A 114,113-nucleotide genomic window follows, 5' to 3' on the forward strand; every position below is an offset into this window, starting at 1 on the left:
GAGGACCTCAGACCCAGCCCCGAGCATCTCCGGCACGCGGAGGAGAACCTGCCTCCGCAGATGGAGGCCAAGGGGCAGAGGGAGAGGATCAGCAGGACAGCGGGGCCCCTGAAGCCAGAAGAGGGAGTTTCAGCAGAGTCGCCCAGGTGTCCCTGACCAGCCCAGACGACCTAGGCCAGTGGCGCCACCTCCTTTTCCCCATTAGGGTGCTCCCTCTCCCTGGCCAGAAAGGGTGAAGACTCCTCATGGGCAGAGGAAAAGGCAAGGTGCTGCGCGGGGTTGGGGGCGGCAGTGGGCAGGAACAGAGGTGACTTCCGCACAGCCCACAGCGGCCCTCCAATCCCAGCTCCACAGCCAGGGGTGAGCGTGATCACTGCCAGCCCCTCCCCCCCATTGCCTCATCCTGGGCTTCTCAGCCAACAAGACTCCAGGAGCTGGAGCTGCTGGCCTGGGAAGAGGGTCTCCCAGAGTTTGGGGAGCGGGGGCTGATGCCCCCTCACTCACACAGGATTCCTTGAATTCTCTGCTGGGCTCACAGGCCGAACCTAAGAAGAGGTGTGGGGAGGAGGGGGAGTGGGTCAGGGGGGTCAGAGCCAAGTGCCAGGGCGAATTCAGCCGAGGCCACCCCGGGCAGCTTCGGAGAGCCGTGCGATTGCCTGTGACACTTGTGTGGGCTCCTGGGCCTGCAGACACTCACGCACTCAAGGAGCCAGGCGCCTGGTTTGCCCAGACTGGAAGCAGCCCAAACACAACGGCACACCGCGAAGCCAGTGAAAAAACGAGGGGGAGCCTGGTAGGAACCGGTGTAGGTCTTCAAGATGTGTTTTTTTTGTTTTGTTTTCTTTTTGCGGTACGCGGGCCTCTCACTGTTGTGGCCTCTCCCGTTGCAGAGTACAGGCTCCGGACGCGCAGGCTCAGCGGCCATGGCTCACGGGCCCAGCCGCTCCGCGGCATGTGGGATCTTCCCGGCCCGGGGCACGAACCCGTGTCCCCTGCATCGGCAGGCAGACTCCCAACCACTGCGCCACCAGGGAAGCCCTTCAAGATGTGCTTTTAAGTGAAAGAAGGTAACCATGATGAACACTGAGCATAGTATCTACCATTTGTATAAAAAAGGAGAGAAAAGAAATTTATAGATACACATCTTTGCTTTTCTGTGTTTGTCTATGGATGGAGACCCAGGAAACTGGTGACACTGGCTCCCTCCGGGGAAGGGAAGCAGGTGCCTGGGGGAGGGGTGGGAGGAAGAATTCTCACTGTATTCCCGTTTGTGTCTTTTTAATTTTAGAACCATATGAATGTATTACCTACCAAAAAAAAAAAAAAGACACATAGAAAGTTTTAAAACTAGTGTGTACCTATGTGTATTTTCTGAGAAAGGTCATAGCATTCATAAGATCCTCAAAACGGACTGTGATCCCAGAAAGCCTGAGAACAAACACTTCACTTTGGTACTGAGTGGCCATGGAAAAATGTCTTAACCTCTCTGAATTGCATCCATAAAAAGGGGAGGAACAACACCCACTTCATAGGCATGTTGCCAAGACGAACAGTGACAGTGGAGGGTAAGGGGTTATAAGCAAAATGCAAAAGCCCTTTGTGAAGGGGGTGACTTACCGCCACCTCCAGTCCTCTCCGCTGCCCTCCAGGGCTCCTCTGAGCCCACGGTCCTCCCAGCAGTTCTGATGGAGGCTGCTGGCTCACCCTTGCCTCCCTCGTCAAGTCCTCCAGGCCTGAGGGCCCCTCTGCGGGTTGCCCCTCTCCCAGCCTCTCTATTCAGAACCCATGCAGTGTCCAGGCTCAGCCTTGACTAAAAATACCACCCGGCCCCAATCGCCCTCCAGAGACAAGCAGATTTGGCACCTGCCCCAGTGTCTGCTGGGCGTCTAAGAGGCATCACAAACCCAGCATAGCCAAGATGGAAGGATCGCCCCTCCCCTGCCTTCCCCATCTCTGTCTGTGACCTCCTGGGGGCGCTGCTCAGGCATCACACCTGGGCATCATCCTTCAACCCTCCCCGAACCCAAGAGTCATCATAATGGTATGATAACTAACATTCAGTGTTTACTCTGGGCCAAGCCCTGGCCACTCCTTTGACCCTCATGACACCCTGGAGGTGGGCACTGTTATTTTCGTCCCCACCGGGAGTTCAGGAGCTTCCCCAAGCAGGTGAACCGCAGGAATGGGACCTGGACGCGGGCCCCACGCCCAGTCCATCCAGCCTGCAGCGCCCTCCCTGCCGCAAGCCACGCCACTGCCGACAACTGCACGGTGTCCTCCCTGAGCCTCCCTGCCTCCACTCCCCATGCAGTCCGTCTCCACACAGGCTGAGGACCCACGTCACTCCTCAGCGTGGAGCTCTCGGCTTCCCACGGTGCTGTCCTGCCCTCCAGTCTCCCCTCTCCACTCCCACCCCGACCCCCGACCCCCGACCACTCGGGCCTTTCTTCTTGCCCCTCCTGGATGAAATCCTCCAAGACTCCACTGCTCACACCTTCCTACCATTCAGGTCTTGACTCAAAGGCTGCCTTCTCCAAGAGGCCCCCCCAGGTATTCTCCGTCTGCGTCCTGGTCTTCCTCACAGCATTTATCCAATCCAAACTAATTTCACCCACAATCTCCGCAAGTGCCGGGACCTCAACTCTCTGCTTCACCCCTGAACCCCAGTGCCTGGCACAAGGCAGACACTTAATAAACATCCGACGACTGTCAAAGAGACGAGGTAATTTCAGCCTGTCATAATTCCCGTGAAGGACCTAAGCAAGGGTGATGTGACAGAACGTGACCAGGGAGGAGCTATTTTTGTCACCAGAGTTAGGGAGAACCTCTCAGTGGAGGTGGCTTCTGAGTGGAGACCAGAAGGCGATCTTCTGTGGTGCTGGAGCGGGGCAGGACGTCCAGGGCCTCGGGCCTCGGCCTCACACTCCTACAGAGCACTGGCTTCTCGGCAGGTGTCCCCAGGTGTCCTCCCCGCGGGGCGCCCAGGGTCCTAGGCCCAGAAAAGCAGCTCCAAGGACAGGAGGAGGCAGTGCCGGGGCGGGGTCAGCAGGAGAGGGCGCAGCAGACAGGCCTCGGAAGGGCCGGACCGCGGCAGGAACACTCCTGCTCGTCGGCAGCTGTGAGGACTGGTGCTATCAGAACGCCTACTACGCGCAGGGAAAGAGCTACGTGCTCATCCGTCACCTCTGACCATCTGCCAGCCGGCTCCTGAGGCCAGAGACTCGCAGACTCCATTCACTCATTCATTCATTCATCACCCTAAAAACACGCTGAGCTGGACGGGCAGCTGCCCTCCTGCCTAGTGTGTGTCCAACACAGCCCAGTGTCGTCCCTCGGAGGGCACTCCATAAGTCACTGTGGAATGAGTGAACACTTCCTGAGCATCTGCTGTGTGCTGGGAGAAGAGAAATGAGTGAGACACCACCCTGCTTTGCTGAGCTCCGCAGGTAAGTATGTGAGGAGGGCGGAAAGGATCCTCACGGCCAGAGGGCTTGGAGAAGAGGTGGCCAGAAAGACACGAGGCAAACAGACCCAAAGACAAAGCAGGGCTGGGGGGTGGGCCAGAGAGCGGGACCTAGGCCCCAGGGTGGGGTGGTTGACCAGGAGGCTCGGGGGCGTGGAGCTAAGTGGGCTGCTGGGCAAAGGAAGGAAGGTCTGAGGACAGAAGAGCAGTATCCTGCAATTCTCAGCACTTATGTTCTTAGGAACCAAGCACCCTGGAGAAAAGGAATCTGGACACTCAAGCCTTCTCAGTGTTGCCTCCAGGATGTCTATACAGGGCAGTAAATTTCAGACTTTCTGACCAAGACGCAGAGTAAAAACATATTGTAGGACTTCCCTGGTGGTGCAATGGTTGAGAATCCGCCCACCAGTGCAGGGGACACGGGTTTGAGCCCTGGTCCGGGAAGATCCCACATGCCGCGGAGCAACTAAACCCGTGAGCCACAACTACTGAGCCTGTGCTCTAGAGCCCGCATGCCACAATTACTGAGCCCGCAAGCCACAACTACTGAAGCCCACGCACCTAGAGCCCACGCTCCGCAACAAGAGAAGCCACCGCAATGAGAAGCCAGCGCACTGCAACGAAGAGTAACCCCCGCTCACTGCAACCAGGGAAAGCCCGCGCACATCAATGAAGACCCAACGCAGCCACGAATAAATAAATAAATAAATAAATCTATATATTAAAAAAAACATATTTTACATTGCTACTCATCATACAATACAGTCCATATATTTTAAGAGATGAAACAAGAGCATCACTAAATAATACCCTCATTACATACAAGTGCTTGAAATTTTCTTCTTTTTTTTTTTTATAAATTTATTTATTTTATTTATATTTGGCTGTGTTGGGTCTTTGTTGCTGTGTGCAGGCTTTCTCTACTTGTGGCTCGTGGGCTCTAGAGCACAGGCTCAGCAGTTGTGGCGCACGGGCTCAGCTGCTCTGCGGCATGTGGGATCCTCCCGGACCAGGGCTCGAACCTGTGCCCCCTGCATTGGCAGGCGGATTCTTAACCACTGTGCCACCACGGAAGCCCGAAATTTTCTTTTTTATTTCATAAAAAAAAAAAAAAAAAAGCGTAAGTAGTGGACTCAACTAACTCAATTTCACAACCACTGATGGGTCCGGACCTGCATGCAGTTTGAAAAGCACTGACCTTCGGGGTGCTTAGGAGCTGTGAATGGGTTGAGATGGGATCTAGGGCTTATCTTGAAGCTGCAACTGACCATTCTTGGATCATGGGCTTTGGGGGCACACAACTGAGGGGAGAGTTATTGGAAGTCAAGGGGAATTATGTGGAAGAGTCTGTTAGACCCTTAGGGTCACAGGACCTCTGCACTGTGGTCCAAACAACAGGGACTCTGGGTTCTGGGTCCAATCCCTTTCCTGGCCCTGTATTAGAACCCGCTGCTATCCCCCTAACAGATGCCATTCAGCAGTTGCTTGCCCACCTCCCAGGACAGGGAGCTCACCCCCTCCTCAGGCAGCTCCCTAGAGTGTGGGGAGTGAGGCTCTGCCGTGCTATTCATGCAGCTGGTGACTGTAAGTCCTTCCCATGGCTGCCTTGTCTGTTCTCTCTGACCCCTGGCCTGTCATCTCAGGGACCCGGGCCAGCTCCAGCACGAGGCCATGGCCTGCTCTCTGCCCCACTTGGTTCCCTCTCCTCCCTGTGGCCCGGCTCCTGCCCCATGGCTAGGGGGTGGCCCTGGAGCCCAGCCAGAGAGAGGCTCTTTCCAAGGTCAGGTGGCCTCAGGATCTGCAGCTGCACAGCCTGGCGCTGGTGCTCAGCCAGGCCTGCCCCCACCCAAGCAGGTCTGGAGGGCTCAGCACAGAGGTCAGGTGCTGACACGCAACACAGCCAGAGGAGCTGTGTCTGAAGGTGACGACCGGGGACCTGGAAGTCTGCCAAGAGTGGCCACTGAGGGGTCAGGACACAAAGAAGCTCATGTCTACAACAGGCCATGTTATACTGCCAGGCTCAAGAGATCTTCCCAGCAACCCGCAGATGCGGAGGCACAAGCCCACCCTGTGGGTCAGGGGATGGAGGCTCAGAGAGGTGCAAAGGCTGCCTAAGGTCACACAGCCAACTCAGGGGTGGAGTTGGACTTGAACCCAGACTTTCTGTTTCTCATCCACAGGCCTCAGCGGGGACTACGAGGCCAGAAGAAAGAAGCCTTGGGGGAACAGGCTAGATTCCTCAGACCCCAGAGTGCAGAGCCAGGGCCAAAGTGGGGGGCAGGTCTCAATTAGCAGAACCCTCTAGACACAAGCGGGCTGCCCCGGGAGATGGTGAGCTCCCCCTCAAAAGGGTGTGAGGGGCTCTGATGCCCATGTGTCAGAGTGACTGCAGCCTCGTCTGCCCCCGGCTCACGTCACCCACAGCCAGGGCCCCTCTAGCTCTGTGCCTGCCACCTCCCCTGTATGGCCTCATGGAGTTCTCCCATTGCTGACCCCTATTCCATCTGTCCCCAGGCTGAGTGGCACCTTAACTCTTCGGAGGGGCGGGGGGCGGTGGCGGGCTAGACTTCTCAGGCCTACAATGGGAGAGGGGAGGCTCCTTCAGGGAGTTTGGGGTCGGGGTCGGAGAGGAGCTGCAGGGTGGTGGTGGGGTGTCCCAGGGGCCAGTAAAGGTTGGTGCGGATTCTGCCACCAAGGCGAGGTTGGGCAAACTCCCCTCCCCAGGCCTCAATCTCCCCATCAGTAAAATGGGATCAGCCCCTCACTGTGAATGTACCCCCTCCTCCCCGGCCTAGCTGAGGTCCCCTCCCATCCTCGCTGCCCAGGTGGAGCTGGGATGGGCTCCGAGAACAGGTGGGGCAGCAAAAGGAAGAAGCCAGACACTTCCCCCCACCATCACCACAGGTAGCCCCTGTTTCACAGAGGAGCAAAGCGAGGTTCCCAGGGGGATGGGGACCTGGTTAATGTCACTCGGGATAAGTGAGTGATCCAATCCCAGGCCTGTCTTCCTCGCTCAGCTGCACCCACTGTGACAAGGGACTGCTGCCCTTGCCCCTCTCTCCAACCTAGGGGTTTCCCCAGGAGATGAGCTCATCCCCTGCATAGATACAAGGAGTGTCTGAGGGAGACAGAGGTGTCGGCAGCCCTGGAAGAGGGGAGGCAAAGGAATCAGAAGGAGCCCCGAGCTCTGGTCCAGCCCCAGCTCTGTCACCATCACTGTGTGACCTTGGGCAAATCACTGTGGTCTCTGGGCTCCATTGCTCCATCTCCCAGCAGAGTGCTAGAGAAAAAGCAGACACAGGAGCAGACCAGCACTGCAGGGTAAAGGTGGGGAGAGTGGCCTCCTTCATCCGAGACCAGAGGCTGTTTCTGCGCAGCTGTACCCACGCCCCACCGCATCTCCCCCCTGCCCTTCTGAAGCCCCCCCCCCCCAAGGCCCACCCAAGCAGGTCTAGACCCAGGCTGCCGGCTGATAGGTCACCATGGCAACGCCAACTCCCTACACAGCACCAGCTGGGGTCTGGACCACCAAGGACCACCTTCCTTGGTGGCCCCTCTCCTTGACCTGTCAATGCTCCTCATGGGCACCTCCCCCTGCTTACAGGCCAGATGTTCCGGCATCTGGCAGTAGGGCTGGTCAACGACTGACCAGGTAGCCACAGGCAGGACTGGGGGAACTGGCGCAGGGTGAGGAAGGGGAGCCCCAGGCTGGACGGGATGTGGAGGGTCGCAGAATGGCTAGAACTGGGACTGGGTGCATTCCCAGCGGGACAAACAACATGTGGCTCTTTCTACCCGTTGGACCTGGGGCAAACTCTTGCTTCTCATTGAGCCTCAGTTTTCTCACCTGAAAAGTGGGAGTGACGGCCTTCAGAGGGTGGCGGGGAGGTTTAAGTGAGGTCATGAATATAAAGTCCAGCGTAAAGCCTGGTACATTGGACCTTGTCCCCTTCCTGCAGCTGGACCTCTAGGAAAACCTTTGTCACCCCAGCGGCCAAGCAATAGCACCATCTATCCGAGCAGTTCGCGTGTATGAGATGTGAGTGAGCGGATGTGAGTGTGTGCAAGTGTGTGAGAGAAAGCGTGTGTGATAGTGGGCCAGAGAGTGTGCGAGCTGGAGGGGGTGTGTGTATTGGGAGGAGGTGAGGCAGGGGGGTGCATGCGCCGGGGGCCACGGGGGCCGCACCCCAGCATTCCTCCCACCCATTTGCCTGGCCTGTGTGTCCTGAAAAGGAACAGGGGTCTTAGAACCAGGTGAAACCCATCAGTTCAAATTGAGTCCAGTCACTTTCCATTTGTGTCCAGCTGGTCCCTCCCCCTCGCTGAACCTCAGTTTCCCCTTCTGTGAACAGAGGGACCCACCAATGCCCCAAGTCAGGTTCAACACAGGGACCAGATGACGGGCCGCAGGGGCAGAACTGGCCCCGGCCTTTGGGAATGGGGGGCTGAGACCCGGAGCAAGCTGGAGCGCGAGCTCCCCTGTCCCCCGGCTGCACCCCACCCACCACCCCGTCAGGCCCGTGTGCGCGCCTGCAGGAGCGCGCGTGTGTGACTCAAGGTCTATTCATAGCTGAGCTCCACCAGCTGCAGCGTCACAAGCAGAGGGGCCTCAGCCCATATTATTATTTCAATTACCATCTGAATTAAAAGTTTGAGCAGCGATCAGCCCACGTAGCGAGGAGAAGAGGGAGCAGGAGAAAAATAAAGATGAAAAGGAGAAGAAGGGCTGTGCTCGGAGATCCCCCCGCACCCCAAGGAGGACTGAGTCGCTGAGGAGGCTTAAAGGTTATGCCAACCCCCAGGATTCCTGCCCGCCCTTCTCCCAGGGCCCAGGGTCCTCACGGGAATGGGAGGAGCGCTTTGAGAGACAGCCCAACGGCAGCCACTTTGTAGAAATAGATCATTTAGTCCAGATTCTTGACCACGCGGATGGGCGTACTAAGCTCAGAGAGGGTGAGGAACTGACCTAAGGTCACACAGGGAGCCACACCCAAGGCTGCTGGCTCCAAGACCCTCTCTTGCCAGACAGGTCCCATCTACGGTTTCTCCTGACCTCACAGGCTGTATGACACTGACATCTGTGGATGGCCCTGGGGCAGGACCAGGGAGGACAGAGGTGGACCTGCTATCCCTGCTGGTTTCTCTTCCTGCTTCCTCCTCCCTGTTCCCAAGGCTGGCTCCCTTACCCACGGCCCTAGCCTAGAGCCAGCACTCTCAGCCCTCTGCCAAAGCAGCCAGCAGTCTGCACTCCCAGTCCCAGACCTCACTCCACCATCAGCCCAAAGGCCCCTCCTTGCCCACTGGCGCAGGGGACAGAGCCCTGGCTCATATCTAACTCTCCAGTCAGCTTTGGGCAGGCCATTCTTTGTCTCTGAGCCTCAGTCTTCCCCTTTGTAAAATGAGTTCTCCCCTTGGGCGCATGTCTATCTCTATGTCTTCAGAACAGAGCCCCCATGGGATCTCTGAGGGGGTGTCATGCTCTGGGGCGACGCACCACCTCCTGCCAAGCCCCATCCCAGGGGAGGGACGACGTTTTCCACTCTTTCCTCAAGGAAGTCCCAGGGACAGCCCCGGAGAATCAGACTCAGGCCCGGACTCAGACCCAGGTTCCTCCACTTCCCTGCTGTGCGACCTTGGACAAATCACAGAGACTCTCTGAGCCGTGGCTCCCCCATCTATAACACGGGGACCTCAGTTCGACATTGTGGGGTTGCTGGGAGGGTTAAATGAGAAGGAATTTACAAAAGCTCCGAGCCCAACGCCTGGCACAACGACGTGAGCTTCCTTACTAGGAAGCCGGTAAGTGATAGGCGCTGCTTCCCGGCTCCTCCTGGGGGTATCGAAGACTCTCGCGATTTTGAAGGTGGGGATGCTATTCAGCCTCCCCCATAAAGCAGGAGTCACCAGGGCAGATCGCTCAGTCGGCTCTGCTTGAATAGCTCCGGGAATAAGGAGCTCACTACTTCACAAAACAGCCACAGATGCACCTCCAGCTCTGGGAACCTTCTGGAAGGGGCCATAATCTTCCATCTGAACCCCAAATCCAGCCTGTCCCTGACTGGGACTGCCTGAAACTGGCTTGAAAATGAGCCTGAAAGAGAGCTCTTCAAATAGACCAAGTGAGGGATGGGAATAATGGCCAGGGACGGTGAGGATGGGGCAGCCAGGGAGCAGGAAGGGAACAGGGAGGGGGCCAAAGTGAGAACTGGGTCCTCAAAACTCCCGGGTCCTGTCCGGGCTGGCCACAGTCTTCCACAGGAGGTGTGTGTATCTGCCTGTCTCTCTGTCTACTTCCAGGCAGGGCTGGGAGCCAGGAGCCCTGGGTTCAGGCCCCAGCTCTTCTTCTTCCACCCCCAAACCATCAGCGTGACCTTGGCGGGGCAGGGGTGGGGGGTCCACTTCCCTCCCTGGGCTTAGGTTTCCACTTTCGTAAAATAAGGGCATCAGACCAGTGATTTAAGTGCCAAGCCTTCTGTCTGAACTGAAACGCTCTCCTGCCAATGGCTGTGTCAGCCTGCCCCCCACCTCCAGCCCAGCGTGCCGGGAGCTGTGGGGCCCCCTCAGTGTCCGGTTTCATGCCAGAGACCTTGTCTCTTCCCCCATTCCCCTCTTTCATGTCTAGTACCTCTTTCACATCTAGGGCTTTTGAGGGTTCTATCACCCCATTTTACAGGTGAGGAGATGGAGGCATAAGGAGGTAAAGTCACTTGCTCAAGGTCACAGAGAGCCACTCAAAATGCAGGCCTCCTCCTCTGTGCCCAGGACAGCGGCGGGACTCAAGGGCATCTTTTTTCAGGAGAGTCATCAAGATCTTGAATGGCCAACAGTTCTCGATACAGATGTAGACTCTGCACGGGGTGAGGGTGAGGGGGCTGCCCAAGGTCACACAGCAGAGCAATGACAGATCGGGGTCCTGAACCCAGGCTCCCTGCCTCCCAGGCCCCGCCTAGCCCGGGGGACAGCAACACGGCCTGCCCTGCCCTGCCCTGGGATCTCCGAGATTAGAGCCCTTGTTCTGCCTCGAGGCCCTGCCTGGCTGCTCCCGGAAGCCCCCAACACCTGGGACTGAGGGGGAAGAGTGAGCAGGAAGACAGGAAAGAAAGTTGAGGGTTGGCCGCTTGCCCCCCAGCCCTCTGTCCCTCCCTCTCCTTCTCTCCTCGTGCAAGGGGAGCGGTGGTGATGTAATGCACTCGGCTTTGGTCCCGATGCCAATCTCAGAAGAGAGACGACAGATTGCGTGAGCCAAATTTGGCATCCTAGGGGGAGAGGCATGAAAAGTGGAGATGTGGAGGAGAGGAGCGAGGAGCCTGGGGAGGCGCAGGAGAAGGCCCCCTGCCCAGCAGACCCCGGAATGCCTCCCTCCTTCGATGCCGGCCCCCACTTCCTCCCCAGCCCACCTGGCCTCGGGGCCTCCCCTCCTCACTCTGCGAGGCCGGCCTGGCTGCTGCTGGGACCCTCCAGGCCTGGTGCTGCCAGTCCTGCCCCCCCCGACACACCGCTCCAGCTCCATTTCCCACCGCCGCTAGTCTCCTGGTTACCATGTTGCTGGTTGTCATGTCGCTTACATGTCCTCGTGACTCAGTGGTCCCCGCAGAGGGGCCCCCTCCTCCTCACACCCCCCTCAGCACACGCCCCCGCCTCCCCCAGATCCACATTAAGAACCAGCCCGCCCTGTGAGCCTACACTGTTCCTCCTCCCCTTCCCTCCTAGATCCTAAGCTAAGAAATTTTTTCACGGCATCTCCTAAAGCTACTTTATTCTCTGCTCCGCAAATGTCTGTTAAGAACCTACTGTGCTCCAGGCTTGTGTCAGCTGCTTCCAGAGACCTCACGTGGTCTGTAAATCACCTGGCAACCCAATGAAGTCAGTACCAGCATCCCCACTCTCCAGCTGAAGAAACTGAGGCTCAGAGAGGTCAGGCCAGCTGCCCAAGGTCACCCAGCAGAAATTCAAGGCCAGCTTTGTCTGCTCCCAGTCACCCCAACACTTTTTATGGCAGAGGAGCTTCTCTTTCAGGGGTAACCCAAAGGTTCCTGAGGAATAGCTCCCGAGCCCCAGCTCCCCCCTCTAATTCTGGGTACTCCCCTTCTTGGTCAGCCTTATTTCAGGCCATATTCCCCTCTCCCCATTAGCTGTTCATCTTTCCAAAGGTAAGATGAGTCCTTACTCCCATGTGTTCAGCGCTTCCCCAGCCTGAACAGCCCTCGGCTCATCTGAGCGCAGGCGCCCCCTCCTCCCCTTGGAGGTCAGTGGGACAGGGAAGAGTGTCCTCATTCCACAGATATGGAAGTTGAGGGTCAGGGAGGAGAGTGACTTGTCCACCATGCTGGTTCCTCAGCTAGCTGAGCTGATTTCTAGAAGCCTAAATGGAGGATATACAAGGCCCACTGCCCAGCGTGGAAAACCCCAGAGAGAGCCCATCCTCCCAGTGGAGAACAGAGTAGAATATTCTAGGTTCAGCCCTCCAGACTCCCATTCGGCTGTGGGTCAGCTCAACGGCCAACAGCCTTTGCTCCTGCCATGTTGCACCTCAGCCCGTATCCTACCACCATCTTCGACGTTTTGTTCCCCTCATCCCAGGCCGAGCCAGGACCACCGTTTGGCTCTCAGGCCCCCCAAATCCTGCCAACAGCTCCAAAAAGCCCCAAAGCCCTGGAGGTCACAAGACTGGATGTGGGGGAGAAGCAGAACAGACATTTTACACACACACCACACACACACACACACACACACACACACACACACACACACACACACACACACACACACACGTCTGGCTCCTCTCTGGGCCTTGCATGCGTGGCTCTTAGGCCTCCCTCCCGCAGCTCCCCGTTCCCTCAACCTGCTTCTTGACATCCTACCTCTCTTGAGGCCCTCACCTGCCAACTCAGCCAGGCCACCCTCCACCTGTCTCTCCCCCTCCCTCACCCTCTCCCCATCCCAGAGCCTAGGCTCTGGGGGCAAAAGTGTCATGTAGATGCTGGTCGGGGGACACTGCGCACCGGCACGGTTGCAGGGAAGTTTCCCTACTCCAGGGCTCGTTCAGACCTCTCTTTCCCTGGGGTTCTCCGTCTGGGAAGGGAAAAGCAGTCTTGCCTCTCTGCACAGCCTGTCTCCACCACTGTGAAATGTGAACTGCCTTCTTCTCTGGATACCTGTCCACCAACCCTAGGGTACTGGGGTCCAAAGTAGGTGCTCAAAACATGAGAAGTGGGATTTTGTTGTCAGGGCCATTTGCAAACAGGCCGCAGTTGGGGAGGTGGAAAGGAGACACAAGTCACCTGCCTTGAAACTCCTCCAACCCAGTGTGACAGCTGGGGGTGGGTAGAGGCAGGGAAAGGTCATGGCCGGGGCAGAAGGTCAAGGCCCCTTTCACTCACCTCTACCCCCCTTCCTGGCAGAAACCCAGATCTCAACGCTCCCGACGACGACGACGACGGACAGAGGACAGAGCTCACCAGGTCCCGGGGAGTCGCCTGACCGCGCTGAACGCACACCTGGCCGCGGGAATCCGGGTCAGGGATAAGGTGCTGAGCGGGCGGGGACCGAGCCGCCAGGCCCTGGGACACACAGACACGCACGCGGCCGGACAGACGACGGACAGCGCCAGCGGCGAGCGCGGGCCCGGCTTACCGCGGGGCGCAGGGTCCGACGAGTCTCCGGGAGGCGGCGAACGGGCGCTACATCCCAGGCGCAGTCGGGCGGGCGGCGTCCCGGGCGGGGAGAAGGGTGTCCCGGCGCCCACTCCCCGCGAACTCGGTGGGCCGGCCCCGCCTCCCCTCCCCGGCTGCCTGTGGGTCTGTCCGTCGGTCCCCGGGTCTCGCGGTCTCCGGGCCGTCCCGCGCCGCTCCCCGCGGGCCGCCCAACTTTCAGCGCTGCCCCGCGCCGCGCCCTCGGCGCCGCCTCGGCTTCAGCATCGTCGGGCCCCGGGCCGGGGCTCAGAGCGCGAGGGTCCGGGGACCCATGGCGCTGGCGCCCCCCGCCCCCGCCGCAGGCTCCTTCCCTCCGCCGCCCCCACTGTTCTCTCGCTGTCACTCCGCGCTGTCCCCCGCCCTGCGCTCCGCTCCCTGCCCCGCTGCGCTCGCCTCTGGCCCCGAGACCCCCGCGGCCGGCCAGCCCCGGCTCTGCCGCCACCTCCCCCGCCGCGCCCTCGGCTCGCTGTTTCTCCCGGTCTCTCCTGCCCCAGTCGGTCTCTCGGTCTCTCCCTGCGGGTCCCTGTCTTCGTCTCCGTCGCCTTCCCAGTCTGTCCCCTGCCTTCCTCTCCCCCTGCCCTGTCTCTCCCCTGCGCGTCTCTGTCTCGCTCCGGTCCCTGCCTCTGTCTCTCTCCCTCCCTCCCACTCTCGGTGCGGCCCCCGCGGTCTCGGACCCAGGCCCCCGCCTCTGCCGCGTCCCCGGCTTGCCCGGGAGCCCGAGCTCCCGCCGCCCGCGGCGCGCCGAGAACTCCCAACTCGCGGCACGCCGCCCGGCTTTGCGAGACTTTCGCCCCTCCTCACACGTGACCCGCGCCCCACTGCGGAGGCCGCGCGCCCCCACCCCCAGCCCCGGAGCCCCGGGCGGCCCGCCGGGCCCGGCCCTGCCCCTTCTCCTCAGCCTAGCCAGGCATGACACCCCCTCCCACCCGCCGGCCGCGCGGGCTGAGCACGGGCTGGGGGCCGCGTGCTCCGCTCCTGCCCGAGATCCTGCCCGGGTTTTCCTCCTCCCCCCAGGAGCACTCCTCCCAGAACCCATTCCGAGGGTGCGCTCCCGGGTTTTCTCGCCCCCCAGGGGCAGGTGGAGAGGGTTCCTCCGTGCTGGGAAGGGAGTGGGTGGGAGAGGGTCGCTACCGGCTTCGGTAGCGCCGGGCCACTCCCCTCTATGGTCCCCTTTCTCTCCTGAAGAACGGGCAGTTAAGGACCCTGCACACCCCGCTCCGGGAGACGGAGGTGTGGCCCTGCTGGAATGACCCTCACAATCGGCTAGGTAGCACCGCCCCGTTTTACAGACTGGGAGACTGAGTACCAGAGAGGGTCACAGGCTTGCCCAAGGTCACCCAGAGGTGGCAGAGGCGGGTCAAACCCCAGTCTCTCTCTGCGTCCCCATTACCCCAAAGTGTCTTTATAAGGGAGGATCGCGCCCTTTTCCTTCTCGCCCTGAGTGCGCTCAGGTCTGGGCCCACACTCTGGACTGCAGGGAAAGGACCCCGTGCCTCAGCCCCTGGTGAGCCAGCCATTTCCGTGGCCATCCTGGCACCTCACTCCAACCCTCCGAGGACGCAGGAGGTTGGAGGATGCAGGGTAGGAGGATGAGAGAATGCCTGCAGTTAGACATCCAGAAGGACTTACCTGGGAGCCTGGCCATCTCTGACTGGCCCTAGTTAAGAGAGGGAGACTGAGGCATCCCAAAGCTGGATTGAGAATTTATTGAATATAAAACCTCCTGCTCTGCCTTCAAGCTGATCCTCTGAAGTTGCATCAGGCACAGGAACCACAGCACAGGAACCACCATGACGGTGTCCAGTCCCCGCAGAGCCCCCTCACCTGAAAGGATCCAGGCCCAACCCCTCAGCGTGAGGTACAGTCAGGCCCCACCTTATCCCACACCCCATGTACCCACACATACATCCTGATTCCTATAGATTCCAGAACACACCAGATGCTTCCACACCTCTGCCTTTGCACATGCTGTTCTTCCTGCCTGAAATGCCCTTCCTCCTTCTCTGCTCTGAGAATTCCTGCTGTTCCCCAGTCCAGCCTCCACGCCACCTCCCCTAGGAAGCCCTCCTGCTGCCCTCACCTACTCATTCACTCATCCAGCACCGGGCACAAGTTTGGTTCTTGTTAAGTAGGCTTGGGAGTCAGGCCAACCTGGGCTTAACAGCACATGGAGCTTCATGACCTTGAGCAAATTTTCTATTTAACCTGTCTATAAAATGAGGACCCTCACTGTCCCTCACCTCACAGGTGCAGATCAAGTGAGGTGGATGCACAAGAAATGCGCAGCTCATAGTCGGTGCTCAATAAATGTGACCATCCCTTCTCGGTCCTCCTTCAACGCTGTGCAGAGCCGCACAGCACGTATCCCATTCCATGCCCCGCTTCCTCATTACCCTGCTGTGTCCTCACAGGGCAGCAACCAGGACTGATGTTCCATGGAATGAGTCTCTGGTGTGTGAATGGGTGGGGGAACTCAAGCAATCTGAACGCTGCGTCAGTGGCCATGTGTGCTTGGTACCTATCATACCTTTCCATGAATTGAAAGTGGGAGGATGCAGGTGAGGCAAATGGCCTGTGGTCTCTTCACCTGGCCAGAGGCCTGGCCTGGTGGCTGCCCTGGGAGTGTGGCGTACAGGGGAAGGAGGAGGGGCAGCAAGAAGGGGGAGATGGAGACAAGGGTGTCTTTAGACCTAGAGCATCTTTTCCCATGGGATCAAACCCAATGTTAGGTCCCTGGGCACCAGTTTAAGGAAAGAATTGGGGCTCAGGAGCAGTGAGTTCAGGGAAAGAGGAGGAGGAGGCCTGGTGGCTGTGATGACACAGGGGTTGAGAGGAAGCAGCTGGTGATGGTCCCCTTGCTAGGCCTGGGGCTGCAGACTGTAGCCCCCATTGCTCATCTCCTGTAAGGAGAGTCCTGTGGAGGCTGAGGGTGGACTGGAAGGAAGTGGGGAGAGGCAGAAAGGACAGCTCCAGGCAGGGAGAGCTTCATGGACCCCAGAAAAAAGAGTCTCTTCTCTACCATCCACCCCTGTGTGACTCTGGGCAGCTCATCTGTCCTCTTTGGGCCTCAGTTTCCTCATATGTAAAGTGGGGAGGACAGTATCCACTTTAAGGGGATGTTCTGAGGATGATTTTTTTTTAATTTATTTATTTTTGGCTGTGTTGGGTCTTCGTTGCTGTGCGCAGGCTTTCTCTAGTTGCGGCGAGCGGGGGCTACTCATCGTTGCAGTGCGCTGGCTTCTCATTGCGGTGGCTTCTCTTGTTGAGGAGCACGGGCTCTAGAGCACAGGCTCAGCTGTTGTGGCACATGGGCTCAGTAGTTGTGGCTCGTGGGCTCTAGAGCGCAGGCTCAGTAGTTGTGGCGCACAGGCTTAGTTGCTCCGCGGCATGTGGGATCTTCCCGGACCAGGGCTCGAACCTGTGTCCCCTGCAATGGCAGGCGGATTCTTAACCACTGAGTCACCAGGAAAGCCCTCTGAGGGTGATTAAAGACTAAAGGAAGAATTTTGTTTAAGTAGCTTCTTGCCGTGTGCGGGGCAGGGGTGGGGAGGGGAGTGGGGAGGCAGGGAGACAGGTGTGCAGAGGATGCACGGGTGTGGGCGGTAGACTTGGGTGTCAGAACCTGGGTGACCCTGGGCAAGTTGCTTGTCCTCACTGGACCTCAGAGGCCTCATCTGTAATGGGATAGTCTCGACTAGGGCCCCAAAGGGCAAATAGACTTTGTCATCATCTAAGGCAGAAGCCCCCCGGGATGGAGGGCAGAGAACAAGCATCTCTTGAGTGACTGTTATCAGGCAGCACTGCTCTAGACCTTCACGAGCACTGTCTCATTTAATCCTCACAAGAACTCTATGACACCGCACTTGCTACCAATGGGGAAACTGAGGCATGTGGCATGGCCCAGGTGGCGAGGAAAAACTCTCTGCAAGGGGAGACTTGCTCTGAAGTTTGATGGAAATGACAGTAGAAACCTTCGTCCATCTGTACATTTTGCCAAAGCTTCCTGCCCGTTCTCCATTCTCCCATTTGACCCTCATAACAACTCGCTGAGTTTCACAGGTAAGAAACCTGGAGGAAAAAAAAAAAAAACAAAGAAAGCCGGAGAGAGGAAGACCCTTTCCTGGGGTCACTGAGGGAGTAAGCAAGTATCTGAGCCGTGATTTGAACCTGCTCCTAGTTTCTGGGGAAAGGTCATCCCAGGCCAGCAGAGCACCCACTAACTGGCTCACTCTGGCAGCCCAGCCAGGCCTCCCTGGTCCCACAGGGGCCCGGAGAGCTTGTGCAGAGGGCTGGGAGGGCTGGAGGGGAAGGGGACTTGGGCCAGGCAGGTGGGACAGCTGGGGAGGGGAGGGAAAAGTCCACCTCAAAATGCCAGAGCCGAAAGAGAAAAACAAATACCGTATGTAACACGTATATATGGAATCTAAAAAAAAAAAGGTTCTGAAGAACCTAGGGGCAAGACGGGAATAAAGTAGAGAATGGACTTGTGGACACAGAGAGGGGGAAGGGTAAGCTGGGATGAAGTGAGAGAGTGACATGGACATATATACACTACCAAATGTAAAACAGCTAGTGGGAAGCAGCCACATAGCACAGGGAGATCAGCTCGATGCTTTGTGACCACCTAGGGGGGTGGGATAGGGAGGGTGAGAAGGAGATGCAAGAGGGAGGGGATACGGGGTTATATGTGTACATATAGCTGATTCACTTTGTTATACGGCAGAAACTAACACACCATTGTAAAGCAATCATACTCCAATAAAGATGTTAAAAAAATTAAAATTAAAAAACAAAACAAAATGCCAGAGCCACAGGGTCCAGAGGTTACTGGCCCAGAGAGCTCCTTAAAGTCAGACAAGCCCATTCTACAGATGGGGCAAACTGAGACAGCTCAGCTGCTTAGATTAGAAATCACACCAGGACACAGCTGGCCTGCCTCAGAGCTCTAAAGTCCCAGCAGCCCTGAGGGGTGAGGACCGAAGGTGGGGAAAGGGGAACTGGGGGTCCAGAGGACCCATCCTAGCAAGCTGGGCCCTGGGGACAGAGGACTCTAGGGGTCTCTCCCACCCTCCGCTCCCACCCTCGCCCACCCCCCAGCACTCAGTAGTCACCAGGGTGGAATATTTTAGCACCTATAGAAAAACCGCCACAGACGGCCGTGGCAGCTGTTGCTAAGGAGACGCTCCCAAAATAGCCCCCCTCCGCCAACCTTTCCCGCTGCTGCTCCTGCTGTGGGGAGGGGAAGAGGCCAGGCGGAGAGGGGGTGGCACACGAGCCCTGGCCTCAGGTTCACCCACCCACCCTTGCCCCTGGTGCCCACACTGGCCAAAGACCCAGTCAAGCTAAAGACCTGGGCAGCCACAGGTCTGCAGAGGGGGCAAGAGTGAGCTGAAGCATGTCTGTGGCCGAGGCCACAGTCCTTAGCTAGGGGAAGGTCAGCCAGATGAGGGGAGATGGGAGAGAAAAGAGTTCCTGCACCCAGGACCCCCAGCACACTCCCACTCATGCACAATCACAGACCTCACAGTTTTACACACCCACTTGTGCACACCACAAGTACAAACTCACAAATGTCCACCTAAATATGCATATACAGCATCAAAGACACAAATAGATGCATGGGCAAACACATATGCCACAAATACACAACATACACCTGCAAGCACATACCACACAGCCGTAAATACACACATTTACATACACACACTCAGATACACATCCCAAGTACACACACACACCCCCAACATATGCATGCCGGGCACATGTGTACACACACACACAGACACCAGTGTATATATAGCCTCACAGCACATGAATACACAACTGTCCAAACATGCCCAGCATGTGGCATTCAAAGGGCACTGAGTAGTGTGTCCTGGGCTCTGTCCAGAGAATGTGTTCTGGGACCTTCTATGATCCAGCCAGAGGGTGGAAAATTAGGAGGATGTGTGGAGGGTGGTCTCTGTGAACGCCTCTAACTGGGTGGTCTGGGGACCAAAGCGTCCCTGGTGCCTGTGGGAGATCTGCCCTGAGCCCATTCCTTAGGAAGCAGAAAATGGGGGCAGGGAACTCTCACCTACCGACTGGAAACCTCCCGGCATGGAGAGTTCGGAGCCCCAGGTTCCCTGTGCAGCTGGTTGTCACCAAGGATGCATTTGGGGCTGGGGTTATGATGAGGACCAGAAGGCATTAGGTTAGCGATGGTGGTGGTCCCTGACACGGGCAAAGCCCTTTACAGTTTATAAGCCACTTTTACACTCGTTGTTTCACATACTCGGTAACAACTACTCTGAGATATTGGTGGTATTGTCCCCATCCCTGAGACCCAGACAGGAGAGGGGACTTGAAGACCACAGAGCACTAGCAGAGCTGGAACCAGACCCCAAGGAGATGCCAGCACACAGCCCTATGTGCCTCCCACTTGACTACGAGACACAAGCTGGAAAGCAGGCCACCAGGGTGCGGAGCTCGGCTTTGCCCCTGATTTGCCCTGTGGTACTGGGGAGTAGCCAAGCCCTCCATCTCCCCACCTGGAAAGCCGAGAGTGAATCCCTAGGGGTGTATTCAAACAGCAGTTTATGGCCACAGTCAGGGCTGGGAGTGGAGTTTCCCAGATGCCCTCGGGATGCCAGCGCAAGGACAAAGGGCGCGGAGTCGCTCCCCTCCGCACTTGGCCAGCCGCCCTCTCGCTCCAGCCTCGCTCCGTGGCTCCGGTTCAGCAATCCGGGCTCCGGGTCTTCGGTGGCGCCTCGTCATTCCCGAGACTCGGCTAGCGGCTCGCGGTTGCCTTGGGAACCTCGCCCCGGCCCTTGCGCGAGGTGAGCGATTCTCCGCGCAGGGCGCTGAGCCTGCGCCGGACGCTGGGACATTGGCCTTTGGAGTCTCTGAAAGACAGCTGTCGCCAGGGCATCGCGGACAGGGTTGGTTTCTTTTTCTTTTTCTTTTAATTGAGGTGTAACTAACAAACAGTAATACACCTTAAGAGTGCAGCTCAGTGAGTTTTTACGTAGGTATAAAACTCATGTAATCACCACTCGGATCTAGAAACAGAACACTTCCAGCGCCCAAGAAGGCTTCCTCGGACCGAGAGGTTACAAAAAATTGTCTCTTTTGCGTTTCTCCTGGAATAAACCGGCGAGGGAGTGATTGTCTTCTGAGGACACGGAATTTCCGTGTTTTTTCCCGGCTCTGCTTTGCCTCGTTGGGCCTCAGTGCCCTGTAAAGGGGAGCAAGGGACTGGCATTTGTTGCGTGGTTTACTCCTTGCAAAGCGCTTTAGAAACCTAACTTTGACCCTGATAGCTACCCTCTGAAGTCAGTACTTGGTTTACCCTCAAGTTACCGATGAGAACACTATGACTTGGAGAGGTTAAATAAATTGCGCGAATTCGGACAGCTCGTACGTGGTGGAGCTTAAGCCTCGAACAAGGGTCTCTCTAACCTTGACGTTCATCCTTCTCCCCTCTCCTATTTTTTTTTTTTTTTCCTTTCTTGTTTTGGCTGCGCAGCACTGGGAGACTCCGACCAGGGAGTGGTATCATACATATCTCTGCGCCTTTGCGCATGTAGTTCCTTCTACTTGGGACTCTGCTCTCTTCCCCCAGGCTCTGTCCTTGAGACAGGCTCCTACTCATCCTTCAATGCCCGGCTCTGGCATCCTCTGAAGCCTTCCTAACTGCAGTTCTCCCTCATGACTCCCCCCAGCCCAGGGTAATTACTCTCTCCTCTGCGCCATATCCAATGCATGCACAGGCACCCGCCTCCCACGGTGCCCCAAGGGCTCCTTAAGTCTGCACCTACAATCAACCTGCAAGGCGCCTGGCACACAGCTGGTCTTCAATAAATGTGTTTGGGACTGAAAGTGGAAGAGAGGTTTTGGAACCTTGGTTTCCCGCCGGGTAAAAATGGGGCGCATACTAGGCCCTGCCGTGTGTCACTCAAAACGTATTGAGCAGGAGTGGAGAGGGGAAAGCTTCCAGAACACCTGAGGCGGAACCACAGGAAGGTTGCCCTCAGCCCACCCCCATTCTATTAGGGAATAGACTCGTCCACGCCTCTTGCGGGGGCGGGGTGGGGCGGGCGCTGGACCTCGGGCTCGGGGCTGCCTGGGAAGAGTTCATTCCTCCCACGGGGGGAGCATCCACTTGCTGCCGAGACCAGAGAAAGCCATAGCGGCCCCCAGGAACCTGAAGGGAGTCCCGGGAGCCCGGGCCAATAGCTCCCACCTCCTTCTAGGGCCCTGCCCGGCCAGAAGCAGCTGATTAAGTGGTGGGATGTCCTCAGGATCGTGATTTTCACTTTATATCCACACTTTCCTTCCCCACAGAACTTGAGTCAGTTAGCAGGATATTCAAAAGAGCGGTGAAATATAACAAAGGGCTAGGACCAGGTAGGAAAAAAAGACTATACATACATTTTTTCTTCCTATAATTGAGGAACTCTCCCGTTCACTCTCCCATAAATCTGACTTTGAACATACAGTTTGCTTTCTTAATGAGGGAAAAAGAATCCTTGCCCTTTGAACGGAAGGAAACTTCCCCCTTGGCCTCCCCTCAATTGCATTCCTACAGCAGACAAATTTTGAGTGTCAGGAAAGTGAGGCTGAGTAGTGAGGGACTTGCCGGGAACCACCCAGCGTCCGGGAAAGATAGGTCCGACAGTGCAGGTGGCCAGCGTGCCGGCCTGCGCTAGAGCCAGGGGAATGAAATGAGAGGGGATTTTCCCCCCCCGCTCTTCGTTGGGAGCTTTGAAAAACGCTCCGCCTTGAAGATGGAGTAGGTGTGAAGAAGGCGGGGCTCATTACTAAGGACAGAGCGGTAGAACCTTGGGGAGAGGAGGTCTATGTGACCTGTGGGAGCAAGAGACAAGTTTGAGCCTCAGATTCCTTATCTGCAAAATTGGGGTGATGAGTTTTCCGTCCTGAGACATAGGGAGTATCGGTTTCATAGGGAGACTGCGAAGACTAGATGTGAGGAGGACCGAATAACAAGTCAGCAATACTTCTGTCTTCATTATCCCCATCGACAGATGGGAAAGCTGAGGCCCAAGGAGGAGACAAGGCAGGCTCAGGGCCACCCTGGCAGGCCCAGGACAAGATCTTGAGTTCTTCCCCCTCCACCACCGTGGGGGTCACTCCTCAGACCGCCCCTGGCCTGGGCCAGTTCCCCTGTGGTCCCCCTGGAGAAATAGAGGGAAGAGGATTCTAGCCTTGTTCCATCCCCTGCTGGCAGTTAGGGCTGCTTCTCAAGAGGACAGATGTTTTACCAAATGGCAAATGCACGTGCTTTTCCCTGGCTTGGGGAGGAGGTGGGCGCTGAGAAAGAGATGCCAGCTGGTTGGGCAGAGAGAACTGTAGCCACACCTGAGGGATTTAAATAGCCACCGCCTTCTCTGGGCACTGACTGGAGGGGAGGTATCTGGGCAGGGCTGGGGTGGGGGGTGAGCAGGGAACATAGCGGCCCATTCAGAACCTGTCACAGCCCTGGGATGAGTGCCTGGCTCTTCCTCCCAGAAGAACTGTGACCACGCATCTCACTTCCCTGGGCCTCAATAGGCTTCTCCTGCAAAGTGAGGATTTAAAGCCTGCTTCTGAGGGTGACTGTTGAGGCTGAATGGCGAGAACCTGTCTAACGTGCCTGACTCACGCTTGGCACCCAGTAGATGCCCAATACTTGATGGCTATCCCGGCCAGGGCAGGAGTCCCCACTGCAGCATCCGTGACAAATGGCACCCGCACCTCTGCTCACCTGTCTCATATGACAGGGAGCTCATCACCTCCCATGACAACCCACAGTGTAATGTCATGATTTATTGCATGAACCCTGAAGTCAGACTGTGTGGTGGAATCCAGGCTCCACTATTTAGTTTCTGTGTAACCTTAAGCAAATTACTTAAGCTCTCTGTGCCTCAGTTTCCCCAGGGTAGAATGGGGATAATAACAGTACCTCCCTCTTAGTTTTGCTTAGATCAGTGCTTCTCACACTTTCATGTGCACACAGATCACTCAGGGATCTTGTTTAACTGCAGATTCTGATTCAGTTGGTCTGGGGTGGGGCCCAAGATTCCGCATTCCCAGCAGGCAATACAGACGCTGCTGGTCCTTGGACCACATTTTGAGTCTCAAAAGACTGCCTTGCCCTGGGAGTCATGGTGAGGGGGCCATGGAAGGGTCACAAGTAGAGGAGTGACAGACTTCATCATGGCAAAGCCTCTCTGGCTGTCTGTGATGGGGAGGGGGACCACAGAAAGGAAGCCAGTAATTTAGGGAGAGATGAAGGTCCTGAGTGGGAGAAGGGGCTACAGGGGTCAAAAGGGCGGCAGTGATAAGGGCCCTTAACACATGCGATCCACTACTACAGATGCAGAGACCAAGGCCCAGAGAGGGTGTCTGACCTGCTCAGGTCAGGCAGCCCTGACAGGACTCCTGCCCACAGTTGGTCCTTCACCCTTCACCCCTCCCAAGTTGCTGGCCAACGTTCCCCAGCCCTCTGGAGTCTCTTCTGGCCTGTGCTCCTGTTTAACATTTTGTCACACCAAGAAGGAGACACTAGGGAGGACCCTGGTTCTCCCTGAGAGACCTGACCTCTTCCATGCTCACAGTGATCCCGTTTTACAGATGAAAAAACTGAGGCCAAGAGAGAGGAAGTCTCTCAGCACCCAGGCTGGAACCAAGGTCAGCCTGACTTCCAACCAGAGAGTCTTTGGTTACCATTGTCCAACAGGTCAGGTCAGGACAAGGCGGCTCTTCAAATTAACAGGTGAGACGGTGGGGAACCCAGCTCCAGCTATTCTTCCCACCCGAGGAGTTCCAACCCCAGGCTGATGATGACAGTAGCAGTGGGTCACCGTTTATGGGGGCCTTCCAACCTGCTGAGCTCATGCCAAGCAGTGGCACGCGGGACACCACTTCACCCCAGCACGGGTCTTCTTAGCCCTGTGTACAGATGAGGGAACCGCGGCAGAGAGAGGGACTCAGTGGCTTGCCCACGGTCACGTGCGGTAGGACCCCGGGTTCCGAGCAGAGGAGGCAGAGTCCCGGACTCCCGGCGGACCCTTCTCCGGGTATGGGGGGTGGGGCGGGCGGGACGTGGCAGGCACCTCGCAGACGCACAGCGGCCCGGGCGGCGGGTGGCGGGCCCAGGCCGCGGGAGGCTGGCCCAGGCCGGAAGCCCCCAGCCCGCGGAGCCGCCCCGCCCCGCCCCGGGAGCCGCGGCGCAGGGCTGGGCCGGGAGGCGGGATCTCGGGATCTCGGGCGGCGGCGCTTCCTGGCTCCCTGGCACGGCGGCAGGCTCGGCCACGTCACCGCCTCGCCAAGAGCGCGCTGGCGGAGCGGCTGCGCCCGGGCGGGAGCGCGGAGCTCGGGGGCGCGGGCAGGGGCGCGGGACCCAGAGGCCGGGGCCGGGGACGTGGCAGCCGCCTCGCCCGCCAGAAAGTTTCCCAGGAGTTGGCTGAGAGCGGGCCGGACCATGAACGTGTTTCGTATCCTGGGCGACCTGAGCCACCTCCTGGCCATGATCTTGCTACTGGGGAAGATCTGGCGCTCCAAGTGCTGCACGGGTGAGGGGCGCTCCGGGCGGGAGGTGGGGCCCCGGGGGCGGAGGGCCAGCCGCACGCCCCTGCTGCAGGGCTTACGGGGAGCTTCCTGAATGTCTGTTGAGGGTGGGCACTTCGGCTTGGGGGTGCTTGAAACTGTTTTTGCGTAGCTCAGCTTCCAAAGAAAACTTAAAATTGTACCATATCACAGAAAAGGGACCCGCGGAAGTTACGGAGGGAAGACGGGCTTGCGCCTCCATTGACCGACCCCCTCTCTCCCCTGCTTGGCATTGCCGCTGCTAGTTGGAAGAGGAGGGGGATAAGGAGGAGGTGACACTCCCTTTGCTGCCCAGGAGCAGCATCCCTTGGGGCCCATTGTTCTTTCTGCCCCCACCCAGGGTGGGGACCGGGGCGCGGGGGAGAAGGAGGTGCACACACAGGAAGCGGCTCCAGACCCTCAAGGTCTTCTCTTTTCCTGCCCCCACCACTCTCCCCTCCCCCTCCCGGACTTCCCCCCTCCCCCCAAGTTGGGCCCTCTTTCCTCCCCAGCCTGTGCCTCAGGCGGCTATGATGTGGCAGGAGGGGCACCAGCCAGGCCCAGGTGGGCATGGGGCCGCCCATGAGCAGAAGCCCAGGGAGGGCGGGAGGGGGTCCCCCTTTTGCCCAGCAGTCTGACCGCCCTGCTAGGGGGTTGGAGGAGTTTCAGGGCTGGACTGGTGGTGGCCAAACAGACCCCGTGTATTAAGAGGCTGCTGAGCTGCCTGCGGCCGTCTCTGTCCACTGGTGTCCTGGAGGCGCCTGCCCTGTGCTTGGCACTGGGGTGAGGGGATACAGAGACGTGCCCAGGCTCCTTGTGGGCGCCAAGGAGGCAGAGTGGACCCCTGAGGCTTCATGGAGGGAGCAGCTCTGTGCTGGGTCCTGGAAGACAGGCAGGGTGTCACCCAGGAAGGGTGTGTTGTGTCACAGAGGGCAGGGCATGTCCCAGGAATGGTGAGCAGCCCAATTTTGGGGTGGTCTGGGAGGGAGATGAGTCCAGGGGGGTGGGTGGTCATATGTGAAAGGGCCTTGTCTGTCAAGTAGGGAGTTGGGACTGGGAGCCAAGGAAAGTTGGGGAGCAGGGGAGGGGCTCGGAGGGAACCCTGGAAGCTGTGTGGAGAGGCTGAGAGAGGAAGCAGAGAGCGTCGTGGAGGCTGCTGGCCCAGGGGGCTTGGTGCGGGGGAGAGGTGGGTGCCGGTGTGAGGGTCATTGCAGAGGGAGTGATTCCAGACCTGGAGGCCATTCGGGTTTGGGGTCTCCAGGGAAATGGGCACTCACGGGCCCTCAGGTTCCCACTCAGCGGAAGTGGGCCAGGAGCTCTGAGAGGGGCTCCAGTGAGAGGAAGAATCTAGGTTGGACCTGTCCCTGCCACTGGAGGGCCCTGGACGGGGTGGGCAGCCGTGACCAGGAGGGGGCTCTGTTCCCCATCCCACTCTGCCGGGCATTGTACCGGGCACCTGGGATATAACTGGGCAACAGGCAGAGATCCTGGCCTGGTGGAGCTGAATCTATCAGTGGGAGACCGCCAACCAGCTACAGTGGTAGCAACCGAGTAAATGATACGGTTTGTCAGGGAAGCGAAGTGCTATTGGAAGAGGAAAGGGCGGGTGAGCAGTGGGGCCTGTGTGTGTGCGGAGAGGAATCAGCACAGGCCTGGTTGAGAACGGAGGGGGTGAGGTTCCTGGATGCCAGCCCGTCAGCCCCGAGGAGCAGGGCCTGGTGTGACACCCCTGTGACCCAGCCCCGAAGGCAGGAGACTGGAGCTTCATTCTTGCTCTGCCACGGACTCACTGTGTAACCTTGGGCCTCAGTTTCCCCATCTGTCAAATGGCAGGAGGTCTGGACCTGGCCAGTGGGTCCCCTGAGGGACTCTGGCCAGGTACTGGCTCCTGTTCTCCTCTGTGTCCTGGGGTCTCCATGCGCAGCTTGCTTTGGTGGAAATTATTCACTGCTTTCAAAACAGTGTGAAAAAAACATTGTGCTCAAGACCTCCAGGGCTCCCAAAGAGCTAAGGAAAATGTGAGTGAAGCCCAGGGGCCTGGCAGGCTGGGGATGGAAAGAGGGGAGGAGTGGGGAAAGGCCGAGTGAGGGGGTAGCCAAGCATCCCCCACTAGAGCCGCCTGGACCCTCCTGAATGGGGCTGAGGACCCCCCTGGCCAGACCTCAGTGAGGGCTCAGGGTTATGGCATACGAAAGGCATAGCTCCGAGCTGGATCAGTACTGCCTCCTGGACTCCGAGCCCCTCCCCCAGGGGGCTCCTTCACCCACAGCCAGCCCCACTGCCAGACCCCCAGGGAGGCACTCGGGTCCTCACTGAATCCTATCTAGTCCTCACGTCAGTCCTGCCCCATTTTACAGTTGAGGCTCAGGGTTGCCATGCGGGTAGGAAAGCTGGCAGGTGGACCCAGCCCTCTCCAGGATATTAGGGGCTTCAGTGGTGTTCATCCTCAGTCGTTAGGATTGTCCCCTCTCCCCAAAATGTCCCTCACCAGAGGAATAATTAGAAAAGGCACAGATCAGGCGTACAAAGGAATCAAACCCTGGATCCGGTAATGTCACTTCTTGGTGTCAAACTCCCCAGTAGATCCATCATAGTTAGAATAAAATCCAGGGGTGAGGGGACAAAGGTGAGAGAGGCTCAAGGATGGCTCTTGGTTTTCTACCTTGAGCACAAAGGGGATGATGCTGGCAGAAGAAGGACAGAAGACAGGAGAAGGAGGGGTTCAAGGGGAGATGGTGGATTTAGTCAGGCAGGAATATATAGGTCAGAGATCCAAGGAGAGTCTGGAGCCAGAGGGTCCCTTGTGTGTCAGATGGGATGGCAAAGGGACAGAGGGAGAAGAGAGGTAGCCCTCTGAGGATTAGGTGTTGAGGACAGGAGTGGCCAGAGGCGGTGAGAAGCCGGCAGCGTGGACAGCCACAGAAACCTGGAGAAAGGTGTGGTTGGGATAGACGGAGTGCTCTTGAGGAGTTGGGTGGGTGAGACAGAGTTGACGTTTGGATGCAGTAACGTGGGCATCGGGGACCATGGGAGTGGTTTGGTGAAGTATCCAGACTGCTGTGGGCTTCATGGGGCAAGAGAAATGGGAGGCAGGGCAGCTGCTTGCTTTTACCCAGGAACCACCTCCACGATGTATCAAAAGTGGGCAAAAGTTGACTAAGGAGCATGATGGCTAAATGTAGCCTCGATTCCTGGATTAGATCCCGGAACAGAAACAGGGCATCAGTGGGAAAACGTGAAAAGTCTGGAGTTCAGTCAATAGTGCTATACCAATGTCAGTTTCTTAGTTTTGGCAAATGTTCCGTGATTGTGCACGGTTTTACCATTAGGGGAAGCTGGGTGAAGGGTAGGACTCTCTGTACTGTCTTTACAACTCTTCTGTAAATCTAAAATTGTTTCAAAATAAAAAGTTTAAAGAGACCAAAGCAGATGAGGAAATAGCATGGAAAGTACAAACCCAGTTTTGTCAACTTGATGCGTCCAAATGTGTCATATGTGTGCACATATGTGTTGTGTGTATCTGTGCACCAACAAAGATCTGGAAGATCGCACACTCAGACTTTGGGATTCAGGTGATTGTTGCTTTTTAAATTACATCTCTATGTATTATCTGGGTTTTGTTTTACAATGAGTAAAAATAGTCATAACTTTTATAACTAGGAAAAAAGCTTTTTTAATCTTTAAAATTTGGAAAAATAAAATAGAATGTTCCCTTGGCCCTGTGCCTTCCTCCACCTGCTGTGGTCTCCCTGGTGAATCAGCACCTTGTAGAGTCGGTGAGTTGTTCTCCAAAAGATGGAGCCCTGTGGATTGTCAGTGGGGGTAGAGCAAAGAGGAGCCTTGACACTTACCCCCTGCAAGCCTGACTCCCCCCATCCCCACGCCCTCCCCAGAGCAGGAACCAAGGCAGGCACGCACAGGGGCCCTGGGAACTTGGTGTTCATGTCTTGATTTGGAGACTGGGTGACAGATTACAGCCTAATGAGAGTAAAAGACTCAAGTGACCCAATGGGAAGGGGTGTTTCCTGGCCCTCTGAGGGTGACAGTGTCCTGGACAGGGTGTCATTATGAAGTGGACACTCTGGAGGCCTTTCCAACTCAGGCTCTGGGCTTCTCGAGTGTGTGTGAGCCTGGCCATCTGTGTTCTTATTGTCTCCTGTCCCCATCCGGCTACAGGCATCTCCGGGAAGAGCCAGATCCTTTTCGCTCTCGTCTTCACCACCAGGTACCTGGACCTGTTCACCAACTTTATCTCCATCTACAACACAGTAATGAAGGTAAGGGGGATGGGCAGCCATGGTGGGGGGGCTGCCAAGCAACCCCCAGACGGTGAGACAGTATACTTGGGGACTCAGGCTGTGGAGCCAGGCAGACCTGCATTTGAATCCTGGCTTTGCTGTTAGCAGCTGTGGGACCTGGGCTTGGGCAAGTCTTCTGGCCTCTGTGCACCTTGGTTTCCTCCTCTACAAAATGAAGAATAGGTGTACTTACCTCAGAGGATTTTGTTGTGAAAGTTAAACGAGGTAATAAATGTAAATACACAATAGCTGTCATATATTAAAAACTCAATCAAGGTTAGCTATTATAATGGTTAAAAAATAAGCAAAAAATCGGGGCTTTCCTGGTGGCGCAGTGGTTGAGAGTCCACCTGCCGATGCAGGGAACACGGGTTCGTGCCCCGGGCCGGGAAGATCCCACATGCCGCGGAGCGGCTGGGCCTGTGGGCCATGGCCACTGGGCCTGCGTGTCTGGAGCCTGTGCTCCGCAACGGGAGAAGCCACAACAGTGAGAGGCCTGCGTACTGCAAAAAATCAAACATGGTACCCTGAGCTTTCAGAGAACTTATTCGTCCATTTATCTGACAATTATTTATTGAGCACCTACTGTGAGCTAGGTACCTGAAGGAGATATATGCAGTGCCTATACTCACAGAACCTGCATTCTAACCGGGGAGACAGATAATAAAACAAGTAAGAAAAACTGGTTAGGGATAAGGCTATGCAAATAAGTAAAATAGGACGATGTTTCCTTCAATTATAACGAAAGAAGTTTTAAAAACAGGGTTACATGATAGAGAACGACTAGGGAGCTATTTAGGGAGTGTCATCAGGAAAGGCCTCTCCAAAGAGGTGACGTGTAAGCTGAGATCTGAGTGACACAAGGATTAAGCTCAGAGGAGGAGCATTCTAAGCAGATGGAATAGCTGATGCAAAGACCCCCAAGACAGGAACAAGCTTGGTGTATTCAAAGGACAGACAGAAGGCAGGCACGCTGGGAGCTCAGCAGGCGAGGGCTACCTGCTGGTGGTAGGGGTGCCCATAGAGGGCTGGGTGAGGGCAGATGATCCAGGTGAACAGTTTGGATTTGGTTTTGCCATGGGAAGCTGTTGCTTTGAAGCTTGGTCCTGTTTTATAGACGGAGAAACAGCATCTCTCAGCCCTGGGCCATAGCTCTGAGGTTTGGTTGGGATGAGACATTTTCTGAGATTTTAACCAACCATCCAACACAGTTTAGTGGAAGGAGCCCAGGTTTCAGAGTCAGTAAAGTGGGATGTAATGGTTTGGATGCTGGTAACAGAGACTTGAGTTATTTTAATAAGGTAAGGATTTATTTTTATCTCATTCATAACACAAAATCTGGAAGTGCGTAGTCTAGGGCCGGGATGGCATCTCCTTTTAACTTTCTGCTCTGCCAGCTTTAGTGTAACCAGCACTTGAGCTTGTTACCTGTGCAGTTGCTCAGAAGGGCCCTATGCTTGGTTTAATGCTTTGCTGTTGCCATTTTGAAATACTTATTTTTTAACAAGAAGCCCTGCAAATGATATAGCTAGTCCTGAATGTGATATCTAGCCTCAGGTTTGCCTCAGAGTCACAAAATAGGTGCTAGAGCTCCTACCATCACATCACATTCAGGACGGGAAGGAGGAGGAAGGGGAGAAAGAGCAATAGGGTGCCTGTCAGCCGGGTAAGCCCTTTTTAAAGAGCTTTCCAGTGACTTCCATCTACATGTCACTGACCATCCTTATGTGCAAAGGAGGCTGGGAAATTAGTTTTTAGTTGGGCACATTGTCTAATAGGAGTCCTGTTTTTAAGGAAAAAAGGCTACATGGGAGGAATCCTACCTATCTTGCAGGGCTATTGTGAAGATGACATGAGATCATCTGTGTAATGTACCTAGCACCCAGAAGATATTTAACTGAAAGTGAGTTCTCTTTCTGTATATCAGGGGTGCCCCTTTGGGATTCTGGGCATATTGTTCCTGGGATTGGTGGAATGGAGGGTGCTGTTACTTGTGCACTGTTGAACACTCAGTGTGAGCTACAGTCTGAGGTCCTGAAATCGCTGTCTCCTTAAATCCAACACAGAAGTAGCAAACACCACCTGCTTAGTTTATTTCTCTGCCCAAGGGTCTGACTTGGGCAGTCCTGGCAGGGATTGTAAACCCAGCCCTTGCCATGGCTGAATGAGGTCTCGGATCCTCAAAGAGGCCAGTTTCCGAATTTGTGAAATGAAGAAGTGATCTCCATTTCATTGATTCATTCACTCATTCCAGCATTTGTTTTGTGCTGGGCCCTGAGTTAGATTCAGAGGTGGACAGGGCATGGACCCGCTTATGGAATCTCCTCTCCTAGGGGAGACAGACTGGTACACAGATATTTACAGAACATGTGCTCACAAGCAGCAATGAGTATTTTTATATGGGGGTATGGTGACACAGAGCATGTGTGCCTCGTTCTGGTGAGAAAAGACTTTGAGGAAATAACCTGAGTTTTGAAGTACAAACATTAGTTTTCTAGGCTAGTGTCCTGGACCAGCAGAGCAGTATCACATACAAACTTGGCTAGAAACGCAAAATTCTCAGGCTCGCTCAAACCTACTAAATCAGAAACTCTGGGGGCAGGGGAAGGGGCAGCCATCTATATGATTTTGATGAACATTCAAGTTTGAGAGCCTCTGGCCTACGTTAGAGGCCAGATCATAAAACCATTATATGCTGGAGGACAGCTACTGTAGTTAGAAGAAGAGCACTTTTCTGAAGGATTGATGGTCAACTGATTCAAGTCTTTGTGGAAGAATGCTCTCAAGTCACTGATGCAGATCCAGGAAGTTGAGGCTTTAGAAGAGCCCTGGGGGCTTCCCTGGTGGCGCAGTGGTTAAGAATCCGCCTGCCAATGCAGGGGACACGGGTTCGAGCCCTGGTCCGGGAAGATCCCACATGCCGCGGAGCAACTAAGCCCGTGCACCACAACTACTGAGCCTGCGCTCTAGAGCCCTCGAGCCACAACTCCTGAAGCCCGCACACCTAGAGCCTGTGCTCCGCAACAAGAGAAGCCACTGCAATTAGAGGCCCGCGCACCGCAACGAGGAGTAAGCCCCCAGTCGCCACAATTAGAGAAAGCCCGCGCGCAGCAACAAAGACCCAATGCAGCCAAAAATAAATAAATTTAAAATAAATAAATAGCCATGGAATGCCACTAAGTCCCCCGACAAAGACCAATTCTGGTTTTTTTGGCCTAACATTCCACAGTGAGAGGACACCTGGGCACCTTTGTCTTCATGGTAGCACTATCAGTCCCAGTTAGAAGCATGGAGTTACTTAACAAAAAGGTCATTAGCTTCAGATTCTAGGTTCATTGGCCCAAGAGAAATGTGCAAGCACACTTCACCTTTTCCACCTTAAGGCAGAACACTAGCCCTTGGGTTTGGTAGGTCCCAACTCAGGGTGGCTTTGAAGCCCAGCAACTAGGTTGGGAAATGACTTCATCGATTCCCATGTGTCTCTCTCCCGTTTTAGGTGGTTTTTCTCCTCTGTGCCTATGTCACGGTGTACATGATCTATGGGAAATTCCGGAAAACATTTGACAGTGAGAATGACACATTCCGCCTGGAGTTTCTTCTGGTCCCAGTCATTGGCCTCTCCTTCCTTGAAAACTACAGTTTCACTCCTCTGGAGGTAAGGGAAGGGACCCAGACAGAGTACTAATTCCCAAAGGTAAACACACTCCCTAAAGTCCTTACCTCTGGACCCTTGGTAACATCTGGGCTACCTTTCTGCCACAACCATAGCCATTACTCTTGTATTGTTGTTATAAGTTTAGAAATTGCCAATAAGCTATTGACAGTGCTTCTCTTGAAAATGGGCACATCTAAATAGTCGTGTTCATAAACAAAGCAGGCATCACAGCGCTACTTAAGACTAAGACCCTCTGGCCAACTGGTGATTAGTGGATATTAGAGCACAGTCCAGACCCAGATTTCAGCTCCGGTCTGGCCTCTGACCCAAGAATCTTTGGGGCAACAAGCATCTGAAGAGATTCTGATGCTGGTGTTCATCGATTCCATTTTGAGAAACCACAGCCTCAATTAAATCAAGTTTGTATGACAGAATTCTGCAACAATTAAAAATTATGTTCTATAGCAACGTTCATGCTTGTGAAAAAAGCAGTATGCTTGAATCTCTTAAAAATATTTTTTATGTACAAAGAAAGGGGTGGAATGATACACTGATGAAAATAATTAAAAATTTCAAGAACATGATTCTGGGAGTTCCCTGGTGGACTAATGGTTAGGATTCTGGCTTTCACTGCCGTGGCCCGGGTTCAGTCCCCGGTTGGGGAACTGAGGTTCTGCAAGCCACACGGAGCTGCAAATAAGCAAGACCTGAATAAATGGTGAACTAGTTCATCTTAAAAAAAATTCTCTTTTGCTTCACTGTACTCTCTCCAATAAACATTATTTTAGTAACTAAATTCTAAAGATGGCCCCTTCTTGACCAGCCTCCTCTGGCTACTTCTCTCTTTGGCTCAGATCCTCTGGACTTTCTCTATCTACCTGGAATCAGTGGCCATCCTGCCCCAGCTCTTCATGATCAGCAAGACTGGAGAGGCTGAGACCATTACTACTCATTACCTGTTCTTTCTTGGGCTATACCGGGCCCTCTACTTGGCTAACTGGATCAGGCGGTACCAGACTGAGAATTTCTATGACCAAATTGCAGTGGTGTCTGGGGTAGTACAAACCATCTTCTACTGTGACTTCTTCTACTTGTATGTGACCAAAGGTAGGTGCTGCGAGAACAGTGTTGCTGGCACTGTCTCAGCTACCAATCCATTCAGTGTTTGAGGGGATATGGAAGTGAACAGAGGCAAGTCTGTGTGCCCCTCACGGTGCTTACATTCTAACATGGGAAGACAAATGTTTTCAGGAAACTCTGTGCCATGAAAAAATACAGACCAGTAGGATATTTTAGGTACTATGCAGTGTACGGGGAAGACAGCTATGAGATAACATTTGACAAAATACTTGGGTTAGGAAAATATAGGACAAATACATTCCAGAGAGAACAGCTTACGTGTAAGCCCCAAGGCAGGAACCAGCTTGGTATGATAAAGGACAAAAAGGCTAGTACAGTCAACTGTAAACCTAGATACGGCAGGTCAACCAAGATTAATCACCTAGGGCCTCAGTTAAGTCAGGGTAAGGCATTCACATTGCATTCTAACCACAAACGGCAGCAACTGGGGTCATGTGAAAACCAATCCACCAGCTGCTGTGTAGGGTAAAAAGCAGCCAAAGCAAGGAGATGTTCTGGAGCAGCTGGAATTGGCCAGGAGGTGGTCATCAGTGGAAAGAGACAGGGACGTTTCTCGAGAGTGGAGCTGATAGGAACTGTCAGTGCACTGGGTGTGAGATGTGAAATAAAGAAATTGAGGACAACTGCTAGATTCATGGCCTGCCAAGAGGGAGTGGTGCCATCAGTGTCCAAGACGGGGTCAGTGAACCTGTAGTTAAACCTGCAGAGATGTTTCCCCTTGGCTTTAACATCTGAATACATACTGTGAAATAGGCATTAGATACTAAGATTATGCACAAAGTTATAAAGGAGTCCTTTCACGATAGATACTAATTTCAGTCATTTTCTTCTAGTTCTTAAAGGAAAGAAGTTAAGTCTTCCAATGCCAATTTGAAGGTCCTCAGAGATGTTCTACACCTTAACATGGACAAGAAGCAAACTATTTGAAGTGTTCTCCTGGTGACTTTTACATGACTGAGACCAAATGTTAAAACTGAAGTCAGAAAAATGCTTAGTGTGGAATTCAGCAAAGCGCTGATCATTCTATCTAGAAGACCTTCTCATCAGTATCTCCCTTAAATTATAGAGGTAATTAAAACTTGGGCCAATTACGTAAGTATGGTACCCTCACAATGTCAACTGGACCATCATAAAAACCTTAGGTGTCTAACCCATGAATGGATCAAGTCAACTGTTGCTCTCTAAGGCCCTAGTGTGAGACTCATGCTAAGGAACAGCCAATCCCAATCCGGAAATATACCCTGCTGTGTGTAAGGCAAAAGCCCCAAGTGAAGATCACAGACAGCCCTAAGTATCAGGAGTGTACTGTTGTGATTAATTTTCACTTTCCAGGTAGGAGACCATCAAGTTTAGGGAGTCAAGATACAGAGGTGATATGACAGGTGGGAAATGTTATGAGGAAACGAACACCCCAGGCTTTACCTACTAGGTACTGTCTTGTTGCTCCCAAATTTTCGCACTAAGAACAATTAATCCCACCCCCCCTTTCACATTTTTAGGTGCTAAGGTGTTAGTCAATCAACATGGTCTTGAAGCAAATAAAAACTCTTAAGAGACTGTCACTGGCCTGTAGTCAGAATTTTTTAAGCAATAAAAATCTCACACCTTATTGTCAAGTGTTTTATTTATACCTACAAAAGAAACAAGATGGTATCAAAAGGACAATTTACAAACTAAGAATAGTAACATAAGCTCTTAAGCTCTTAGCATCCTGTGCCTGAACATCATACATCTACAAATCTTTCAAGTCTTAACGCAACAGGAATGTGTTCAGAAACCAGCAAGGACATAAATAGAGACCACTGATCCCAAGCAAAAGCCACCAACCTTTTAGATGAGAGAAGTCCACACAGTGAATTGTTAGGGAGGGACTGGGGAGAAGCAGCCCCACAGCTTAATATAGAAATCCTTTCCCTAAATGAGTTTCAATCGTGAGTACAATAATTAGCATCAAATGAGGATTCTTCTGCTCACATTCTGAAGCAAAGGCAGAACCTGAATTATGAGTGGCAGACATAGAGGCAGAAGACTTAACTCTGGAGCTATACAGGAAAAACTACTAGATTTCAGCTGTGCTCAGGCCACAATAGCTTTTGAATTTTGGGATATGCTGTTATTTTGACTTTATGATTACAATATCCCCGGTGGAAAAAGGAAAGCAAGTAGCAGGCCAAATACCGCTTGCTTGCCCAGAGACCTTGCCCGCAAAGGGATGCTTTCAAGACTTGCAAGAGAGTAGGACACGCCCTGTGGTGGCACCTTTGTGTTAAAATAAAATAAAATAAAATAAAAATTAGAATTTTGGTGTAGAAAAAAAATGCCTATAATGGACTAATCAGTGCTTAGACGAACTTTTTTTTTTTTTGGGGGGGGGGACACTTTGGTTTGAAAGCACAGAGCGGTGTTGCCATGTTTTTCCTGTGCCTACCGTCCTCCCTCAGCCTCAACTTCTATAAGGAAGAGAAAAAGAAGTTAAGAAAGAAGAAAGTGGGGAGGTGGGGGGAGATATCAAAGTTCTCACATGCATACATTTCAGCTTATGCTGACAACCTACCTGTATGTCGCACATTCAACCACACTTTCAGTACCCCTCAGAAACAATCCCTTCTCTCTCCCTGAAGAATTTTAAGAGGAAAACAAAAACCTCAAGTATTTAGATATTTTGATCTTACAAACCAGCAAGCAATCTCAGGCCTAAGCCAAAGAATGCAGTGGAGGCTCCCCCCTTTAACTACACTGTGAATGAACAATATCAATAACAGTATTAAAAAATTAAGTCCCACACTAGATACGAAGAGATTTCTGAGGCTGTCTGATCTCCCTGTCCTGTTACAGTGAACACAAGAGCAGAAAATTCTTTCCAGGCCCATCTGCTATATGAAGTCTCAGTAAAACGGTTGGTATTACTATGAAGGGGACAATCTCACCTACCTTTCAGGTGGAGGAAAAGTAAAAGGACTTGGACTTTAGTCCACTACCTACCTGTAAAAAGCTGAGTGCAAAAGGATGCTGAGGAAAATCTGCACCCAAAAGCTGTTACAAAGCACTGCAGAGAACGGGAGTATGAAGAAAGTAAGAGTTCTTAATAAACCCTTAAGACCCTTCAAGATAACTTGGCCAAAAGGGCTGAGTAGCTGGCAAAGGGTTGCTTTTACTCTAGCTCTACAAATACTGAGTTTAAAAAGAAAACCTGCCCACGGACTATACTGTTTATAATTAAACGTGGTTCTCACTCTGCAGGTGAATGCATATTTAACTGGTTCATAAATTTCCAATGAGCATTTATGTTCATTCTGCTCACAGCAGCTGTCTGGTTGGAAAATGAATTTCACAGATGGTCCCTGGTAACATGGGGAAGAAAAATAGGCAGCTTCCACCCAGATGCGGAGATGCTACATTTAACCAAATGACAATAAACATTTGGGATTTTTAATTTAAAGGATACACTTAAAAAAACTCAAGACTCAGCAATTTAATTTCTAACCTGACAATTAAAATGGTTATTTTTCAGTAATTGGGAAGGGGGAAGGCAGAGTGTAAGGGAGACAAAGCCAATTAGGAATTTTTAAAAAAACTGTCAAATGCATTTAACAAGCAATCAGCCAAAATGACAATGGCAAAGCACTGTCTTAAAAACTCATCAGGCCTGAGGAACCCTGTTCCAGCTTGAAAAAACATTAAAAAGCATTACAGAAAATGTGCAGGGAACTCCCTCTTGGTTTTCTATTCCAGTAACGAGAGCAATTTAAAGCACAGATGCCGTCTTCTTCTGCAGAATTCAACCCTCTACCCTCCCCCCCCCCCGACCGTAACTCAGGACAACAAAAAATGGGCTCCCACAAAAGGGCCTAACACCTTACTTTTTCTTTTAAAGATGAAAAATAGCTCAAACATCCTCAACATGCAAGAAGCTGGGGGGAAAAATCTCTTCCAGTCGGCTATACATATATATATACTTTTACAAAATCTGTTATTACAGACTGGATCATTTTGGCAGGCAGAAAAAACCTGGCAGTGAATTCTAACTAATCTGCATGAAAGACAAATCACAATGGTTGGGAAAAAAAATTAAAAAAGAAAAAGAAAGAAAAAGGGAAGAAGAAAAAAAGGAAAAGATAGCGTTCCTTTAAATGTAGTCAAGTCTGCACAAGTCACTACCACCTGAGTGGCTTCATTTACGTGAAGGAGGAGGGGGAGGAGGAGGGGGTGGGTACTGGTAGGCAGTCTGCCCCATGTAACCTATCATATTGGTAGCTCCCGGAGGCTGTGCAAACTGTTGTGACATCAGTGGCTGTGGCTGCTGCCCAGACCGGCCCATCCCACTAAACTGCTGGCTAGAGCTCTGTGAACTTCTCCCAGTTGAGGTGGTGCTACTGGCCCCATAAGTGCCAGCACCATATTCTTGGGCTGTGTAACCACTTGTGCCATAAGCAGCTGCCCCATAGGTGCCTTGACCATAGGTGTATTGGCCTGCTTGTGCTCCAAAGGCAGAATTTGGACTTCCATAGCCACTACCGTTAGCATAACCGGCTCTATCGGTTTCACCACGATCCCGATAGCTTGCAGAGTCTCTCCGGCCACCATCTTTGACCCCTCGAAGCCTCCGGTCACACTCATCCTGATACATCAGATTGGGATTGTTGGCTGAAGAAGTGGTCCGGTATCGAGAACGACCTCCTGATGAGGACACAAGGAATTTTCAATACTACATATATGATCCAAACATAACCCCATGTAAAAATGCTACTCAGTACAAAAGTATTCAATATTCTTTCTTGATCTTTAATTAAGCACTAGGCCAGCTTCCAAATCAGCACTTTATACTCAAAAGAACGGTAAACATTATTAAAGGATATTCAACTTCTCACCTTTTAGGCCCTTTCTTTATTTGAGGATTACCAAGAAACAGACTCTTCAAAATTTAAGAAAAATGGTAAGGACGGTTTAAAAAACAAAAAAAGGCATGCAGCTAAGTTCATACGACCACGAAGGGATCCTCTACTAGTGCACACTGGTTCTCAAATGTTGCTTCGCACACCTAACTGCATCAGAATCATCTCACAAGTTTTAGGGGAAAAGTTCAGGTTTCTAGTTCAATTCCAAACCCACTTAAAAAAAACAACAACTGCATTTTAAAAACCTCGAAGGGAATTCTGATGTAAAGCTTCAACATACAGCAAGTGGGGGGGAAACATCCTATCAAACCTATCAAACTTGTAGGCAGGAAACCCAGATACTACTATATTTTGCAACTGTCCAATTCAGATCCAGTAACTATGCCTGTCTCTACTACCACGAAATGGTATAAAATTACTGATTTCTCCATATGGAAAACCAAAAACCTAACGCACTACTAAGGCTATGACAGGCTCCCAAACTTCGTATTGTCTTACTTAGAAGAGATTATGAGAAATTATTAAGCAACATACATTAACCTTCACTGGCTTAAAGAAACAAGGCACAATGAACACACAAAAATGATACCTTGGCAGTACCTGGAAAACTCCAGGACTTACCCTTACCCCCTCCTCCGCCGCCTCCTCTGTGGTCCACCAGCTGCATCAGTTTTGGATTGATAGCCTGATTAGCCTCTTCCAGCACTTTGATCAACTCTCTGGCCTGCTTTAGGTTCCCTGGGGTGAAGAAGGTATAGGCGGTGCCCTTGTTGGTGCTACGGGCTGTTCGGCCAATACGGTGCACATAATCCTCTGAACTGTTTGGATAGTCATAGTTGATCACAAACTTGACATCTTCCACATCTTCAAAGCCAATGATGAGTCAGTGTGTAGGTTGATGTGGCAGGGAAAGAGAAGGTAAAGGACATGCCAACAACAGGTGGGAAGCACGAATGCAGATGACAGCAAGAGGAGAGAAGATTAAGTTAGTAACCACTCTGAATAGGAACAAAAAAAGACTCATCCCAACAGAGTAAAAGAGGATTAATGATGCTTGAGACATGCAGAGGAAGCAGCATCTTTATCAGCTGTAAAATCCTAAGGAAATCCCATTCAACCATCCAAACTCCTGCCTCTTCTGTATCTTAAGCAATATACTGACAGGAGTTGTACCAAATTCCAGTTCCATCCTTTTCAAAACTGGAATGTAGAAAGTGGTACCATCATTAAGCTACAAGGCCAAATCACTTCTACTCTGTTGGGAGAAGCCTGGCAAAATCTACCAGTAATATAACAAACTTACCTTTAAACCAGTCACAGAGCAAAATGAAAAGAAAACAAAACAAAAACAAAAACTTCATATACTTTATTACTACATTTCCATGGAGACTTAAGATATTTAGATTAAAAATTTTTTGCTTATATTAAAAAAAAAACAAAACTGATCAGAGCCAAAGTTAAATACACACTTATTTTCCTTTGCAGAAATATCCAAATTACCTTTCCTCTTTCAATTACCACAAGAGCACATTACACTAAAATTTCACTGTACTACCAAACCCAGCTCTGCCAAATGAGGTTTTTTTCTCAACTCAAGGTTACTTCAACTCAGTCCTTGCTTCAATTATCAAAGATTGTCTATGTAACCTGGAAAATTAAACAGCCAAAGAGTGTGGGAAAAACCATGAAACCTTGAGACACAAGTTTAATGTTCTGTCCACTGCTGGGAACTGGATTGAATAACCTCCTAAAGCTTAAAGTATGTAAATGTTAGTGTAATGCTTTCAGCTAAATGTATATTTTTACCTACTTAAACAAACAAATTTAAGAATATAACAAAGAATCCTAATGTTTTGTGGAAAAAATCTGCATTTTACAAAGAATATTCAGAAAATATCCTAGATAAAACACAGATTTTTGTGATATAAATAATTAAAAAACATTCTCTGTTTGTTACCAGACCGATGCACACTCCCTCCTCCTTTGGGAAACCGCTGCAGCCGATCCCGTCTCTTTGCCTTTTATTTTTGGCGGCCTCCTTTCGAAAACTCCGCCTTCTGACACGGGACCACTGGAGCGCGGGGAGCATGCATCAAGGGTCCGTGGCAGTGAGAAGTCCCCACACACGCTCGCTCTGTGAACTGGCTTAGATGCTTCTCTGTAGCCCCATTTGGTTGCCAAGCGCCGGAGAACCTGGGTTCGGGTAAAAATTTCAGGTCCTCCAACGCCTCCCCCAAGGATAATTGGGGTGATTGTAGAAAAAAATAATTAATAAAAAAAATGTAAGTTACATCCAAAGGGTCAGACTGCATCTATTGCCCAGACTGGATTAATTTCAGGGGGAAAGGGGAGATGATTTAAAAAAAAAAAATTCAGCTGTTGTTAAAGGGCCTGTGAAGAAAGGGGCATTATGTCTGTTTCTTATTACAATAAAGGCTCCTCAGTCTTTACTGACCCCTAAAGTCCTGAAATCACACCAGAAAGAGGAGAAGGCACTTATCACAGGGGGCAGCGTGAGTCTCCGGCTAGGGTCGTTGAGGTAACAAAGGGAAAACAAAAATTTACAGGGCCAGGATGGATGTGAGACGGGGGGAATGGGGAATTATGCTCCATGACCACATCTTCAGGGCTAGGATAATGCTCCTTACTCACTCCCACTGTGTATGACCACAGGCAGCAGAGCAGGTTGAATTACTGCACTGGATGCACAGATGTGTGCTTTCCTAGCAGAAAGCACTGGGGACTGGAGTCAACAGTTCAGCTATCAACACTTGGGAATACTTCTGGAAGGGTTCAGTAGTGGGCAGACACAGTGCAAGTTCTTCATACTAGAAAGGTGTCTCGCGTGTGCACAGATAAAGCTGGCTGAGGGCACATAAGAGCAAGCGCAGAATTTGTTTCTCTCCAGTCTAGTCTAGCCTGCCCTGATGTTATTTGTGCACTGTCACAATATTACCTTGGTGTCTTTAGAGGAAGATGCTGTTGTAGGGTAAGAAATCAAAAAGTTAATGTTTTGGCCAGCTGCCCAGGGTAAGAACTTTTTGTCTGACAAGCCCTATGACATGGCCTGAATCTCCAATCACTAATTGGGAGGGGCTGAGACTAGTCAATAGGCTCATCTAGAGCTGCTTCGGGCCAATGTAGATTTGCCTCGGCCATGTACTGAGTGATCTGCAGCTGCTATCAAAGCTTCTGTTAAAAAACAAAACAAAATCAATTCAATACTTTTAGTTTAACAGTGTGTAGTTTAAACAAAAAAAGGAAAAATAAAAAATATCCCACTGGAAAGGGAATAAACAGTGGTTTCCGGAGGATGACTATTATAAAATTATGGGAATCGAAGAACTTACCTGAAGGGAACATTTAAGAGGCCATCGCTCGACAGGAAGTGAAAAAAGGCCTGGTGACTCAGCTGAAAATTGCACCCCTGTCTAATGAGGTAGAAGCCTTCACTTTCCAGGATCTTGTAGGACCTTGGTCAGCATTCTGCCATTTTGGTGGGTTTTCCCCTTCCTTTTGATTTTTTTACAAGGCAGCAAACAAAGGGGCCCAAAACAAGCACTGATGCTGAGTAACAAGAAACAGACTCAGATACCTTCCCTCTCCCCTCTCTTGGATGAGTGGGGGTGGGACGAAGAGTCTATAAGTTATTCTAATGGCAGCCAATTGATTTGGTTTAGAAATGCAGGGGGACATGGAACAAATATTTTAAATTGTCTAGGCAAGATGCACAAAGAAGCTACCAGCACATAGCAAGCCTGTTTAAAAACCACCATCACTGAAAGCTTTTATGTAAACTGCTTTCAGGCCTCAGCCTCTTCTCCCAACAGGTCCAAGTTCTAACCGCACAGATCCAGACATGACCTCAGAGGGCAGAGACAATTTTTCAGTCATGGCTGCAAGTCACCACCTCCGAGGGAGGGAATGATGAGTGCAATGTTTAAAAAGCCTTCATTACTTTTGTATTCCAGTTTGAATACTTGCTCTCTTTATGCTGAATATCATAAGGGAATATGGTGCTTCTCGCCTTCCTGGGCAAGAAATTAGTATCTGTCAATAATTTAAAAATATCTTTGTGACAGAAATACTCTATCATTTTTAAAAATATAGTAAGTTTTGAGTTACACCTGTTTTTCTCAGAATAATGGGCTAAAGTACCACAAAATATCTCTGAATACCTTAAATCGTAATGGGTTGAAAACTCCAGAACATCAACTTCAAATTAAGTTCTTCAATCAGAAGACAGCGCATCGATGATATGAGTATGGGTGGGAGGAGGGGATAACGGAGTGCTCATGATAGTTTTACTTCAGTAAATTAAATTGGGCAATGCAGATTTAATTGCTGAAAGATATCATATCTATAGATTTACTAAATCCCAAGAATATATTAGCACTTATGGAATTGGACATCTGCAGATAGATTGGTAAAGGGGAAAAAAATAACTGAAGAAACTAGCTTCTAATAGCTAGGTTCAATTGGGCTCATTTTATTCACCCAGAATATAGAATAAAACCAGGAAGAAGTTGAGCTGTGCAAATGAACGTCTCCTCTCCCTCTACCGGTTTAAACAGTCATGCCTAGGCCTTGCTGCAGACCAAAGCCTGTTTGTTAGGAGCAGGAAGAGACTTTGAAAATAAAAGGAAAAAAACCCCCCAAAACAAACAAAAAACCCACCAAGGTTAAAAAAAATCATGGGGGGGAAGGGGAATCACGTACTTTGTATGTAATTCTTCTCTTTTAAATATTTATCTAAACACACGTATATGCAACTCTAATGTGAAAAGACAAGCAAATCTTTTAACCAAAAGATACATATACCATTGACAGAGACACCTATCTATACAAACCTAGCCCACGGGAGGCTACATCTGTGGCAATGAGAATGGGAGCCTTTCCAGAACGGAACTCTGCAAAACAAGGATAGTACCATGAAAGCAAGTTATAAAATTAAGGCTACACCGTGATATAGCTTAAAAAGTGACCAAATAAACATTCCCAGCTATCTGGCCTTCTTACCCTATCATATTAAAACTTCAAGTAATGGTGTAAGAACACACCAAGCTCTTTTAAATTTAAAGATAATAGTAATTCTTTTGAAAATATTTATTATACTCACCTTTAGCAGAGGAGCAATAGATCAAAAAATTTACCTCTAATAATGAAACACCATTAAAATGGCGTGGCAATGTGTAACAGCATTAACATGAGCTGGAAATTTTCTTCCCTTAAATTATGACAGCAAAGTTGTCTCCCAAATAAAACAACACCAAAAGTGGGGGTGGGGGAGGGGGTATGAAAAGGGAGGAAGTTTAAAAGATGTGGAACGGGGCTTCCCTGGTGGCGCAGTGGTTGGGAGTCCGCCTGCCGATGCAGGGGACATGGGTTCGTGCCCCGGTCTGGGAGGATCCCACGTGCTGCGGAGCCGCTGGGCCCGTAAGCCATGGCCGCTGAGCCTGCGCGTCCGGAGCCTGTGCTCCACAACGGGAGAGGCCACAGCAGTAAGAGGCCAGCGTACCGCCAAAAAAAAAAAAAAAAAAGACGTGGAATGAAAGGAGAAACCATTAACTTTGCCCTGTGAAATAACAGAATATATATACTGGTCTCTGCCCTCAGTTCCTGGCACAGAGCTCCTAAAACCCTTGTAAAACAGGGATGCTAGGAGAATCTTTTATTCTAATACTTAAGTCTTTGACCCTGGTCCCTGAACAAGAGTTCCTAAACAAGAACAAGACAGGAATCTTTGTTCTAGTGAAAAGACACTTGATGGGCTCCAGAATAGCTCCTGGATGGATGCTGTTCACCAGAAAGACCAAGCCATGATCAGAGAAGCTTGGAACTTTGAGCCCCACTCTGAAGAGGAGAGGAGAGGAGAGGAGAGGGAGACTGAGTTAACGTGATGAAGCCTCCATTAAAAGCCCACAAGTATGGGATGTGGGGAGCTTTCAGGCTGGTGTACATGTCTATAAAGACAAGACCTCATTAGATAAAGGGTGGTCTAAGTGGTGAAAAGTGGTGTAAAGAGCCAGCACTAATGACCTTGAAGTATGGTGATGACAAAAATGCCCCCAATATTCAATTAACTAGAGCAGAGCTAGGCAAACCCTGGTCTTTGGGTCAAATCTGGCACAATGCCTATTTTTGCAAATAAAGTTTTGCTGGAACACAGCCAGGCTATCTCTTTACATAATGCCTATGGCCATTTTTGTGCTACAACAGCAGAGTTTAACAGTTGTGACACAAAACACTATACAGTCTGCAAAGCCGAAAATATTTACTACCTGGCTCTTTACAGAAAGTGTGCCAATCCCTGAAACAGAGTGTAAGAACAATGCTTAGTTTTGAACTCACCATTAAGTACCCAATCTCTTTCTGGTTGACTCTTGTCTCCATGGATACACATAGCTGGCCAACTGTCAGAAGAAAAGAGCAAAGTACATGTTTGGCATTGCTGAAATATTATACAACATTCACAACACCAATTTAGAAATTCCTACTGAACTATAAAATCTGAGGCAAATTAATTACCTCAGTGCTGCACTCACCCATCTCTGCGCATCCTTCGAGTGAGGTCATCACAGCGTCTTTTCGTCTCTACAAATATTATTGTCTTATTTTCCTTTTCAGCCATTATTTCCTCCATGAGTTGGATCAACCTGAAAATAAGACCAAACAATTCAGTCATCCAGAGAAGACCCCCTACACAACACGCAGAAGCTATCTTTGCATTATCAACCCTCCAAAGCTTTAGTACTTTCTTTTCAAATTACTTTCTCTATAGCTGGTAATTATCAGAACTGGGATTCAAATCCAAGGATCCAGAATCCTTGCCTTTAACCACAAGCTCTGATGAATAATATAAAGAATGGATTGTTGGAAAGCTAGCAATGCTTTTAATGTTTTCAAGCCTAAAAAATACTGGCGTCTATAACACTTTAGTTTTCGAGGATTATTAGGAAAGGTTTATCAGCATCATCAAAACAGTGAAATCTTTCATACTTGTGGTCTTTTTCACTTTCCATGCAGACGTCCACAATCTGGAGGATGTTGTGGTTGGCACTCAACTCCAGATTGCCTACGTTGATCTGGGTGTAATCACGAAGGAAATCCTCTGCAAGCTGTCTTACTTCTTTTGGCCAGGTTGCACTCCACATTAATGTCTGCCTATCAGGCTATCCGGAAAGGAATGGAAAGGCTTTCTTTTAGATTAAGTAACTACTACAGGCAAAGGGTATAAGACAACGAATTATCAGCTTTACACACCCTGATTTGGTCAACAATTTTACGAATCTGGGGTTCAAAGCCCATGTCAAGCATTCTGTCAGCCTCATCCAGTACAAGGTAAGTACATCGGCGAAGATTTGTCTTTCCTGACTCCAGGAAATCTATCAGGCGGCCAGGAGTAGCTATACAGATCTCGACACCTGTAAAACAAATCCAAAGATCTATCCAACTAAGAATTCTTTACACACTGTTCAAGCCTCAGCAAACTAAGAAGCACCAACTCTGGTGGTTGTACCCAGTGCTGCAGAGCACTAACTAAATTTTAACACAGTGACTGGAAAAGCATGATGTAACAAAAATTTATGTATAATCATCCGAACCTCGACAAAGTTTAAGTCTAGTCACACTGAACTTCCCTAAAATAGCATTTTAACCATATTTGAGAATTGCTAAGCTGCTGAAATACTCATCTCCCCCCACCAACCAGAATCCACTGTTTTCTTCTTCAATTTCACTTACAGAAATTGGTAAAATGAGAGAAACTAATAATTCTTAAACACTAATTTTTTAAATTACCTCTCTCCAAGTCTCGAATCTGGGGACCTTTAGGAGCACCTCCATAAATGCAAGTGCTCTTCAATCTAGAACATTTGCCATAGTCATCAGCCACCTGCTGTACCTGCTGGGCAAGCTCTCTGGTAGGAGCCAGAACTAGACACTAAAACAAACAAACAAACAAATCACTTGAGACACCTATCCCAAGTTTAAGGAGGAAAAGAAAAGTACAAAAAGGTTATTTAATTCTCTATTGTTTAATTTGGTACTTTCAAGTTTGTGATGGGGTGAGGAGTTGGGAAGGCAGGGGGTCTAAGACAGTGCACTGGAGTGTGGCAAAAATTATGAGAACTAATACTTGGCATGTGGTATGATGGTTGACTTTTGACACATGATTCATTACCGTTATGTGTGCTATGTAAGTAGATTTACAGACTGTATTACCTAGTTTTAACTAAACAACTCACAAAATGAGTAAGTAGCTATAAAATATTCCTGCAAAACCATGGATTAAATATTAGAAACAAACTGGGAGACTGGGATTGACATACATACACTAATATGTATGAAATAGATAACTAGTGAGAACCTGCTGTATAGCACAGGGAACTCCACTTCGCTGTACAGTAGAAACTAACACAGCATTGTAAATCAACTGTATCCCAATTAAAGAAAAAAAAAAAGAAACAGATGAACAGGAAATGAGCAAAGCTGACACTTTTCTGACATCAAGTTTAAGCTCCTAGCCAGGCACATTAGACAAAAACAAGGATGACTTATACACAACGTGACAAGAAGTTGGCCAAAAAATACAAAATTAAGACACTTTGAAACAGGTATCATATATACTGTTAACAATGGCTCTCACTCGGTGTACTGATCCATTAGACATTAACTAATGACAATAAAGCTAACTCTATTAGCCATATGGAATACATTACATATTATGTTAATGAAAAGTAATGCATTATTTCTTGTTGTGAATACACTGAGACATACTATAATAATGTATTCATAAACATATAGTGAGTGCAAGCTCTATTAAAAAAAAAGTTAAGAATGTACATTCAAAATGTTTGAAGACCACTACTGAAATCTTACAGTAAATAGCATAAATGAAAATGATCAAACAAGAAAATCATGCTGCTCTGTAAACATTTACAGACACATCACTTAACCATAGAGAATACACATCCGAAACCCGACTCAGCCACAGGGCAAGGATCTCATTTCATACTTTTTTATCCCTCATAGCATCAATGAGCAATTAAGAATTGCGCTTGAATTTAATGCAGAGTAAATGCCTCTATATGAAGGTAATGGGCATAACTGGTAAAAGTACGAGTAGTTCAAATTCAAGCTCAGCCATTTAATTCCTATATGACCCTGGGCAAGTCATTTAATTGCATTGTGTCTAAAATTTATCAGTAAGATAGACATAATCTCTCTTCCGGATACAGAAGGTAGGGTTGAGAATGAAATCTGAGAACATATGTAAAGCACAGTGCCTGAAACACAACAATCATTAAGTTGTAGTCATTCTTAGAAGTGTAAACAAACTGAAACACACTTACAATTGGGCCATCTCCTCTTTCCAAGTAAGGCTGGTGGTTAATATGAACAATAGCAGGCAGCAAGTACTGGGGTGGGGGGAAAGAAGGACAGTGTTATACCAAACCTAAGCCATTATATTAATTGTTCTAAATTATCACAGTAATTGATAATGCCTAAGTAACTAGGAAAGGGAAAACAGAACTCACAACTGTTACACACATGTGCAATGTATATTTGAACACAAAATGCTTCCACATATTTCAGATAGCTAAAAAAGCTGAAATATTATCCCTATCTGAATTAGAATTTCAAGAATTGAGAACATATGGAGTATTTACAATAGCAAAATAAGTTACCACAATATTAAAAATCTTCCCTTGCTGGTACATACCGCCAATGTCTTCCCAGAGCCAGTCTGAGCAATGCCCACCATATCCCGGCCACTAAGAGCCAAGGGAAATCCCTGGCACTGAATTGGAGTTGGTTCTGTGAAGTGCTGATCCATCAACACATCCATTACGTATTCTGTACGAAAATCGATATTACTACTTTAAGTAAAACTAAGGACCCACAGCCAAAAGAAATTTAAAAAACTGTTAAGCTCATTGAAGGGAGGATTTATCCAGCTTTACATCTCTCCAAGTATTGTTTTTTTCTTCAGTACTGAATCTTTGACCTGTTACTTACTACTTCTCAAGAAGGCTACTGCCACAGCCATCTACCCTTACCCTCGAAAACTTGAAAACCACTGCTCTGAAGTATTTAACATGGTAATGACTACCATGGCACATGGTAGTCACTTATTGTTTATCTAATTCAAATTTTAACCAGCTAGAAAGCAATTTCATTTTGCTGTTTTCTAAAAAGTAGAGGCAAAACCCCAGGGAAAGATGGGGAAAAAAAGCAAAAAACCCAAAAAGTTCTAAGCAGAGAACACATGAGCATTAAAAATAAAACAAAACAAGGCTTCCCTGATGGCGCAGTGGTTGAGAGTCCACCTGCCGATGCAGGGGACGCGGGTTTGTGCCCCGCTCCGGGAACATCCCACATGCCGCGGAGCGGCTGGGCCCCTGAGCCATGGCCGCTGAGCCTGCGCGTCCAGAGCCTGTGCTCCGCAACGGGAGAGGCCACTGCAGTGAGAGGCCGCGTACCGCAAAAAAAAATAATAAAAACAAAACAAAAACCCAAAACCACAAACACACACACACAAACAAAAACCCCCAAAAACCTTTGTGAAAGGTTTCTACTTATCTTTTCAACAAAATCCTGAGCCTGGGTCAAAACCTTTAAATAACCTATGACCACACTGACTGTTCAAGCTAAATTAACAATTAAGATACTGGATTGAAAAACACTTACGTGGGAAGTTAGCATGATGGAAGGCAAACACAGGTTTAGGACAAACATCGCCTCCTCTCACTGTAATCTCTTTCTTTCGGCGTAGTTCATCAACCTCATACTAGGTAAGACAACAAAGTAAGACAAATCAGTAAACAAGTTATTCTAAACATGCAAAACTTTATGTTCCAATACAGTAGAACAATTATCATCAAATCCACAATTACATTGGAAAATATGTATAACACTTCTTATAGTGCTTTCATATGTGTTCAGCTTCATCCAACTCTGAGTCAATGAGGCAGGTTAGCAACCGTTCCATTTTCCACGAGAAAACAGTTACTCAGAAAGATTAGTAAACTGCCCAAGGCCAGACGTAGGAAGAGGGAGAAAATGTGGAACTTAGGACCAAGTGCTCTTTCCTTACACTTTCTTCTGAACAAGTTACCATGTCATGCGTAAAGTCCAAAATAATCATGAGGTTAAAAATACAAACCCGAGTAAAAGCCAATGTTTTAAATTTTTAATTTATTTCATAGATGAAAAGACATGATACCTCATATACAGCTAAAATCACATAACAAATTGGTTGGAAAATATAACCAACGAATGAGAACCAAGTAATACATTAGGTATTACTGGTTTCTCTTGTATCAGCAATCCTAACAAGAACCAAGGAAAGTACCACCACACTAGACTAAAACATATAACAAAAAACAAAACAAAACACAAAAACATATAACAGCAATGGCTGTATATAAGTATACTCTGGCTAACGTACCTACTTGGTTCATTACTGTATATGAAAAAAAAGTAAATAAATAAACCCCCCCAAACTTACCGGAGTCAGCCTTGCCACTTCTGGATGTTCAACATAAAAATTCTTCTCAAACTTGGGGAGCTCACTCAAATCCCACTTCTTTTTACGTAAACGCTCCCCAGGATTACCAAACTTCTTCGGGGGAAGGCCACCACCACCTCTTGCTCCAAACCTAGAAACACCAACATGTTTGGCTTTTTAGTGTTTTTAAAGCAAAATACCTTAGGTGCCACAAAAACATGTAAAAAGATGGGACTCTTGGGCTTCCCTGGTGGCGCAGTGGTTGAGAGTCCGCCTGCCGATGCAGGGGACATGGGTTCGTGCCCCGGTCCGGGAAGATCCCGCATGTCGCGGAGCAGCTGGGCCCGTGAGCCACGGCCGCTGAGCCTGCGCCTCCGGAGCCTGTGCTCCGCAACGCGAGAGGCTACAACAGTGAGAGGCCTGCGTACCGCAAAAAAAAAAAAAAAAAAAAAAAAGATGGGACTCTTAAGATACTACCAGCCCCCTCCAAAAAAATATTTACTTGTAAAGTGCTTAAAACAGTATCTGGCATAGTAAACACTCAGTACAAGCTGGCCTAATTGTATTCATTTAACAAATAGTTACTGGGTACCAACTATGTACCAGGTACTGTTTTAAGTGGTGCTAGAGATATTAAAGTGAACAGAAGTCTCTACTCTTATGTAATATTCTGAAATGTAGGTAAGTGAGGACATGAAAGTTTAAGTTAGGGCAAAATTGTGGACAGGAAGAAAAACAGTTCAAGTGGCTCCATACTTGGAACGGCTTCTTGAACCCCTTACCCCTTTACACTGTGATGAGCACTCCTTTTGCCTGCTAATCTGCTAAGGAAAACTACTAGGACCCCTAAAAGACTGGTAGGCTAGGCTTCACCTTTAGTTTATGCTAATGAATGGCCAGGGCAAAAATTTATAATCTTTCCTACCACTTTATCTCCACCTTTATCTTCTTTCTCCTTTCTGTTCACAGGCAAATAGTACTATTAACTATAAATCTGCTAAAAGAACCATTAATAAGGCTTATTTAAGGTCTTTAAATCTCTACTTAAAAATCAATCTTTTTGCTTTATCTTTCACAACATACAAGTTCAACTGGAATACAAATGTGGCCATTAGCCGAACTTGATATTCTACTTTTCCTAGAAGAATCCCAACACTAAGATGGTCTTCATTTCTGTATTTCAACCTATTAAGGTGCAGGGCGTTGTCTGATGGACAAATAATATACAGTATGTTTTCGATCCCATTTCCTTACTCCTGAAAATACACTGAATTTAATTTTTTTCCACTCTAAGTCAATCATATCCTCTTGCAAGTGGTTCCACTTAATAATCAACAGGCAGGGCTTCCCTGGTGGCGCAGTGGTTGAGAGTCCGCCTGCCGATGCAGGGGACACGGGTTCGTGCCCCGGTCCGGGAAGATCCCACTGCCGCGGAGCGGCTGGGCCCGTGAGCCACGGCCGGCCGCTGAGCCTGCGGTCCGGAGCCTATGCTCCGCAACGGGAGAGGCCACGGCAGTGAGAGGCCCGCGTACCGCAAAAAAAAAAGAAAAAAAAAAAGGCATAACTTGGCTGATTCCATTTATACTACTGTTGATCAATACCTATGACACCTTCAATATGCCCTCAGGCTTAAGACTGAACAGACCTAAAACTACATGGGTTGACCCCTCCCCCCTCACTTGCAAGTGAAACAACTAACACAATTTTAAATAAGGTACTCTACAAATAAAAAAGCCAAGTCATTAGATTGTCAGTCTTGCAAAGAATAAAAATGACCCAAGACCAATTTTCAGAGATTGGCTGCCTAATTATATAAATTTATGTGATTCCTAGAAGATGCCATTTCAATGCTGCTGCTGTTGCATTCCAGCGCTACCCAGACCTTAAAATAACGACCTGGAACAGAACTTAGAGCCTTTTCTCTTGTAGAATTTGAGTATATTTGTGCCACCATTTAAAGATGCACATATCCTAACCCCCTGCATACCATGCTGCTTATTTAATGTTTTTACCGAGTATTAAGTTTAATTTGGCTTTGCAATAAATACCAGTTTTGAAGATTTGTACATTAACATGCAAAATCAAGGTAGTTTAAATGTACAATGCACATTTGTACTGTCCATGTACGTACACTACCTCACTCATTCCCCTTTCAAAACAATAATCCATTTCAGCTCTGTTCAGTTCAGGACAAACAGCAGCAATTCAAATAACACAGGAAATTTCATAGTAAAGGTACAATCAGGGCACAGACCACATTAAAGAGTGCCATTTTGTTTGAAATGAATTATTTCTAAAGTCTTTTTTAATGTCATCTGACACTTAAGAGTCAATATGGGTGGGGTAAACTAAGAATGGATCAGTAATTCACTTTTTCCTCTTTTCAAGTAATGAAGTTTTATTATTAAAGCATATATACAGTAAGATATTAAACCAAACACCCACGGTAAAAAAACCCCACCATTATCAGTACCTTGGTAGCCTCCATGTGCCTATTTCAAGTTTACAATCCCCATCATAACTAGTACCTCGAATTTTAACCATTGCGTTGTTTTTTGGTCTTGTCCTATTTGTTAGTGTCCTTATACGTTATTCTTCTAGCACAACTTGTTTTACTTAACATTATATTTGTGAATCATCCAATCATCCATGTTGATACAAGTTTTTCTTTTTCACTGCTGTACTGCAGTCTTATTGTACTTTAGTTTATGCTAATGAATTTATCCAGACATTTGAGCTGTTCCTAATACTGTCATGAACAACACTGTTATAAACATGGATACCAGGGTAGGTGTACAGGGTTTCTCTAGGCCTAAGAGTCTAGGGTATAAAGCTTAAGAGAGGAATTCTGGGTCATCTTCATTTTACTAGGTAACATTAAGTTCTTTTTCCTAAGTGGTTGTACTGAAATTCACTTCTAAATTTAGCTATACTGTGAAACACTAAGCAAACATTTCCACTTACAGCCCTCCGACTTTAACGCTAAAATCAAATATTTTCCTTCATAACAAGGTATAAGTCAAAGCAATCCTTTTTAGTTAGTAAATTAAGAGATAATTGAAGAGCTTGTGACTAGAAGGTCTGGTACTTGTGTATCTGAACCACAAGACAAAAATGTTTGAGAAAATAGCATTAACAGAATGCCTACTACAGAGAGACAATTACACACAGTATCTCAATTCTGGAGAACAATGCAAAGGCAATTACTATCCCCATCTTCAGCTGAGAAAATCGGCTCACAAAGGTTCAGGATCTTGCCCAATGTCACCCACACTCATATATATATTAAGAAGTGGCGTCACATAAACTTTTTATGCATAGATAAAACTTTTATTACAAAAAAGTAAACAGCATAAGTCAACATGGATCTCTAAAGCAACTTTTTCCTTTAACGGTGTAGGGGGGGACACATTAAGACTTGTATCTCAGTATCTGGGAGGACTCCAGGTTTAACCCTGTTAACTTCCAACCCAATAACCGTGGCATTACAACATCAAAAATTTTCAAGCTAGGCCGAGAAGTTAATGCCTCAGTCCAATTAGAGAAGGAAAAAAAAAAAGACTGAAACATTAAAAAAAAAACCCAAAATCCTGTAATAACGACCAAACCAAAAACTCCCTCCCCCCAAACGACCATTTAGAGGGCAAGTAATCCCATCGTTTTGCATTTCAATGTGCTTCCATCGAATTATTTTAAAACACGAGTAAAGGTAATTTTTAAATATTTTAAAGACTACCAGTCAGCCTCTTAGTCTCTAGTTTCAAGCCAGGTTTCCAGTTCCATGAACAGGGAAGCCATTTCGCGTAAAAGATTTTCCCAGGCTGAACTCGGAGACCTCATCCTCTTCTCTCAGCAAGAACATCCGAGTTTCACGGATGAACACTAGGCCTGGAGAGATCAAATGACTTGCTCAAATCGGCCGGGCTCGAAAGCCGGGAAACGAAAGAGGCCCGGGCCGAGCTGGCGGCGGCCAGGCCTCCCCTCCTGCTCCCCGCGGGGCTGAGGCCGGGCCGCGCCGCGCCACGACGACCGTCCGCAAGCAGGGGCTGGGGCGTCGCCAAGCCGCCGCCCCCCCTGCCGGGTCACCAGTGACCCGGGGGCCCAGGCCCACCCAGAGGCCCGCGCTCTAAACTGGTATTACGTCCCGGGTCGCCTCGCCTCCCACAGTTGGGAGCGTCGCTCCCACGCTCGCAGTCAGCTCTAAAGTCTTCCGCTCGACCGCAGACTGCGGTCTCCTCAGGAAGCAACCTCCTCCCCGCCCCGCGGGCTCACAAGGCCTTTCCTCTCCTCCTCCCCCCTTACCCTCCACGGTCACGATCCCGGTCCCGGTCCCCAAAGCCGCCTCCGCGCATGGTCCCAAATGGATAGAGATCTGGGAGCGGGGCACGGATGGCCGGGCTCGGGAGGGCCTGCGGCTCCGGTCTAGTGACGACCGATGGCGGCGGCGCCTCCGCTGTTGGGGCGGCGGCAGGCGCGGCGCTTTCTCGCTCCGACGCGCTGTCTCCCGTCGCAGACGCCACCGTCGCCGCCTCTCTCGTCGGAGACGGGAGCAAAACACAGAGAATCGGGGTTACAGAAGCAGTGGGTAGGTTCGGCTACGCTCAAACCCGGCAGTGCCGCGGTTTAGGCGTCTCCTTCCTTCCCAGCGACTGCACAAAATGGCGGCCGACGCTGAGACGGCTCCAGCTTAACGCTACGTACGCCGGAGACGATACGTAAACAGCGTCGCGGAATAGCTCGCGGGCTTCGCGGAGTACTACGGGTATTCTTGGACGCATTTTACGTCAGTTGCGGAGGCGGGCGCACTTTGCGGTCGGGAGCCAAAAAACAAAGTACGGATCAGGCGTAGAGTTCTCGCACCACCTGAACCAGAACTAGGGGTAGGGAGGGGAGGGGGACAGCGACGTAACATTCTTTGCGTCGTTAGCCGGCCCACTATTGCGAAGATGCGCTGTGTGCGTAACGCATTCTGTTTAGAGAATAGAGGATTTTGCCGGGTTCCGACACGGGACGGAACACTGGCCTGCTCGTGTAAGTTGCTTTGCAGAGACAATAACTGTCCTCCATATTGAAGGCGTCAAGTTTCAGGGTCTCCAGGTGCCAAACGCCCACGAGCGTCTTCAGGGTCCCTGGCTGGCTCCCCAAGATGGTCCTACCAGCCATCTGGCCCCGCCGCCCTGGGCCTTGCGGGTCTGGCCGCGCGCCCCGGCGCCATTTCCTATCGGTTGCCTCTCGCTGTGCTGTCGCCGGCGGCCATGATGGATGTCCCTTGTCGGTTCTTACGGGAGTTGGTCAGGCGCCGACGTCCCAGCTGAGTTAGATCACTCTCTGCTACGCTTGGTTCACCCTGGAGTGCATTTTCTGAACAGAATATTTACACTGTCCCCGGCTGAGCACATTTAGCTAACAAAGAACCGAAATGTGGGTGGAGACCTTCTTAAGGTAGACGCTGAGGCCCCTTGGCCGCCATTAAATGGCGCTGCCTCAGCAGGCCCGTGACAGGCCCCTAGTACCCTCCCGAGACGAAAACGTTTAAAAGCGGTGGTCTTGAGACCCTGAAAAGGTGAAGGCATAAGTACATGTTTTTAACCAGGCTAGGCTGCCTTCCTCTCTCAATTCCTTCTAAGATGACTTCCTTCTCCCTAGCTGCTTCCTTCTCTCTCTAGCTGCACTTTAAAGTCTCATAAGCTTGGCCAGATAGCAGAATTGTCAGCTGCTAGGGCCCTTGCAGAGCAGCTAGCTGAACGTCTTTATTATTTCTACAGATGGGTGAAGGGGGAGGAGATTTGAGGTCCCTCATTGTGGGGGCTGAGTGATGTCTCCTCTGTTCTGAGTGCTTCCCAAGTTATTAGAAAAGTAGCATAAGGAAAGGAGTTTCGTGACGGGTCGTGCAGATGTCTTAGACCATAGACGAGATGGACAATCATGGATTCATTGGACAAGTGTTGAAGACCTAATGGTCTAAGCACTGTGCTAGGCACTGCGGCACAGCAATGAACAAATGAGTCCCTGCGCCTGTGGATTTTACACTCTAGTGGGGAGATAGACAATAAATGTCAGGCAGTTGCTAACTTAAATAAAAATTAAAAGCATAGAAAAGGGATAGTGTAGCGCCTGTGGGGGAGGGGAGTATACTTGTGACATAGTATTTTACATAGGATGTCCTAGGAAGACCTTCCTGATCAAGTGACATTTGAGCAGAGACCTAAAATGAGGGAGCTAGGCTTGCTAACACAGAGGAAAGAGTAAGTACAAAGGCCCTGAGGCAGAATGTAACTGGAGTAGCAAGGAGAAAAGACAGGAGAGGGCCAGATTATGAAGGAGTTTGAAGGAGTTGTAGGCCACTTTAAGGACGTTATCTTTTCCTTCCAGTAAAATGGAAATCTCTAAAAGGTTCTACGCAGAGACATAATAAAAGGACCCCTATCACTGCAGTCTAGAGAATAAATTGAGAGTGAGCTAGGACAGAAGCAGGCAGATTAATTAAGAGGCTAGTGCAGTAATCCAGGCAAGAAATTATGGCGCTTGGTGAGGTTAATAGCAGTGGGTAAAGGAGAAATCGTCTTATTGAAAATCTAGCCAACGATTTCTTGATGAGTGGGATATGAAAGAAACAAGAGTCAAGGATGAATTTTGTAGGAATTGGCCAACAATTAAAATTCCTACTATGATTTAGGCTGTATAAGCCCTGAAGGAGTTATTGTGAGTGGTTCACAACTCTGTGATTGCATAGTCATTAAACTTACCCACATGTGAAATGTAATGCCTCTGCTTTCTATCTTGGTATGACCCACCTTGGTTCTTTGATAGTTTGGCTTATTGTACAGTTGACTCTTGAAGAACAGGGGTTTGAAATGCCCAGGTCCACTTATACCACGATGTCTTTCACTAAATAAGTACTATAAGATCTGAGGTTGGTTGAATACATGGATGTGGAACGTCAGATTTAAGGGCAACTGTAAAATTATAGGCCTCTTTTCAACTGCGTGGACACCCCTAACCCCTGTGTTGTTCAAGGGTCAATTGTACTTTAGATACAACAGGTTGAGAATATTGAGATCATTAAGTCAACAAGGTCACCTAAAGCAGTTGCCTTCAAACTATGATATAAAAGGGACACAATGGAACAGAGTTTACAGGAAGTCTATTTCCAGATTGAACTTTCATATATATTCCTTTCTAAAATTGATATGACTGAGAAATATGTCTGTAATTGCACCCTCCCACATTACAAATGAAAAGAATATTTCTCTTCTACTCAAAATCTTACTATGGACTTTGTCATGGATGTAAAAATCTCAGAGGCGACAAATAGAAGGACAATTAGAAATGCTAATATTGATGTAAAAAAAGTAAATGATTCTAATGACTTGGTAACATATCCTTTTGCAAATCAGGAGAATTCTGGTTTTGGTTTTCAACAAAATGGAAGGAGGACCACGTGGAATTTTCAGCTGATAGATCCTTAAAAATAACTTCTTAAGATAGATTACTGGATTTTTGCCATATAACTTGGAAGAAGATCAAAGAATTGAGGGATATTACCATAACAAAACTCTTTCCATTCCCACCTACTAAATTATGTGATCAAAGTTTCTAAGCACTTAATGGCTATAGAAAGGGAGAAAAAAATTGCCAAAAGTAATATTTTTCTATGGATACAGGATTTACTTTTTCTTAGTCTCTTTCTATTTTTTAAAAAAATTATTATATTTATTTTTTGGCTGCGTTGGGTCTTTGTTGTGGCACACCGGCTCTTCTCTGGTTGCAGAGAGTGGGGGCAAGTGGGGGCTACTCCTTGTTGTGATGCACAGGCTTCTCATTGCAGTGAGAGCACGGGCTCTAGGCTCGCGGGCTTCAGTAGTTGTGGCACACAGGCTCAGTAGTTGTGGCTCGTGGGCTCTAGAGTGCAGTCTCAGTAGTTGTGGTGCACGGGCTTAGTTGCTCCGCGGCATGTGGGATCTTCCAGAACCAGGGCTCGAACCCGTGTCCCTTGCATTGGCAGGCGGATTCTTAACCACTGCGCCACCAGGGATGCCCCCGTTAGTCTCTTTCTATCTTATTAAAAGATGCATTTCCATTAAAAATTTTACTTTCTGTTTAATAGTTATTAAGAGTTGTAATATGTTTAAATTGCTTTGCTTAATTTTGTTCGAATAATTACAATAACTTAATCCAGAAGAAATTTTAATACACAGAGAAATAAAATTAAGTGATGAATAAGACATTTGATGTAAAAATATAAGTTAAAATTCTGGAAAGAAAATAAGAGTTCAAAGAGAAAAAGGAACCATATAAAATGTTTAACTCTTGAAGAGCTTATTCATGTTTTTTTTTTTTTTTTTGCCACATGGCATGCGGGATCCCAGTTCCTCAACCAGAGATGAACCCATGCCCCTGAAGTGGGAGTGTGGAGTCTTAACCACTGGACCACTAGGGAAGTCCTGACAGTGCCATTTCTTGAGAAGGAGGCAGGGAGATACAGGGGAGGGAGGAGGGGTGTGGTCCTCATCAGGAGGAAGGGGTCAGCTACTACCTAGTATGAATTAGGGAATTGGCCCAGCTCATTAACTAAAACTCACCCACAGCCTTAGGGCCCAGGAGACAGCGCTGGAGGAGCAGGGCTGATATTTGCTCTGGTTGTGTTTTAGGACCCAGAGGGTGTGCAGTAAAGGTCCTGCTGTCTCTCCCTCCCTACTGGGCGACCAGGGAAAGGGTTTATTGTGTGCCCAGAGCTCCCCAGGGGCTGTGCATCATCTGTAGGTCTCTGGGCCTCTCTGAACTTATTTCCTTGGTTTGGAAAGGGCACAAGCCATGGATACAAACCCTAGGGCATGGGGCCTCTGGTAGAAGCTATACAGGTTAGCTGGAGACTCCGGGGACTCAGCCTGGAAGAGGGTCCAGTGCCTGCCCCCACTGTATAGGACATGGTGTCAGCTTCTCTGGGGAGACTGACACCTGGTTCACATCCCACCAAGACCACCCTGAAGCGAGGGTGTTCCTCAGTGGAAATCTTGTGCCTTGTTATGGAAGAATGGACACTGGGCAGCCCCAAAAGTCAGTTCTCATAGGCTGGAGGGGAGGGAGTAGGTATATGCTAAAATAGAGACCAAACTCCTTAGTAGCTGAGCAAGAGTTAGAGAGCTGTGTTCATGTTTTTTAATAGGTTCCTCTGTGTTCCCCAGACAGATATAGACGTGTTGATCCGATATGGAGCTGAGTTGAGAGTCAGAGAGGAAAGTTGGCAACATCCTGCTAAGAAATAGAATGGAAAGGAGGAGAGGTGACCCCAAAGGATGTAATTATGTTACAGTCAATTGTATTCTAGAAATACGTAGACTTAATAGTGTGAAGAAAAGCAAACTGGCACCAAAAATTAGAACATAAGGACAAAGACAGTGAAAACATCAATAGGTTAGTTAAACACCAACTAGCATCTCTAAGATATTATATAATGAGAAGGGAAGCTCTGGTATTCACATAATTTTGATCACAAAGGCAAAATATTGTTTGCACACACTTGGAGGAAAACCAACTAGCATTAGGGTCATCTCTGATGAAGGACTGTGCCAAACAAGGACACCAAGCCCTAACACACACACACACACACACACACACACACACACACACACACACACACACACACACCCCTACCTGATCTGGAGGTGTTTCTATTGATACTGGATGGAAATCGGGTGGAGTCAAAAGAAGGGACTTTTGCTTTTGTATACATATGTAATTCTAGACATGTATGTTTGAGAATTTGTGGGGTTGATGCAGACCTGTTGTTTCCCCTCAAAATGGCTCCTGCTCAGAGTAAATAAGTCAGTGTAAGCAGATTCACATGGCTTTACCTCCTCTACCTATTGGAATCTCTGCAAAGACCAGTTCTCAGATTGGGAAATGAGGGAACTGACTCCCTTGGTAGTACTTGTGAATTGAATTGGGACTGTAATGTTCAGCACAGGCTTTTTGCTCTCTGCCAAGAAGGGGTGAAACTACTTGGGAAAGGGAGTAGAGGGGAGGTTGGCAATGCAGCCATTCAAGAGCTACCCAAGGTAGAGGGTGCCTATCAAGACAATGTGAATGTCCAAGGTGCCGGACAGGCCTTTGTACCTGCCCCATACCAGGTCAGGTTAACCCCAGAAAAGGCGGCTCCCTCAGTGGGTACTTTCACAGCTTCCTGAACTTTTGCTTTGTGGCACTTAACCATGTTTGTGGTTATTTGGGTGATTTTCTCCATAACTCCACGTTTCAGGGACTGTCTTGATTAATCATTTCTATATCTGTTGTACTTGGCACCTAACTGGTGTCTCAATATTGGTTGAATGCAAGGCAATATGTTTTATTACTTAGGGATCTATATCTATATCTATATCTATATATCCCTTACCATATATATATATATATATATATATCCCTTACTATATATATATACATATATATATATATATATGGTAAGAATAAAGAAATGCATAAAGGTATTTGACAACAAATTCAGAAAAGTGAATAATTCTGTGGGGGAGGAAAGAGAGTCAATCCTATAGGATATTTAGGGGTCTTTGATTATATTGATAATGTTTTATTTTATGAATATTAATTGTATTACTTTTTATGCCTTTTTATCTTAAATACTTCATAATACATTTAAAATACACATATGAATGAATGAAGATGAATGTAATGGGCCACCAGAATCCATGGATAATTCAAGTTTTATATCCAAGCAGCCTTATTCTGATTCTGTGTTCATCATGCACCTTTAGCTTCTCATGAACTTGCTCACTGAGGCAGTGGGCTGGTTGTTCAGGTCAATCTTCACATCTGGTCTGCTTGACATTATTATATTCTATTCTTCAGTGTCACTGGCATCCTGGTATACTCTCCCTGGCAGATTGCGTGCTTAGTCAGACTGAGGCATCTCTCTAGAAATTAACCAGTACTGGGGCACTAACATATTGAAGATGAAGGTTGAAGGCCTGACCCTGAGGCATGGAACATTCACCACCATATGAAATCTCCTGGGAAAAAAATCCAACTAGCTTTTGCAGGCTGAACCCCTCACTGTGCCTGCCTTCAGACTTACATAGCCTTTAAAATGTTATTTAAATATTTAAGTCATGTGTTTCTATTTAACTTTACAAGAGTTTGTGTCTCATGTCCCTTACCATATTGTAAGCTCTTGAAGACAAACTCTCCCCACCCCAAAGGGCGCAACACAGTACCTTGGAGAAAACTGTTATACTGATGACCTCCAAGAAAACACATCTGCTATTCAAGCTCCGGTGTAGTCCCATCCCACAAAGACTCCGGGCTTTCTTGTGTGACTTGCTTTGGCCAGTGAGACACTAACAAGCATAATACAAGTAGAGGCTTGATAAGCACTTGCCCTATTGGAACCCAGCTGCCATGTAAAGAAGCTCAGGCTAGACTACTGAATGATGACAGAGAGAAGTCTCACCTTTTCAACTATCCCCACCAAGACCCTAGGTATATGGGTGAGGCCATCTTAGACCCTCCAGTCAACCAATGAACTGAATGCAGCTGTATGAGTGAGCCGTTTCCTTGCTCCTAAAAGAATGCCTAGTCTTTCTTTTAGATGTGATCAAGTTAGGATGTGAAAGTAGAACTGCTATAGTCATCTTTTGACCATAAGGGGAGCTTTTAGAGACCCAAACCAGCACAACGATGATGGGAAAGTGGAGAGAAAAGAAAGAACCCAGGCCCTTGATAATATTATAAAGTTGCTGAATTAACTAAGGAGTTGGTTGACTTATGGACTTTATTTTTTTAATTAAAAAAAATTTTGTTTATTTATTTACTTTGGCCACATTGGGTCTTAGTTGCGGTGTGTGGAATCGTTCACTGTGGTGCGTGGGCTCTCTGTTACGGCACGCGGGCTTCTCTCTAGTTGTAGCGTGCCGGCTCTAGAGTGCACAGGCTTAGTTGCCCTGTGGCATATGGGATCTTAGTTCCCCTACCAGGGATAGAACTCACATCCCCTGCATTGGAAGGTTGATTCTTAACCACTGGACCACAAAGGAAGTCCCTGGACTTTTTATTATATGAGATGGCATATTTCCTCATTGTTTAGGTTGCTTTGAGTTGGGTTTTCTGTTACTTGCAGCTGAGGGCATTCTAACTGATATACTCCTCAACCAACTTTGCTGGTACAAGTACAAAACTCCTGAAATGCTCTGCATAGTATATACAGTAAGTCCCCTACATACGAATGAGTTCAGTTCTGAGAGGGTGTTCATAGGTCCAACTTGTTCATAAGTCCAACAAAGTTAGCTTAGGTACCCAACTAACACAATCAGCTATATAGTACTGCACTGTAATGGGTTTATAATACTTTTCACACAAATAATACATTAAAAACAAACAAACACAAAAAATAAAGAAAAGTTTTAATCTTATAGTACAGTACTTTGAAAAGTACAGTAGTACAGTACAACAGCTGGCATACAGGGGCTGGCGTCAAGTGAACAGGCAAGAAGAGTTACTGACTGGAGGAGGGAGAGGAGGTGAAAGATGGTAGAGCTGAGGGATCGTCAGCAATAGGAGATGGAGGGCAAGCTGCCATTTCACTCACGCCTGACGTTGATGGCGCAGGTTCTGGTTCTTTGCTGGATTCAGTCCTTTCTACCCTCTTGAAAAAGTGATCCAGTGATGTCTGGGTAGTAGCTCTTTTTTTCTCATCATAGATGACATGGTAGCACTGGGTTGTATTCTGAACAACTGCTGCAACCTTCATGTACCATTCTACATTCAGATCCCGTGCCTCAAAAACTAACAGAACCTCCTCAAATAAAATCCCCTTGCCGTTTCCTGCATCATGAATCTCTTTGGTTCTGCAGTTACTTCTTCTTCCTCTTGTCTCTCTTCATCCTTTCTCTGGGCCTCTAGTTCCTGGCGCTTCTTAGCAGTACCAGCTACGTCACCGCTGCTTTTACACTTGCTTCCAGACATCCTGGGCTTGAATAAAGATACTATACTATTGTACTCTATACAAAGTACACAAAAGCACAGCCACTTGTAGAGGATGCACGTATGTGACAACGTACACCAGACACATGAACTAACTAACGTGATTAGATATATGAATGCACGTTCGCATTTTTGAAGGTTCACATGTAGGGGACTTACTGTGATAGACATTCAAGAAATTTGTCATTGCTGAGAAAGTAAAAGAAGATTTTGTGGTAGAAACTGCTAGTTGCTTACCCAACAGCCAATCTCCCTTTCCTCATTAATTACAGAACTACAAATTTCAGCTGGGCATATCACTGCCTAGAACAAAAGACAGTATTTCACTACTTTTTTATATATAGATATGGCCATATGACTGAGTTCAGGCCAATAAGTTGTAAGCAGAAGTGTTTGTGTGTGTGTGTGTTGGGTGGGGGGGGCCTTCATAGGAGCTGACTCAGCTGGAAAGAACTTTGTTCTGCCCTTCTGCCTTTCACCTTCATTCGCCCAACTTGATTTCTCTGACCATAGTTCCAGTAACATCTTAGGCCATGAGCTGACCTTGAGAATGGAAGCCAAGAGCAGGATGGAAGCAGAAAGACAGAAGCCTGGAGTCCTGATGACAAAGTAGAGCTGCTATAATAGCTCTGGACTGCCTGGCTTCAGATTTCTTGTCTATGAGGAAAAAACAAACCTCGATTTTAAGACACTATTATTTTGGGTTCAGCCAAGAAAAATTCTGACTAATAGTCTCTTAAACAACTTTCCTTTTAAAATATTGAAGACTGGTAGGGACTTCCCTGGTGGCGCAGTGCTTAAGAATCCTCCTGCCAATGCAGAGGACATGGGTTTGAGCCCTGGTCTGGGAAAATCCCACATGCAGAGGAGCAACTAAGCCCGTGTGCCGCAACTACTACTGAGCCTGCGCTCTAGAGCCCGTGAGCCACAACTACTGAGCCCACACGCCACAACTACTAAAGCCCGCGTCCCTATAGCCCATGCTCTGCAACGAGAAGACACCACAATGAGAAGGCTGCACACCGCAATGAAGAGTAGCCCCCACTCGCCGCAAGTAGAGAAAGTACACCTGCAGCAGCAGAGACCCAGTGCGGCCAAAAATAAATAAACAAACAAACATAAAAAAATAAATAAAATATTGAAGACTGGTATAGAAAAGTATACGAATAATAAGGAATCATCCACCTGACTGTTAAGTAAGCCCTTCCTGGCTTCCTTTTTTCTGGTCCCCTGAAGCAGCATTTGGGTGTCACCTTGGGTGGAGTTCTAGATTGCAAGTAATAGAATCCAACTCTGGCTACTGAAGCAAAGAGAAATTTATCAGAAGGACATTAGGAGTCATTGAATTGGCAGGAGGCTGGAGAACCACCATAGGAATGGACAGGAGTCTAAGCAACTCTGCAGTTTAGGAGTCAGAAACCTGCGGTCTAACAGCAGGAACAGCTTGTTCAGGTCAATGCCATTGCTGCTGGCCCTACAGCCCTTGCTGTCCTTGCATGTATTAGTGGCCTCTAACCCATGCTGTCATCCTTGTGACTGTCGCTCAGTATCCAGTGTCTCAGGATAGACTACATGAACTGGGGAGAGGTGACTCTTTAAAAGAAAACCAGGGTGTTATTATGATGGATAAATGGAAATTGTGCAACCAAAAAAAATGATAAACATCCAACAACCCTGAGTCAGGTGAAGGAGACTTGACTGGCTGTAACTTGGTGTCTAAGGTCCCAATCCCTCTCCTCTCCATGAAAGATATCCCTTCTCTGAGTCTAGTCTATTGTATTCCCTATTTTTGGCTTGACCACCCTATTCTGATCTCCTGGCTTTCTGTCCTTGTTTGTTCTCTGTTCTTTTCTTTTTTTAAAAAAAAAATTATTTATTTATTTATTTGGCTGCACTGGGTCTTAGTTGGGTCTTAGTTGTGGTAGGCAGGCTCCTTAGTTGCGGCAGGTGGGCTCCTTAGTTACGGCTCCAGGGCTCCTTAGTTGTGGCATTCGGACTCTTAGTTGTGGCATGCATGTGGGATCTAGTTCCCTGAGCAAGGATTGAACCCGGGCCCCCTGCATTGGGAGTGTGGAGTCTTATCCACTGTGCCACCAGGGAAGTCCCTGTTCTTTGTTCTTTAAGGAATGATTGAACAGGAAAGTTAGAAAGGATGGAAGAGATCATCTATTTCAATCTCTTCATTTTCTGAATAGATACTAGGTTTCCCCAGATCTTGACTTCCATGTTTCTGATTGTAGCAGGTATTGAGTTCAAGTGGTATCTTGTGCATTCTGGTGTCTGACTCTTAACTGTACCTGATTCTTACTGTTATTTAATTGTGTCCCCCTTAAAATTTATATGTTGAAGTTCTAACTCCCAATTAATCAGAATGTGACCTTACTTAGAAATAGGGTCATTGTAGATGTAGTTAGTTAGGCTGAGGTCTTACTGGAGTAGGGTGGGCCTATAATCCAATATGACTGGTATCCTTATAAAAAGGGGAAATTTGGACACAAAGACATGCGCACAGGGAGAAAACCATGTGAATATGAAGGCAGAGATCAGGGTGATTCTTCTACAAGCCAGAGAATGCTGAAGATTACCAGGAAACCACCAGAAGCTAGGGGAGGGGCATGGAACAGATTCTTCCTCATAGCCCTCAGAAGGAACCAACCTTGATCTTGGACTTCTGGCCTCCAGAACTGTGAGACAATAATTTCTGTTGTTTAAGCCATCTAGTTTGTGGTGCTTTATTATGGCAGCCCTAGCAAACTAATACAAGCTAACCTTCCCAGGTAAAATACCTAATCTTTATTCTACACTTCTTCATTCGTGTTCACGATACAAACATAATCTCCTCTCATAGGTTAAAGAGCTTTGTCAAGTCACCTGTGACTCTGCCTTCTCTTCCTCTTTTTATATTCAATCTCACACCAAATCTTAAATACCTTTTTGAACTGTCCATTTCATTGCTATCACCCCAGTCCCATTCTTTTTTTTTTTTAAGTTTATTTATTTATTTATTTTATTTTTGGCTGCATTGGGTGTTTTTGCTGTGCGCGGGCTTTCTCTAGTTGCGGCCAGCGGGGGCTGCTCTTCGTTAAGGAGTGCGGGCTTCTCATTGTGGTGACTTCTCTTGTTGCGGAGCATGGACTCTAGGCACGCGGGCTTTAGTAGTTGTGGCTTGCAGGCTCTAGAGCGCAGGCTCAGTAGTTGTGGCGCGTGGGCTTAGTTGCTCCGCAGCATGTGGGATCTTCCCGGACCAGGGCTCGAACCCGTGTCCCCTGCCTTGTCAGGTGGATTCTTAACCACTGCTCCACGAGAGAAGTCCCCCAGTCACATTCTTTATCACTTCACAACTGATTTATCATAACCGTTCCTAAATTATCTCCCTGGTGCCAGTATGATTTCCTTTATCCATTTTCTGCATCTCTATCAAATTAATCCTCCAACTTCCCATGCCAACAACCTCCAATCAGAGCATACCTGAGGCCTTTCCTATTTTTCTCTATAAAGCTTTCCCATTCCTTTGCCTGCCTTTGAGTCTCTGCCAAAAGCAAATGAAGGTCACTGACTCTTGCTGTAGCAAACTCTGAGTAAATAGCCTCTGTTCTCATTTGGTGGTTTTTGCTTATTTCCACAGAATGAATAATCTGTGGAAGAAAAAGGCATGCTTTTTCTAGTGTGTTTTCTAACTTGCTGGGGTACAAGCAGCACCTTGGCTATTTACCATGTGGGGAAAGCGTGTCAAAGAACAATAGCAGCATGGAAATGAGCTGAGCAGGAGATGGAGACAGAGAGAAAAGTCCTGATGATTCTCTTTGAGATCTTGGCTCCAGCTGTGGCTAAAGTCAGCTTTACTTCTGGACTTTTCAAACTCTCTTGAGCCAATGAATTCATGTCTTGCATTTGCTAGTTTGAGTTTCTGTGGCTTGTGACTAAAAGAGTCCTGACCAATAACATCTCTTTTTTGAGTCTCTCTCTCCCGCTTGGAATAAGCCAAAGTTATTTGTACAGTCAGATGGAGAGGGAGGACTGGAAAGACCTGATGCTTTGACCATCGGTGGCAAATTGAACCCTGACCTAGAAAAGTTCAGTGGGCACTGCACAATCTACTATGCTGTCCCAAAGTTGAGCCCCAAGTTTACAGCTTTTTAGTTCACATTCACATGCTCAGCTACTGTTCTCCAAAGCAGGACATATCAGAGTGGCTGGATCCAGAGAGGTTTCCAGTCCTAGCCACGTGCCATATTGAAACCAGCCTCCGCCACAGAACTGTAGGCCCTGTGTTGAGCCCTGGTTTCCAACTCTACACCAATGGGTAAATTCTCCTTGTCAGGGGGGTACTCAGCTTAACCTAGAAAATTTTTCTGAAATTCAAATCTTGGGAGTTTTATTTCCTTTCCTATCAAACAGCTCTGGGCTCTATACAAATTAGTCCATTCCTTCTCCAGGACTTGGCATACCAGGGAATCTCTAGTAGATGCTGTTTTTATCAAGTAGCAAAACCTTCCCTTCCCCAGGAAAAAGTGTGCATTTATATTTGCATACTAAGAAAAGGCATTTAACTGACTTTGCAGAATACAGAAAATCTGCTCCATAGTGACTTTAACGTCTGCTTATTCAGAGGAGCAGCTTCTGAGCTTTAAAAATTATAAAATTAAAAAGCTCTTATTTCCCAGAACTCCACACTGTGAACAATTTCTGCTTGCCAGGTTGGTCTCTTTGTTTCCAAATTCCAGCTTCTATACTTGCACATGCTGTCCTACAGCTTAACCTTTCCTCTCTGATTTTTGGAATCACACAATCCAAATTAATTATAATCATTTGTCCTCTCATCCTTTCGTAAATATTGTCTTTTCTCTTAACTAGTATACACATTCTTTGAGGGCAGGAATCATACTTCTTTTGTAGATTCTTTAGCACTTAGCATTCAGTATACAATTGGTGAGTAAATGACTTAAGGATAGTCAAATACCTTTTGTAACAAATGGTACTTTCAATACTTGAATTTTCATACAAGTGGATGCAACATAAGATATTAAATCTTTCTGAGATCTATAAAGATTGTCACTATATTATTAGTGTTTTAATAAATAAATATTTTTATCATACATACATTTTGAAAACTAGATTTTATTTTCCTTTAATTAGAGAAACCAATATTTTTATACATTTATAAAATTAGTATCCAGAAATTTTACATTTAAATTAATTTTAATATTTTAAAGAAGAGTCTGAATTCTCTACCCAAAACTTAAAATATAAAAATCATGTTGGGCTTCCCTGGTGGCTCAGTGGTTGAGAGTCCGCCTGCCGATGCAGGGGACGCGGGTTTGTGCCCTGGTCCGGGAGGATCCCACATGCCGCAGAGCGGCTGGGCCCGTGAGCCATGGTCGCTGAGCCTGCGCGTCCGGAGCCTGTGCTCCGCAAAGGGAGAGGCCACAGCAGTGAGAGGCCCAAAATGTCATGCTATCTTGACCACCCAAAATTATAAAGTTCCTAATTACCTTCCTTTTTATCTTCCCAGTAAAATATGTATGTATCAGAAGTACATTTTTATTTTATTTTTTAATTTTTTTAATTTTTTTTTTTTGCGTTACGCGGGCCTCTCACTGCGGTGGCCTCTCCCGTCGCGGAGCACAGGCTCCAGACGCGCAGGCTCAGCGACCATGGCTCACGGGCCCAGCCGCTCCGCGGCATGCGGGATTCTCCCAGACCCGGGCACGAACCTGCGTCCCCTGCATCGACAGGCGGACTCCCAACCACTGCGCCACCAGGGAAGCCCCAGAAGTACATTTTTAAAAGGTAATTTCAACTTGTCGAAAAGTCAAATGATTTAAAATTTAGCTTAATTTAATGTTTCTTTTCTGTTGCTATAAATATGAACATATAGTTTGATATCATAAATAAAAAAGCTCTTTTGTGTGTCCTGTAAACATTCTTCCCTTAAATGTCTCCCTCATTTGGAAGTGTATTCACTTCTGTAAGTGTTTGGGGGGCAGCTGTTAGGAGGAGGAGACATTTCTGAGCTCTTAGACTTGCCATCTGCTTAGTGGCTCACTTTGGGAAGCTAAAGTGAGGTACCCCTTCCCCAACTATTTTTCAAAAGGTTTATTCATTCATGTACATATTTATATTCCTGAACCGACATACAGTGTGTAGTTACTGTAAATCAGAGACCTTTAAGATAAATATGATTTAATTCTCTTTTGCTGACTTTCCTTTAATAACACATGAAAAAAAACAGACTCTTCAAGATCTGAAATTTGAGACTGCTTTTCCATTTCTTCAGCTCCTAATAAGCACTAAGAAGCAATTTGCATCAATTCGCCACCTACTCCTTGGCATCCCCAATTCCTCCAGCAGTTATTGCGAAGGTGGCTTCATTTTCAGGCATCTCAGGGCTAACAGAATACAAAGGAACAGAAGTTTATAAAAAGCTCTATTTCTATAAATACTGTATTCATGTCACAGCATCACATTCCTATTAGTCTGAGTCTCCAGAGACATGTGAGTTGGTACAGCTAAATGTGGACTACAGAATTTTCCTACAAGTATTATCAACCATCACAAACATTTATTGAACAACTTCTATATGTAAGGTTCTAAACATCAAAAAAAACTACCCCACACTTGGAAATAGGCAAAAAGGGATAACTGTGTGTTCTTCCAGTGCACTGTCAGGTATTATGTAGCAGACCCTTGGAGGCTTATCTGATTCTAAATGGGTATGTACCTCATACAACTCAATAACAAAAAAACAACCCAATCGAAAAATGGGCAGAAGACCTAAATAGACATTTCTTCAAAGAAGACATACAGATGGCCAATAGGCACATGAAAAGATGCTCATCATTGCTAATTATTAGAGAAATGCAAATCAAAACTACAATGAGGTATTAACTCACACTGGTCAGAATGGCCATCATTAAAAAGTCTACAAATAGGACTTCCCTAGTGGCGCAGTGGTTAAGAATCTGCCTGCCAATGCAAGGGACACAGGTATTGTAAATCAAATACCTCAATAAAAATTTTTAAATGGGTGTGCACATTTCCATTGACTAGACTAATGTAGGCAAAAACCATGAAAGACTTTGAAATGAACTAAAAGATAACTGAGTACCTTCAGCGAAAAAATAGGTTGCCTAACACATCCTTCGAGGTTATCCAAATCTATGAGGACTCCGTGGCTTTCATTGTCTTTGAGCTGTTTTACAACTCCATGAGCTGTAGAAAACTATGAGTCATATAAATTATCCTGGTTCATAGAAATGTAAATTGTGTGAGGAGGAATGCAATTGATTATTGTCTTATGGATATTGACCCATTTTTTATCAATTTGTAATTCATTTCAGCATTACTTGTTTGACTACATATGTGTGGTAATTTGATTTTTCCTTTGATCTGGTTATAAAATCTTATTGGTTCCTGCATGAGGTAATGAGTTCAATAAAATCTTTGACATTTTATACTTGTACGAGTCATGATTTCATGCTCTTTTAAATTTTACCTTTTAATTTATTCTACAGCTCTATAGGAGTAGAGATTAATTTGTAGAAAACTGATAACAATGCAGATTATTCTTACGATGCCAGTCTACAGCAATGGAAATGAATTTCATTGTGTAGAGAAACAATTGATTTCTCTCCAGTAGAAAAGACAGCTTCAAATGTTACAATTTATTGCCTGGTAGGATATTAACCAGTTTTGTATCTATTAGCAAATTTATTTCAGCATTGCTTTGACCAACTACATAAATCTCTGTTCCTCAAATTATCCTTTGAATCAGTGGTTTCCTCATTAATTAAGGAGTTGAATAAAATCTTTGACACGTCCATTTTATGCTTATTTGCAGAAAGTGATGTTTTTAACTCTTTGAAAATCATACTTTAGCATGTACTAGACCCCACAGAATTTACAAAAATGAGACAGAGTCTTTACTCTCAAGAAGCCTAAAAGGTGAGCTATGACATAGCAAATATGAAAAGTAAGCTAAGTTCCATAAAGTCAGTATGTGTTATAGAACTCTAAGGAAAGAAGTTATGCAGGCTAGGTTGATCAGGAAAGATTTCATAGATAATAGAGGACTTCACAGAAGCCTTTGAGACAGAAATGGGGGTATTGCATTTCTAGCACGAACAAAAGGGTAGGAATAGAGAAGCTTGTTTTGTGTATAAGAAAGAGAGGAAGAATAAGAAGTTAGGTTTAGATATGTTGAGCTTGAGATACCTGTGGGGCATTGATGTAGAGGAGGTCTGCAAGTAGTTGGAAATGAATATCTAACACTTGAATAAAATGTTAGACTAAAAATAGGAATTTGAAAATTACTGACCATGAGAGAAAGAGCCTACTGCTACTTTGTGCTGTTATTATATTCAGGTTATGGTGACTGTACGGTAATATTAATAGCTTCCATTTATTAAGTATTTACTATTATGTGTCAGTCTCCCTTTTATTATTTCATTTAAACTTTACGATTACTCTGTTGGGTATGTATTATTATCCACATTTTATAGATGAGAAGACTGAGGTTCAGAGAAGTAATTTGATCAAGGTCACAGTGCTGGGAATTGAAGATGCCAGGATTAGAGACTAAGGTATTTGATTCCAAAGCTCATGATCTTAATCAGTAGGCTATATCGTCAAGCAAAGTTGGTTTTTGTTTTTTCATTTTGTTTGTTTGGTTGTTTTGTTTTGTTTGGAGGGTGCAGATTAGCTAGTATACTTTGAGCACACCATGGGTAACGTTATTTCCCTTAAGAAAGAGCAGAGGAATCTCCCTGGAGGATAGAACATGAGCTATAGATAAAGTAGGTCTTGCTAGACTGAAATTGGAGTTGAAGAATAAGAAGGCGTGAGTGGAATTAGAAAATAACTTTTTGACTTTGATGGAAAATAGTCAGTCACTTAAAAATGGCAGGAAGACAAGGAGTTGAGAAAGAGGGAAGCCAAGCAAAGTATCTGCTAAGTTGAACCAGGGATTTTTGCTTGTTTGTTTGTTTTGGTTTTGAAACAGAATAAAAAACAATGACTTTAGAAACTTGACCATTTGTATGCCTTTTCATTTTTTGTAATTGTTTAAAATTTGATTTTCCTTTGAATTCAGTAGAGTTTTAATGTTCACTGATCTCAGATATGCTAAGTAGAATAAAATAAATGGGGTTTTTATTCACTCAAACTTTTAAAGAGAGAAAATATACACTTGAGGGCCAGTTATAGTTACTTACAGAAGCAGTAACTATAGGCTATTCAAGGAAAAAGGCTAGGTTCCCTTTTGTAGTCACTCCTGTATTCCTGGGAATTATGAGAACCCTTTTCTGCTCAATTCTTGGGGAATTCTGTTTTAACAAGAAATGTCTTTCTCTTACATCTGTATAAGGTAGTAGTTGAAGCCATGGGAGTAGCTATAGCAGACTAGCTATTACTACCCTGAATAGATAATCCTTAATAAACTAAGAAATAGTGTAGTGGTTAAAAGTGTAGACCCTAGATTCAGACAGCATAGATTCTAATCCTGGTTCCATTACTTATTGGTTTTGTGATGTGGGGCAAGTCCATTCACCTACTCATTAAGAAAATATTTACTGGGACTTCCCTGGTGGCGCAGTGGTTAAGACTCTGCCTGCCAATGCAGGGGAGTGTTTGAACCCTGGTCCAGGAAGATCCCACATGCCAAGGAGCAACTAAGCCTGTGCGCCCCAACTACTGAGCCTGTGCTCTAGAGCCCGCACGCCACAACTACTGAAGCCCGTGCACTCTAGGACCTGCGTGCCACAAATACTGAGCCCACGTGCTGCAACTACTGAAGCTCATGTGCCTAGAACCCATGCTCTGCAACAAGAGAAGCCACCGCAATGAAGCCGTTGCAATGCACATCGCGACGAAGAGTAGCCCCTGCTTGCTGCAACTAGAGAAAGCCCGCGTGCAGCAACGAAGACCCAATGCAGCCAAAAATTGAAAAAAAAGAAAAAAGAAAAAAAATTTACTGAGCACTTCCTATATCCCTGTTGTAGGCACTTGAGATCCGTATGTGAAAAAAATAGGCAAAGATCTCTGGCCTTGTGGAACTTATATTTGGGGGAAGGACAGACAGACAATAAATAATGGACATAATAAATAAATAAATATGTGATATGTTAGAAAATAAGTGTTATAGGGAAAGAAAAAAATAGAGCTGGATAAGGGAGATTGGAAGTATGGAAACTGGGACAAGGCTAGCTGCAATTTTAAATAGGGAGATCAAGATAGGCATTTTGTTGAGAAGGTAACATTTGATCAAAGACTTGAAGGAGCTGAGGGAGAGAGCCAGAGAGAGGGCTATGTGGGGGAAGCTTATTCCAGGCAGGGAGAGCAATAATCACAGAGGCGAGGCCCTAAGGGAGGAGTGTGACTGGCATGTTTCTGGAATATCAAGGTGCCCACTGAAGTTGAAGCATGGTGAGCAAGGGGGAAAACAGGAGGAATAAGAATAGGGCCATTCATGTAGTGCTCTGTAAACCAGTGTAGAGACATGGGCTTTTATTCTGAGTTAAGATGGGGAGTCATAGGAGTGTTTTGTTTTGTTTTGTTTTGCGGTACACGGGCCTCTCACTGTTATGGCTTCTCTCGTTGCGGAGCACAGGCTCCGGACACGCAGGCTCAGCGGCCATGGCTCACGGGCCTAGCCGCTCTGCGGCATGTGGGATCTTCCCGGACCGGGGCATGAACCCATGTCCCCTGCATCTGCACGCAGACTCTCAACCACTGCGCCACCAGGGAAGCCCCATAGGAGTGTTTTAAAGAGAGGATAGATATGCTCTGACTTGGTGTTACAAAGGATCATTCTGGCTTCTGTGTTTAAAATAGACTGTAGAGGGGCAGTGGTTACCTAACTACTTGGGGCCTTGGTTTCCTCATGTGTAAATGGGGATAATAATCTCTATCTCTTAAGGTTGTCCTTAAAAACAATGAAAAAGTAAATAAATAAAGCACTTGGCACAGGCCTAGCACATAGTAGCCACTCAGTAAGTGTTAGCTATCATTTTTAGCATCATGATCTTCTCTACCAAAAATTTTTTCTAAAGTCAAGGAGAATTCTTTGTGAGAAATCTTTAGAGACCAGAAAGAAGGCAGTACAAGATGCACAGCAAATTAAGTTTTCACATTTTAAGTTCTGATCTAGTTTTGCTATTTTTATTCAGATTTATGAAAAGTTGACATGACTAACTTCTACGATAATTTTAATTATCCTTTGTTGAGACTGCAGAACGCTAGTGTTCTCTTAGGACTGTAAAAACTGCAGAGGTTATTTGTTCCTAAAAGTTTGGAGGACTTGATTAAATATACAAATGATTGAGCATGTAGATGGAATTCATTCATTTATTAATTCAACAAATAGTTATTGAGCTCTTACTATGTGCCAAGGACCATGCTAGGTGCTGGGGACATTAGTGAACCAGACTCAGTCCCTGTAGTGAGGGAGATGTACATGTAATCAGATGATTACAATTCAGAGTGAAAAATGTTTCAGAAAGTTCTAAGCACAGCAATCTGTCCAAGATATAGACCAAGAAATTTTAGTAAAATTACGGAACAATCCTACTATCTACTTAATTCAACAAAGAACATTTGTAACAAATTTCTAGAGATTGCTGAAGCTCTACAAAGCATAGCACTTGCATATGTGTATCACAGTCTTCTACAGGGACTGATGATGAAAAGCAAAATGGTCTGAATAAAAACCAGATAGAGGGGGGAACTGATTATTTAATATTTTTCAATGACAATACACAGTAAGTACTGTGATTCATAGTCAAAACCAGATACAGAGCTCATCTGATTCCTTTTTGGCTGATTTTTCCTTCCCCAGGGTAAAGAGTTATTACAAATCTTTACCTTGTTGCCAGGATTGGCTAATCAGTCAGTCACAAATACATCTATTATGTCCGAGGAACTAAGAATACAGTGGTAAGCAAGAGAATAGTATTTCTGTCCTCAGCGTATTTACTGTCTAGTGGGGATGACATATGTTACATAAATCATTACTAATGGAATGTAAGCTCCATGAGGGCAGGGTCTTGTCTTTTTGTTTTGTTCACTGCTCTATCCCCAGAATCTAGAACAGCTGATATGTAATAGGTTTCTCTGTAAAAACTTATTAAGCTTATAACTCTTTTTTTTGTACTGTTTGATTTTATTTATTTATTTTTTACCATGTACATCAATTATGTTGTCAAAGTTTATTCATATATTTGCACATGTATATATATGTATATTATAATACTTGCATGTACATACATGTATATAAAATGAGTGTATGTGTATATATGTACATCTACATATATGCATACACACACACACACGTATGACTCCTTTTGAATTTGGACAGAAAACCCCAATGGCTTCAGTTTCCACAGGAAAGCTGAAGTTGACATGACCTTCCAGAACATTCCAGCACCATCTTTGCAGGGGGAGACAGGAGAGGGGTAAGAAGTACTATGCAAGCCTTACAGGAAAAGCCACGTTATTGCTTTTTTAACAGTAAAACCACCAGCCTCCTTCCAAGCTGCATACTTGCAAATCTTGAAAAGTTCGAGAAAAATCTTTAGCCCCAGCCCCATGCCAGGCTCTAGTTTTGCAGTTTATCTCTAAGTGGCTGAAACATTAGCTTTCTCACTCTAAAGAATGTTTCCTTACTCTCTTGGTTTATCAGCTTCAAGGGCCCGAGGAGCTTTCTCGGGTCAGAGAGGGGCCTAGGTCTGCAAGAGCTGGCTAGAGGCCTGGAGCCCAGCAACCCTACCAGCTGGCCCAGCAGCACCCTATGTGTTGAAATCCAGCTCCAGCAGCACTCCCACCAGCCCCAGGTCTCTGAGACATGTGCTCAGAAAGTGACCAGGGGCCACCCCTTCCAGCTCAACCTTTCTAGACCCAGTCAAAGTCATGACTCCTGAGGAACAGAGGCAGGGAAGGTGGGGGTACCCTCCCCTACCAACCCCTCAGATGGGCAAAAATGGGGGAGGTCCACAGAGAAGGGTCAGCAGCAACGCTCAGGAAGGGGTGGGTAATGCCTCCCCAATTCAAATCGCTTTAGGTTTGTTGCTGGTAAAATCTAAGCTTATAACTGTTAATTAAATAAGTGAAGTACTGTGAAAGAATAAAAGGTGTAATATAGAGTATTAGCTTAGAATGTAAGGGTCAGGGAAAGGTTCCTTGAGGAAGCAGTGTTTAAACTGAAACCTGAAAAAAAAACTGGCAGAAAGAAAGAAGAACATCCCTATCACATGCTGTACTTTTCCTGTATTTACCTCACTTCAATTGGAATCATTTCATTTTCTAGCTTCACTGTAAGATTGGGAAGGTCAGAGACCAAGTCAATTTGTCAACAAGATCTCCAAATCCCTAGAACCCAGTACGTAGTAGGGACTTCTCAATGAATTGAATACTTTTTGAGAAGGAAATTCAAACATGTAGTGTCTGCCAGTGGAATAATTATAGCCTCTCAGGAGAGGCAATTCTATATAATACCATATGCGCAAGAACCTGATTAAGATAAGAAATATTTACCTGTCATAAATCTTGGCAATTCTCAGCTCTCCTCTTCCCTTTCGCAAGCTTATTCTTGTTGTTGAAGCATGAGCCAGAATGTGTCCCCCGATGGGTTTTTTGGGGTCTGCCTGAAAACTGAATTAATAAAACACCTTTTCAGGTTTCATCATATGGACTATATACAGTACTACCTGCAATTACAAGGCAACTTTTCTGTGGAGTATGGCAGGGGACAGAGTAGGTTTGCGTTCTAAACAAGCAGAGGCTTGTTCATAAACCAGGGAATGGGCTAGAGTTTGGAGCTGCTATGTACCCCATTGCCATCCAGTTCAGGCTTCTGAGATTCCTATGATAAATGGTTCATGTTTTGTTTGATTTTTTAAAAATAAAAAAAACAAATAAAACACTACTCACTGTTTTAGGATAAATCTTGGGGTTAAGCAATTTTTCTTTACAAAATACAAAGATTGAATTTATTCATTCGTTCATGTATCAGAAGTATTTATTAATGGCTTACTGTGTGCCAACCACTATTCTAGTCTAATGAATAAGTAATATCCAACCCTCCCTCATGATACTATGACATAAATGACAGCAGATTGAGAACCTCCTTCTTATTCATTAACTGTACATTGGAAACCTTCAGTGTTGTACTGGTTATGAATTTAAGGTGAGAAGAATCTCAGAAATATCTTTATCGCTGATGTCTAAAGTTTGTTCTTCTAAAATAGGATACAAAAAAGATAAGCTCTTACTATGATTTTATCAATTCAAAAATATATTATGATTGCAAGGTAGTTACAAATATTGACACTCTTGAGAGATATACTCACTAGGGGACTAACACTCACTTGGCAAGAAGTGAAAGGTTCTTAATAAACCTAATATAGTAAGCCCGCCCTTCAAAAAAGCCTAGGTGCAAAAAGCCTCCGCAAAATACTAGCAAACCGAATCCAGCAACATATCAAAAGGATTATACACCATGACCAAGTAGTATTTATTCTAGGAATGCAAGAGTGGTTCAACATAGGAAAATCATCATTGTGATATACCATATCAATAGAATGAAGGAGAAAACCACAAGATCATCTCCTTTGATGAAGAAGAAAATCTAGGCTTCAAAATCATCAACAAATGGAACTGAACTTAAACTAACAGGTTACACTTGATCAAAATAAATTTTGGTATAGCATAATAGCTTCAGCTTTGGGAGAATTCAGTTGCAAGTCAATTCAAATTCTGCTTGCTCCATGAAGTTCAGGATTCTGTTTACTGTAAGCATGAGGCTTGGTGTAGTGACGATGTGGCTGATTGACACGAGGCTAAAAAGATTGTAGGTTAATGGGGATATGAAGCTCTCTGGGAAAGGAGTCTGCGAACATAAACTGCTGCTTTTATTTTATTTTATTTTTTATTTATTTGGGCAACTCCTCACAGCACATGGGATCTTAGTTCCCTGACTGGGGATCGAAACCACACCTCCTGTGTGGAAGTGCGGAGTCTTAACCACTGGACCTCCAGGGAAGTCCCAAACTGCTGCCTTTTGATGGCTGTTCATTTCACTGCTTAGAGTCTTAGGTGGTGGGATTTTAGTCCATCATATATCTAAACGGACTTGTCTTCACTCAGGGCGCCACGGGGATGGGTTTGTTGGCTGTCCGTTAGTGCCTTCTGAGTTTTGCGGAGTCAAACAATTGAAAAAAATAAAAAATAAACTGCTGCTTGATTAAATGGCTCACAGGTTAGGACCAGCTGGCTGGGGTTGGATAGGATTGATTGATTTAGCAGGTCCAACGTGAGAACAAGAACAGAGTTAGTTTTGGAGTGAACCACTATCAAGAGAGTAGCATCCAGGCAGGTGAGACTGACGGGAGTTAAGAAGTCAGAAGATAGATTGCTTTACTCAGACAGCTGAAAGGGTAGTAAAGCAATGAAGCCCTTTCAGTTGGATGGAATAGCTAGAGATGAATTGTCTCTATAACGCTTACAGATCAATGCCACTCTTTTTAATGGAATAACTCTAAACCTTCCAGGTTACCCTCCATTACAGGCGGTTCTTCAAGGTCTTAAAAGAATCCTATGTTCTACATAGATGGGCTGCTTGAGGGTCTGATGATATTCTCAGCTGGGCTGTGAACTCTGAACTTGCAAACACTGTATTTATGCTTCTTTAGTGCATTTTTCATGTCCTGCCTTTAGTGCTATTATTATTTACATATTTATTCCCCCTCAATTCCTCGCCTATTACTTATCACTAAGCTCCTTAAGGGCAGATGACATTGTATTCAGCTCTGTAGCAACCAGCCACACAGTGGGTGCTCAAAAATATTTTTTGTACTTAAGACATAGAAATTACAAAAATACCAAGGAGAATATTGGGCAATAGAAAGATAGGTGCCCCTACAGCAGGTAGACCAGTTAGAAACTGCTATGAAGAGGAGACAAGAAAGGAGAGTCGGGGTTCACTAAATGGTCAGAGAGAAGTTTTAACAGCTATGTTAATGCTTCTCACAGATGGTCTCTCCATACTGCCTAGTAATTCTTCTATATGAGCATGGTTAACCTCACCTCCCCTTTACCAAACTTTCAGTAGTCTCCTTAAGCGCTCTTTTCTGTTCTTTTCCCTAACTTTGGATGACATTGCCTGCTTCTTCACAAAGAAAAGGAGGGCTCTCAGGAAGACAGTCCCTCAACTTCTGCTTCTTTTTGTCTGCTACCTACATATAGTCCTCCCTCGGTATCCACAGGGGGATCCGTTCCAAAACCCACCTCCCAACCATGGATACCAAAATTCACGAATGCTCAAGTCCCTTATATAAAATGGTGAGGTATTTGCATGTAACCTACACACATCCTCCCATATACTTTATTTTTTTAATTAAAAAAATTTTTTTAGGGCTTCCCTGGTGGCGCAGTGGTTGGGGGTCCGCCTGCCGATGCAGGGGGCGCGGGTTCGTGCCCCGGTCCGGGAGGGTCCCGCGTGCCGCGGAGCGGCTGGGCCTGCGCGTCCGGAGCCTGTGCTCCGCAGCGGGAGAGGCCACGGCAGTAAGGGGCCCGCGTACCGAAAAAAAAAAAAAATTTTTATTGGAGTATAGTTGATTTACAATATTGTGTCCTCCCATATAATTTAAATCATCTCTAGATTACTTATAATACCTAATACAATGTAAATGCTACACAAATAGTTGTAAATACAATTTAAGTTCTATGTAAATAGCTGCTAGAGCACAGCAAATTCAAATTTTGCTTTTTAGAACTTTCTGGATTTTTTTATTCTGATTATTTTTGAGCCTAGGTTGGTTGAATTCATGGATGTGGAACCTATGGATACGAAGGGCTCACTGTACTTATCTACAGCTGTACTCATTCTTCCTCCTCAAACTTTTATTTTTTCTTATTTCAGCAAGTCCTCTTATACCTCAATGCCTTTATAAACTCAGTTATCTCTGAAGCAAAAGTCCCTTTCCTATTGTGTTTGCTCATTTAGCTCCTACTCACCCATCAAGTGTAATCCCTTCTTGAAAACCATGCCTGATACCCTGAAACAGAGTAGAGCCTACCTCCCCTGTCCTCTCATATCACTATTATATAACTCTATTAAAGCACACTACATTATAATTTTTAATTCATGGGTCTCATTCCCTAACTATACTCTAAATCCTTATTCATTTTAGTAACTCCAGTGCCTAGAAAAGTACCTATAATATAAAAGACACTCAATAACTCTTGTTGAATGGATACGGGAAGAGAAGAAAATTTGGGTTTCCTCCAAATTAGATCCTTTTAGACACAGATTTGTGATATATCTTCAAAGAAGCTGTAATTCAAGGAACTTTTAAAGCGTGTTCTGACAGAAAGGGAAATGTAAAAGGAGACAGGATTTCCCCCTAATTGAAGTAATCCTCCCCACCTCCACTCCCTTACAGATAATCTAAGGAAGGGCAGGAATCTAGGTTTTAGCTGTATGGCTATGTTTTTTTCTTAACAAAGTATTGTTTGTTATTACCAATGTGGTACCCTATGCACAAAAGAGAATAGGTACTACTGCCTGTCATTGATTACTCCAGGTGAAGAGCCTGAGTGTTAAGAATGTCGTTTCCGGACTTCCCTGGTGGGGCAGTGGTTAAGAATCCGCCTGCCAATGCAGGGGACACGGGTTTGAGCCCTGGTCCGGGAAGATCCCACATGCCGCGGAGCAACTAAGACCGTGTGCCACAGCTACTGAGCCAGCACTCTAGAACCCACGAGCCACAACTACTGAGCCCACGTGCCACAGCTACTGAAGCCCGTGCACCTAGAGCCCATGCTCTGCAACAAGAGAAGCCACTGCAATGAGAAGCCCACGCACCACAACAATGAGTAGCCCCCGCTCGCCGCAACTAGAGAAAGCCCTCACACAGCAACGAAGACCCAACACAGCCAAAAATAAAAATAAATAAAATAAATTAAAGAAAAAAAAGGATGTCGTTTCCAAAGGGAGATGATTTTGAATGAACTCAATGAGAAATAAATGATAAGATCGGCAAAAGTGCTAAGAAATCATATAGGAAAGATAATATGGGGAGAAAAAAGTCCTAAAAAGTGACTCATAATGTAAGAGGTTATACTTAATTAAAATAAATTGCAACATAGCCTAACAGCCTTAGCTCTGGGAGAATATCAAGCCAATTCAAATTTTACTTGCTCCATCAAAATGTTCAGGATTCTGTGTAGAATGTCATGTAGAATTTATGGCTCTTGACTTTTCCTGTAGGTCACTAACACTTTGATAATTTAATAAAAGATATAGACTCTCCCCCAGAAAAATGCACATATGTACACATACAAAAATTTTCATAAATTTAGGAGATTCATGGTCCACCCCGCCCCCTGCCCCAGTGTGGTTGGCTATTAACAATAACATTCACAACCAAGATTTACTGAGTCCTTACTATGTGACAGACACTTCTAACTCATCTAATTATTTGCCTTTGCTTGGATTCCATATTTAGTAATAGCTTTGGATTAAAATTTGGATTCCTATAGAGGTCTGCCTACAAGGAGAGAATGCCCTGGTCACAAGAACTTCAAATGTAGTTACATTTTTCTTTATGAGTAAACTGGCCCTCTGATCTTTCATTGAGTCTCATGAGTTTGATTAATGTGAGTCTGTCCCTGAGAAATGGATTTATGCTCAGTAGGATGACCAAATCAAATCTCTGTCCGTAAGGCTGAGGGCCCTGAACACTGGTCAACTCACCAGGGTAATGGATACATCCCTGCAAAGCGTCTCATATGACAGCATGCTAACCTTTCTCCAGGCACATACAGCCTCAATGTGCTAAGTGGTGTAAGAGCTTTAGAGTTAGACCTGGGTTCAAATTTTGGCTTATCAGCCAGGCATATGACCTCAGGAAAATTGTTGATCATTCTAAGTGTCTGTTTCTTCATTTTAAATGGAGGATAATAATTGTACCTAACTGGTATGGTAGTTGTAACTATAAAATGAAATAATTTAGGTAAGGCATTAACCCAGTGACTGCAATTATTATTATCTGCCTTCCTAATCCTGATTCACTTATTATCTATGTTACCTTGGGCTAATTATTTACCTTTATGAATCTCAGTTTCTTTAACTGTAAAATGGGAACCAAAAAAAACCCTTACTTTTCAGGCCTGTTGTGAAGATTCAAGATATATTTAATCTAACTCATTGCGAGCCTACTACATGCCAGGAACTGTGCCAGGTCATCTATAAAGCATTAGATTTACCCTTTCAGTAATCATGGCACATAAGAGATACTCAATAAATGGTAACTATTATTATTTAACTAAATGATTCAGTTAAAACCCTCTTTCAGTGACTTGTTAATCAAGAAACATTTCTTGGACTTCCTTGGTGGCGCAGTGGTTGAAAGTCCACCTGCCGATGCAGGGGACACGGGTTCGTGCCCCGGTCCGGGAAGATCCCACATGCCGCGGAGCAGCTCGGCCTGTGAGCCATGGCCGCCGAGCCTGCGTGTCCGGAGCCTGTGCTCCGCAACGGGAGAGGCCACAACAGTGAGAGGCCCGCGTACCGCAAAAAAAAAAAAAAAAAAAAAAAGAAAGAAAGAAACATTTCTTCAAGTTTCTTTGAACTTCTTGAGTATTCTAGCAGTTATAAACAAGTCTTGAGGTAAAGTACAAGAAAGTGTAATAGCATTCCACATTCTTTTAGAGGGCTTTAATTTACTTCTATTTCTGACCAAGTAAAAACGGCTTCAGAAAACCACCCACATGTCTCCTTTAGCCTACTCTCTTATTTCCCTTTTTTGTATTATATTCTCTTCTTTCCTCCTTTTCTCAGGGGATGGGGGAGTATGATGAGAAGGAGGAAGAGATGGGGGTGGATATTAGGAATAAAGAGGGGCCAAGAAAGATTGTTTCATTTATCCCCCTCTGGTTGAACAGGATACAGCCTGTTATGTTGTTGACAGTAAGACCCAGAACCTCCTGACCTTCCAACTGCAAATTAGGGTGCAGGGAGTATAGGATTATGGTGATGGTAGGGCAGGTGATATTTTTCTGGGAGTGAGATAGGAAGAATAGCACAGTGAGACTAAAAGAGCATCAACTTTGAAGTCAAAGAAACCTGGGTTCAAAATCGACTCCTGTTTTTTAACTGTATGATTGAGCAAGTAGGCACTCTGAGCTTCTGTTTCCTCCTTTATATATTAGGAATAATAATAGTGTCTACCTCAAATACTGGTTGGAGTGGAGGCCTTGAGGGGTCTGGGTAAGGGCAAACTTGAGGGACAATTGGTACTCCTGGTACTTTTGACTTGCTAAGAGTTAAGCTTAAAGATGGAATTTTTGAGAAGGGGTCCATTGAGAGAAAGACTGGGTGAACCATGTCCAAGAGAGAGGATGTTTTGAGATTAGAGGAAGATAGAGAATTTTGGTGAAAAAGAAGAGATGGTTAAAAAAAAAAAAAGGAGTATGTTTAAGAAGTTTTGTTAAATAACCCCACCCCCCATTTCCTCCCAAAATATGCAGAAAAATCTACATTTTTCAAATTTTTGAAGATAGAATTCGGCAGGGGGTTGTTGGGGGGTTGGGGAGAGATATAGTAATATACTGAGACTGGCTTCATAGAACAGGGAGGTCTAGGAGGCTGAGTTATGTTGGGGTGATATGAGAATTACATAAGATGATACATGAAAGCACTTGGCACATGCTAAGCAACCAATAAATATAAGTGCTCTTAATTTTGAGGGAGAGGAAAGTAAAATTCAAATAATTTAAATGTTGCACAAGGTCACAATGCTAATGACTTTGGTTTAATGCTTTTTCTCTAACCGTATTGCCTCTTTTTTTAAAATTAATTAATTAATTAATTTATTTATTTTTGGCTGCATTGGGTCTTTGTTGCTGTGCAGGGGCTTTCTCTAGTTGCAGTGAGCGGGGGCTACTCTTCGTTATGGTGCAGAGACTTCTCATTGCGGTGGCTTCTCTTGTGGAGCACGGCCTCTAGGCACGCGGGCTTCAGTAGTTGTGGCTCACGAGCTCTAGAGCGCAGGCTCAGTAGTTGTGGCACACGGGCTTAGCTGCTCTGTGGCATGTGGGATCTTCCAGGACCAGGGATCAAACCCATGTCCCCTGCATTGGCAGGCAGATTCTTAACCACTGTGCCAACAGGGAAGTCCCGATATTGCCTCTTAATTTATACTAATGATGTAGAATCAGTAAGTGACATCCTTAAAGAATAAACTGCACATTTACAAGACTGCAAATGTTCTAAGATGACTTTTAGGGAAACAAATACACAAATGAAGTCGGGGGCAACATCATGGTCTTATTTGTTGCTTATCTTATTTTTGCTGTGGTATGGAGCTTTACAGGCTGATACTTTGACTTTATTTCCAGGCCTTCATCAACTGGCTCATTCTAGTTCTAAAATCTGTATCTGTAAGGCTCATCTAGGAGTTACTGCTCTGGTGTATCATATGGAAGCTCCTCGCCTCTATAATTTTGTTCCTTTTTAATACGATGTGCCATCAAGTATAATGCATGGGATGGAAGCCTCAATTATTGTCAGTGTACTTGGGTACTCATACCAATTATAGTGATATTTCTCTGCCAGGCTCCAGGGGAGTTGCAGCTTGGAGTTCCTTAACACTGAGAAACAAAGATATGTCCTTTATGGGAAGTATTCTAATAGCATTTGAAATCCTTTAGTTTAAAACTGTCCTGTTTTCTTTTTTAATTTAGCTGTGGCAATATATGTGCTTTACAGCACATGCATTTAATTTGTATTGTTATGATGTACTTTAGAATATACTAATTATAGTGAAATTTGTTTCCATATAACTTGGCTAGGTAGAGGAGATGCTGTTTCAAAGCAGATTCACCCAGCAAAAATACTAGTCTTTGTTACCTTCTTCGGCTCTTTTCTTAGCTTATTTCATTATAAATCTCCTCCCCTCTTTGAACTTCTGCAATTATTTCCTTTCTGTCATTTCTCTATTTTTCTCCTATTGGAGTCAATTCAAAATGGTTTTAAGCTTTTTGAAACTTTCTACAAATATAAGAAAAAGAACCCTATCTGACCTAATTTCCACAGACTTCCTTTGTCTTCTAACTCTAGGTCGATAGTTTTGGCCTCTTCAATGTTCCCTCCCTACACCTGAAGAAAGAACATTGCTCTTTAACTTGTACTGTTTTATTTGAATGCAACCCACTTCCTCCCTCTGAGCCAATGAGTCATTTTCTCTTTTTAAAGTGAGCCTTAAAAATCTCCCATTTCTCTTCAGTTTAAAATTATTCTCTTTGTGAAGTACTTTATGTCCTGTGTATGAAAGATACCCTATAAAACAGAGAATATTGCCTTAACCCCTCAAGGACTACAGACAATGCATGACCAACCAAGACTTTAAAATTTTGAGTTAAATGGATATCATTTATTTTTTTCCTAATGGAGGCAAGGCACATAGTCTCTGTTGTTCACTAGTGAATTCCTAGAACCTTGATATATAGTAGATTTTCAATAAATATATACTGAATGAATAAATGATTGATTTCCCCCTCCTCAATCTTTTTTTTTTTTAAATTTTTATTTTATTTTATTTATTTATGGCTGTGTTGGGTCTTCGTTTCTGTGCGAGGGCTTTCTCTAGCTGCGGCAAGTGGGGGCCAATCTTCATCGTGGTACGCGGGCCTCTCACTATCACGGCCTCTCTTGCTGCAGAGCACAGGCTCCAGACGCGCAGGCTCAGTAATTGTGGCTCACGGGGCTAGTTGCTCCGCGGCATGTGGGATCTTCCCGGACCAGGGCTCGAACCCGTGTCCCCTGCATTGGCAGGCAGATTTTAAACCACTGCGCCACCAGGGAAGCCCCTCCTCAATCTTTTTAACTTGCTTGGACTTCCCTGGTGATCCAGTGGTTAAGACTCTGTACTTCCACTGAGGGGGCATGGGTTCGATCCCTGGTAGGGGAGCTAAGATCCTGCATGCCACATGGTGCGGCCAATAAAACTCAAAAAACAAACAAACAAAAAGATCTTGCTTAAAACCTTTCATGTAATTAATACTTTTCACATTGGAATCTCCTGTAATTAAGTAGAAAATATCATAAAAGCGTATTGAAAAGTGAGAGCTATAGCAAACTGCAGAAGATGCAGCAATACTCTTAGTGTTTAGTTTAGAAAATGCCTAAAGAGAGATACATTCATTTCAGCACAATTTACATAATTTAGAATATCATATCAAATATCTTCTAATATATATGTCAATGACTGATTTATCTGCTACCAAATGATGTACTGATTCAGTTTTAAAGTAACGGAACTTTGTACTGCAACCATCAGTGATGATTTAAGCAAAAATCTGCAATGGATATTAGTAAATCCACTGGGTGCAAAACATGATATTTACACAAGTCTCAAAGTATCACCCCACAAATTACTTATTAATTACAAACAGGAGAAGGTCTTTTACAATGGAGAAATCTTGTGAACACCATCTTAATCCCATGATCAGACTTATCACTAATAAAGGGACAAACTGCCTCCTGATGTGATATATGGAAAAGGTCATAACATTACTTATATATTAGTAGTTTTCCTGCCAAAAGTGTTTAACATTTTAAATAATGAGAAAAAAATCAACTCCAAATTGAGAGACATTCTGAAAAACAGTTGGCCTGTGCGCTTCAAAAATGTCACTCACTCCCAATACAGGGGGCATGGGTTCAATCCCTGGTCGGCGAACTAAGATCCCGCATGCTGCACAGCGCCACCAAAAAAGAAAGTCAGTGTCACAAAAATCTAACGAAGGTTGAGGAACTGTTTTGGTTAAAGGAAACTAAAGAGACATGACAAGTACATGGGATGCATGATACTTAACTGATCCTGAATCAAAAACAAAACAAGAAACCCCCCAAACTACAAAGGATATTATTGGAACAATTGGAGACACTTGAATATAACTGTGTATTGGATAAATAGTACACCAATGTTAAATTCCCTGACTGTGCTAATTATGTTGTAGTTATGTAGAAGAATGTTCTTGTTCTTGGAAGAGATATGCTGAAGTACTAAGAAGTGATGTGTCATGATGTCTGCAAATAATTCTCACTGGTTCGGAGAAAACAACTCTCAAAAGGTTCACAAAACATATACACTTTTACATATATGAGCATGTGTGTGTATGTAGCATATAGAGAGATTTTACATACACACGCACACACACAAACACATAGAGGGAAAAAATGTGGCAAAATGTTAACAACTGATGAAAATAGGCAAATGATATTTGTGGATTCATTATGCTAGTCTTGGAACTTTTCTCTGGCTAAAAATTATTATAAATAAGAAGTTGCTGAAAAGACCTTTAAAAAAGCAGTACAGGGCCTTCCCTGGTGGCACAGTGGTTGAGAGTCCACCTGCCGATGCAGGGGACATAGGTTCGTGCCCAGGTTCAGGAAGATCCCACATGCTGCAGAGCGGCTAGGCCCGTGACCCATGGCCACTGAGACCGCGCGTCCGGAGCCTGTGCTCCGCAACGGGAGAGGCCACAACAGTGAGAGGCCCACATACTGTAAAAAAAAAAAAAAAAAAAGCAGTACATAGATTCAGGGCTATTTTGACTGCTTACTCAGATACATAATGCTCAAAACTCGATGGTGGCAATTGAACTTTCTTTGAATTTTCTTTCTGTTTTTTTTTTTTAAAAAAAAATATTTATTTATTTATTTGGCTGCGCCAGGTCTTAGTTGTGGCATGCAGGATCTTTCTTTTCTTTAGTTGCGGCTTACGGGATCTTTTAGTTGTGGCATGCAGGATCTAGTTCCCTGACCAGGGATCGAACCTGGGCCCACTGCATTAGGCGACAGAGCCTCTACCACTGGACCACCAGGGAAGTCCTTATTCGAGCTTTCTGTTTCACTATACTACTTTAACTCTCCTTGTCTTTCTTTCTTTTTTTTATTAAATTTAATTTTATTTATTTTTTTATACAGCAGGTTCTTATTAGTTATCCATTTTATACATATGTCAATCCCAATCTCCCAATTCATCACACCACCATCTCCTTGTCTTTCTATTCACTGCCATCTTTCAAGCAGAGCCATCAATATGTATGTTATGTGCACAACTACTTCAACAAATTCTGAATATGCCTAGTGTGGAGTGAAATTCTGTTTCTTCAAACAGGAGACTTCTCTCATAGCAAGTCTCTTATAAATATATAAGAGACCCATAAATATATCTCATGTATATCCTGTAAATATAAATATATTATATTTATATAATAATAAATATATAAATTAAATATATATCTCATGTATATCCTGTAGAGAGCCTGCTTTTTTTGTTTGTAGGCTAACAGCTTATCAGTGCATTAGAAACCATTCATGTATCTGGAATATACATTTTTATTTCCCTAAGATCTTTTTCTTATTGTCCTCCAATATCCTTTTAGTCCTAGACAAAAAGGAACCCAAAGTATCTCTAAAAATAGTTAAACTATTGCTTTGTTTTATAAAAAAACTAGAGAAGAATAGATCTGGATAACAAATAAATGATATTTGCAATTATGAAGTAATATGCACTGTGCAAAAAGTGATTTGTGACATATCTGTGTCCACATCAAGGCTGATGATTTTGGAATTATTTCCTATTCTACACTTTAACCCTTTTGATATTAACTTTTGTGAAATACAAAAGCACAATATTAGGGCTTACGTCATAGTTGCTCCTGGGTCAGCAGTCATTTGATTGGTCACAAACACAGCCACATTATATTCTGCATCAAGAAATAAAATTAAGAAACTAAGAGAATGACAATGTGAATATTAAAAGTTCATTGCTTAGATTTCAGAGTTTAGAAATATTGTGCCATGAATTTATTTGATGAACAAGATTACATTCCTGTTTTTTCACTGATATCAGAAATTAAAGTTATTACTGTTATATTATTCAGGTACCTTATTGTATTAGAATCAGTATTTTTGGTTTAAAATAAGAGTTGTATTCCCATGAAGGAAATTTTATTTTTAAGAAATGGATTGCCTCCTGACATTATTCTGAGCTTCTCTGAAAAACCTACTTAGCAAACAGTCACAGGTGCTATCTGATATCACCATTTATTTAAAAAAATCTACCTTCTGAGGGACTTTCCTGGTGGCACAGTGGTTAAGAATCCGCCTGCCAAGGCAGGGGACACGGGTTCAAGCCCTCGTCCAGGAAGATCCCACATACTGCAGAGCAACTAAGCCCGTGTGCCACAACTACTAAGTCTGCGCTCTAGAGCCCGCGAGCCACAACTACTGAGCCCATATGCCACAACTATTGAAGCCCGCATGCCTAGAGCCCGTGCTCCACAACAAGAGAAGCCGCTGCAATGAGAAGCCTGCACAGCGCAACAAAGAGTAGCCCCTGCTCACCGCACCTAGAGAAAGCACGTGCACAGCAGTGAAGACCCAATGCAGCCAAAAAAAAGAAAAAAAGAGTAACCCCTGTTCGCTGCAACTAGAGAAAGCCTGCGCACAGCAACGTAGCCAAAAATAAATAAATAAATAAATTTATTTTTAAAAAATTAAGGAAAAAATCTACCTTCTGAGATTTTTTGGAGTCGTGACAACATCTGGGCCAGTTTTTGCTGCCGTTCAGCCAACTCCCCACGACCACTGAAATCCACTCGGAAAAGTGCCATTATTGAATCAATGATCTGTGTAGGATTAATGTAAAAATAAATAATGCATTTGGAAATAGAAGGAAGAAGTTAATTTGAATCAATAGAAGAAAGATAATATGCTAAATAGCTCTAGATTGAGCAATATTTAAAAGCTCGTACCAATAGTTTGAAGATGCCAGCTTCTTCATGGAACTTTGCTGCTACATAATCAAGTAGCTCCATCTGATGTTCACCTGGTGGGAAATGCAGTGGGAAAATGTTATAAAAACTAGAAGAAGCAGAGGCTAAGATCATGTACGTTCTTGGGAGTCAGGCAAAAGAGAGTCCTTGAAGGATTTTCTTAATTATTTATGACTTTATTAAATATGATTTCATATTCTGCCTTAGCATACATACCAAATGCTACCTTATCCAAAAAGAATGTTACTCTCCATTTCAAAGACAAAGAATAAGAAATAATTTGAGAGCATTTCAATGTCTAAGGACTTACCAGATGATAAAATTTGTGGACTGACTAAATAAATTTGGAGAAAGGTAAAATATAAAGAGAAAAGGATAGTGTCAAAATGTTGTAAGCATCACTCAAATAATAAATCAGTGCTGCCAACCTTAAAACAGCCTAAGCATCCAATTGCATGGGGCTCTTACTAGTATATGCACGTGCATAAAGTACATTGTCCAGGACTGCATCATGGTCTACGCTGAAGCGATCAGCAATGTCCCGAAGGCGATCTGGACGGCTGGAGTATGCCAGGATTAAGGATTCAATAAATCAATTCCAAAAAGTTTAGACAACAACTACAAAAAATAATACCGTAAGCAAGTGTACCAAAGAGAGGCAAAACACTGTACCTGCAAAGGTATTCTGGGGGATACCAATAATCACTTAAAATCTATATCAGACTTTGTTTTTCATAAGTGCCTCAATTAATGAATACCTTAGGTAGTGATAACAGTGATAGAAATAATGAGACAGTAATGAATTTAAATATTAAATTATCTAAACAATAACCTTGGAAGTTAGTTGTTATGGCCTCTATTACATTTTACAAAGGAGGACACTGACAAACAGAGATTAGGCAAATGACTCAGGATTATGCAGCAAATCAGTTCCAAGAGAAAAACTAGAAACTAAGATTTGTGAATCTCTGTTGTTCTCAGTTCAATAAATATAGACCTAGTCTAGGAAGATAATATCAATGAATTATAATTCAAGTCACTTCAAAGTGAATTAATTCACTCTCTTCATATTCCTCACTTGTTCAACATGAAATAGTTTAATATATCACTAACCACGTGTTGCCAACAAATGATAAATTTGACTACATAAACCAACGAGTCAAAAAAGTAACTTCAAGGGTCCAGAAGGGAATTATTATCATATAGTTTTTTGTTTATTTAGGGTTTAAAATCCACTTTCTTCTAAAGGAGTTGTGTTAGCATTCTGAAATTAGTAAATTCATAGGGGGGCAAATTCAGTGTACCTGAAAAGGTATTCTGGAAGATGCTAATGATCACTTATACCTATCTAGACTGTAAAGGAGTAATAAACATTCTTTATAGGTCTTTGGTGATCCTAACAATATGTCTATAATATTCTCTAAAGTGAAGTAAGATAAAATAAAATGCACATCTGTGTCTCATTTCACTTTGTTTACAGTATTTGTATAATACTGATCATACTATAAGTAACTGTAAAGTAAGGACCATTTTTAACCTTATTTGTGACACTTGGAACTAGTTCAGTAAACATTGAATTGAATTGTCTTTAGGACTTCCCAGCCATCTCTGTCCTACAGCACTATATATGTTTTCTTCAGAGCTTTAGTGACAGCCACTTAAATCTTCTATTACTGCTGAGTATACCCAGTAGATGTTTCTGGTGGACAAATCAAAGAAGACAAGGAATTGGAAGAAGCAATAAAAAATGTTTTTCACTATGTCAGTTTTTACAAAGCTGGGTGACCGTGTAACCAGGAATGTAAAAGTTGGACTTATGCTGAAGGGAAGTTCAAATCAATTTACAAATGTTTATTAACTGATTCCCATATGGAATCGGTTACCATATTAACCAATTACCAGTGCAAGGCACTGTGGAGGATTTAAGGGTCATAAGATAATCTATGCCATAGGTAAGTGTAAAACAATTATGTAGGCAAAATATAAACACATAAAAAGACAAGTACCACGAGAGAGCAGTATACATGTAAGAGACTCTGAAAGAGTGAGAACATTCCACTCGGGTCCCTGCATGTCCTTGTTCCTCCCAGCTGTTCCTCCCTATTCTCTCTTGCATATGACCTGGCTCCTAACTGTTTCTTTCAGCCATTCTTGATAAAATCCAAATTGCCCAAACAGTGGCAGCTATTCTGCAAGAACAATTTCTCCCTCTCAAGAACCATCCTTAATCAATTGTTTCTGAAACTAGCTGAACTCCAGCTGAGCACCTCTTCCTACAGTCCTATTGTTAAAAAGAATGTCCTCTGAACCTGATATCTCCTCAAACTACCGTATTTCTTCTATTTATTGGTTAATTACACACTGCCTCAATTCCTTACTGTTTATTTGCAACAAGCTTCCATCATCTTACTTTACTGCAAATGGCCTCTTGGACTCCTAATTGCAAACCTCAGTGATCTTTTTCAGTTTGCACCTTCTCTCTCTCTCTCTCTCTGTGGAACATCACTGACTACCATTTTCTTCTTAAACTTTCCTTATGCTTAGCATCCACAACCAGATATCCTCTTACTTTGTCTGTCTTTATTGATTCGTCTTTTTAGTCCCTCTTCCTAGACATAGGCACACCCCAAAGTTATGTTCTCAGTTCTCTTCTCTTCTCTCTATGTAAGTTCTCTTGCCTCCTCCTGGCTATTCCATCCATATCCTTGGCCCTACCCTTTTCTCAAGCTGAGCCCAACATTTCCAACTGCCATATGGATGTCCCTCTGTACCTCATATTCGACATATTAAAATGAAACATCACCTTTTCTCTGAAATATGATCTTCCCAATTCTGTCATCATTATTCTCCTAGTATCTAGACAAACTTAAGAGTGCTTTCCCAAGCCTCTCTTTCCTTTGTCTACCAAATACAGTCACCAAATCTCATTACTTGCCTAGAATATTACAAAAGAATCCAGTTTACACCCATCATCCAGCTTCAAGGCCCTTCATGTCTAAGACCCACCTTTCCAGTCTTGCTTTCTGAAATAACTTACACTTCAATAAAACTGCAATTCTTTTTGTTACCCAAACAGGTTCTTCTCTTTTTCCTTCTGTATTTTTGTTTAATTCAGACCTTTTCCTTTATTTGAGACCATGACTTTGAGTGAGTCAATAACCTTCTAGCTATTAAGTTAAATCTTTGGAGAAGTAAGAGAATTAAAAACAAATAGGATGTAATTTTCTCTCATGTATTTGTTCCGTCAATTTTATACCAAACCCATTTGGAGAAGTGAAACCTTTTTTTTAAAAAGGTGATTTGAGGGACTTCCCTGGTGGCGCAGTGGTTAAGAATCAGCCTGCCAGTGCAGGGGACACGGGTTCGAGCCCTGGTCCGGGAAGATTCCACATGCCGCGAAGCAACTAAGCCCGTGCGCCACAACTACTGAGCCTGAGCTCTAGAGCCCGTGAGCCACAACTACTGAGCCCGCATGCCACAACTACTGAAGTCCATGACCTAGAGCCTGTGCTCTGCAACAAGAGAAGCCACTGCAATGAGAAGCCCGTGCACTGCAACAAAGAGTAGCCTCTGCTCGCCGCAACTAGAGAAAAGCCCACATGTAGCAACGAAAACCCAACACAGCCAAAAATAAATAAATAAATAAAATAAATTTAAAAAAAAAACTATGAAAAAAGGTGATTTGAACATAGAAAACAAACTTATGGTTACCAAAGGGGAAAGAGTGGTGGGGAGGGATAAATTAGGAGTTTGGGATTAACATATACACACTAATATATATAAAATAGATAACCAACAAGGACTTACTGCCTACTGTATAGCACAGGGAACTATACTCAATATTTTGTAATAACCTAATAACCTATAAGGGAAAAAGAATCTGAAAAAGTATATATATATATATATATATATATACACATATATATGTATATTAAACTGGATCACTTTGCTGTACACCTGAAACTAACACAACATTGTAAGTCAACTATACTTCAACAAAAAAATAAAATAAAATAAAAATTTCAGGGGGAAAAAGTGATTTGCAAACTCGACTAGCAACTGTTTTCCCTTGGCTTTTCTCATTATTGCTGGTTTACAGGGTGATCACAAAATGACATATTTCAAACAAATTCTCTTTTATAGTAACTACTATATCTCACTATTATGTTAGCAACTTGTTTAAATAAAAGGGTTACAAAGTATTTTCTGTATCAATGAAGATAATCTTTCCTCCTGAGTAGCCACCTGCTCCTGGAAGTTGAGCTGTCACTAGAAAGCAATTAAAATTTAGTTAATATTAGTAAGAGTGAATAAACTTTGTACAAATGTGTATATAAACTAATATGGTATTTAGGCTGGTTGCAACTCTCTAGTCATGTAGCAAAGAATAATGATCTTTTAGTTTCTAAACAGCATGCTATATTTTTATATTACTAACCAGTGGTAAGATTATAAGTATTCTGCCAGCATAGTAGTAATTCAACAAAGAATGTCAATATCTTTCACAATGGGAGATATTCATGAAATTTAGTTCTCCTAAAGAAGTAGAATTTAAGTATCACTAACTTTTTTCTATAAGAAATAATCATAAATATAATTTATGCTACATAACTCATTTAAGTAACTTTTCAATTAATGTATATCAAAATTTTAAATGCATTTTCTTTATATGTAGTAGTTAACACTAAGGAATTACTTTACATAAAGTACATACATTATTTCATTTATTTTTCAAAACAACCCTAAGTTTGGCACTATCATTACTCCTGTTTTACTGATAGGGAAAATCTGAAAGGTGAAGCAACTTGCCCCAGGTCACACAGCTATTATTGGCAGAGCTATTTTGATGCCAGAATCCCCTTATTAAACACTTTTCCATGCTCCTTCTACTTAGGTCAAAGAAATGTAGTGTAATGTCTTTATGCAAAAGGAGGTATTTTTGCTTATTTTGCTTTAGAAACATTTAAGTCTTTTTTAGTTCCAACCTTACTCTATGGAAAGTAAGGAATTCTAGGCCTCAAAAGATTCTGTGACATTCTCATAAATACAATATGGAAAAGATAGAATGGGAAAAATCGAGACCGTGAATGAATACCTCTCTCCACCAACACATTCATATACCCATTTACCTCCTCCGTATTTCCATTCAGGTGTTCAGAGTGCAGTATATACAACATCACCTCAAGCATCACATATTCAAAGACCAGCTCTGGTATTTGTGTAACCATGGGCAGTTTATGTAATGTCTCTGAGTTTTAGTTTCCTTGCAAGTTTGTTCAGATTACATGAGATTATGTAAGTACCAGGCACAAAGTAGAATAGTAAGTGATCACTATGATTATTATTGTTATTGCTATTATTGTTGTTGTTACATATCCTTACCACAGAGGGTATGAGAGAGTTGGGTTTTTCCAGTTCGAAATTCTGTGAAATATAGAAAAAAAACATACATAGTTAATTTTTAGATATTTTCATAAAGAATAAATATGGCCTCAGAGTATGGTTTTCTTTTCCAACTGTCAAATCTCACACATAAAGTACCTCTGTGTCATGAATGGATTCTGCATATATGAGTACCAGTAGTAAAAACAACTTTTAAAAGGTTTTCTTTTTCAGAACTGTCCTTTAGATAATAATTAACTTAAACCAAATTTTCCTTAGGAATAGTTATATAAATGAAAGTTTAAGACTCCACCACAGGAATGAGAGTCTGGGGTTCTCCCACTGACCTGGGATCCTCAGATTGGTGGTATTCCCTAGCTACCAACAAAAGCAAATTCTCTCCGGAGAAAAATGTCCCCACTCACCAATTTAGGCCTATTGAACTCCAACAGATTAAAATCAAGAAATAAGCTCACAAATATCAATGAATACAACAGCAGGTAAGCCATTAAGACTGAGAGTCAACTGAAATAAACACAGATTTATTTCATCAACACCAAAAAAACAAAACAAAAAACAGGGACTTCACTGGTGGTCCAGTGGTTAAGACTCCACGCTCCCAATGCAGGAGGCCCGGGTTCCATCCCAGGTCAGGGAACTAGATCCTGCATGCTGCAACAAAGAGCCCACATGCTGCAACTAAAAGATCCCGTGGGGGCTTCCCTGGTGGTGCAGTGGTTGGGAGTCTGCCTGCCGATGCAGGGGACGCGGGTTCGTGCCCCGGTCTGGGAGGATCCCACATGCCGTGGAATGGCTGGGCCCGTGAGCCATGGCCGCTGAGCCTGCGCATCCGGAGCCTGTGCTCCGCAACGGCAGAGGCCACGGCAGTGAGAGGCCCGCGTACCGCAAAAAAAAAAAAAAATATCCCGTGTGCTGCAACTACGACCTGATGCAGCCAAATAAATAAATAAATAAAATAAATATTAAAAAAAACACAAACAACAACAACCAAAAAACAGATTTAGTTCTCTGAGGACTGAAAATACTGGAACTGTCAGGAATAGTACGTAACATAGCTATGCATGAACCTTTTTTTTTTTTGACCACACTGTGTGGCCCGTGGGATTCTAGTTCCCCAACCAGGGACCAAACCTGGGTCCTTGGCAGTGAGAGCGCAGAGTCCTAACCACCGGACCGCCAGGGAATTCCTGACTTTTTTTTTTAATAGAGGATACAATAAGGGAAGGGAAATCTATTCTCTATGTTCCTGAAATATGTATTTCTTAGAAATAATATCTGTCTCATTATACAACTACCCTCTGAAGGTATGAGAGAAAAAAATTCTAATCTCTTCTATAGGAATCAGAGATAAAAAGATGAAAAACGCCAATAAAACTCATCTGTTAATGTTGGAATATATTTTAATTGCAGCCCAGAATGATCTTGCATTATGATAACTGATATTTCATCATAAGTTCCCAAACAGATACAATTTACAATTGACTACTTAATTATATATATGGGTGTGTATATATACACATATTTTTCATATAACAAAATATTAAGGTTCTACCTACCTCCAAAAGCTTCTGTGATTGCCATGCTTTCAATTCCACCTCCTAGCAACTTACTAGAAATAGAAAGTAAGCTTTAGTAACGGGAACAGAAATAGAGATATCAAGAAAGGAGAAAGTGCTAATATCATTAGTATCATTTCTATCTATCTATATACCTTTCTATCTGTCCAACATGAACAGGAATTCTTGGCTGAATAAATGGCTTCCCACCTGTTTAGATCACAGGTTATACTGTGTATGGGCAGGGGGATCAACAAAACAATTTATAAGCCCTGTTGTTCTTAACTCCTGTGTACCAATAGGAAATGGGCTATGCAGGGCTTATATTTCAGTAATTCTAAAGAACTGAACTGGAGTGTGAATAAATGATTTTTAGTTATTAATTGGGTTTTTCATATTGTGCTGGGACTATGTTTCTAAAAGTCAACTGAATATCCAATTTTTTTTAATGTACTGAAAAACATGAAAAATAGATATTAGGAGAATCCAGTGATTGTCACCATGATTGTCTTATCTCACACAAACCAAATTCTATGAAGAACATGTCAGAATAGAAAATATTCAAAGATGTGACAGGTAACGCTAGCAGATAGAAGAATAACTGTCAGATTTTGACAGCATGCACTTAACTGGTAATGCAGTGACTCAGCGCATTTAATACATACTCTTGATATGGAAAGATTTAAAGTTAATTAATCTCATTCATTCATTTAATGCAACAAATATTAATTATGGCAATTGTGCTAAGACCTGGTAAGAGCAGTTTTAAAATCTTTGTAGTTATTTATTTATTTTTGGCTGCGTTGGGTCTTTGTTGCTGTGCACCGGCTTTCTCTAGTTGCGGTGAGTGGGGGCTACTCTTCGTTGTGGTGCACGGGCTTCTCATTGCAGTGGCTTCTCTTGTTGCAGAGCACGGGCTCTAGGTGCATGGGCTTCAGTAGTTGCAGCACGCGGGCTCAGTAGTTGTGGCTCACAGGCCCTAGAGCGCAGGCTCAGTAGTTGTGGCGCATGGGCTTAGTTGCTCCGCGGCATATGGGATCTTCCCAGACCAGGGCTCGAACCCGTGTACCCTGCACTGGCAGGCTGATTCTTAACCACTGCGCCACCAGGGAAGCCCAAAATTCTTTGTAGTTTTTATTAGCATGACTTTTGGGACATGGTCACAGATTAGACAAAGCTTTAAGAGATGGATAATCTAACAGATTTACACTTACATAGTTTAAGAGAGCAGCTTAAATGTAAATTGAAGTAATGTTGGAAGTTATTCGCAGATTTAGTGAGGGCTATGGAGTTTAATGAGAAAAAGAAAAATCTAGATACTGACCCGCATAGAGGACATGGTGGAGAGACCACTCCATTTGGTGGGCTGGCCAAAAAGTTCGTTCGGGTTTTCTGCACGATGTTCTGGAAAAACCCTAACAAACTTTTTGGCCAACCCAATACTTAGGGATTCTATAAACCTACCAACTATTAAAGAGAGTTTTATTGATACTTGGCCCTCCTCATCTTGAGAAAAATCACCCTGAAAGGCTATAGCTCTGGAAAATCTCAGACAAAATTTCTGGTTGATATGCTGAAAAAGTGACCCCAAAATTTAACTGAAAGGGTACCCCAAATTACTTGGGATAGCATAATTGTTCCCTTATGAAACTCAGGAAAATTTACAATTAGGTACAGAAATAGTATTTTTAAATCTAGGAAGATTTAAAAATGGAGACACAAATCAAACCCACAGATTACTATTTTCATATTAAATTTGGGAATAATCTGTGCATATTTGGTACCTGAGAATTTTCAAAATTTAAGAGAATTTGACATTTTTATAATAACACATTAGCCTCTAATTGATTAAATGATATAGACCTGCAGTTTCTAAGTTGATAACTAAGTTTATACACAGTATTTGAACATTTAAGAGTGTCTAAGACTCACTATACTTATAACTTTAATTTATTAAATTTATAAGACATTCAGATAATTGGAAAGATTTTAATAATTACACAGGTAAAGTTCTTAGAGGAAATATAATATAATAAATTTATAAATATAATTTAAACTGTTTAAGGGAATTTAGTTAACCATATTAGAAGGGCTCCCTTAAAATTTGCCAAATTTATAAATAGACTTGCAGCTTAAGAAAAAATTATATAACATTTAAACAAATAAAATATTAATTAAAAAAAGCCTAGCTCCTGAGTAATCTTTTATGTGCCCCAAAACCCAACATCGAGGACACCAGAAAGCTCACTATGAGAGTAATAATTTCTCTAAGCCGAATGGTTCTTAAACCATGATGTGGTAGAGCAACTGGAGAATATCAAGTTGTCATTTGAATCAAGTTTTATTTATTTATTTATTTAGGCTGCACTGGGTCTTAGTTGCGGCACGCGGGATCTTTTAGCTGTGGCATGTGGACTTCTTAGTTGCGGCATGCGTGTGGGATCTAGTTCCCTGGCCAGGAATAGAACCTGGCCCCCTGCATTAGGAGCATGGAGTTCCACCCACTGGACCACCAGGGAAGTCCCGGAATCAAGTTACCTTGACCAATTTGTCTTGGACCAAAGACTTTTCCTTAGCTGTTACTTGAAAAAAAGTTCTGTGATTTTAAAAATTTGAGGCAATGCTAGGTTAAAGAGGTGTTTTATTTCACTGCAGGAATTCAGATCCTTTAATAAAATGTGTGAATCTCCAAGAGGAGAATATAGTATATTGCACTTCCCTAACTTATTTTATTCACTGTTTATTCATTCAATTAGTCATTCTACAAATATTTATTGAACACCTAGTTTGTGTTAGAGATTGCTCTATGCCCTTGGAGTAAAGCAGCGAACAAAAGAGACAGAAATCCATCACTTCATGGAGCTTCCATTCTAATGAGAGAACAGACAATAAACATAAGTAAAATCTGTGGTATGTCAGTTGTTATTAAATGGTATGGATAAAAATTAGATCCAGAGAGGGGATAAGATGTGCAGAGGATGAAGATGGGGAGTTTTCGAATAAATTTTCAAATAAAGTGATCAGAGAAGGCCTTAGTGAGAAGTAGACATTTTAGCAAAGACCTGAAAAACCTGACAGCAAGTCATGAACATAATGACGGAAGAGTGTTCTGGGCAGAGGGAATGCTAAGTGCAAAGGTCCTGAGGTGGGAGTGTATCTGGCATGTTCTAGGAATAGCAAAGAAGTTAGTGTGGTTGGTACATAGTAAACCACAAGATGAATTAAAGATGAGCTTAGATTTGAGATTAGAGAGGATTTTGGCTTTTGCTCTGAGTGAGATGGGGAGTCATTAGGATGTTTTGGGCAGAGGAGTGTTATGATCTGACCTATGTTTTAAAAGGATTATTCTGGCTCCTATGTGAAGAATAAATGGTAGGGGCAAGGTCTAAAGGAGGGAAGTTAGTTAGAAGTTATTATTAATAATCCAGAAGAGATACTAATAGGTGTTTTAGACCAGTGAGCTAACAAAGGAGAAGGTGGTGAGAAGTAATTGAATTCATATTTCTTCTCTTTCTCTGTACACATATAGACACAAATAGAAAAAAAAATGTATATATACACACACACATATATATATAAACTTTCTATTATGGACAATTTGAAACATACAAAAGTAGACAAAAACAGTATAATAATGAACCTTCATGTACCTATAACTCAGCTTCAAAAATTATCAGCTATGAACTCATGGTCAACCTTTTTTCATATAAACCTCCAACCACTTCCCTCCCTTTTCATATTACTTTAAGCACATCCTAGGCAACATATCATTTCATCCTAAATATTTCAGTAGGTATCTCTACAAGATGAAGACTCTTATTTTTAATATAACTGCATTACCATTATCACACCTAAAAAATTAGTAATTCCTTAATATCAACTATCTAGTAAGTGTTCAATTTTCAGTCTCATATGTCTTATTATCCGTGTGTGTTTGAATCAGGATCCAAAATAAGATCCACATATTGGGATTAAGTGACATGTCTTTTTTTTTTTTTTTAATAGTCTGTGCCTACAAGGCACCTTCAGTTTATTAATTAATTAATTTATTTTTGCTGTGTTGGGTCTTCGTTTCTGTGCGAGGGCTTTCTCTAGTTGTGGCAAGCGGGGGCCACTCTTCATCGCAGTGCACGGGCCTCTCACTATCGCGGCCTTTCTTGTTGCGGAGCACAGGCTCCAGACGCGCAGGCTCACTAGTTGTGGCTCACGGGCCCAGCCGCTCTGCGGCATGTGGGACCCTCCCAGACCAGGGCTCGAACCCATGTCCCCTGCATCAGCAGGCAGATTCTCAACCACTGCGCCACCAGGGAAGCCCAAGTGACATGTCTTTTAAATCTCTTTTAATCTCTAGGTCTTCTCCCTGATTCCATCTCTCTTTTTTTTTTTTATTCCTTAAAGTTTATTTGTTGAAGAAACTGGTTGGTTTTTTTTTTTAAATATAAGGATTTTTTTTAAAAAAAATAAATTTATTTATTTATTTTTGGCTGAGCTGGGTCTTCATAGCTGCGCGGTCTTTCTCTAGCTGCTGAGAGTGGGGGTTACTCTTCGCTGCAGTGAGAGGTCGTCTCATTGCGGTGGCTTCTCTTGTTGCGGAGCACGGGTCCTAGGTGCGCGGGCTTCAGTAGCTGTGGCACGTGGGCTCAGTAGTTGTGGCTCGCGGGCTCTAGAGCACAGGCTCAATAGTTGTGGCACACGGGCTTAGCTGCTCTGCGGCATGTGGGATCTTCCCGGACCAGGGCACAAACCTGTGTCCCCTGCATTGGCAGGTGGATTCTTAACCACTGCGCCATCAGGGAAGCCCGGTTGGTTTGTTCTGACTAAATATATTTGAAGGTAGAGCAGACAGGATTTGTTAATAGATTAGAGTTAGGGTGTGAGAGGGGAAAAGAGGTGCTAAGGATGACACTAAGGTTTCAGATCTGAGGATCAAAAAGAGCTCCGGATGAGGGAGATTTTAGGAGGAGCAGATCTGGGGCAAAGATCAGAAGTTTGGTTTCAGACCTGTGAAGTCTGAGCTGCCTAGCAGACATTCAAGTGGAGGCATATTTGACTATGAACTCTTTTTTTCTTGCAGTTTTTTGTGAGGTCAGGGTTTTGAGGAATACTTTGAAGAAATACTGCTTTTGTTCAAATTGATCTTGGCCACTGCTCTGACTTATGAAACAGTAACTCTGCCTACTAAGGTAGAGAAAAAAAACCACATTCTAGTCAACTTGCATTGGGAAGATGATGACTATGTCTCAGGAATCATAAGATAATAAATAAAAAGGGAAGTTAAAACTGCTGAGGCTGAAGAGCAAAACCAACACTGCATCATTTCTTCTAAAATATTCACTCTAACAACTGATTTTTAAGAAAAACCAAAAGTGAAATGGAATTTCCTTCATCAGTGGAGAAGAAAAGGGAAATGAAAAGTTAAACTAATTTTTTAAATGGTTTATAGATTAATATAGGCTGATTTAGAAACTACTTATATTTTGGGTCTGAATTTCTTGTAAGAAATTTAATCCTGCTTTTACAAGCAGTCTGGAATTTATTTGCTTCAGTTGCCTTTCGAGAAAAAAAAAAAAACTTCTGCAAAATAAGAAGCTATTTCTACTACTTATAGTCAAAATAGCAACCTGGATAGAGGTAAGGAAATATAGTATTCCAAAGATTATGTTTAGTGGTTATAAAAAATATGAGATACATACTCAAATTCCTGGCTCCCAGTGGTGATATGGAAAACCATCTTCCTCTTCTCACTATACTCAAATGCAGTCAGGAATCCTGGTTCCTACAGAAAGACAAAAGAAAAAGTTCAAAAAGGGTATAAGATGATGGTTTTAATTTCAAATCCCACCAAAAGCTATATACTTGATTACCAGGGTCATCATTTGATATAAGCTACAGTTCATTTGTCTTTGAAGGCAGCACAAGATCATGCTTAAGAACATAGCCTCCTATCTTCAAATAGATAACCAACAAAGACCTACTGTATAACACAGGGAACTCTGCTCAATATTCTGTAATAACCTAAATGGGAAAAGAATTTGAAAAGGAATAGAAAAAAATAGATTAATTAAATTAAATTTTTAAAAAAGACTGCAATGATGGCATTTCTTAGGACACCTTTGGATTAATCGTGAAAACAACAACTCTCTGAGTAGCTGCCGGCAGCGTTTAGTACATATATAAACTATATGAGTTACTGTAAATATATGTTGATAGAATTATTCTTGCTCGCTTCCAGGTGACCTCTAAAAATGGTTCGCTATTCACTTGACCCAGAAAACCCCACGAAATCATGCAAATCAAGAGATTCAAATCTTCGTGTTCACTTTAAGAACACTCGTGAAACTGCCCAGGCCATTAAGGGTATGCATATCTGAAAAGCCACCAAGTATCTGAAGGATGTCACTGTAAAGAAGCAATGTGTAAAAAAAAAAAAAAAAAAAAGAAGCAATGTGTGCCATTCCGACTTTACAATGGTGGAGCTGGTAGGTGTGCCCAGGCAAAACAGTGGGGCTGGACTCAGGGTTGGTGGCCCAAAAAGAGTGCTGAATTTTTACTGCACATGCTCAAAAATGCAGAGAGTAATGCTGAACTTAAGGACTTAGATGTAGATTCTCTGGTCATTGAGCACATCCAGGTGAACAAAGCCCCCAAGATGTGGCGCAGGACTTACAGAGCTTATGGTCGGATCAACCCATACATGAGCTCTCCCTGCCATATTGAATGATCCTTAATGAAAAAGAACAGATTGTTCCTAAACCAGAAGAGGAGGTTACACAGAAGAAAAAGATATTCCAGAAAAAAAAAAAAAAGAGTTTAAATAAAATAAAATTAAAAAAAAAAAAGCAGTTATGGGGAAGGGATGGTGGTAATGGCTGCAACAACAATGTGAATGTATTTAGTACCACTGAACTGTATACCTAAAAATGATAAAGATGGTAAATTTTATGTTATGTGTATTTTACCACAATGAAAAAAAGAAAAAATTAAAAAAAAAAAGAACACAGGCTCTTGAGTCACCCTACCAAGGTTCAAAATATGTCTCTAATACTTATTAGCTGTGTGATGTCAGGTAAACTGCTTAATCTTGCTGTACTTCGGCTTCCTCTTTTGGGTCAAACGGGGATAATAGTGTCTCTTTCATAGGTGAGTTGTAAGGATTAAATGAGATATATTTATGGCATAAAGTAGAATGGTACTTTACTAAGTGATTCAGTTGATTTCATTCAATAGCATCATTTCCCCCAGCTCTAGAAGTTGGAAGGAGCACAGGAATTTCAGTTTTCAATATTCATGATACAATATTTTTCACGTTAGATATACTACATATTGGTTGAATTAATGAGCTACAGCTGATGCGGTGTTATAACTAGTGAAGATAGGTCCTGATGTGGTCTAATGTATTCCCCTCTTTGTTGTTTTATACTATGACAGTGGTTCTCAAACTTCAGAGAACGTGAAGTGGGGGAAAGCCCATGCCTAACCCTAATCCAACGAGCCTGGGCCTCTGTGTTCTTTACAAGCCACTCCAGATGACTCTGATACGTACCACTGTACTGTGAAGTTAACTGTCTCTGTCTGTCTCTGTCTCTACGTCTCAATCGTTTTCTCTTTCTTTCAGAATAAATAGCTTTAGTTAAGAAAGGATAAGACTCTTGGTGCATTAGTAGGTACACGAGAAGGAGAGAGGTTCTTTTCTTTGGTAATAGAATTATTTTCCAAAGAAAAGAAGACTAATGCCTAGGAGCTATAAAGCAGCAGTTTCCCAAACCCTGGGTGCTGCTCTAGGGCTTCATTAGATACCCTGGCAGTTATGGAACTGACTTGCAGGTATACTGCCCAAGAGTACTCAGAAGGTAAAGCAACTGAGCTGTGTTCAGAGCAGTTCACTTGGGTCCTCTCCAAGCTCAGGACCACATTGCATCACTCTCATGCCTCAACTGCCTCTGGGGAAGGAAACTGGATGGCTGTCAGTGAAGAGACTTTCTAGGACTTGGTGGGAATGAGAGCCTCACATACACATGTAGAAACGGAGAAGCCTGCTCTTCTGCAAAGAGGGAGACTTTGCCTTTCTGCATATTCTTATTTCCAGAGCTGGTGCTTCCAGTGGCCCCCAAAAGCTCTACACAAAAGCCTGGGTCAAAGGCGTGTGTTTTTGCTTGGAGCCTCTCAGCTGCGTAGGTCTCTTGTGTTCTGTGGGCCCAGCTACAAGGTATAGGTTTCACTTAGCTTTAAGCTCAGGTGCCTCAGTGAGCACATTCTTGGTCATATCTATCTTAACTGCACACATGTAGACCCAGCCACTGCTGTCGTTTTCAAATGCAATGCTCTCTTATCAAATGCCTATAGCAGGAGAGAGCAACTTCTTTGCTGCTGAGCACTTCACAACAGCCGTAGATACAATGTTTGAGGAGATAAGACAAAAATAAGAAGGAGGAAGATAAAAAATATGAAAAGGAGGGAATTCCCTGGCAGTCCAGTGGCTAGGACTTGGTGCTCTCACTGCCCGGGGGCCCAGGTTCAATCCCTGGTCCCGGAACTAGGATCCTGCAAGTCACGTGGTATGGCCAAAAAAAAAAAAAGAAGAAGAAAAGGAGAAGGAAAGGCAGAGACACAGAAAGGGAAAAAAGTAATATAAAGGGAAACAAAAAGAAAAGTTTTGGTAAAAAATAATTACCTTCATAGTTTTCCAGGTGTCTTAACCCCTGTCTCATTCTTTCAGAAATTAATTGCTTTGAAACCGACATGATGAAAAGTTAACATGGGACGTATGTCTTGTGATCTACAGGAACTCAGAGTTCTCACAATAGCTGCTAGTGTACATAATGAGGAAGGCTACAGAGACTCACAGGGCCCTTCTAAGCTAAAACAACAAAGAATGGATTTTGCTTACAATAAGCTTGTTGGCTGCCTCTTTAATCTTGTCCACTTTTGCTTCTGAGAGCCCTTTGACATTGCACAGCGCTCTTCTTGTTGTCATTTGTATCCCTTTGATGGTACAGATGCCTACTGACTTCAGTTTCTTAATGTCAGCCACATTCTGTAAGTAAAAGAATGGGTGCAGCAGATTGAGAAAATGCCAGCCTGAAAGGCTCCCATACTATGTCATGTGCTTTTGTGTCCATCTACTTCCATCATGATGCCAATTTTATACAAGCGGCCAGGTGGAACCCACCCACCATGTAGCCAAATGTTCTGGAAATATCTGAGTAGAACATATCCAGCATGATGCCAAATGTTCTGGCTGTGCCCTGATTTCCCAAGAATGTTAGTGAGACCATGGCAATGTAACAAGGAATTCAAAAGAGAAGTCTGTTGGTAGGAAAGCTAACAAATTTATCACACGTTCAACCCCCTCAGTTCAGCTCCTTCCTTCTACAGAACTTCATTACCAAAATGTTCTTTAAAATTTTTTTTCTTTACCTTTGGAGAATGCAAATAACTACATAACCAAAAGACCAGGATTTTCTCTTGCTCCAATTTTCTAAATTCAACTGAAAAAGATTAAATGTGAGGGCTTCAAAGGGTAATGTCGGAGAAGTTTTACTGCCAACTGATTGCTGTTGAAATTCATCTAGCTAGTTACTTAAAGTCTTGATTTCTGTCAACGTCATTTAATCACATGACACAGAAGGTGAATTTTCTGTTGATGAAAACAGTAGATAGCTCTGAATGCCTCCAGCTGGACCAGTCGTTCTCAACTGGGGGCAATTTTGCCCCCTGGGGACACTTGACAATATCTGGAGAAATTTTTGGTTGTCACAACTAGAGAGTTGCTACTGGCATATAGTGAGCGGTTAGGAGTCAGGGATGCTGCTAAACACCCTAGAATGCACAGGACAGTCTCCCAAAACAAAGAATTACCCAGTCCCAAATGCCAATAAAGTCAAGACTAAGAAACTCTAAAATGGACAATTTCACACAGCATTGAAAACATACTTACAATTCCATGTTTTTGTAACAGGTCAATGTCTTGAAATAAAGATTCCTAAAGGACATGGAACAGAAAAAAAGGAGGGTTGATTCTTCATATCCAACAGTTTCACATATTTTAAAGAGTTAATTCAGTATTATGAGTCACTCCAAAATGCCTCAAGTTCCACTTCTCTAGACAGACTGAGGTAGGATCAACAATGCTTTTTCAAACACATTGTTACATACTTAAAAGAAGTGCCAACACTGAAAGCAACGCGAAGCCCAACAGGCACCTGTGATCTTAGTTCCCCGACCAGGGATCGAACCCGAGTCCCCTGTAGTGGACACACGGAGTCCTAACCACTGGACCACCAGAGAAGTCCCATGGCCTCTCCAAATTTTTAAGACCTTAATCCAAAAGAGTGGAACAGCACAATCTATTTTTAAATATGTTTTCTCAATCTTCTTCCCTACCAGACCGTGCACTCCTTCCTCTGCTATTCGGTACCAGTAAGCATAGGTACCAGTATAGCCATACCACTTGTTAAATTATTAAAATACTTTCATGCCAGCTGCTAAGTAGCTAATCTTAGCACCCCTTGCCAAACAAGTTGTTACATATTTGTAATATTGCCTCTCTCCAGAACTATGTTTTATTTCTAATCTCAGTTTCTAAAAATAGTAGTTAACAGAGAAGGAACTTCATTTTTGTAGAATGACTGAGTGTCTACATATCTTTCAACATTCTAGCCATACTTCTTCATCTTGGAATCCTGGTTCTTCCAGCACAACTTGATCCTCCTTCATATTGAAAGGTGAACAGCAGAAAAATAATCAATTCTGGAAAAATAAGAAATATTAAGAAGTAGTCATAGATCATATAGTACAAAATCCTTTGCCCATAGACCTTCTTGATTTCATTTCAGATATCAAGGACCAGAAGGACAATTATAAAAATATTTAGTTTGGAACAACTGGGCTGGCCTATCTTCTTTCTCCAAGCCTGTGGCGTTACGTCTTTTGTTGCTGTGTGTATGTGGGGATGGGGACTTAGTTTCTTTTCTCTTTCCTCAAAACTGGCCACTTTGTATCATCTTTCAGTTCCCTATAGCACAATTAATCATGACTAATAATATCTTTTTTGTTGCCTTGGAATGTTATTTAGAAGTAGAATATTAGAATTCCATATTGTTATTAAACTTTCATGTTGGTTAACAACACTCTAAGAACCTTGGCCTTAAGTCAACCTTCCTTGTATTCTCCCTGGCACCTAGAACTTAGTCTATCCTCAAAAAAAAGATATATTTTTTCTCATATATGAGGGATGACTTCCTGCTTGGGAATTGTGAATGGGCTCTCTTGTAACATATATCTTTTTGTTTAATAAAACATTAGATGTATTTTGTTTATAGTATTTCCTAGTTTCATGATGTATTTTTTTTAAGATTTAAAATTACGGCAGATACCCAATATTTAAACATGATAAAATATTAGGGCCAATAAGCAGATAGTCTTTGATTTAACTCTGTAGCAGTTGTTTTAAGATCTCAGGGCTACAAGGTCTGACTGTTTTCATTAGAAAACGTGGTCCAAGTAATCAGTCTTCTTGGTCTATTCCATCTCTTTGCTTAACACCACATTCAGCTTGGGGCCCGGCCCAGAGGGGGAACAAACTGCTAAGGTGGAGGTATGGTCGCTACCACCTAGTACCTCTGAACAGCAAAGTATTCGAGGCAAACGAGGAGACCGTGGAGATGGAATCTTCTGGAGTACGGTCCCTCAGTCAGATAGCTAATCATGTGTGATAACCCCAAATTCCGCAGTGACTGTCCTTTCTTTCCTCCCTGATAAACAAAAAGATTGCTCTCCATCTATCTCAAATAGCAGTGGACGGGGTGAACAGCTGAATCCAAGGTAGGGCTCCCGGCCACCTCGGCTTAAGGCACCAGAAGCTGTCCCTCATCGTGGGGAGCGCGGGCCGGATCACCCTCACCGCCTCCCCCCACCACAGCCGTTTTCCTGACACCTGACTCCCTCATTAGAAGGCCGAGGAGGCCTCCTCAAGACTTAGGTCCGACTTGGTTTAAAATAAGGATGCTGGAAATCCCTCGAGAGCACTGAGATTCCCTCCGGGGCTGGGTTGCGGACGGGACCCAGGAAGCCACCAGCCCAGGGCCCAGCAACGACAATGACCAAAGAAAGGAAACCCTGAGTTTCCCCTCAGATTCTTCACCCGCCTTCCCTTTTTGCCACAAACTCCACTCGTACCCACAGTCTCCCGGGGGTTTTCAAGGTATCTGAATCCCTTCCGCCCCCCGCCCGGGCCTTCCAGTCCTCAGGGATTCTGCCTCAGAACCAGAACGCGGAGACGGGCGTCCTGTCGCTGACAGAGAGGTTCGGCGCCAAACGACTAGTCCGGGCGAGCGGCTGGAGTGGGCGGGACCCGGGCGGAGGGGCGGGCCCACCGTGGGCGGAGCGAAGAGCGAGGGGCGGAACCCGGAGCGGGGCAGAGGACGAGGGGGCGGGGTGGCGGGAGGGCCGGGAGCAACTTGGAGCAGCAAAAGGAGCCTCTGAGGGTGCGCGCTCTGAGGGTGCGCGCTGGGGTGAGGCGGGCGCTCAGGTGGAGGGAGTGTGCTGAGGAGAGGGGCTTTGGTCGGAGGGGAGGCTGGGGCGTCTCTAGAGCGGAGAGAGATGCTGAGGTCAGGGAGAGGACCGAGGTGGGGGCACTGAGGCGACGCATCGGATTAGCGGGGACTGAGGTGGGCGCTGAGATGAAGACAGGCAGCTGTGAGAAAGAAGGCCCTTAGGTGGGGCGTGTTCTGATATGAAGAGAGGCCGCTGGAAAGGGGTCAGGAGGTGGAAGGCCATGAGGCGGGGGAGGGGTGCTGGGCGGAGGTGGCTGACGCGGTGACAGGTGCCATGCAGAATGCTTATCTTAATCAGGATCCTCGGGTTGGGAGGTCGAATATGGGGGTCTTTCCCCCTGCTCAAGGCTTTTCTTTTCACTCCAAGTTTTTCATATCTGGCTTCACAGTCTGTACCTAATACCTCAGTCCGCGTTCCTACTTTCTCTCCTTTCTCTGTGACTCTCTTAGCATTTGCCACTCTAGTCTGTGAGTGAGGCACCCAAGGCCCATTCACGATGGAGCGTAATTCTTCTTCGCCTTAACTTGAAATTTTAAATAGACAACAGAAGCCAAACATATTTTGATCCAGCTTTTAAATAGAAATTTTAGGCCAGCCTTCATGCCAGCAGAGCCATCTCTGGCAGCGTCATCCTCCTCCCCTTAAATGGAAACTGACTGTTGAGGAGAGTCATGAAACATTTGAAAGAGCATCTGTTGAGGTGGAGGCTGCAATGTATCTTGGATGAATATCTGTGCAAACCGTTCTTTGGGTTCAAGACCTAGTACAGGGCCACCCTTTTTCTTCAGTGTCTGAATCTTTTTTTGCCGGAGTAAATAGGAAAAAATGCCCACAATAGCAGCTGGCCGTTTGTACGACATTCCCCTTCCCCCCAGGTGGATTGTTTAAAGAACCGACAAATAGCTCCATAGTTCTTCAAACTCTGTTATTTTCCGGAAACACAGCCTGTCCATGTTAAATGGAAATTAATGCCCATTTTTGACATGAACTGGATAGTGACGATAGGCTTTCTCTTTGGGCCTCACCTAAAACAATTATAGTAACTTCTGAGCAACTTGTTAGATGGAGACATCAACTGTACAGAAGAGCTGCAAAGAGCACAGCGAGATGATTTAGGGATATATAACATATGTAGTTTGGTGTAGTGACAGCTGGGAGAGAGAAATGTTCATAATACTTGAAGGTTGTGTGCAGTACACTTAAAGAAACTGAAGCGAGCTTGGTAATGACAAATTCGTGAAGTAAGCATAAAAATTTCGTTTGGATAGGATATTGATGGTTATATACAACTTTAAAATTAAAAAAAAAAAAATCCAAAACCCTGGGGTAGTTCAAAAGTACACTTGAAGATCTTTCCACTTAAATCAGGACCAAAAAACCACTAGTCTTTAATACCTTACAAAAATTCTGAATATGATGAAGGTGGCATTTCAAATCAGTGGGGAAATGAAATCAGTGAATGGTGTTGGAACAAACTAGGTAGTCATCTGGAAGAAAAATAAAATTGTAACCATACTTCATAGCTTATACCAAAATAAATTCCAGATGGATCAAGAAATTAAATCTGAACAATAAAATAATAAAAGTACTAGAAGAAAACATGGGACAATTTTTTACTATCTCAGAGTAAGACAAGTCTTTTCAAGTATGACACAAAACTCAGAAGCCGTAAAAGACTTATAAGAATGACTGTATTAGAGAAAAATCCTGCATGGCAAAATGCTACTTTCCTATCCTAGATATAGAGCATGGCAAACCAAAGCTTTTGTGTCAATTAGTAACCAATTAGTAATTGTGTCAATTAGCTTTCCCAATTTCTCAAATCCTTCAGCGAGTCTACAAGGTCTCTACAAATTTTTTTAAATGTGTGTCACTTTATGATATTCTAAGAAATAAAAAACAGGCAGTGGAATTACAGGTGACCTGAATTTTAAACCATTACACTTTACTGCCCCTCTGTGGACAACCACCTTATAATCAAATAGAGGCATGTAACTCCACCGTGTACAGTTGAGTAGCTTCAAACTGGTGCCTGTGGATGCATATTATTGGTTTCAAGAGCTCAAATGTGAGAAATGCTTTAGTACAGAACTAAAGAATGAAGGGTCATTACAAAAAAATTTCATTGGGTATACCTCCCCTTAAGCACATTTATTTTTTAAAATGTTTATTGACCCTACTGCTTGTCAGACACTGTACTAGGTGTTTGTTGCCAGGGATTCAACAACAAACAAGATACAAACCCTAGTGTGGGCTATAGATAAGTTTATAGGCAATTGCAGTAGCGTATATACATATACATATACATACATACATATCAGTCATTTGAGGCTTTTCTCATTTATTTAGAGTTATTTCCAAATTTGAAAAACTTCTAACTTTGGCACGCAGCCACCCAGAGAGGCATGTTCACGACCGTTTATTGAACCAACATTTATTAAACACTGTTGGACCCAGCTCTCTGCTGGATATGGAGATAAAGACAGGTCTCTACTCTCAAGAAGGGATGAGTCTACTAGGGAAGATAGCTACAGAAACAGATAATAACACACAAGGTGAGATAAGAGGGATTACACACACAGTTGGGAACCAAGTAGACCTCTCCCTGGGGGATCCTCACAGAGGTGGTGACCCTTAATTTGGGGCTGAAAGGATAAGTGAGGATTTGCCAGCTGGGCAGGGTGGGAAAGGCAGAGGGAACACAGAGACTTATTTAGGGAGCTGCAAGTGGTTCTGCTGGAGTAAAAGGTACTAGGGAGAAAGGAACTCTCAGATGCCAAAGGTAACGTTTGTTGATAGCTAACACATCACTTAACTTCTTTCCACAGATGAACACATCTACTTCACACAAAGATACCATGAGGTAGGAACTATTATTATCTCTGTTTACAGATGATGGAACTGGGGCACCACAAGGTTAAGTAACTTGCCTAAGGTTCACAGTCTGGCTCCAGTGTTCAGGCTCTCAGCCTATTAATATGCTAATCCAGTATATGACAGATCTTGTATGTTCATATGTGATTTTATTTTCCATTTATAGAAGTATGATATAAGTACACATAGGCATGGCAACTATGCCAGACTTACAGTACAGTTCAGCCATTTACAAGCTATGCGGTCTTGGGAAAATTTATTTAAACCTCTTTGTGCTTCAGTTTCCTCATGTGAAAACCAAGAATAGTATTGGCACTGAGTTGTGAGAATTAATGGGTTAAGATACTTGAAGTATTTGGGCTGCTGTGTGGAAAATGGATTGGAGGAGGCAAGAGAGAGGGCAAGGAGAATACCTAGGAGAACACCGTAAAAGTCCAAGACAGGGGCAATGGTAGCTTCAATCAAGAAAGGCCTCAGTTTGAAAATAGAGAAAATTGTACATCATTTACAGGGCTATAAGAGAAGACAAAATAATCTGTAAAAATACGCTTTAAAGTACCTAGTCCCCAGTAATGCCTTTAATGTTTTTAAGTAAAATGTTATAATATCCCCATCACCCAACTTCAGCAATTTTCAACACATGGCCAGTCTTGTTTCACTTATACCTCCATCCACTTCCTCCCTTTCATATTATTTTGAAGCGAATTCTACATGTCATATAATTTCTTCTGTAAACGTTTCAGTATGTATCTCTAAAAGATAAGGACTCTTTTTAGAAACATAACCGTTAACACCATTATCACACATTAATTTTTAATAGCAAATATCCAGGCATTATTTAATATCAAATATCCAGGCATTATTCATTATTCATTTTTAATATCAAATATTAATATCAAATATCCAGGCATTATTTAATATCAAATATCCAGGCATTATTCAAAAACCCAATTGTCTCATAAATGCCATATATTTTTTAAAGCTTGGATCAACTGGGATCCAAAAATGTCTGCATGTTGCAATTTATTTATTTATTTATTTATTTGAGGTATGCGGGCCTCTCACTGTTGTGGCCTCTCCCGTTGCACAGGCTCCAGACGCGCAGGCTCCAGAGCACAGGCTCCAGACGCGCAGGCTCAGCGGCCATGGCTCACGGGCCGAGCCGCTCCGCGGCATGTGGGATCTTCCCGGACCGGGCCACGAACCCATGTCCCCTGCATCGGCAGGCAGACTCTAAACCACTGTGCCACCAGGGAAGGCCAGGGACTATGTCTTTATTCATCTCTGTATCAACAGGACCTGGTATGTGCAAGCATGGTATAGGATAGATACCTAGTGAATGCTTCCTCAACCTCTCCAAGCCCCAGTGTCCTCCTAGGAGAAATGGAGGTAACAACACCCACCTTGGGAGAGAAGGGGGCAGGAGGGTTAATCTGAGATCAGGTTTGAAAAGGATTTAGAGTACTCAGCACATAGTAAGTACTCAATAAATGATGTCTCCTATGATTACTGTTATATAATACATATAATACATACTAATATATACTCCATAGTGTTGTTATTAATAAACAAGTGAATGAAAGAATTAGTAAGCAAATGCATGAATGAATGAGGTGACTTTATGTCAGTTTAAATCCTGACTTTGGCCCAGGGTAGGAGAGGACTTTAATA

At 45.0% G+C, this 114,113-nt stretch overlaps 3 protein-coding genes and 1 pseudogene across 6 annotated transcripts; 2 read left to right on the forward strand and 2 right to left on the reverse strand.

The window, feature by feature from the left end:
* The first annotated feature begins 24,467 nt into the window (after window positions 1-24,467).
* Window positions 24,468-35,375, forward strand: KDELR3 (KDEL endoplasmic reticulum protein retention receptor 3). The gene is made up of 5 exons (XM_082850216.1): window positions 24,468-24,710; window positions 28,900-29,000; window positions 32,518-32,676; window positions 33,531-33,783; window positions 34,650-35,375. Exons 1-5 carry the CDS (start codon window positions 24,620-24,622, stop codon window positions 34,688-34,690), a joined length of 645 nt encoding a protein of 214 aa, XP_082706342.1. The 5' UTR covers window positions 24,468-24,619; the 3' UTR covers window positions 34,691-35,375.
* Window positions 35,376-35,422: 47 nt separating this feature from the next.
* DDX17 (DEAD-box helicase 17) lies at window positions 35,423-54,817 on the reverse strand. 2 transcript variants are annotated; one of them, XM_082850208.1, is made up of 13 exons: window positions 54,526-54,817; window positions 50,224-50,374; window positions 49,404-49,503; window positions 48,436-48,569; window positions 48,065-48,130; window positions 46,512-46,653; window positions 45,975-46,135; window positions 45,711-45,883; window positions 45,257-45,367; window positions 45,063-45,124; window positions 43,562-43,621; window positions 39,339-39,575; window positions 35,423-38,493 (listed from the first exon to the last, which is right to left on the reverse strand). In XM_082850208.1, the coding sequence occupies exons 1-13, from the start codon at window positions 54,573-54,575 to the stop codon at window positions 37,988-37,990; spliced, it is 1,953 nt and encodes a 650-aa protein (XP_082706334.1). In that variant the 5' UTR covers window positions 54,576-54,817; the 3' UTR covers window positions 35,423-37,987. The 2 variants fall into 2 exon arrangements, with proteins under 2 accessions (XP_082706334.1, XP_082706333.1); XM_082850207.1 differs by having other exon boundaries at window positions 39,333-39,575; window positions 54,526-54,690.
* A 14,715-nt stretch (window positions 54,818-69,532) lies between these two features.
* DMC1 (DNA meiotic recombinase 1) lies at window positions 69,533-107,729 on the reverse strand (the record flags this gene model as incomplete). Of its 2 annotated transcripts, XM_082850214.1 has the most annotated exons (13): window positions 69,533-69,602; window positions 76,741-76,857; window positions 88,923-88,983; window positions 89,793-89,907; window positions 90,034-90,107; window positions 90,523-90,614; window positions 94,251-94,323; window positions 95,437-95,478; window positions 97,014-97,066; window positions 102,707-102,789; window positions 105,901-106,047; window positions 106,951-106,995; window positions 107,679-107,729. In XM_082850214.1, 13 exons carry the CDS (start codon window positions 107,727-107,729, stop codon window positions 69,533-69,535), a joined length of 1,023 nt encoding a protein of 340 aa, XP_082706340.1. The 2 variants fall into 2 exon arrangements, with proteins under 2 accessions (XP_082706340.1, XP_082706341.1); XM_082850215.1 differs by lacking the exons at window positions 90,523-90,614; window positions 94,251-94,323.
* LOC309968801 (large ribosomal subunit protein uL22-like) lies at window positions 103,259-104,101 on the forward strand (annotated as a pseudogene). The gene has a single exon. The product of its transcript is annotated as a large ribosomal subunit protein uL22-like (transcript).
* Window positions 107,730-114,113: the final 6,384 nt, after the last annotated feature.

The sequence above is a fragment of the Leucopleurus acutus genome, assembly GCF_964270905.1.
Source record: "Leucopleurus acutus genome assembly, chromosome: 11".
In the NCBI taxonomy this organism is placed as follows: Eukaryota; Metazoa; Chordata; class Mammalia; order Artiodactyla; family Delphinidae; genus Leucopleurus; species Leucopleurus acutus.

Bases quoted from the DNA above. Each gene is read 5' to 3' on its own strand.
- DDX17 (XM_082850207.1), bottom strand. From the start codon at position 54,575: ATGCGCGGAGGCGGCTTTGGGGACCGGGACCGGGATCGTGACCGTGGA. The intron at 48,570-49,403 runs GTAAGTGTTTTT...ATTTTCGTACAG, and splicing joins CCATCATGCTAACTTCCCAC to AATACGTAATGGATGTGTTG. The intron at 48,131-48,435 runs GTATGTACCAGC...CCCCCACCCCAG, and splicing joins GCTCTGGGAAGACATTGGCG to TACTTGCTGCCTGCTATTGT.
- KDELR3 (XM_082850216.1), top strand. From the start codon at position 24,620: ATGAACGTGTTTCGTATCCTGGGCGACCTGAGCCACCTCCTGGCCATG. The intron at 24,711-28,899 runs GTGAGGGGCGCT...ATCCGGCTACAG, and splicing joins GCGCTCCAAGTGCTGCACGG to GCATCTCCGGGAAGAGCCAG. The intron at 33,784-34,649 runs GTAGGTGCTGCG...ATTTTCTTCTAG, and splicing joins CTACTTGTATGTGACCAAAG to TTCTTAAAGGAAAGAAGTTA.